This window comes from Schistocerca gregaria, chromosome 10 (genome assembly GCF_023897955.1).
Source record: "Schistocerca gregaria isolate iqSchGreg1 chromosome 10, iqSchGreg1.2, whole genome shotgun sequence".
Taxonomy (NCBI): domain Eukaryota; kingdom Metazoa; phylum Arthropoda; class Insecta; order Orthoptera; family Acrididae; genus Schistocerca; species Schistocerca gregaria.
The window spans coordinates 193,224,839-193,369,017 of record NC_064929.1 but is presented as its reverse complement, the minus strand read 5'-3'; the positions used below and the strand labels follow the sequence as shown (position 1 = coordinate 193,369,017).

The following is a 144,179-nucleotide window of genomic DNA, read 5'->3' as shown; positions in this document are numbered from 1 at the left end:
ACTTATCGTTGATGCCCACTCCAAGTACCCATATGTCATTCCGAATGGTATCCACCACCACGGAGGCTACACTCACAGCCATGGCCCAGGTTCTTGCCATTGAGGACCTGCTGTACACATTGACCTCCAATAATGGCACCCAATTCATGGCATCCCCCTTCTACAACTTCTGTCAGATCAATGGTATCAAACATATCCGTAGCCCAGCTTTACACCCTTCATCCAATGGTGCAGCAGAGAGACTTGTCCGGACTTTTAAACAACAGTTGACAAAGGTGGTTAACACATCTCCAACCACATTGGCCCTCACCCTGTTTGGGCACCTGTCACACTACGCCAATTGACGGACACAGTCTGGCGGAGCTCCTTCATGGGCGACAGCCATGGAACCTGCTCCATTTGCTGATGCCATCCCCTTCCCACCCCCACTCCCAGCCTTCTCGGTAATGTATTTAAGTGCTTGCGTCTTGCTCAGTCAGTCAGTCTAATCTTTGCATGCGTCTATTGACGTCTTGCCTCAGACAGCCCAATTACCTTACTTTGTTTCGTGTACGAGTGGACGTGGTTGATTCGCGAGGTTTTCTTGTGACTCTGTTGTTTCTTGCTTGTTGTGGTTTGTAATGTCTCGCTTGGTTGTCCTTCGTTGTTTGTATCCGTCCTCTCCCGTTTGTGTTGTGTGCGGGCTGCTCCGTGGGTCCCGCATTGCTATCCTTAATGGCATGCCCGCAACCGGAGACCATGTGGTCGCGGTTACAACATATTTGACATGGTGCCCTACTGCAGAGTGTTAACAAAGGTATGAGCATACCGAATAGGTTCCCAGATATGTGAGTAACATTTGATTAATAGAGTGCAGTATGTTATCCTCAATGACGAGTGTTCATCAGAGAGAAGGATATAGTCAAAAGCGCCACAGTGCATTACTGTAGGACTGCTATTATTTTCTATGTACTTAAACGATCGTGCGTATAGGGTGAGCAGCAATCTGTGGCTCTTAGCCCATAATGCTGTAGTGTACATGAAGGTATCATCATTGATTAACTGTAGTACAATACAAGATTACTTACTGTTACACAAAATTTCTAGTTGGTGTGGTAAATGACAACTAGCTCTAAATGTAGAAAAATCTAAGTTAATGCAGATGAATAGGAAAACAAAATTCCATAATGTTAGCAAGTAGCATGTTAGTAACATGCTACTTGACAGTCATGTCGATTAAATGCCTAGCTGTAATGCTGTAAATTGCATGAAATGGAACAAGCGTGTAAGGCCTGTAGTAGGGAAGGCGAATAATCAACTTTGGTTTATTGGAAGAATTTTAGGAAAGTATGGGTCATGTGTAAATGACACCAAATACACAAAACTTGGGCAAACTATTCTTGAGTACTGCTTGAGTGTTTGTGATCCCTACCAGGTCGGATTAAAGGAAGACATAGAGGCAGTTCAGAGGACAGCTGCTAGATTTGTTACTGGTAGATTCGTTCATCACACAAGTATTACAGAGATGCTTTTGGAACTCAAATAAAAATTCCTGGAGGGAAGGCGACATTCTCTCTGAGGAACATGACTGAGAAAATGTACAGAACTGCCATCTGCAGCACACTGTAGAACGATTCTACTGCTGCTAATGTATATTTTGTGTAAAGACCGTGAAGATAAGATAAGAGACATTAGGGCTTATATGGAGACATACAGACAGTTGTTTTATGCTCTCTCTGTCATGTTAGTAGAAGAAGGAAGGAAGTGACTACTATCATTACAAGGTACCCTGCACCATGCACCATACAGTGGTTTGCAGAGTACATATAATGTAGATGTAGATTTATAAACACACTAGAGAAACAATTTCTTACAGCATATGGTTTTCATTTCAACAGATTCGGAAAAGTATTTGTTACCCTTAATTTTCAGATATAGTTTACACGCAATCAAGCATGCATGGAGGTACTAAGCAAGCTGAATGACTAAAGTAATGTGTTTTCAGAATTTAACAATGTGATGAAATGATAGTGATTTCTACCAAGACCAAGAGCAATGACGAAAATGTTTTTTTAGGGTAAGTTAACATTCTGCCAGTATCAACTTAGACAACCACAATGCGTGTAATTTGATATGCCACAAGCAGATGAGTGCTTGCTTGAGAAAAAAAACAGGGTGAAATATTTTCGTTGCTGCAGGGCAATATTTTCTGTATAAGAAAGAGACTGTTGGGATGGGAACATTTATGTAGCATTGAGGATGTAGGTCTGATGCTGCCTAACAGAAAATCATGTAGACAGTTTTATTCCTCAAGGATTTGTTGTAATTGACATAAAGTGTAGGAAAAACAGGAAAAATTGTGGGATTGGAATTTACCTCACGCGCGGTCTGTAATTTTCAACATTAGACATGACGCCATACTGTCCAGAAATAAACGTTGAGTTTAGTTGTGTATGATTGAAGAAAAAAATAATAATGTTGGCCTGTATTAGTCTGCAAATCGAGACATAAATGTATCTTTTGATTAGTTTCAATTACTGGATGAGAAAGTTTTTAAGTTTAAAACAAAGGTTGTTGTCTGTAATAGGAGATTCAGAGTAACACGACTCCAGAACGTTTTCTAATATTTTAAGATCCTTAAACTTGCTTTGGATAAACAAGTGTCCTACTAATTATGGTGCATATCTAAAATATTATTTCTAATTTACATGCAGATTATTTTGTGCCAAATCTTGCTAGTGGAGTTTTTTGCAGATAATGTCAAATGTTTGTAACACTTTGTCATAAGTAACCAACTTAGTGCATCGAATTTAAAGTGGCATGGGTAAGAGCTCAGAGAGAGGATCACTATGTTATTTATTGACAAGTTAAAAAACATAGAATGGTTCAAATGACTCTGAGTACTATGGGACTTAACATCTTAGGTTATCAGCCCCCTAGAACTTAGAACTACTTAAACCTAACTAACCTAAGGACATCACACACATCCATGCCCAAGGCAAGATTCGAGCCTGCGACCGTAGCAGATGTGCGGTTCCTGACTGAAGTGCCTAGAACCGCTAGGCCACTGTGGCCGGCTAAAGAACGCAGATTTGGTCTCTGTATATGAGTATCAAACAGAAAAAAACTGCAGTTTAAAACTATATTGAATATTTTTTTAGAAAAGATATAGACTTACAATAATCTTGTTGCCCAATAATAATAGTGAACGTTTCAGATAAATGCAAAAATTAAAAAAAATACTGGTATACAAGAAAATTGGTAGAAATTAGAGAAATGTGCTTATACTGTATTGAATATATGAAAGTAAAATGTAAATGTCGTGTGACTCGGGCCTCCAGTTGGGTAGATAGTTCGACGGGTGCAAGTCTTTCGATTTGACGCCATTTCAGCGACTTGCGCGTCGATGGGGATTAAACTATGAAACGACACCCAGTCCCTGAGCGAAGAAAATCCCCGACTCAGCCGGGAATCGAACCCAGGCCCTTAGGATTGACATTCTGCCGTGCTGACCACTCAGCTACCGGGAGGAGACTGATACAAAAGTGAGGATGATGAAGTATTGAGTGGAGAGATATGGTTCAGAGTGCTTACCTAAGACGTAAAACATTTCACACAGCTAGTTCCTACAAACCAAAAAAGCGGCATGCAGAAGGCATATAGATTGTGATCCAAACAAGTGGTAAGCTGGCATGGGAAGTTATTTGACAAGATAATTCTTCCAGCCTAGTATGTCAGACGTGCTTGTTCAAGGAGAACTGAATGACTACATTGTCGCATCAGTCAGAGAATCTGGAGAATCTGCAAGGATCTGATTGGTTCCCTGTTGTCTGAAGGGCTTTCGTTTCATGGGGATAAAATCACACCAGGTGAGGTGTGTAAAATTGTTTATTATATATATAATTCCAAAAGTATTGGCTGCCACTGGATGTCTAACTAAGTTGTCAAAAGAATGGTTCATCTAATAAATAAGCCCCAAAGTTTCAGTTTTAATAAATGTTTAGACTGTCGAGTGTTTCTGGATTTACTTAAAATTTCAAAATACACCACATTTTAAAAAGAGTTCCCTGGGAACTGACATGCATTGAGACTAGAAAATAGTGCACTGATGATGGATAGGCATTAGTCCAAATCTATATTTGCCATACAGAACCTCTCTTAAGTGTTTTAAGCTGCTTTGCTACACTAATGATAGCTATTTCTAAGTTACTAATGTTGGTAGTTGTTCTTGATTCGAATTCTGAAATACAAGGGTTGGAACTTTAATAGTGGCAACTATTTATTTACAGCTTGTACAAAATAGATACGTGTTTCGAAGTTTTACTGAACTTCAAAGTAGTCACCAGTATTGTGTATAACCCGTTGCCAGCGATGTGGTAGTCGTAGGATACTCTTAGCAGTGCCAGTATGTTGACAGTTCGAGCGGCGCGGTCTATTGCCCAACGAATTTCTAGCAGTTCTGAATCGAATACCGTGAAGTGTTTCCTTCAGTTTAGAAATCGAGTTGAACTCACGAGGACTTACGTCAGGGGAGTGTAGTAGGTGGTATAGCACTTAGCAGCCCCATCAGTCAAACAAATCAGTAACAGCTTGCACTGTACGTGCTTTAACATTGTCCTGCAAAATAATGGTCAGCTCCTGCAGAAAGTTTCATCACTTCTGTATCTAAGCTGGTCGTAGGTTGCGTTCCAAAAATGAACAGCATTATGACACTCTGACTGTGTCGTATTACTAGAACAAATACGCATTCAGGAACATAAAAACGTTCGAAATTGCCTTCCTGACACTATGTTATTCATGTAAGCTATATAATTTTTGCTATTTAAAACAGTTATTACGTGCATATGACAGAAATAATGAACAAGCGCTCGTAAACAGTAGTCTGGTAATGTTTTGGGCTACTTAAAATGGCGTCCACTCTGGCTTCAAAACAACGTACAGTGTACGTCTTTAGTGCCACCTTCCTTTTTTTTACCTCCATGTGTCTGTCCTTTTGGTCATCTCTGAAAGAATACAATCCATTTTTCATCCTGCGGCCATATATGATTATGATCCAAAGGAAATAAAGACAGTAGCTGCTTTTGGCCACTGATATACACTCCTGGAAATGGAAAAAAGAACACATTGACCCCGGTGTGTCAGACCCACCATACTTGCTCCGGACACTGCGAGAGGGCTGTACAAGCAATGATCACACGCACGGCACAGCGGACACACCAGGAACCGCGGTGTTGGCCGTCGAATGGCGCTAGCTGCGCAGCATTTGTGCACCGCCGCCGTCAGTGTCAGCCAGTTTGCCGTGGCATACGGAGCTCCATCGCAGTCTTTAACACTGGTAGCATGCCGCGACAGCGTGGACGTGAACCGTATGTGCAGCTGACGGACTTTGAGCGAGGGCGTATAGTGGGCATGCGGGAGGCCGGCTGGACGTACCGCCGAATTGCTCAACACGTGGGGCGTGAGGTCTCCACAATACATCGATGTTGTCGCCAGTGGTCGGCGGAAGGTGCACGTGCCCGTCGACCTGGGACCGGACCGCAGCGACACACGCCAAGACCGTAGGATCCTACGCAGTGCCGTAGGGGACCGCACCGCCACTTCCCAGCAAATTAGGGACACTGTTGCTCCTGGGGTATCGGCGTGGACCATTCGCAACCGTCTCCATGAAGCTGGGCTACGGTCCCGCACACCGTTAGGCCGTCTTCCGCTCACGCCCCAACATCGTGCAGCCCGCCTCCAGTGGTGTCGCGACAGGCGTGAATGGAGGGACGAATGGAGACGTGTCGTCTTCAGCGATGAGAGTCGCTTCTGCCTTGGTGCCAATGATGGTCGTATGCGTGTTTGGCGCCGTGCAGGTGAGCGCCACAATCAGGACTGCATACGACCGAGGCACACAGGGCCAACACCCGGCATCATGGTGTGGGGAGCGATCTCCTACACTGGCCGTACACCTCTGGTGATCGTCGAGGGGACACTGAATAGTGCACGGTACATCCAAACCGTCATCTAACCCATCGTTCTACCATTCCTAGACCGGCAAGGGAACTTGCTGTTCCAACAGGACAATGCACGTCCGCATGTATCCCGTGCCACCCAACGTGCTCTAGAAGGTGTAAGTCAACTACCCTGGCCAGCAAGATCTCCGGATCTGTCCCCCATTGAGCATGTTTGGGACTGGAGGATGCGTCGTCTCACGCGGTCTGCACGTCCAGCACGAACGCTGGTCCAACTGAGGCGCCAGGTGGAAATGGCATGGCAAGCCGTTCCACAGAACTACATCCAGCATCTCTACGATCGTCTCCATGGGAGAATAGCAGCGTGCATTGCTGCGAAAGGTGGATATACACTGTACTAGTGCCGACATTGTGCATGTTCTGTTGCCTGTGTCTATGTGCCTGTGGTTCTGTCAGTGTGATCATGTGATGTATCTGACCCCAGGAATGTGTCAATAAAGTTTTCCCTTCCTGGGACAATGAATTCACGGTGTTCTTATTTCAATTTCCAGGAGTGTACATTAATGAGGAAAGTTTAAAATTGATGCTAGACTGGGACTTGAACACTAATTTTTCTGTTTCCAGCGAATGGTCACCTCCATCGCCTCGGCCGTCCCGACACGTCCCGGACCGAGTCAAACTTCCATATTATCCACATACAACTGACATAGTGGCCCTGCGCGTGGTCCTCAGTACTAGCAGCGATCTGCTGCACTGCAGTCCTGGTCTGGACGCCGAAGCAGTCAAGATAATCGTTCGCGAGAAACGGAAAAACCCAGGTTCGAGCTCTAGTGCGGCACCGTTTCTCAGCTTTCCCCATTGATGCGTTTCAGTGCCAAAAAGTAGCCAATGTGCTTGTTTCCTTTAGATCATAATAATACTTCGTAATATGTATATTCTTTTTGAAATACCTTGCACTATCCTACTTTTATTAATTTACTGGGTGATCAAAAAGTCAGTATAAATTTGAAAACTGAATAAACCACTGAATAATGTAGATAGAGAGGTACAAATTGACACACATGCTTGGAATGACATGGCGTTTTATTCGAACCAAAAACATACAAAAGTTCAAAAAATGTCAGACATATGGCGCTTCATCTGATCAGAATAGCAATAATTACCATAACAAAGTAAGACAAAGAAAAGATGATGTTCTTTACAGGAAATGCTCAATATGTCCACCATCATTCCTCCAAAATAGCTGTAGTCGAGGAATAATGTTGTGAACAGCACTGTAAAGCATGTCCGGAGTTATGGTGAGGAATCGGCGTCGGATGTTGTCTTTCAGCATCCCTAGAGATGTCAGTCGATCACGATACACTTGCGACTTCGGGTAACCCCAAAGCCAATAATCGCACGGACTGAGGTCTGGGGACCTGGGAGGCCAAGCATGACGAAAGTGGCGGTTGAGCACACGATCAACACCAAACGACGCGCGCAAGAGATCTTTCACGCGTCTAACAATATGGGGTGGAGCGCCATCCTGCATAAACATCGTACGTTCCAGGAGGTGCTTATCAGCCAGGCTGGGCATGATACGATTCTGTAACATATCGGCGCACCTGTCACCCGTCACGGCAGCAGTTACAAAACCAGAACCACGCATTTCCTCGAAGAGAAAAATCCCGATAACGGTAGATGTGGTAAATCCAACCCATACCGTGACTTTCTCGCCGTGCAATGGACTTTCCACGACAGTTCTAGGATTTTCGGTAGCCTAAACTCTGCAGTTGTCGGCGTTGACAGACACTCGGAGCGTGAAATGAGTTTCGTCGGTCCACAACACGTTACTCAACCTATCGTCATCTTCGCCATCTTTTGAAACGCCCACACCGCAAATGCCCTCCGCTTCACTAAATCGTCAGGTAACAGTTCATGATGCAGATGGATTTTGTACGGATAGCGTCGGAGGGTACGCCTTACTGCCAACCAAACAGTAGTGTATGGAATGCCGGTGCGACGTGCGACTGCACGAGCGCTGACTTCACCGTGCATAGACGAACCCGCTACAGTCTCCATTTCTTTCTGAACTGTCTCAGCAGCATTACGCCTTGTGCTCGGTCGACCACTATGGGGTCTATCGTGTAAACAACCCGTGTCTCCGAACTTCGAAATCATTCTCGCCACAGCTGCATTTGTCAACGGACTTTTACCCGTTCGAATCCCCTTTCTATGGCGATAGGATCGTAACGCTGAGCTAGCACATTCCCCATTCTGATAATACAGCTTCACTAAAAGCGCCTTTTCAGGTAACGTCAACATGCTGCGACTGCTGGCGCATCTGATTCTCTCTCTCATTACAGCTCCTTTTATACACGATTGTCATGCGCAGTCACTGACGTTTCGCTGTCCAGCGGCATCTGTCGGACATTTTGTGAACTTTGTTTTTTTTTGTTATAATAAAACCCAGTGTCATTCCAAGCATGTGTGTCAATTTATACCTCTCTATCTACATTATTCCGTGGTTTATTAAGTTTTCAAATTTACACTGACTTTTTGATTATCCTGTATATCCATTATTTATATATGTACCACACTGAACAAAATACCATACTATTCTCCAATCATCATAAGAATAAACCTCACGTAAACATTACACTATGTATTTGAACTGTGTTACTACTCAGTTCTTTAAAAAATCATAATTACAATGTCACAACAGTTATTTAAAGAAAATAGGAAGCTGAGGATCACTGGCGATGGAAAAGTTTGTGATTGTTTTACAATTTTAATTTGACTCAAAACAGACTTTATTAAAAACTTCAATTCGGACATTTGGCCTCTTACTGATGCAATATACAAATTTTTACTTTAATTGAATTACATAATCACGAATAAGAATCATATTTTGTATCCAAAACATAGATAGTAGGCATACTGAATAATCAATCATAAACAATCGTTCTTGTTTAACAATATCTCAAAGGCTAGTAACACTATACACTTCCAACACAAAGTTACATAACCACATAATACCACAACTTCATTAAAAAAAAACAAAGATCTTAAAGCATAATAAAAGTGAACTGCCCACATAAAGATCCAAAGTGAACACGCTTATGCTAAAAATGCAAAGTGGCCCAACCAAGGTCGCAAAACTGGCACATAGGAAAAATAACAAGTTGCACATTCGTTAAAGACACACAAATGATTAACATAAGTGTTGAATAAGAATGGCTAAGTCACAGCTGCAAAATACTAACGCGAATTCTTTACAGACAAATGGAAAAACTGGTAGAAGCTGACCTCGGGGGAGATCAGTTTTGATTCAGTAGAAATGTTGGAACACGTGGGGCAATACTGACCCTACGACTTATCTTAGAAGAAAGATTAAGGAAAGGCAAACCTACGTTCCTAGCATTTGTAGACTTAGAGAAAGCTTTTGACAATGTTGACTGGAATACTCTCTTTCAAATTCTGAAGGAGGCAGGGGTAAAATACAGGGAGTGAAAGGCTATTTACAACTTGTACAGAAACTAGATGGCAGTTATAAAGAGTCGAGGGACATGAAAGGGAAGCAGTGGTTGGGGAGGGAGTGAGATAGGGTTGTAGCCTCTCCCCGATGTTATTCAATCTGTATATTAAGCAAGGAGTAAAGGAAACAAAAGAAAAGTTCAGAGTAGGTATTAAAATCCATGGAGAACAAATAAACACTTTGAGGTTCGCCGATGACATTGTAATTCTATCAGAGACAGCAAAGGACTTGGAAAAGCAGTTGAACGGAATGGACAGTGTCTTGAAATTGAGGGTATAAGATGAACATCAACAAAAGCAAAACGAGGATAATGGAATGTAGTCGAATGAAGTCGGGTGATGCTGAGGGAATTAGACTAGGAAATGAGACACTTAAAGTAGTAAAGGAGTTTTGCTATTTGGGGAGCAAAATAACTGATGATGGTCGAAGTAGAGAGGATATAAAATGTAGACTGGCAATGACAAGGAAAGAGTTTCTGAAGAAGAGAAATTTGTTAACATCGTGTATAGATTTAAGCGTCAGGAAGTCCTTTCTGAAATTATTTGTATGGAGTGTAGCCATATATGGAAGTGAAACGTGGATGATAAATATTTTAGACAAGAAGAGAATAGAAGCTATCGAAATGTGGTGCTACAGAAGAATGCTGAAGATTAGATGGGTAAATCACACAACTAATGAGGAGGTATTGAATATAATTGGGGAGAAGACGAGTTTGTGGTACAACGTGACTAGAAGAAGGGATCAGTTGGTAGGGCACATTCTGAGGCATCAAGGGATCACCAATTTAGTATTGGAGGGCAGCGTGGAGGGTAAAAATCGTAGAGGGTGACAAAGAGATGAATACACTAAGCAGATTCAGAAGGATTTAGGCTGCAGTATGTACTGGGAGACGAATTTTTCATAGGATAGAGTAGCACGGAGAGCTGCATCAAACCAGTCTCAGGACTGAAGACCACAACAACAACAACAGTAATAACCAGTAAAATAACTTACAGAAACGTTAATATTAACAAACCGGCCTCACTTAACTTTATAGAATAGCCTTAAGGCCCACAGCAGTATTTGGAAGCAATGACGGTACGGCCGGCAGGCAATCGAGCGTTCACTCCCCACGGCTTGTGCACTGGCTCACTAGCAGGCGGTATACACTCCTGGAAATGGAAAAAAGAACACAGTGACACCGGTGTGTCAGACCCACCATACTTGCTCCGGACACTGCGAGAGGGCTGTACAAGCAATGATCACACGCACGGCACAGCGGACACACCACGAACCGCGGTGTTGGCCGTCGAATGGCGCTAGCTGCGCAGCATTTGTGCACCGCCGCAGTCAGTGTCAGCCAGTTTGCCGTGGCTTACGGAGCTCCATCGCAGTCTTTAACACTGGTAGCATGCCGCGACAGCGTGGACGTGAACCGTATGTGCAGTTGACGGACTTTGAGCGAGGGCGTATAGTGGGCATGCGGGAGGCCGGGTGGACGTACCGCCGAATTACTCAACACGTGGGGCGTGAGGTCTCCACACTACATCGATGTTGTCGCCAGTGGTCGGCGGGAGGTGCACGTGCCCGTCGACCTGGGACCGGACCGCAGCGACGCACGGATGCACGCCAAGACCGTAGGATCCTACGCAGTGCCATAGGGGACCGCACCGCCACTTCCCAGCAAATTAGGGACACTGTTACTCCTGGGGTATCGGTGAGGACCATTCGCAACCGTCTCCATGAAGCTGGGCTACGGTCCCTTACACCGTTAGGCCGTCTTCCGCTCACGCCCCAACATCGTGCAGCCCGCCTCCAGTGGTGTCGCGACAGGAGTGAATGGAGGGACGAATGGAGACGTGTCATCTTCAGCGATGAGAGTCGCTTCTGCCTTGGTGCCAATGGTGGTCGTATGCGTGTTTGGCGCCGTGCAGGTGAGCGCCACAATCAGGACTGCATACGACCGAGGCACACAGGGCCAACACCCGGCATCATGGTGTGGGGAGCGATCTCCTACACTGGCTGTATATCTCTGGTGATCGTCGAGGGGACACTGAATAGTGCACGGTACATCCAAACCGTCATCGAACCCATCGTTCTACCATTCCTAGACCGGCAAGGGAACTTGCTGTTCTAACAGGACAATGCACGTCCGCATGTATCCCGTGCCACCCAACGTGCTCTAGAAGGTGTAAGTCAACTACCCTGGCCAGCAAGATCTCCGGATCTGTCCCCCATTGAGCATGTTTGGGACTGGATGAAGCGTCTTCTCACGCGCTCTGCACGTCCAGCACGAACGCTGGTCAAACTGAGGCGCCAGGTGGAAATGGCATGGCATGCCGTTCCACAAGACTACATCCAGCATCTCTACGATCGTCTCCATGGGAGAATAGCAGCCTGCATTGCTGCGAAAGGTGGATATACACTGTACTAGTGCCGACATTGTGCATGCTCTGTTGCCTGTGTCTATGTGCCTGTGGTTCTGTCAGTGTGATCATGTGATGTATCTGACCCCAGGAATGTGTCAATAAAGTTTCCCCTTCCTGGGACAATGAATTCACGGTGTTCTTATTTCAATTTCCAGGAGTGTATATCTATATATAGTCCGACCTGCCTCACAATGCGCGGTCCTGACAAGAATCCATAACCGTACCGACACCAGGAAACGAGCAGACTTAACAAATGGCCTGCAGCACAAATAGATTGCAAAGAAAACAAGGTCAAATCACAGCCACACTGGAATATATAAGAAACATGGCCCCAAATTCTTATGCAACAATACTCTAACACTACCCGTCTCCCAGTAAATTAGCACGAAACATAGAGATCACTCACAGTCGCCTTAAGGCCCTTCCAACACTAAATAAACATACCAAATCCTGCCGTGACATATGATTAAACCATTAACTCTACGGCTGCCGGGCGCGTACACAACGGCCACCAGTCCCCAAGCTGTCAATATGTCCTAAAACAAGTTAAAACTTGCATGAAAACCACTTAAAATACACGCTCCACGGATGGCGAGAAACGGAATGAGGAACATCGGCCTCCTTAAAATAGCCACTGTGGAACCAAGTTCAGAACCGTCTGCGGCAGCTACCTATGCCACTATAAGTTTCAACAATATTCTAGTTAAACACAGAATAACTTGGAGCTTGCAAATTACGAGCTGGGAAGCTGTTCAGCATGAGACGACGAACCCATCACAATTTTGCATGTCAAGGCGCCCAATGATCGGCACCGTACATCCGACGCGACAAAGACAAGAGACGAGCAGAGAACAATATAGCCTTGAATGTCATTTAATTTTTAAACAGAAGGAAATAATGGTAAAGCTCATGCGATACGATTCATAGTTTATCTGAAGGAAAAGATGCTTTCGATCTTAGCTAACATAGTACTGTAATTAAAAACAACAGTAATGAAAATTCCTGACTTTAGCAAGGGTAATTTTTCTGCACGAGCTATGTGTGGCGTAAAAGCGCACTGCTCGGATTTCACCATGTAGTACAATATTGAAGGCACTGAAGGGTGTTACAGTCAATCGTCTGGTAATCTGTGAACTTCTTCCATGTCGGACTCCGAGGAAAGCGGTGAATTTCAGTACTGCTACGCTAATAACCTAGGCGATCGACAACAGAACCCTAAGCCACCAAGAAGTCCACATTTCCTTCACCTCCTCTTTTATGGCGTGCTGTTCTGCATTGCGCTATCGTTTGGCAGTGACGTGTCACAAAGCTTCGCGCATTAGTTCTAGTAAGTTTGGCAGCTTAAAGTTCTTGTTATTTCTCGCGACAAAGCCCTTAACTTGGCTCCAGATCAATTCTATTGGTTTCAGATAGCAGTGGTAGGTGACAACTGTAAAAATGTAGCATTTGTTCAGTGTCCTCGACGCCGTGAAAATTATTTTCCGTGTTTCTACGTCGCTTGTAACTCTATCCCCTATGAGACCACATCTGTCCTGTTAAACAGTGGGCATATTAAAACAAAGAGTATTTGATTTTTCATTTTTCTCCAAAAATTTTAATTGTATAATGTTTTCTTAACTCAGATAATCTTTAACACTCTTTTATAAAATGACGATCATTAAGAATTTATATTTCCAATGGAAACCAGAATCCCGCGTGTAATATGTAATTGGAAACCGGAAGACGTACATTTTTCTTGAAAAAAATGATGTTTAAGTCTGATTTAATTACTACATATTGATAAATTTCATATTTAAATGGCCGGCCGTTGTGGCCTAGCGGTTCTAGGCGCTACAGTGTGGAACCGCGCTACTGCTACAGTTCGTAGGTTCGAATCCTGCCTCGGACATGGATGTGTGTTATGTCCTTAGGTTAGTTAGGTTTAAGTAGTTCTAAGTCTAGGGGAATGATGACCTCAGATGTTGAGTCCCATAGTGCTTAGAGCCATTTGAACCAGATTTAAATGATTTCAAATTTTTTTTTACCGCAACTGGTTTCCAATCATCATCCAATGCGCTGCCAAGCAACGGCTCTACCAGTTAGGCTAATGTTTGTGAAGACATCAACAATAACTTTTTTCTAGCCATTAACTCTGTCCGTGGCCGTTTTTCACTACGAAGCAGGAAGCAGTGTCATCCGTTTTCGCGGTAAGTATGAACAGTGAGACAATCAGAGCACAAGTAGTGCTTACTGAGTATGTGAGTGTGCACGATATTCTTTAAAAATAATGAGCTGAAGTATGATTCTGAAAAACGTTGATGGCTGTTAATGCAGCAGAATGTCTTAAAGTTTCATTTGCAGCGACACAGTAATAAAATATCTAATACATAAATTGGCTCTGCTTCCAAGAGCGGAACACCACCAGTGTTTGGAAGCTACGGGTACTGATAAGTCATCGCGTCTGTGTTTGTTTACATGAGGTTTATCCTTACGATGAACAGAATATAGCTGATCTTACTAAAAAAAATCATAGTGGCATTCTTAACGGCGCTCAATCATTTGCGCCAGTTTACCATATTGTAATGAGTAGTTTCTTAGCAGGAGAAAGAGTAAGTCCAAAATTTGTGGGTCCTGCTCGTTCCTCCAAATGTGCTCAAAAAGAGTTGTAGAATTCGAAGAATTTATGTCCGTGTTGAGAGAGCTAAAGACAAATCACAGCTGAACTACTCTACTGGCCATTAAAATTGCTACACCAAGAAGAAATGCAGATGATAAACGGGTATTCATTGGACAAATATATTGTAGTAGAACTGACACGTGATTACATTTTCAGGCAGTTTGGGTGCACAGATCCTGAAAAATCAGTACCCAGAACAACCACCTCTGGCCGTAATAACGGCCTTGATGGGCCTGGGCATTGAGTCAAACAGAACTTGGATGACGTGTACAGGTACAGCTGCCCATGCAGCTTCAACTCGGTACCACAGTTCATCAAGAGTAGTGACTGGGGTATTGTGAAGAGCCAGTTGCTCGGCCACCATTGACCAGACGTTTTCAATTGGTGAGAGATCTGGAGAATGTGCTGGCCAGGGCAGCAGTCGAACATTTTCTGTATCCAGAAAGGCCCGTACAGGACCTGCAACATGCGGTCGTGTATTATCCTGCTGAAACGTAAGGTTTCGCAGGGATCGAATGAAGCGTAGAGCCACGGGTCGTAACACATCTGAAATGTAACGACCACTGTTCAAAGTGCATTCAATGCGAACAAGAGGTGACCAAGACTTGTAACCAGTGGCACCCCATACCATCACCCCGGGTGATACGCCAGTATAGCGATGACGAATACACGCTTCCAATGTGCGTTCACCGCGATGTCTCCAAACACGGATGCGACCATCACGATGCTGTAAACAGAACCTGAAATAATCCGAAAAAATGACGTTTTGCCATTCGTGCACCCAGGTTCGTCGTCGAGTACACCATCGCAGGCGCTCCTGGCTGTCATGCAGTGTCAAGGGTAACCGCAGCCATGGTCTCCGAGCTGATAGTCCGTGCTGCTGCAAACGTCGTCAAACTGTTCGTGCAGATGGTTGTTGTCTTACAAACGTCCCCATCTGTTGACTCAGGGATCGAGACGTGGCTGCACGATCCGTTACAGCCATGCGGATACGATGCCTATCATCTCGACTGCTAGTGATAGGAGACAGTTGGGATCCAGCACGGCGTTCCATATTACCCACCGATTCCATATTCTGCTAACAGTCATTGGATCTCGACCAACGGGAGCAGCAATGTCGCGATACGATAAACCGCAATCGCGATAGGCTGCAATCCGACCTTTATCAAAGTCAGAAACGTGATGGTAAGCATTTATCCTCCTCACTCGAGGCATCACAACAACGTTTCTCCAGGCAACGCCGGTCAACTTCTGTTTGTGTATGAGAAATCGGTTGGAAACTTTCCTCATGTCAGCACGTTGTAGGTGTCGCCACCGGCGCCAACCTTGTGTGAATGGTCTGAAAAGCTAATCATTTGCATATCACAGCATCTTCTTCTCGTCGGTTAAATTTCGCTTCTGCAGCACGTCATCTTCGCGGCGTAGCAATTTTAATGGCCAGTAGTGTATAACGGTTTGTTGGTTGATGTGGTGGAGGGGACCAGACAGCGGGGTGATCGGCCCAATCGGATTAGGGAAGAAGAGGGAAGGAAGTCGGCCGTGCCTACTATGTTTTTGTTGTGGTCTTCAGTCCTGAGACTGGTTTGATGCAGCTCTCCATGCTACTCTATCCTGTGCAAGCTTCTTCATCTCCCAGTACCTACTGCAACCTACATCCTTCTGAATCTGCTTAGTGTACTCATCTCTCGGTCACCCTCTACGATTTTTACCCTCCACACTGCCCTCCAATGCTAAATTTGTGATCCCTTGATGCCTCAAAACATGTCCTACCAACCGATCCCTTCTTCTAGTCAAGTTGTGCCACAAACTTCTCTTCTCCCCAATCCTATTCAATACCTCCTCATTAGTTACGTGATCTATCCACCTTATCTTCAGTATTCTTCTGTAGCACCACATTTCGAAAGCTTCTATTCTCTTCTTGTCCAAACTAGTTATCGTCCATGTTTCACTTCCATACATGGCTACACTCCAAACAAATACTTTCAGAAACGACTTCCTGATACATAAATCTATATTCGATGTTAACAAATTTCTCTTCTTCAGAAATGCTTTCCTTGCCATTGCCAGTCTACATTTTATATCCTCTCTACTTCGACCATCATCAGTTATTTTACTTCCTAAATAGCAAAACTCCTTTACTACTTTAAGTGTCTCATTTCCTAATCTAATTCCCTCAGCATCACCCGATTTAATTTGACTACATTCCATTATCCTCGTTTTGCTTTTGTTAATGTTCATCTTATATCCTCCTTTCAAGACACTGTCCATTCCGTTCAACTGCTCTTCCAAGTCCTTTGCCGTCTCTGACAGAATTACAATGTCATCGGCGAACCTCAAAGTTTTTACTTCGTCTCCATGAATTTTAATACCTACTCCAAATTTTTGTTTTGTTTCCTTTACTGCTTGCTCAATATAGAGATTGAATAACATCGGGGAGAGGCTACAACCCTGTCTCACTCCCTTCCCAACCACTGCTTCCCTTTCATGTCCCTCTACTCTTATGACTGCCATCTGCTTTCTGTACAAATTGTAAATAGCCTTTCGCTCCCTGTATTTTACCCCTGCCACCTTCAGAATTTGAAAGAGAGTATTCCAGTCAACATTGTCAAAAGCTTTCTCTAACTCTACAAATGCTAGAAACTTAGGTTTGCCTTTCCTTAATCTTTCTTCTAAGATAAGTCGTAGGGTCAGTATTGCCTCACGTGTTCCAACATTTCTACAGAATCCAAACTGATCTTCCCCAAGGTTAGCTCCTATCAGTTTTTCCATTCGTCTGTAAGGAATTTGCGTTAGTACTTTGCAGCTGTGACTTCTTAAACTGATAGTTCGGTAATTTTCACATCTGTCAACACCTGCTTTCTTTGGGATTGGAATTATTATATTCTTCTTAAAGTCTGAGAGTATTTCGCCTGTCTCATACATCTTGCTCACAAAATGGTAGAGTTTTGTCAGGACTTGTTCTCCCAAGGCTGTCAGTAGTTCTAACGGAATGGCGTCTAATCCTGGAGCCTTGTTTCGACTCAGGTCTTTCAGTGGTCTGTCAAACTCTTCACACAGTATCATATCTCCCATTTCATCTGCATCTACATCCTCTTCCATTTCCATAATATTGTCCTCAAGTACATCGCTCTTGTATAGACCCTCTATACACTCCTCCCACCTTTTTGCTTTCCCTTCTTTGCTTAGAACTGGCTTTCCATCTGAGCTCTTGATATTCATGTCTTTGTTCTTTCTCCAAAGGTCCCTTTAATATTCCTGTAGGCAGTGTCTATCTTACTCCTAGTGAGATAAGCCTCTACATCCTTACATTTGTCTTCTAGCCATCCCTTCTTAGCCATTTTGCACTTCCTGTCGATCTCATTTGATACGTTTGTATTCCTTTTTGCCTGCTTCATTTACTGTGTTTTTATATTTTCTCCTTTCATCAATTAAATTCAATATTTCTTCTCTTACCCAAGAGTTTCTACTAGTCCTCGTCCTTCTACCTATTTGATCCTCTGGTGCCTTCACTATTTCACCCCTCAAAGCTACCCATTCTTCCTGTACTGTATTACTTTCCCCCATTTCTGTCAATTGTTCCCCTGAAACTCTATACAACCTCTGGTTGTTTCAGTTTATCCAGGTCCCATCTCCTTAAATTCCCACCTTTTTGCAGTTTCTTCAGTTTTAACTATAGTTCGTAACCAATAGATTGTGGTCAGAGTCCACATGTGCCCCTGGAAATGTCTTACAACTTAAAACCTGGTTCCTAAATCTCTGTCTTACCATTATATAATCTATCTGATACCTTTTAGTATCTCCAGGGTTCTTCCATGTATACATCCTTCTTTCATGATTCTTGAACCAAGTGTTAGCTATGATTAAGTTATGCTCTGCCCACAATTCTACTAGGCGGCTTCCTCTTTTATTTCTTAGCCCCAGTCCATATTCACCCACTATGTTTCCTTCTCTCCCTTTTCCTACTCTCGAATTCCAGTCACCCATGACTATTAAAATTTCGTCTCCCTTCACTATCTGATTAATTTCGTTTATCTCATCACACGTTTCATCCATTTCTTCCTCATGTGCAGAGCTAGTTGGCATATAAACTTGTACCACTGTAGTAGGCGTGGGCTTCGTGTCTATTTTGGCCACAATAATGCGTTCACTATGCTGTTTGTAGTAGCTTACCCGTACTCCTATTTTTTTCATTCATTATTAAACCTACTAAACTCCTATTTGATTTTGTATTTATAACCCTGTATTCACCTGACCAGAAGCCTTGTTCCTCCTGCCACCGAGCTTCACTAATTCCCACTATATCTAACTTTAACATATCCATTTCCTTTTACAAATTTTCTAACCTACCTGCCCGATTAAGGGATCTGACATTCCACCCCCCCCCCCCCCCCCCCCCCCGATCCGTAAAACGCTAGTTTTCTTTCTCCTGATAGCGACATCCTCTTGAGTAGTCCCCACCCGGAGATCAAAATGGGGGACTATTTTACCTCCGGAATATTTTACCCAAGAGGACGCCTTCATCATTTAACCATACAGTAAAGCTGCATGCCCTCGGGAAAGATAACGGCTGTAGTTTGGCCTTGCTTTTAGCCGTTCGCAGTACCAGAACAGCAACGCCATTTTGGTTAGTGTTACAAGGCCAGATCAGGCAATCATCCAGACTGTTGCCCCTGCAACTACTGAAAAGGCTGCTGCCCCTCTTCAGGAAGCACACGTGCGTCTGGCCTCTCAACAGATACCCCTCCGCTGTGGTTGCACCTACGGTGCAGCTATCTGTATCATTGAGGCACGCAAGCCTCCCCACCAACGGCAAGGTCCATGGTTCATGGGGGTTATGAAAATAGTCAGCAAAATGTACAGGCCTCGTTCTGTTAGTTAGGTGTTGGTGGGTCTGATACTTTCTTCTTGTTTTACGTTGCGTTTTTTTTTTTTTTTATGTTACTGTATTCTGCGAGTGCTAATTTTTTGTTTCTCTGGAGGGAGGTTTTTCTGTCGTTTTAATATTTTCTGGTTACAATGGTTGACGAGGGGTATTACTGTGTCTTTGCCGGAGGGTTTATGTGTTTGACTCGTGGTTTCATTTATTTAATTATTATTTTAAAATTTTTGCGTCTGATTGAGGGCGGGATGAACTTATTTGAGTGGTACCTCATTCGTGCTTGGAGTTTGTGTTTCTTATTATTTTTTCATTGGTTATTCTGGATTTTGATTCTTTCGTTATACTTTGACCTTCTAATACTGTTATTATTTCTTGTTATGTTCTTATTTCGTTCTTGTCATTCTTGATCTTTGACTCCCTTGGACGTCCTTATACGGTAAGTTTCTTTTTATGTAGCTACTATTACGTTTTCCTTTTTGATGTTTTTGCTACAGTTGTCTTATTTTTACTGTCGCCCATGGTGTATCGATTTTACTGAATGTTATTTGGAGATACTGCAGCTGGTGTGACGTTCGTGTAGTATAGTTATCGGTTGCAAGGTTTGATCTTTTCTGCATTTTATTTTTTTGGGTGTGCAGTGTGTAAAGATTTTCATTTTTTGAAAGTCTAGTCGTATTCTGTAGTTCACTAACAAGATCGTTTTTATGCACGTTTCTGATACGTTATAAGATTTTTGCGCAACAAACATTAATATTGGGATCGGTAATTAGAAATGACCTCCTACATAGGTTGCTTATAGTTACCGATTCCAACTATTCGACGATTCATTATTTACATCGTTTTTGCAGTACGCGTGGGAAAATGTAATAGAACAGGCTGTCGCGTCCCAAGCGTGGGTTTTGCGAGGGATTGAGCGACACGGTTCGTAAACGGGAATTAGCCGGTTGACCTAATTGAGAGGGAGACTTTTGATCTGGCTAAGATGTTAAATTCCCTGGTGTGAAGGTACAAGGCTAGGATTTTGGTAGAAATAAACTCGTATGGACGTTATAAAAGTTCTAATTTATTCATAAAGAATACAGATCACCCTAACTGCGTAGTGATTGTACCTACAGAATAGCCAAGCCCATTACAGAGACGGTGACTGACTTCCACCGTTCTGGCTGCCTGATAGAACTTTCCAGCACTTTGCTGCCCACACTAGCACCCTACGTCAGAGTCCCGCGGTCGCTGCCTAAACGCTCATCGGCGACTATCTCCAACTGTCTGCCTGCAGCCCGCCCTCAGCCCAAGTCGGCTACTGCTCACGCTGACTACCGTCGCTGCCTAAACCCGAGAGAGAGAGAGATCCCCGGAGCGGCGTGCCTCCGAGTTTTGTTAGCTCTTCCCCTTCGACCCCGCCAGCGCTTGGCATGACGTAGTGTCGAGTGCAACTTTTCCTTATTAGGGATTGTTTTAGTATTAACTTCAGTACTTTTCTTCAGAAGCTGGGTGGAGGGGTAGAGGGGCCTCTCCCTATATGGTCACGCACTGCGTCCTCAGCCCTTCATTGGCTCCTCATGACGTAGTGCGGTCCCCACCTAGGGCCCTCTTTCTTTCTCTCTCCGCTCCCAGACATCTCCCTCTAGCCAAGAGTGTTGATACTGTAAGTTACTGCTTATTAAGGGACCTGCCCAGAGCGCCCTTTTTATCTTAATAGCTGAGTCTGCTTCCTTGCTTATCACGCGCAGCTGCCTGGCCGCTTGGACCGCCGCCTCGGCTATCTGGCTGCGTCGTTATCTTTTGTGACCCCTCTGACACGCCTGGCGTCCCCTGTTAACTCTATCTCCCCGTATGATTTCTGGTGTATCGTCTGAGAACAACTGCATTTAGACTTGGCTTTTCTGCGGTTACAACAAGGCTCTGCCGCGCGGGATTAGCCGAGCGGTCTCGGGCGCTGCAGTCATGGACTGTGCGGCTGATCCCGGCGGAGGTTCGAGTCCTCCCTCGGGCATGGGTGTGTGTGTCCTTAGGATAATTTAGGTTAAGTATTGTGTAAGCTCAGGGACTGATGACCTTAGCAGTTAAGTCCCATAAGATTTCACATACATTTGAACATTTTTGAGAACAGGCTCTGCTTACGGTATACTACGCCTTCCACATCGCTGGCAACAGGTTCTACACAACGCTGTTCTATTATATTACATAATATATGTACTCGTAATTGCTCTCGTGTTCTTATTTATTTCAGTCGTCTTCAACTCGTTTAAATGAAATTCGCGCTTAAACAATAGTCGTAGTATATGTATTATTTTATGGCATACTACATTCATTTGTTTACGACTATAATCCGTTCCATTCATAGATTGCCCATTGCAGCAGCTTTTCCTTACGTATGACGTTATTGGTCAAAGCCGACGGGTGGTATCGGACACTAGAATTTATCCCTCAAGTTGCCCTCTCTTGAACTTGACCATTACACGTTGCGTGACCTAGGACAAACGTGGACGCGCGTTATCGCGGAGCAGAATCACCCGCTCTATCAGCAGGCCAGGCTGTTTCCTCTCGATGGACTTGCGTAGGCTTCTGAGTGACTCACAGCACACGTCACTATTAAAGGTGCTCGACGAAGTCTATGCGTATCGGATCTGGGAGAATTCGACATGTTAAAATTGACACCGGTATATTAGTTCTGAAAACCCGGTATTTCTCGGTTTCTATTTGGTTCAAATGGCTCTGAGCACTATGGGACTTATAATCTATGGTCATCAGTCCCCTAGAACTATTTAAACCTAACTAACCTAAGGACATCACACAACACCCAGTCATCAAGAGGGAGAGAAAATCACTGACCCCGCCGGGAATCGAACCCGGCAATCTGGGCGCGGAAAGCGAGAACGCTACCGCAAGACCACGAGCTGCGGACAGGTTTCGGTTGTAACAGGTGTTTTGTATTTTGACTAATGATGGAATAAAAAACGAAATATCAATTACCTATAGCAGTAATACCAAAATTTTTCGTTTTTAAATAATCCTTTTTTGCAGAAAGGATTTATTTTTATTTGTACAGTGTGCTTTAGTTTGAAATATTGCGTCATTATGGAAAATGGGAAAAGCGATCAGTGCTGTTTTAATAACATTGCCGACAGAATCGAGCACCATTCACATGGCATAAGAGCTCATACAGCATTGCTGAGATAATATGTCCCTGTTGCCGTATGTCGTGGCTTAAGGTATACGCATACGCGCATTGTCCAAGACCTGGTCTTAACGGTAGTTTCTTTGCTGTCCGCGCCGGACATCATTGCACTGTAGAAAGGCACCAACCGTAGTCTGCAAATAATTTTTCAAATTGACGTAGTAATGAAGTAAAATGCTTCATTTACGTTAAAAAATAAGAGATTGACCTGTCATTTCTATGAAACAATAAAAGAGAAAGGAAATTATGGCGAAAGTAATAAATTACACTGAACAACAGTTTATTCATATTATACAATGAAAATGGAAAGTAGCTAATCTGCTGCTTGAACTTACAGAATATGGCTTTATGTGCTTGTAGCCCTTGAAAACAAAGAAATAAGCTCTACAATAGAATCTGTCAATCTCAATTTTCACTCTTTAGCACTGATTATTCGTAATGTCCAAACAGTGATATGATCTCCGATTGTAAAATAGTTTTTGAGTAGGGTTGAAAAAATTGGAATCAACAGAATACTGGTGATTTTCAGTAGTATTCAACCACTTATGACTTTGCGAAGAAAAATCGAACAATGGAAAGACTAAGTTTTTTTTATTTGCCAATTTAATTTAATATCTTGATTCGATGTATCATGAAATTGAGTGTGTCCATTTTTTTTTCAAATCTGTACTCGAATTCTACGTTTGCTACCGGAAATCACTGGGAAAAATTGAGAATCGGTTATTTCAGAAAGCGATTATTTTGAGCGCTGTTAACAGTCAGGTTAAATTGGCGCGGGAAAAAAAGTTATAACGGAAAATAGGTTGTTTGAGCGATAACCGCCATCCTTACATGGACGTCGGAAAAATAATTTGATCATCACCTTGACTGCAGAGGGACAGCTATGAATTTTTTAGGGGGAGGTGACGACGCATGCTTCCATTGCACGTATGTCGCAGTACTTTGTCTCAAAGACAACAAAGGTTGTTACGACCTTTCGTACTGTTGCTGTTTAGGTTCTAGATTCTGTGTGATGGTGGAAGCTTCTCCCCCATTTGCTTTGCCTGATCCTGCTCAAGCCAACAAGCTACTTTCCTAGGTGATGACCTCCGCCTAAAAGATGGCTACATCATTACCTCTGTCCATACAAACCTACTAAGTCTCTCTCGAAATATACCGAGGGTCTCAGTGAAGCCTTCACAGACCGCAATTATCCTGCCAACCCTGTACAAAAACAAATCTCCCGTGCCTTAGCTTTTCAGTCTACCGTCATCTCCCAAAGTCTCACCGTCTGGCTGCAGAGGAGCATTCCCCTCAGTACTGCCCAGGACTGGACCATCTGAATTACAATCTTTGCCAGGTTTTTAACTACCTATCGTCATGTCCTGAAATGAGAGATGTCCTGTCCACCATCCTTCCCACCCCTCTCACAGTGCTATTCCGTCGCCCATCGAACCTACACAATATACTCGTTCATCCCTAGAAAACCCCTGCTCCCAATCCCTTACCTTGTGGCACATTTCCATGTAATAGACCAAAATGCAAGTCCTGTCCCATACATCCTCCTACCACTACCTACCTCAGTCCAGGCACATACATCACATATCCCATCAAACGTCAGGCTACCTGTGAAACCAGTCACGTAATCTACAAGGTAAGCTGCAACCACTGTGCTGCATTCTATGTGGGCATGACAAACAACAAGCTGCCTGTCCGCATAAATGGCCAGTTGTCAGAGACTGCAGTTCTGTGTGTGCGAATTGCGTTTGCATGAGTGTATATGTTTTTGACAATGTTGATTGGAATACTCTCTTTCAAATTCTGAAGGTGGCAGGGGTAAAATACAGAGAGCGAAAAGCTGTTTACAATTTGTACAGAAAGCAGATGGCAGTTATAAGAGTCGAGGGGTATGAAAGGGAAGCAGTGGTTGGGAAGGGAGTGAGGCAGGGCTGTAGTCTATTCCCAATGTTATTCAATCTGTATATTGAGCAAGCAGTGAAGGAAACAAAAGAAAAATTCGGAATAGGTATTAAAGTCCATGGAGAAGAAATAAAAACTTTGAGTTTCGCCGATGACATCGTAATTCTATCAGAGACAGCAATGGACTTGGAAGAGCAGTTGAACGGAATGGATAATGTCTTGAAAGGAGGATATAAGATGACCATCAACAAAAGCAAAACGAGGATAATGGAATGTAGTCGAACTAAGTCGGGTGATGCTGAGGGAATTAGATTAGGAAGTGAGACACTTAAAGTAGTAAAGGAGTTTTGCTATTTGGGGAGCAAAATAACTGATGATGGTCGAAGTAGAGAGGGTATAAAATGTAGACTGGTAATGGCAGGGAAAGGGTTTCCGAAGATTTGTTATCATCGAGTATAGATTTAAATGTCAGGAAGTCATTTCTGAAAGTATTTGTATGGAGTGTAGCCATGTATGGAAGTGAAACGTGGACGATAAATAGCTTAGACAAGAAGAGAATAGAAGCTTCCGAAATGTGGTGCTACAGAAGAATGCTGAAGATGGGTAGACCACATAACTAATGAGGAGGTATTGAATAGAATTGGGGAGAAAAGGAGCTTGTGGCACAACTTGACCAGAAGAAGGGATCGGTTGGTAGGACATGTTCTGAGACATCGTGAGATCACCAATTTAGTATTGGAGGTTAGCGTGGAGGGTAAAAATCATAGAGGGAGACCAAGAGATGATTACACTAAGCAGATTCAGAAGGATGTAGGCTGCAGTAGGTACTGGGAGATGAAGAAGCTTGCACAGGAAAGAGTAGCATGGAGAGCTGGATCAAATCAGTCTCAGGACTGAAGACCACAACAACAACAACAACATATGTGTGTGTGTCTGTTGTCTATTTTTAAAGAAAGCCTTGCTAGCCAAAAGCTTATTTGTGAGTCTTTTTGTTGTGCCTATCTGCGATTCAGCATCTCCACTATATGGTGAATAGCAACTTTCCTTTTCATAATATTGTTACATTCCATCCAGATTTTCCACTGTTAAATTTTCCTAACAATATTACAATGGTCCAAATAATCGCTTTGTTTACATCATCAATAAGATTTCGTTTTATGATTTTCAATAATTACAAAGCAATCACGTGCTGTTATGGTTAGCAGCTGCATAGTAAGCTGCCAGATTTAACTGGGACCTCTTTATGACACTCTCAGAATGTAGAATTGAAGTAAAAATTTACTTAATACGGTTATTTTTTATTTAGACACAATTACATGGAATTTGTGGCGGCAGAAGCGTTGTTACAGCATAGCTTTCGAAAAATTTCACCTTATTTTCTCGAATGATGGCGACAGATTTAGAATGTGGATCCATCGTTGAAACACGATATCCAACATGGGTAATGCCATCTGTGAGATGACCCTGTCAACATGAACTTGTTGATATAAATAAAGCCGGCCGGCGTGGCCGAGCGGTTGTAGGCGCTACAGTCTGGAGCCACGCGACCGCTGCGGTCGCAGGTTCGAATCCTGCCTCGGGCATGGATGTTTGTGATGTCCTTAGGTTAGTTAGATTTAAGTAGTTCTATGTTCTAGGGGACTGATGGCCACAGAAGTTAAGTCCCATAGTGTTCAGAGCCATTTGAACCATCTGAACCATAACATAGGGACATCACACACATCCATGCCCCAGGCAGGATTCGAATCTGCGACTGCAGCGCCTAGAACCGCTTGACCACTCCGGCCAGCTATCACAGTGAAGACATCGAAGGTGTTCTTTAAGTTTTGTAAAGAGATGAATATTGGATGGGGCCAAGACAGGAAAGTATGAAGGATGATCAATGACAGTGAACCCGAGGCGTCAGATTTTTGAGGATATCACAGCATTTGTGTGTGGTCTGACGTTGATATGCTGAGGGCGAGGGCGCTGCATATGTGGGTAAACCCTTCAAATTCGAGTCTCGACTACAGTACACTGTTCCCCACACACCGACATACATATGTTACACACTGCTATGTTACACGCTACAGTTCGGAACACTTTAGCGGCAAAGGCCTGCGATGTGTAGACATTAAAAATAAATATGTAGAATTTTAATGACACTTGTTTTATTTAAAAAAAACTTCTAGAGTTTTCTTGTAAAAAATCGAAGACATTACTTTTCAATATGCTCTCATGTATTCCTATGCTACAATTTCATTATTATGGCATGTGAACATTAACACCAGGGTAGTACAGATCTAGTAAATGTGGCAGGAGGAGTCTGCTTAGAAATTATGAGTCACAATTTCATTGTAGGTTTAATGATTTTGAACAATACATTAAATGATCTAAGTCAAATAAAGTCTGAAAAAACCATCACTCAAAATTTCACAGCTGCCAGCACTCGTCCTGGGACTCTGGAAGATTTAAAACAGACTTACTGCCTTTGTAATTCCAATGAACACAGTGCAGAAAGTGAAACACTAAATAAAATTTTAAAAAAACTGTAAGCAGGCCCAATTGAAGTTAAAAGCATGTTACTCATGGTGGACAAGAAACAAACTTTGAAAAAAACATAAAGAAATGTATGAAAAGTATGATTAATGAAATAGAGAACTGGTTCAGTGACAAAGTTGTGAAAGTGATAGAACTAATTCATATCGCGAAAGTTTTAAAACATTTCAAGAATTTAGAGATCATGATTGTAAATAAATGTCAATAATGAAAGAACTTAAAAATGTTGATGATGTTATTGCAGCCTTTCTCTCTTAACCATGTAGCTCATAATAATTCAGAATATTCGTCTTGTGATGTTGCTCCATGTGCCCTGTGCATTCCCATTTCCTCTTCCAGGGTAGAAAGGACATTCAGTACAATGAATAGGGTGATGACAAAATTAAGAAATACGATGGGTCAGGATATGCATCACTCTTGCATGAAGGTGTAAACAGAAGGGAAAAAAAGAACCAACAGAAACTTTCATTGATGATGCCATAAATAGATATGCTCTAAAGAAGCCTCAATACATTAGTTTCTTGTAAATGAATTCTATTGATTACCACAATTTTATTGTTCACAATATTTTATTCACTTGTGCCATATGTAATTAGTACTTACACATACTTTAATTAAATATCAGAGATTGAGGAATATTTTTAAAAATCAGAACCAAAGCTATTTCTTTAGTGTTGCATCATTAAAATCTGAAGTTGTAAGAAAGGTCGGCTACCCCCACCAAGCATAATACCAGACCCCCCCTCCCCCCCCCCCCCCCAGAGGTAAGTGGCTGTATTTATCACTGATCTAAGTTTGGTGCCAGTGACAGTCTTTAATTACTACGAAAATTTATTTGTAAGAGATCTTTCGAAAAGATTCTGCTACAGCAGTCATTGAATGCTTCATGCATTGCTCACTTCAGGGGCAAACACGTTTCATTCAGTATCTCTCTGTCTGCAGCCCTATAACTTGTTTCACACCTATTATGTAATAGTGATTGTTTATTTAGATGTTTCGTTGCTCTGACTGTACACCATGGAGGATCTGACCCATCATGAACTGCTCTAATATGAACATATGTATCTAATGTAATTTGAGCTACAGTTCTTATACATCCTCCTGCCCAGTTATAAAGGTTTTGATTACCACTTTCCGATATGACTCAGCTGCAACAGTATCTCGATTGCGAAACACACACACACACACACACACACACACACACACACACACATATATATATATATATATATATATATATATATATATATATATATATTCCCATTTGTTTTAGCTGCTCATACTTTAGTAATCACCGTTGCTATTACAACCTAGTGGTTACTGTTACCAATTTCAATACGATCGTCCTCAAAGAGGTCAGCCATATTTGTTGCCATTCGGCCTAATTATACAGTCGGAAAAAAATAGTACACCTTTTTAGAGGTTTCCAATTCACTCAAGATTAATGTTGCAACAGAGCATATGGAGCAACCCAAATGATTATATTTACAGATTAATAGTACAAGTGGTTCTGAAGTACCACTGAGCAAGGTGGCGCAGTGGTTACCACACTAGACTTGCATTCGGGAGGATGACGGTCCAATCCTGCGTCCAGTCATCCTGTTTTAGGTTTACTGTGATTTCCCTAAATCGTTCCAGGCCAATGCCTGGATGGTTCCTTTGAAAGGGCACAGCCGACTTCCTTCCCCATCCTTCTCTAATCCAATGAGACCGGTGACCTTGCTGTCTGGTCTCCTCCCCCAAACAACCCAACACAACCCCAGGGATGCACTGTTCTGAAGCACCAGGTGTCGATCTATTCTGAAACACCTATATTAGGAAGTTGTTTCTGTAAGTATTTGTATGGAGTGTAGCCATGTATGGAAGTGAAACATGCACGATAAATAGTTTGGACAAGAAGAGAATAGAAGCTTTCGAAATGTGGTGCTACAGAAGAATGCTGAAGATTAGATGGGTAGATCACGTAACTAATGAGGAGGTATTGAATAGAATAGGGGAGAAGAGGAGTTTGTGGCACAACTTGACTAGAAGAAGGGATCGTTTGGTAGGACACGTTCTCAGGCATCAAGGGATCACAAATTTAGCATTGGAGGGCAGCGTGGAGGGTAAAAATCGTAGAGGGAGACCAAGAGATGGATACACTAAGCAGATTCAGAATGACATAGGTTGCAGTAAGTACTGGGAGATGAAGAAGCTTGCACAGGATAGAGTAGCATGGAGAGCTGCATCAAACCAGTCTCAGGACTGAAGACAACAACAACAACAACAGATTTTTATATCAATATGGTGATGCGACCTGTTGCGCTGCCATCCTTGAACAGCATTTGGGGTATGTTTACCCCCATATACTGGTGTTGTAACCCATCATACTGTACAGAATGTCGACATGTAGCCTTGGCCTGCAGTCTCCAATCAAGCACATATGGGACATCATCTTATGACAACTCCAGTGTCATACACAAACACAGCATTAACCATTCCTGTATTGATTGACTAAGTGCAACAAGCTTGCAACTGTACCCCACAAACTGACATCCAGCACCTGTACAACACAATGCATGCACATTTGCATACTTGTATTCAACATTCTGGCGGTTACAGTGGCTATTAACGTACTGGCATTTCATATTTGCAATGGCCTATCTCGCACTTACATTAACCTGTGACCTTTAATGTTAATCACTGAAATATGTTAGCTGGACAAACATATTACCGAAATTCCATTACTCTAGATTAGAAGCGTGGACAGGATAGAGTAGCATGGAGAGCTGATTAAAGCAGTCTCAGGACTGAAGACCACAACAGCAACAACATATTAGTACAGGGTGTAGTCTCCATAGACGGCAATATCGGCCCTGATTCTGGCAGCCAATCGATCGTACAGATGGCGAATGCTATCCTAGATACATATCACAACATCTGCTCCACCACTTACTTCTGTAAGAGTTGTTGGTTGAGGAGTCACATGAGTGACTTGTCCTCCAATCATATCCCACACATGCTGCATTGGAGACAAGTACATAGGTTGCACTAGCCAGGAAAGTTGCTGCACATCTCACAGCGCACATGGAGTTTCACGGGCAGTGTGTGGCGGAACATTATGCAGCTGGAACAACAGATCACCTTCCTGTTGTGCGTATGGTAAAACAAACTTTCTCATTGTACCGAGCATTGGTTAGCATCCCCTCCAGAAACACCAATGGTGAACAAGACTTGTATCTTATCTCACCCAAGACCACAAGGCCTGAGGTGGGTCTAGTGTGTCTTCAACGAATGCATTCTATGAGACACCACTCACCAAGTCTACATCGTACATGCAAATGACTATCACTTGCATGAGGCAGAATCTGTTTTCATTACTGAAGACCACGGCGCGCCGTTCTATCTCTCAAGTGATTCTCTGACGGCTGTGTACATTGATGCTGTCGCATGTGTGCAAGATGGGCTAGAAGTGTGCATTCCCATAGTCCCACTCCTAATAACCTGTTCACAACACTTCGTGTTGACACATCTGACCTTTTATCTGTGCTGTGACAACTGTACGACATGCCACTTCCGCCCTCACAATACGACGATTCTAGAGGGGGTCTGCGCTGCATGGACACCCGGAATCTTGTCTAAGGGTATGAGAGTATTCATGTGACCACTGACGCTAGCATCGTCGCACAACTGAAGCAGCACGACCAACTTGCGTGGCAATTCTCCAAAAGCACCATCCCATCACTTGGAAGGTCACAATTTGACCTCTCTGAAACTCGCTCAGTTTCCCTGTAAGAAACACGAGTGTGTCTTCGTGACATGGTTGCCTGTTTGCTTCATACGTCAGCACCACATAGAGCCTTCTGGCTGTGAGCATTCCCTATTAAATGGTATACACAGCGGGTGCTCCGGTAGCTATGCCACTACGCTACCTGTTGGCGGACGATGCAGAAACCAAGGTCAATACATTCCCCAGGTGGTATATTCTGTCATCGGATCAAAATCCATGTCGTCTTCACAGACATACTATTTTTTTCTGGCAGTCTATTTCCTTGAAACTTCCTGGCAGATTAAAACTGTGTGCCGGACCGAGACTCGAAATCGGGACCTTTGCCTTTCGTTCGTTGTATCTGCTCGGGGTGGACATCGTAAGACATCCGTTTAAGTTCGTTGTTGATCGATTACCTCAGTTTTTTCATTACCGAGGGCTGCTAACCCTGTGACCGAACACACTGAGCTACCGTGCTAGCTGTTTTTTTTTTTCGCTTTTCTTCGTTGCATCTGCTCAGGGCGGACGTCGTAAGACATCCGTTTAAGTTCGTTGTTCATCGTAAACTCAGGTTTTTTTTTTTTTTTTTTTTACTACAGAGGACAGCTAACCCTCTGACCGAACACGCTGAGCTAGCGTGCCGGCATCTGAGCTACCCAAGCACGACTCAGAGCTGTTGTCAGATTATTACGTGACTTTATTTGACCGTCATAAAAACAACAACAGTTGGCAAAAGGATTCATCAATGACGCGATATGTACATCTCATTCAGCTGGATGTAAGTATACATGTACAATTATCTCCACAAACAAATATCGTGAAAGTGAATGAAAGGCACAGATTTATAGTAGCATGTGTACTTGACACTGGATATGTCGCCGAAATAGTCTATTGTACGAAATATAAACAAACCATTAGCAGCCAACTTGTTGGAAAATTCAGTTCAAAATGTCATCTTACGACGTCTATCATACAGCAGGCACAGCTAAAAAAAGAAGTACACTTCAAGTATTGGTCGACAAGTGTTTTGTAAACTACCTCTTTTCTTGATTGACTATTCCTGACGATTTCAGCAATGAATCTCAAGTCTGGCAACTGCCTACCTGAGAGTTAGTTTTATGTGGTCATTTCACTTCAGATCGCTCTGAACGCATACTCGGAGATATTTTATGGACGTAATTTCCAGTGATTATTCTGCAGTTGTGTAATCATACAATAATGCGTCTTTCTGTATGTGTATTCACAATACGTTAACATTTGTCTATGCTGAGAGTCAACTGCCATTCCCTCACAAAGCGTCGATCCTCTGCAGATCTTCTTGCATTTCGCTACAATTTTCTATCGTTGAGGTCCTGTCAGTGTACAACAGCATCGTCCGCGAAAAGCCTTATTGAACTTCCAACGTTATCTACTAATTCATTTATACGTACCTATTGTGAAAAGTAAGCAAACCCAAAGTTACTTTTATGTCTGAAGACTTCTCTCCATTCAAAATGACACGCTCTGACTGTTTTCAAGAAACTCTTCAATCCAATCGCACAGTTGGTCTGATATTTCGTACATTGTTCATCAGGCGGCAAGGTAGAATTCTATCGAACAACTGGAAGTCAAAGAACGTGGCATCTATTTGTGCACAAGTTATCTATTGCTTTCTGGGTCTCGTGGACGAACACAGCGAGCCCAGTTTCACATAATCTTTGTTTTTGGCACTTATTTTCATTCCAACTGAAGAGATTTTTCAGTCTCCAGAGTTGTTGCAATAAGTGAGAATAAAACATGTTCCAAAATTCTACAACAGACCGACAACACAGATATAGGACCATAGTTTTGCGTGCCTGTTCGATGACGCTTCTTAGAAGAAAATCTGTGCTTTTTTCCAACCATTAGGAACACGGTATATTGCTGCTATAGCCTATGTCATTGAGGACGATGGCTTCCGAACATAGAGGGGGGAGTGATAGGAAGATGTAAAGGGGATGAGACTGCTGTAAGCATGGCGGCAGAAGTAGGCAAACGAACTCTGCGTTGCCAAATCGTGTTGCTGCACACAACAATCAGACTCATTCGCATACCCCGTACATCGTTTTACACATTCACATCTGTGAGAATAAAAAATTTTATAACTGGCTTCGATCACTCAGCTATGAAAACGATCCATTTGTGTTACAGGTTTCTTGTGATTTCGATGCTTTCCAGGTAACACGAAACCGGCTTCACATGAAATTTCTACAGCTCGGCCAGTTTCATCTACAATTCTCTGTACAGCTCTCTTGCCTGCACCACACGCTTCTGCAGTCCATTCTTGAGTCTTCGAAATGTTAACGATAGGCGTCCCACTTTCAGATTCACGTTTGAAGAAGTTGTAAACACGATAAATAATACCCTTCGGCCTGCTCGAGAAGCACTTCACATTTATTGCCATGAGCTGATAATACGAGGGCTGTCCAGAAAGTAATTTACGATTGATCGCGAAATGGAAATGACTAGGAAAGTCCTATGAAGCTTTGCAAAGATGTGTTGGGCAGTGTTTCTAGTATGACTCTAGGAAGAATTATGTCGCTCTTTATATTCCTGAGCTCTTGGTGAGCGTGTACAGATGTTATAGAAAATAGTGTCTCCCGCCAAGAACGAGGGCCTGGTGAGAATTTTCCCCTGAAGCTATGCAATCAACATTACATAACTGTCATGCGGTTTCTTCTTCAAGACAATTCTCAGCCTCATTCTGCAGGGGCAATGAAGATGTTCCTGCATCGTTTCAATTGGAAATGTTTGGTTACCCACAATACAGCCGTAATTGTCTCCCATGAGTTTCATCTCTGCTCAAACGAACCGCTGGCTATGAAGACAACATTTTGGCACAGACAACGACCTTTAGGCCAGCATAGAGAATTGGCAGAAAGCACTGGCGGCTGCCTTCTACGATGAGGGTATTGGAAAGTTGGTACAACGCTACGACGAATGTCTGAGTCAGAACGGCGAGTACGTAGAGAAGTAGCTGAAAGGTGTAGCTAACTGTTGCAAATGAAACATTTCTGATTTTCACTGTGATTTTCATTTCGCGATCAATCGTAACTTACTTTCTGGACACCCCTCGTATTTATTTGAAAATTGCACTAATATGTTCAAAGATACACATTCACAGCTATACGGTTACAAGAAAATAACACCGAAAATTGAATGAATAATTCACTCGCTCATTGAATAAAATTGCATTGTTAGGAAGTATGGCAACAGCGTAGCGTGCAGGGGCGGGATTCTCGTTACTCGCAGCTAGCCACTCGGGAAAGAATCTTATTGGCTGCCATCGGTTAATGGACGGGGATGCGCAGAACGGCTAAATATTGGACTACCTTCCTAAGTCAGGCTCACTTTAGAAGAGGAGCAAATTCTTTCGCAAAACCGAACTGGTATCTCATTACATCCAGTGAGCGATTTCACTTGCTTTTCTATTCCATAGTCACTTATTTCGTTATCTGTCAATTTCGCGCGATGATTTAAAGAAAAAACTACAGTGCGATGTTCCTCTATAAAACAGTTTTGCAAAAAGACGTTTAGTATTTCTGTCTTTTCTGTCAGATCGGTTGTGGTGTGTGTACTGTAAGACCTTCGGTACACACGGCATCAGATTATTTGACTTGTCGCTCTAGTGAAGTAGGTGAGTGTCAGCAATATGTCTCGTGGTCTTATCGTAGCGTGTTTATCTTCTGCCGTTAGGTCAGATGATAGAAATGCCACTTGCACGCTTAGAGTAGCAGATTGACGGTGACCAGCTTTAAACAGAACATGATTAATTTTCACACACATTAATTAAAATAATAACAATCATAAACCTTACTTAACTTGATTCTGGATGCTATTCACAATTGACAATCTGAAGTTCCTTTGGTCTTGGTATGTTAATCTTATTCTCACATATCTCTGATACTTGACAAAGTGTCTATTCATTTATCTTCATGGCTATGTACAAGAATATAGTAATGTTATTAGGCACAGACTGAAACTTGACTATAGACTGGTACAGACTAATGTAGACTGGTACAGACTGGTGCAGATAAATGCAGACAAATGCAGACTGACTCATCGGAGGTCTGTACACTTGTTATAATACCTCGCGTGTTCAGGTATCACTGCGAGAGTGTGATCCGCGAGGAGAAAAGGTTCTACATTAGCAGCAATCTCATTGGCTGCGTTACATATTAATACGCGGATCGGCGGAAGCAGAATTTGGTCCGTCTCTATGGCAGCGCCATCTCATAGTGCGGAGACGGACGAGCGCTGCGCCATTGCTGTTGTGCTTAGTGGGGCGCGCTCTAGTGGGAAAGTTGTGTACGCACTGAGTACGCGGAACTATGTACACAACACTGGTAGATAGAATTTTACTTTTAAATTAGTTGTACACTTCACGCACGACCCTCCTTAAGCTAATAGTGCATGGGAAGAATGATTGTCGATAAGCCTCTGTATTGGCTCTTCTTTCTTTAATTTTCCCCTCATGGTCAGTACGCGAGATGTATGTGGGGGGAAGTAATATGTTGTCCGACCTCTTCTGAAAAGTGCTGTCCCAAAATTAAAATAGTACGTCTCTTCATGATGCACAATGCCTCTCTTGTAACGTCCCTGTGCGACAGGTCCCAGCGGAGGTTCGAGTCCTCCATCGGGCATGGGTGTGTGTGTTTGTTCTTAGGATAATTTAGGTTAAGTAGTGTGTAAGCTTAGGGACTGATGACATTAGCAGTTAACTCCCATAAGATTTCACACACATTTTTGTAACGTCTGCCAGCTAAAGGATCAAAAATGGCTCAAATAACTCTGAGCGCAATGGGATTTAACATCTGAGGTCATCAGTCCCGTAGAACTTAGAACTACGTAAACCTAACTAACCTAAGGACATCACACACGTCCATGCCCGAGGCAGGATTCGAACCTGCGACCGTAGCGGTTGCGCGTTTCCAGACTGAAGCGCCTAGAACCGCTCGGCCACACTGGCCGGCTGCTAAAGGATCCCTTGACGAAATGGGCAGCTCTTCGTTTGATCTTCTCTATCTCCTCTAGCAGTCCTACCTGATATGGATCCCAGATGGATGAACAGTACTCAGTAATCGGGTGAACAAGCGCCTTATAAGCCATTTCTTTCATGGATGAGATACATTTCCTTAAGATTCTTCCAATGAATCTGAGTCTAGTATCTGCTTTTCCCATTATCTGTTTTATGTGGTCATTCCACTTACTGTCGCTTGCATAATTACGCCTAGATATTTTACGGCAGACGCTGTATCCACCTGTTTGTCATCAGTAGTGTAGCTGTACAGTAGTGGATCTCTTTTCTTATGTATGTACAATATGTTACATTTATTTACGTTCAGGGTCAACTGCCAGAGCCTGCACCATTTATCAATTCTCTGCAGGTTGTTCTACAAATTCTTACTATCTTCCGGCGTTGTTACTTTGGTACAGACAACTGCATCATCTGTGAATAGCCTTCAAAAGCATCCGACACTTTCTACTATATCATTTATATATATTTTAAATAGCAACGTTCCTGTCACACTTCCCTGTGGTACTCCAGATATTACCTTTACATCTGTCGAGTTTGTTCCGTTAAGAGCGAAGTTCATATATATGGTTCATATGGCTCTAAGCATTATGGGACTAAACATCTGAGGTCATCAGTCCCCTAGACTTAGAACTACTTAAACCTAACTAACCTATGGACATCACACACATCAATGCGCGAGGTAGGATTCGAACCTGCCATAAGAGCGAAGTGTTGAGTTCTGTCTACAAGAATGTCTTGAATCCAATCGTAAATCTGCTCCGATACTCCACAAACTCGTATTTTTTTCATTAATCGGCACTGCGGGGACGGTGTCAAATGCCTTACTGAAATCAACGAACACAGCATCAACCTGAGCGCAGATGTCCACTGCGCTGTGGATCTCATGAAGGGACAGAGCGAGCTGAGTTTCACAGGATCTCTCTTTGCAAAATCCATGTTGATTTTTATAGAGGAGATGTTCGTTTTCCATTTCGCATGTGACGCGTATTTTATTGTGGCGATATAAAAGTATTCCGAGATAAAAAGTAAAATACCGTAAGGGGTGTGAAACTGTTCCGCCTGTGTAACGAAAAATATCATTGATGAATCTGCGTTCTGTCGGACCTCGTATAAACTTTCAAGGAGAAAGCTGTTGAGAAAACTATGAAATTAATTTTGGTAACATCTGAGACATCATTGCTGTATCGTGTCACCTACCAACGCATTTTATGTACGAGAGACTCCGTGGCCGACAGTGCATGTTTGTTTCTATGCTATCGCTAGGATTTTAGTACCCACGCTCAAAGTACATTTTACACGCAACTTCATTCCTTGTGCTTCAGTGTCTTTGTATTCCGATAAATTTTTTGTCCGTCACTATACTTTCTGAATCAAAAAACAAGTGTGGGGAATGGACAATGAACTGACATCTCTGAGCCAGAATAATTAATGCTTTCACAAAGGATTTGTTTATTTCTTTCAAATAGTCTTTGTAAGTTACTGACAGTACATTTACCCTTCTGCCGCCGAGCAGTGTGTCAGCAATGTGCAAGTAGCACCATTACTGCATTTACTAGGCAGTCTTGTATTTTAATAACCGTTTAAATGTTGTGTCGAATTGTTTGTGCTCTCTGTAGATTAGTTCAGACTTCTCTGCACAACAGTATTTAGCATGGATAGGGACTGCGACTCCTGTGTTCGGATGTGGGCTGAGTTGGCATATCATTGTTCCCAGCTTAAGGCAGTGTTGGCTTTGCTCACACAGCTTGAGTCTGTTGCCAATGGGCATCATTGTTGGGGTCCAGACGGGGATATGTCGGGGACGGCCAGCTCGTCCCATGCATCCCCCAATCAGACTACGGCTGTGGCTGCCTGGGATACTGTCCAGTCCACACTGAGGCTGACCCCTCACTCGTGGTAGAGTGGGAGGTCGTCTCGAGGTGTGACAGGGGGCGAAAGGCATTCCGGAGGGCTTAACGGAAGGCCTCTCCAATTTGAACGAACCGGTTTCAGGCTCTGTCTTTGGCTGATACTGATCTTCGGCCAGACATTGCTGCTTGTCCTGTTCCAGAGGTTGCCCCTCAGTCTGCAAGATCCGGTCAGTCGCAGAGGGTGGGCTTACTGGTAGTCGGGAGCTCCAACATCAGGTGCGTAATAGGGCTCCTTAGGGATATGGCTCCGTGTGCATACTGGGGGGAGTCATTACAGATGTGGAAAGGGTCCTTCTGGATGCCATGAAGGGTAAAGGATGCACCCATCTGCAGGTGATCGCTCATGTTGGCACCAATGATGTGTGTCGCTACGGATCGGAGGAAATCCTCTCTGGCTTCTGGCGGCTATCTGATTTGGTGAAGACTGCCAGTCTCGCTAGTGGGATGAAAGCAGAGCTCACCATCTACAGCATCGTCGACAGGACTGACTGCGGACCTTTGGTACAGAGAGGAGTGGAGGGTCTGAACCAGAGGCTGAGACGGTTCTGCGACCATGTGGGCTGCAGATTCCTCGACTTGAACCATAGGGTGGTGGGGTTTTGGGTTCTGCTGGATAGGTCAGGAGTCCACTACATACAGCAGGCGGCTGCACGGGTAACAGGGGTTGCTTAGCGTGGACTGGGCAGGTTTTTAGGTTAGATGGTCTTGGGCAAGTACAGAAAGGGCAACAGCCTCAAATGTTGCGGGGCAAAGTCAGGGCATGCAGGGACCCAGCACCAATCGGTATTGTAATTGTAAACTGTCGAAGCTGCGTTGGTAAAGTACCAGAACTTCAAGTGCTGGCAGAAAGCACTGAAGCTGAAATCTTTATAGGTACGGAAAGCAGGCTGAAGCCAGAGATAAAGCCTGCCGAAATTATTACAAAGGCACAGACGGTGTTTAGAAAGGATAGAGTGCATCCAATCAGTGGTGGCGTGTTTGTCGCTGTTAGTAGAAGTTTATCCTGTAGTGAAATAGAAGTGGATAATTCCTGTGAGTTATTATGGGTGGAGGTTATATTCAACAACCGAGCTAGGTTAATAATTGGCTCCTTTTACCGACCTCCCGACTCAGCAGCATTAGTGGCAGAACAACTGAGAGAACATACATAACACAATTCACATAAATTTCTCCAGCATGTTATGGTCTTAGGTGGAGATTTCAATTTACCAGATATTGACTGGGTCACTCAGGTGTTTAGGACAGGTAGTAGGGACAGAGCATTGAGCGACATTATACTGTGTGCACTATCCGAAAATTACCTCGAGCAATTAAACAGAGACCGACTCGTGGAGATAACATCTTGGACCTACTGATAACAAACAGACCCGAACTTTTTGACTCTGTATGTGCAGAACAGGGAATCAGTGATCATAAGGCCGTTGCAGCATCCCTGAATATGGAAGTTAATAGGAATATAAAAAAAGGGAGGAAGGTTTATCTGTTTAGCAACAGTAATAGAAGGCAGATTTCAGACTACCTAACAGATCAAAATGAAAATTTCTGTTCCGACACTGACAATTTTGAGTGTTTATGGAAAAAGTTCAAGGCAATCGTAAAATGCATTTTAGACAGGTACGTGCCTAGTAAAACTGTGAGGGACAGGAAAAACCCACCGTGGTTCAACAACAAAGTTAGGAAACTGCTGCGAAAGCAAAGAGAGCTTCACTGCAAGTTTAAACACAGCCAAAACTTCTCAGACAAACAGAAGCTAAATGATGTCAAAGTTAGTGTAAGGAGGGCTATGCGTGAAGCGTTCAGTGAATTCGAAAGTAAAATTTTATGTACCGACTTGACAGAAAATCCTAGGAAGTTCTGGTCTTACATTAAATCAATAAGTGGCTCGAAACAGCATATCCAAATACTCCGGGATGATGATGGCATTGAAACAGAGGATGACACGCGTAAAGCTGAAATACTAAACACCTTTTTCCAAAGCTGTTTCACAGAGGAAGACTGCACTGCAGTGCCTTCTCTAAATCCTCGCACGAACGAAAAAACTGCTGACATCGAAATAAGTGTCCAAGGAATAGAAATGCAACTGAAATCACTCAACAGAGGAAAGTCCACTGGACCTGACGGGATGCCAATTCGACTCTACACAGAGTGCGCGAAAGAACTTGCCCCCCATGTACCGCAAGTCTATAGTCGAACAGAAAGTTCCAAATGATTGGAAAGAGCACAGGTAGTTCCAGTTTTCAAGAAGGGTCGTCGAGCAGATACGCAAAACTATAGGCCTATATTGCTGACATCGATCTGTTGTAGAATTTTAGAACATGTTTTTTGCTCGCGTATCATGTCATTTCTAGAAACCCAGAATCTAGTCTGTAAGAATCAACATGGATTCCTGAAACAGCGATCGTGTGAGACCCAACTCGCTTTATTTGTTCATGAGACCCAGAAAACATTAGATACAGGCTCCCAGGTAGATGCCATTTTCCTTGACTTCCGGAAGGCGTTAGATACAGTTTCGCACTGTCGCCTGATAAACAAAGTAAGAGCCTACGGAATATCAGACCAGCTGTGTGGCTGGATTGAAGAGTTTTTAGAAAAAAAAGAATACATCATATTGTTCTCAATGGAGAGACGTCTACAGACGTTAAAGTAACCTCCGGCGTGCCACAGGGGAGTGTTATGGGACCATTGATTTTCACAATAAATATAAATGACCTAGTAGATAGTGTCGGAAGTTCCATGAGGCTTTTCGCGGATGATGCTGTAGTATACAGAGAAGTATCAGCAATAGAAAGTTGCAGCGAAATGCAGGAAGATCTACACTTGGTGCAGGGGGTGGCAACTGACCCTTAACACAGACAAATGTAATGTATTGCGAATGCATAGAAAGAAGGATCCTTTATTGTATGATTATATGATAGCGGAACAACCACTGGTAGCAGTTACTTCTGTAAAATATCTGGGAGTATGCGTACGGAATGATTTGAAGTGGAATGATCATATAAAATTAATTGTTGGTAAGGCGGCTGCCAAGTTGAGATCCATTGGGAGAGTCCATAGAAAATGTAGTCAATCAACAAAGGAGGTGGCTTACAAAACACTCGTTCGACCTATACTTGAGTATTGCTCATCAGTGTGGGACCCGTACCAGGTCACGTTGACAGAGGAGATAGAGAAGATCAAAGAAGACCGGCGCGTTTAGTCACAGGGTTATTTGGTAACCGTGATAGCGTTTCGGAGATGTTTAGCAAACTCAAGTGGCAGACTCTGCAAGAGAGGCGCTCTGCATCGCGGTGTAGCTTGCTGTCCAGGTTTCGAGAGGGTGCGTTTCTGGATGAGGTATCGAATATATTGCTTCCCCCTACTTATACCTCCCGGAGAGATCACGAATGTAAAATTAGAGAGATTTTAGCCTGCGCGGGGGATTTCCGGCAGTCGTTCTTCCCGCGAACCATACGCGACTGGAACAGGAAAGGGAGGTAATGACAGTGGCACGTGAAGTGGCCTCCGCACACACCGTTGGGTGGCTTGCGGAGTATAAATGTAGGTGTAGATCACCCTGTATATTTCTAGCCAATAGATCCTGTTGTCTGTTCTACCATTAAAGTACAGCTCTACACACTGACTTTTTGTCGAAATCATCAAATTCCTTAATTTCCGTTTTCATTTACATCCCTTTCTTGGAGAATCAAAACAAGTGCTCATATCTAGAGATACTGCCGATGTTACTGCAGTGTTAGTACGGAATACAGTCGATTCAGAAATACAAGGTTGTCATTTTATGAATTTGCCCAAAATTTATATGACACCTGGATCTCCGCTATTAGCTAGATCAGTAAAAAAACTTCAATACATTTGATACAACTATTTTAGATTTGGATTGTCTTTACGCCCTATACGCACACTGACCGGAGCGGCAATACATGTAGGCACTTGCTCCTGCATTTCACTCAATGGCAAACACATGTCAATGCACTGATATGACATGAAAACACACATTATTGCATGGAAACACTGAAGATACAGCTGGTACTCACCTATTGCACTGTTAAAAGTGTGCATGAGGCAACAAATCTATGAAGTGAGTGAATCACAACCCTTAGCGACGGCGGGCTGCTGGAATTGGATGTGACCTTGAGATGTCTAACTTCCTGATGGCCACTCTGGTAGGGGAAATTGGGATATAATCGGGTAGTTAAGGAGAAAGCTAGATAACAATGACAATTTTCATAGTTCATAGTTCAGTGATAGATAAAACAAGGCATGAACAACACATATGAACTATGACGACTTATTGGTTATGGTTTAAATTATATTTAATATAACTGATCAGTATGCAGTATATGCCTATACCCCATACCATAGGGTATAAGTACGTACTCTGTGGGGTACAAACGGGCAATGTTGTATATTCATTCTGAGCATGAGACGCACCAGTACTCGCACAAGTCATCTTCAGTTATAAAATCAGCAGAATAACCATACAACCAACACTGTCAGAGAAGTGAAATGTAATGACGGAGAGACTGGGCTTGGCCTAGAGTGGCCGACCATGAACGGACGTCACGTGACAGGATGGGAGGACATGATGCGCTGGCGGTTCTTACTTTAAAAATGCTCCTCGTGTTATTTACATGTATGTCTGGAAGAACAGCCAGTAATGACGATTGAGAGCCGTCCGACATTAGGTCGAAATACAGTGGCGTGCACAGGCAGCCAACGTGGCTGAGGCAACGGCTAGCGATGAGCAGCAAATCCGGGTTTGAGACCCAATCAGGTAAAAATTTTCATACATCACTAATAGTTAGTTTATTTATACCTAACACAGCTGATGTCAAGATATTTGCAGTCAGTGAATTTTTATAGAACTGATGTAGATATTACTTTGAATGAAGATAGTAGACTGCATTTAAATTTAATTTATACAAATGTTATTAATTAGACCCAGATCTCTAAGTACACTGTAACATATTACGTAATATGAATCATTCTCGTTTAAAAAATGACGATTGAAAACTTAAGTGTCGCAAAAAGAGCTTTTGTTAAGTTTTGTCTTAAGTATGAGATGTGTTTCAATTTTTACATTATGCAACTGTTGATGTGGAATGTCGTCTTATTCATCATTTTTTTTTCCCAGCAGTAAATCGCGATCACTAATTTCAGAAACATGCATCTGCTTGCACGAACTGTTCACGATGTAGCTGCAGGCTACTTGTACAGAGAGCCATCAGGCAGTGCACTCACATTTTAATACTTTAACTTCTATTTCCTATATACTGTAGTCAAGTAACATACTGTATAACAAACCTAAAATGAATCAAACGAAAAGAAGCCAGTGATTACATTTTTCACTGCAGGCCCATCAAATTTTTATACTGCACAGTATTAAGAAATGAAGTATCACAGTAACTATGACCAGAAACAAAAAAGTAGACACTTCATCATCGAGAAGATATGAACGAAACCGATTTTATGCGTCAATTAGTTTCCTCAGTATTGGATGAGAGGCACAATTATGCAATTGTGAAGAAAATGTACAGTCATAAAACAATTCTATTTTTATTTTTGTAAAGAAAAAGCACAACCCCTACCGAAAAACTAACTCCAGCAGTTAATGCAGCTTTGCCTCATTTACATACAGTATTTTTACATTTTAATAAACTTTTATTCTCTGAAGCAAGAAAATCGGAAAACTCATTTTTCTCATGTACTGCTATCAGCTGCTTTGTGGTAACTGCTCGTTACTTTCCTGTGTGTTCTTTTATCTTGGTACTGATCATTATATATTTCTAACTTTAACAGCACATCAAATGATTGTTCACTTGCAGCTGGCCGGGGTGACAGAGCGGTTCTAGGCGCTACAGTCTGGAACCGCGTGACCGCTATGGTTGCAGGTTCGAGTCATGCCTCGAGCATGGATGTGTGCGATGGCCTTAGCTTAGTTAGGTTTAAGTAGTTCTACGTTCTAGGGCACAGATGACCTCAGAAGTTAAGTCCCATAGTGCTCAGAGCCATTTGAACCATTTGTTCACTTGCAGGTAGGCCCAGCACTTAAACTGCACAATTAACAAAACAAACAAAACGTATCCATTCGCCTCTGGCTTCAGACGCAGCTGTTTTCTCAGTTTGAATAAGGCAGATTTCGTGCATGCGCTCTAAATTTTGGTGCTTGGATTGCAGCTGAGTTCCCATTCTTATACTCTCTATTCTGCGGGGTTCACAGATATGGCTGCCAATGATCATTGCTGATAGGCCTGTAGCGACACCGTCCCTAATTTGTTGTGAAGACGCAGTGCGGTCTGCTACATCACTTCAAAAGATGTGACGGTATCGGCGAGTATCTGTGCGTCTTGCAGTGGGCCACCTCGCTTTAAAACCTGGTCAGAACAGAAATATCAAGGTTTTGTGTTCTGACTTAATTTCTTGCGAAATCTTGTGAAGCTGACACTGGTGCATACATGTCCAATGCTGCTGTTGCTATATATTCACAACTCGATATTATATGTGTTGTGACAGCTGCCAGTATAGCTTACATATGGTGGCCGATGTGCAGTGACAAGATTCGTCCAAAGCGCTGGCGAGTTTATTCGTTTGTTCAGAAGGGGAGGCCGATAAGTGATTTCCACCTTTCAGCTGATCACTGATGATAGACTCGAGATGCATACCCTGCAGTCTTTCTCTAACGACTTTGCAGAAGCTATTTGGTAAAAAAATCATTTTTGCTTTACTCATACCTTTATTACACAAGAGACAAAGAAACTGGTAAACCTGCCTAATATCTTGGAGGGCCCCCGCGAACACACAGAAGTACCGTAACACGACGTAGCATGGACTTGACTAATGTCTGAAGTAGCGCTGTGTGGAATTGACACTATGAATCCTGCAGGACCGTCCATAAATCCGAAAGAGTATGAGGGGGTGGAGATCTCTTCTGAACAGGACGTTGCGAGGCATCTCAGATATGCTCAATAACGCTCATGTCTGTGGAGTTTGGTGACGAGCGGAAGTGTTTAAACTCAGAAGAGTGTTCCCGGAGCCACTCTGTAGCAATTCTGGACGTGTGAGTTGTCGCATTGTCCTGCTGGAATTCCCGAAGTCCGTCGGAATGCACAATGGACATGAATGGATGCAGGTGATCAGGCAGGATGCTTACATATGTGTCACCTGTCACTGTCATATCCAGACGTATCAGGGGTCCCATATCACTCCAACTGCACATGCCCCACATCTTTACAGGGCCTCCACAAGCTTGAACAGTCCCCTGCTGATATGCAGGTCCATAGATTCATGAGGTTGTCTCCATATCCATACACCTCCATCTGCTCGATACAATTTGAAACGAGACTCGTCCAACCAGGCAACATGTTTCCATTCATCAACAGTCCAATGTCAGTGTTGACGGTCCCAGGCGAGGTGTAAGGCTTTGTATCGTGCAGTCATGAAGGGTACATGAGTGGGCCTTCGGCTCCGAAAGCCCATATGGATGATGTCTCGTTGACTGGCTCGCACTCTGAAACTACTTGATGGTATAGCACTGAAATCTACAGCACCTTGCGGAAGGGTTGCACTTCTGTCACACTGAATGATTCTCTTCAGTCGTCTTGCAGGATCTTTTTCCGACCGCACGATGAAGGAGATTTGTTGTTTAACCGCATTCCTGATATTCACGGTAAACTCGTAAAATGGTTGTACGGGAAAATCCCCTCTTCATCGTTACTTCGGAGATGCTCTGTCCCATTGCTCGTGTGCCGACTATAACACTACATTCAGACTCACTTAAATCTTGATAACCTGCCATTGTAGCAGCAGTAACCGATCTAAAAACTGCGCCAGGCGTTTGTTGTCTTACATAGGCGTTGCCGACCACAGTGTCGTATTGCTTGTTTACATATCTCTGTTTTTGAATACACATGCCTATACCAGTTTCTTTGGCGCTTCAGAGTATGTCTAGTTCATGATGATATGCCCATAATTTCGTTAATGGTCATAGTTATTGTGATGCGCGAAATTCGGAAAAGTATGCAATGAAAAATAGAGGTAGCTATGATTTTGCGTTTGGTGCTTCTTACATAATATGTTGTTGGATCTGAAATTTAGCTAACATACTGAATTTTCTTTAGACTTGGGTAGACTTATCTATCTATCACCAAGGTCCAGAAAATTGACCTGATGTAGCACACCAATTTGCGATCGCGCCACACCAGCGACAAAGCCACAGTAAAATATCCATTGCATTCCTCATGAATCATAAAATGTTTCAGATATGAAAATGAGATTTTGGCAAATGATAGCCCGCAAAGAGAAGAGCATTTTACGTTTTTACTGTATCGTTATTATGCAAAACTTCATTATCTACCGTGTAATTTCAATAACTACAGACTTTTTCGGTGAAAGTTATGTAATTTTCAAGGGGGAATCGAAAGATGCTGGAATGAGAACTGCTGTGTGTTTTGGAACAACGTATGTGAAGACATTACACTTTTTTTTTTCACTGAGGATGTGCTTTTTATTAAGGCACTGACTACTTTTCCTCAGTTCCTCGCTTGATAAACTTAACAAACCACCATTTCAGAATTCTCTCGCAACTGTGTTTGCACAACACGTTAGTGAGGCGAGACAGTGTAAATTCCTCTGTGTTTTGGCGAAACAAAGTTTCACACGGCAACAAGAGGAATGTGTAGGTTTTACTCGAAATTCGCCACTCACGACGCTCCTCTGAAAGTTACAAATGGTTAACAAACCAGGGGATAATAAATCACTGCATTTTCGGCGCAATTCTTTTTAGACACTAACGAAAGCAGAGATGACAGTAGATCAATTTGCATGTTCACCATGCAAGTGTGGGAAGTGTGGGTGTAGAGGGGCCCCACTCAATGTTTACAAAAATGCGAGCATAAGCTTCAGTTTAGAACGGCGCTTCCCCTCCAGCGCTCAGCATTGCCCCTCCAGAGATCTGCCTCCAGAGATCTGAGTGATGCCCCACCACTGCCGCTCTGCCCACACTTCCTCAGCTGAGTGCGATCTAGGAGCCACAGAATTTTGCATGCACTATACAGAAAGTTAGTTGAAACCTGAAATTGATAGCAGTGACATTTTTGGGTTCAAAAGGATAGGCAAACAGTGCACAAAACAATGACATATTTTTGTCTGCCTTAGTAGCTGTGCAGTCAGTGAAGGGCTGGTGTTCTATTCTCAGTTGGGCTGGAGATTTACTTCACTCGGGCACTAGGTCTTGTGTTATCCTTATGTTTGTATCGTCATAATTGACATTCCACTCTTGAGACAGCTGAATAGTAGGTCACAGAAGAAAATAAATTTAAAAAAAGACACATTTTTCAGATATTATTTGCATGGAATGTTTAATTTAAGCCAGTGATCCGGCCCAGTTGTCAGGATAATATATTATGGTATCACTCCAGAAGCTATGTTTATGGATTTTTAACCCATGTAATAATATACAAGGGAGATTCAAAAAGAAATGAGCGCAAGTCTGGAATCCACAAACCGATGACAGAAAGATAATATCCTTGCATGTGTAATGAGGTGTGGTTCCAACCAGAGTGTGGAAGTTAACAGCCCGTCACTTGAGGGCACACGAGCATGTCACATGACTATACAGACCTGGCAACAGCATGCATCAATCTTCCATAGCTGCCTGGGGCGTTGCAAACGGTGACATGGAGGCACCAACAGAAGAGCATAGGGGCGGTGTTCGTTTTCTGAAAGTGGAAGGAGTAGGAGGAATGAACATTCATCAACGAATGTCACAAGTGTACAGCAAACACTGCAAGTCCATTACAAGGGTCAAGACATGGCACAAGCACTTCACGGAAGGATGGGTGTCGTTAGCCGATGATGCACAGTCTGGAGCACCACATTGCATTACCGATGATATCATCCAGCTGGTGGATGCACTCATTACACAGGACCGCATAGTGATAGTTAAATCTGTAGCTGCCGTGGGCGGATTGAGTGTCAGAAGTGTTCACACCATCATGAAGGATGAGTGCCACACAGTCTTCAGCTACACCAGGAAGCATGTCAAATGGCCCACTGTCCTGCTCATCTGCAGTGCTATGCTCGGGAAGCAAGTGCATTCCTGGCACACGTGGTGGCTGGAGATGAGTCATGGTCTCATCACTTTGAACCAGAATCAAAACGACAATGTCTCCAGTGAAACATCCAGGGTCACCACCACCAAAAAAAGACAAGGCCATGCACATAATTGCAGGAAAGGTTATGCTGATGTTCTTCTATGACCAAGATGGCCCCCTTCTGATTCACTTCTTGCAGTGTGGGACAACAGTAAATGACCAGTGTTATGCAAAAACCTTGACCACCCTTCACCAAGCAATCCAGTCATAACGATCAGGCAATCTCACCCGTGGGGCCATTCTGCTCCACGACAATGCAAAGCCTCATACAGCCGACACAGTCACGGCTCTCCTGCAAAATTCAAATGGGAGGTTCTTGGCCACCCTCCAAACAGTCCAGACCTCTCTCTCCCTGTGATTATGACAGTTTTGGTCCCTATAAAAAGGCTCTGAGGGGCAAATGATTCACCTCGGACGACGACATCCAACTGTATGTACAGAGCTGGTTAACATCGCAGTCCTGGGAATTTCCAAATGTCTCAACAGCCAGGGTCAATACTTCTAACATACAGTTACTGGTTTCTGTAATTATACCTCCAGCCGGCTTCTTTTTGAAAGCCCCTAATATATTGATTTAAAACGAAGCTACAGTCGGTATTAAACGAAATAGTTGGATAGAAAATTTCCTCTGTATGACTCTACTTCCGTAAATGGCTCTCCTACTACCTTAATCGAAACATAACAGGCAAATACTAGCCAATAATCCACAATGCTGAAGAAATAATTGTGAAATACTGCACATTAATAAGTTAATTAACAACCGATTAAACAATAGCTTAGTTACTAAACTGAAGATTAGTCAATAAACAATGTACTTTGGATTCTGTGATGAACATTTTGAATAATTTCCGTTTGAGAATCTGCTTCCCTTTCATGAACCTACAAACATAGGAAAATATTAGACCTTGTGCAAGATGTAAGATTGCAGGTACTGGCAGTCAAGTAGTGACCGTGCTGTCATAACTGTCTGACGACGTAGGCAGTTCCTTTTAGCCAACTGCTGCTAAAGAAAAGCTATTGCGATTAATTTGGCGAAATTGTGGCTGAGGGGGAACCAGGCACAACAGAAACGTGACGTGTTACGGCATAAAGTCAAATGCCGGCAAGCCAATCAGGAACGATAGAGCAGAGAGGGCTGTGAGACAATGTCAACCAATTGCACACTGACTGACTCCTCTCCAGGACGACAATGCAACAGCAGCATCCTCAACGTGAAAAGACCATAAGCGCAACGCCCGACTGGTTGCGGCCCAGTCGAAGGGAAGGTTCAAGACTAGCGAGCTGAATAGAAGCATTAACTGTATTACTTCGCTTGTATTAGGAATTGTATATACTGAAGAGCTTGTTTATTTTGTCTGTCGCCCTTTGCTTGCGACACATCTACGTAATTCTAAAAGTTAAGTATTGTCATTTACTTTTTTATAATAAAACTCATTAATACAATGTGCTTAAATTGTTGTCTAGCGATCTGGGAAAGCAGGTTTCCTAGACACCCTATATCCGGCGACTAGACAGGATTTAATGTGACCGATTTGCCATTGCCGATAAACAGTGGCTCATCACATCAATTACATTTGTGGAGAGTATGGTCTGTGTTTGTATTATCATTCATTTCAACACTTTGTGCTTTGTATGAGTGTGTGACAATATCACTTTTGCATTATTGAATGGCTTAATCACAAAACAGCAACCCAGACAAAGGACTGTAGGAAGATGTGTGGTCAGAATTATTCCCTATTAGGCGACACTACCGAACAGAAAAAGTGCTGCTAGATTCAAGGCCTTAGATCATCTACTAGTACAGCTGACAAGCTAAAAGTCCAATCCGACATGCCCAAACCTGCCCTGAATTTTTTTCATACAGGAAGAATAGGCTGAAAGAAACACAAAGTCAAAATTTCAGCTGCTAATACAAATTGGAAGCATGTTTTCATGTTGAAATTAGCCAAATTCCTAGCTTGCCGGGTGGCTGGAGAACTGTACAACCTGCCATAACCGTAGCAGACGGCGCATGAGCAACAAAGCAGGTACACATCTTTGATTGGCGGCGCCTTGGTAAACGGATAACACTGCAAAACACGATCGTAATTTGTATGGCGAATTTGCGTATCAGTTGATGGTTTGTGTGACAGAATTATTCACAATTACTATTTGCTCAAATTTGCAGCTCATTTAATATCCATAATAAATAGCAGGTAACTCTGTGGTATTGGTAAGTGTTACAATAGAGATAAAACTGAATTTTCTTTGAGATTTATTGGCACATGCTTGCTAATAGCATCTGTATTTGTGCAGGTTCAAAAGTTTCACAGTAATGTCGAATTTACTTAATATTTTCAACCCTGAAAAGTTAAACTTTGAAGAACAAGGTATGGATATCCCCTGCTTCTCTTGAAGGCATATATATGTGTTGTTTTTTAGTTAATTTCCTTGACACTTGTTTCAGTGATGTCAAAAATATTTTAGGAATTGTGGAAACATTAGCAGAAACAATAAATAACTCAAGCAATTGTGTGAATTGTGGTTCAAACGATGACTGTTGTGCTAATTAAAGTCCAGTACAGAAACAGCATATGCTCCAAGCACAAGATAACGTATACAGTAGCAGCTTCCAGTAACAAAGAAAAGGTTAAATGAAGGAGGAAAAAAACGCTTAGATTTAGGCAGTGCACAAAGACAGTCGGTTTGAAAAATCTGAACATGAATTGTGTAAGTGGAAGAAAAATTGACACAAAATACGAGATGTGTGCCAAAACGAAACTCGCAAAAGTGTGAAAGAAAAAACATTTAAAAGACTTAAAATTGCTTGTGAGAGTCGGTGCTCCATTACTGAGGGATATCTACAAGATTGGTTGCTCTGAACTGCAAGTGAGATGAACATTACTGTACATGCAAACTAAATTGACATTCGGCACTTTGGCTGGTGCGAGCAATCGTAAACACGTTTCCAATTTACAGTCACTCCCATCAGCTACCACACTCATTGAGATATTAGTTTGCGCATATACTACTGATTTACAGGCTTCCTTGTCCTTGTCAAACAGATTTAGGAAAATATACAGAAAAGGAAGTAGCAAAACTACGAAGTTTACCTAAAGTGAATGTCTAGAGGAGATGTCATTAATAGGTAATTTGTAGGTGACATAAATCGGAAGCTGCGTATAAAGCCAGACACGTTTCAGGCAAATCGCACTTTATCACTTCAAGTGAAAAGAAGACAGAATTGCTTGTGCCGTCAATGAATGCTGTGGGACAATTGTATACAACAATACAAGTGATAAGTATCAGTGGATTGCTGTTTCCACAACTTTATCTCTGTCTTTAGGTACATCAAGGTAAATTACGACAAAAATTTAAACAAGGAGTGTTTACTAGCAAAAGACGTGTAATCGACGTAGCAAAATCTGAAAAAAACGGGATATAATAATTTTCAGTTTTACATGCGAAATTTCTTCTTACCTTTTGCAGAGAATAATTCATTGCTTTTGTTGGAGTTTTGGGCTGGCAATAATGACACAGCTGTCTTTTGGAGAGCGACGGAAATGCTGTTACATAATTCAGATTCCACCCGGGACTAATGTTGTGATTCGGCCTCTCAATTAGAAAAGTTATTAGGTGAAAAGTATTTTTCAGATAACTGTCAGACAATATAATTTCCGATAGCTATTTGTCATTTAAAGCTTATCAATAGAAAAGTATTGTTAAACTTCAGTCCTTTCGGCTTTGTCAGTTTGCGTCGCCACAGTTTACGAATTTGAACAAGTGCGCCAGGTCACAGAACCATATGCAGTACAGTGACCAAGACAATTTCCTACTCCATTCCAGTCCTGTCTAAATAAAGCTAGCAATTACTGTGAAATCTCTGAATGCATTACTTTTCCTTTTGTCAGGTGTGCCTGGCGTAAGGAGAATGTTTGTTTTCGTCAACCAATAGACACTTAGCGTTTTTATACTGACTACAGTGAATAAACAAGGACCTGTTTCCTTGTTAGCCAAATATGAACAAGGGATTATTTCATCATTAGCAAAATATAAATAATTCAAAAATTATCGTAAGAAAAGTGCTACAAACATTGTTGTAAGATATTTAATGTCAGCAATAGTCCTATTTCGTGGAAGCCGCCTGTAATGGAACATCATACACTGCCTTGATTTTGTTTCCTCTGCTAGTCACTTGTGTAACAATTATTTGTGCTACAATTTAATTGTCATTATGAACTACAACTTATTCAAAAAATTGATGGTGTGATGTATTTTTTGCATGATTTCAGAACTTTAAAATTCACTTTCTTCAGTTTGGACTTAGCGTTACGCAACGCTACATCATCTTGTCACGAGTATGTCTGTTTATTCGCCGATTCGAGGGCTAAGCAGGAAGAACTGTACATACCGCTATTATAAGCGGTTCTTTGTCATTTCTAATATTTAAAAAGATACTAGCAATGCGCCTTATCAGTTAAATTTTGACTGTGGATTTCTTTGCTGTGTTTTACCTGCATGAAACATTGCAGTGTAGGTTTCCAAATGTCAGACAGGACTATTCGCCTGTGATCTGCTGAAAACCATACAAATGAATCTTGTGTGGTTGGTCCCCCTGCAGCCTCCAGTTTACTGAAAGTGGTTACAACAAATGCACTAGAGCGAGTGGGCAAATACCAGACACACGTAATGATGAACAGCAACCAGCACTAAACGAGATAACCGCCGACTAATATCAGAGCTATCTCAGGTAATTGACTAAGGCAACATATCTGGTGGTACGAGATGTGACGAATAAAAGTTGCTGTACATGGGGGTATCCATCGTACCCCAAAATAATGTTGGGTAAAAAATGTTGTTATGCAATAAAATCGAGTATCACTGTAACTGACACCACTGCAAAAGTGCAACTGTAGGCATTGCTGGACCATTTTAAGTAAGGTTGATGACGTGGTGAAAAACACAATTACTGCAATATATACTTGACAGCTGTATCTTGAGTTGTGAGTGAGTCTGTGATGGATAAACTGCTAAAGTATACAAGCAAAAGTTCATCAACGAGATCAGCAGCGGTGCATCTATATTCTTCTCATCAGTCATACTTTTGAATCGTACTGCTGTGGCTGACAAAGGCGATAAAAGTGTAATTTGGAGAAATCCTAAGCCTTCGCCGACGCCTTTTTGCGGTCTGCAATTTATGAAAGACTCTGTCACCAGTACTCAAACTGAGAAACAATAAATTGAAAACCAGATTGAATTTCTAGCTCAGTTCCATACTATTGTCAGACAGAAATGTAGCGGTTAGGGATCATATGGTTTTCAGTGCGGTTGACAGAAAAGTGAAAAATGCACACAGAAAATGATAACTGAACAACATAAACAGATATAAGGAATATGATACATTGCTACTCACCATAACGAGGACCCATTGAGTCGCAGACAGGCACAACAAAAAGCCTGTCACACATACAGCTATCAACCAAAGCCTTTCTCAGCAAAGAAAACACACTCATTCATACAAGCAAGCACACCTGACACACACTCGGTTACTGGCCTCCTTCCTAAAAATTATTTTTGTATTTCTAAAAATATTTAATGTGTTGATAAAGAGTTAGAGATTTCAGGTGTAAATACTTGTGCAGTGAAAGAAGGTGCTGCCTTCAATTTTTGAGAGAACAGCTAAGAGAAGCCTGGCTGTTCACATTAGTCTTTCTTATTCCTGCCATTAGAATGTAAGCATCATAGTCTGTAGTTATTAAAGATTTCTAATATAAGCAACTGGTTTTGATTTACCAATGTGTTGAATCTTTATTCATACACTGGATCACATTTTTATGTCAATATTTATAGTTTTACAAATTCTATTTTTCAGCTATTCTTACTGGGAAGATGCAACACTTCGATGTGGCACCAATCTGGTATTGGCAGGATTTTATTGCTAATTTACAATGTTCGTTTGTTTGCTTATCATATGTCCAGAGCTCGAAGTCATTCACAGAAGAAGTTCAAGTTTTAATCAATCACACAGCACAGAGCTGTTATCAAATTGCAATATACAAATTGCAGTTTCTAAAATGCCATTAGTACACATCCTCTGGTGTGCCGCTTCCTACACCACTCTGGGACACTTGTAGACTTCGTTCTGGTAAAGGTTTTTTTTTTTAAAAGAAAGAAAATTCACAGGTGTCCCACAATGATCACTACTTGTGCGTAAGTTATGTACAATATTTGTAAATTATGTACCCAGTAATACAATATGTTAGTTTGTGCTTCAATAACGTTAAGAAATTATTGATAAGATGTGAACAAATTAAACTACAAAATGAAGAGTGTCTTAAAATTAGCAAATATGTGGTTTGAAGCTAATAACTTAATTATTAACTAGGAAAAGATTGTGGACATTATTTTCAGTTGATTGAATACCGACATTCTATGGATAGTTTTTTAAGATCCTTAGATTATATCTGGATTCGAAATTGGCTTGTATCAGTCATGAGTAAAATATATACACATGTGTTTCTAAATCACTATTGCTTAGTTCATATTGTACTTCTTTCACTGCCATTAATCATATGGCCCTCTTTTGTATGGTGACTGTCCAGGGCCAGAAATATACTTACCTGCCAGAAGAAGGCCATCAAATGAGTGTGTGGAATTCCAAAATTAAAATATGTTGTAAGTCTTCTTTCAGCTGTAACTATTATTGTGCAAAATGGTCTGTACGTCAAGATAGTATTTCTGAAACATTAACTTTGGGTCTATGTATAACTAGACTTAAGGAAAGACAGTGCATTTAGGAATATTTAGGTATAAAACTGTTTAATGTATTAGAGCACAGGTATATCTTGTGTCACAAAATAGCTTTGAAGATAAAACACAAAGAATTGGTGAAAGAAAAGGCTGTTTATAACTTGGTAATTTCATTATTGGTCAGAAGACAATCTAAATTACTAAATAGTTAACACTAATTTACCTTTGTTCAATACATTTTGTGTTCAGTCTTTCATAATGTTCTTTTGTATATGAAATGTTTCTTATTAAAATTTCATCATTCAATATTTAATACTGAAGTAAGCATAAGCCATTATCAGTTCATCTTTATGTATGCTTCTGTTATTTTATTGTGTACATTTTAGTTGATAGTGTGTATTTTTAGTTTGAAAGTCTTTTTGTATAAGGTCATTTGCTATATTGCTAAAATAGTCATAGAAGCCACTACATTGGCACCAGATACTTGTCAACTTTCTAACTTTAGGTTAACACTTTTTACAAAAGGCTTTGTGCTTTTTCAAATCTGGTAAGGTACCATGTGGCATGTGTATTGCTTTTTGATTTGGAGATATATTCATCATGTATCTGTTTCTTTGCTTCTTTAATATCTTTGTGGTAAATCTTGATGTATATTTTTATATAATTTCTTATTTCTAATGATACTGCTTTGTACTTTTCATATGAGTGTGAGTATCTTTTCCTCACACTTCGGATTTTATGTCAATTGTGACCTAACTTTTACCCCTAGATTGTTTTGATATATGTTTCTTAATTGGAAAGGCTGTCAAAATAAATCTTTTATGTACCATGAAAGTTGCTGAACATTTTATTTGTAACTATCTTGTTCACTTCAACCCATGTTTCTTGGCTTAGTAAGCTGCTGAAATGTGTAAAGTTATTATTACTTAAGTCCCTACACTCACTTGCTTTATAGGTGGCTCTTTTGTTGAAAATAGCTCCAACATTAACAATGGAGCCTCATAATCATTGTAGCCTATATTTATTACTTCAGTCTTATTTGGGTAGTAGGTTTCTTGAATGAACATTTGGTCCGACACAACTTCAATGCTTAAAAAAGTTCTTGTTTATGTGTTTACTGTGGGGATTAGATTGCAAACCTTTCTCATGTACAGTAGTCCATCTATGTGAATTGACTGTTTCAAAAAATCAATGTTGAAGTCACCACAAACGATCTTATTTTTAGTTGGTTCTAGAGTATTTAAGCACATTTTTAGGTTGCATAGGAAGTCTTCAAAATTTCCGGTGGGGGATCTGTATACAATGACAATAACTAGGTTTATGCCAGAAAGTTCAGTGGTTGCTACTTCAAGATACTTTTCTTTTATCAAATCAGGATGTGTGTGAATTGCTGTATACCTTAAATTCTGCTTTAAAAATATCGCTTTACTTTCATGTTTGTGAAAAGATGTGCAAAATGAACTGCCTTGTAGGAAGCCAGGAATATTTACAGTATCCATTTGCTGTTTTTTCTAGTCAGTGTCCAGCTACAGAAGACCTCCCAAAGGATCCATGTTTCTCAACCAGGTCACACAAGATGAGCTCATTCTGGCAATCAGCTACTAACGAATCTTTCATGTGGTACTGTTGATATCCAGGCTGCATTATAAAAGGAACAGGGAAGGATGGTTTTGATGCTCTGAAATTTACTGTTAATCACTCCTTTTCAACTGGTACATTTCCTTATTCTCTAAAGGCTACTAAGGTCCCAGCATTGCACAAAAAGGGAGTCACAGATACTATTAACAACTATATGCCTGTAGCACAGCTTAATGGATTCTCAAGGATCTTTGAGAAGCCTAGGCCTCTAGGCTATTAGAATTTACAAACAAATACTAGTTACCATTGAACCATCAGCATGGCTTCCATGCTATAGCCACAGCTCTCTGTGAGTATGAAAATGCAATCCTGAAAACCATAGACCAAGAAGAAACCGCTTCTGGAACATTTTGATAATGCTACCATACTACACAAAATAGAAAGTAAGAGCATTAAAGATATTTCAAATAAATGGATCGAATCTTACCTTACAAACTGGCAACAAAAGCTAACTCTTAAACATGACATACAAACTGGACACACTGTAAAAACTACAACATACTCATCAGGGAAAGTTTTCATAAAATATGGTGTGCCACGAGTTTCCATATTAGGTGTAATCACCTTCCTTCTGCATATAGATACAGAAGGGATACAGACAATCCAACAGAGAGATCCTCAACAAACTCTCTTGGCAGACTTTACAAGAGAAGCACTGTGCATCATGGAGATATTTATTATTGAGAGAGCACTTTCCGGAAAGAGTCAGACGATATCTTCCTCTGCTACACATCTTGCGTAATGACCATGAGGAGAAATTTCGAGTAATTAGAGCCAATAGAGAAGCTTATCGACAATCATTCTTCCTACCTGCAATTTGCAAGTGGAACAGGGTTAGTAGTACAAAAAGTACTCTCCGCCACACACCACTAGTTGGCTTCCAGAGTATGATGTAGATGTAGAAGTAAAAGTAGCTGTAGATGATCTGAATGACTCCATTCATACCAAAGAGAAAACTGTTGCAGATAACATGAGCCTTTTGATAACGTGATCAGATAAAAAAGACATTCAGTTATCAGCAGATTGGATACTGATGCAAATGTCAGACTAGTTTGAAAGAAATAAGCTCATTATAACTACTGAAAGAACTGTAGCCATGGGGAAGATACCCAAGATGGCGGCTAGTGTTGAAACGCCTAGTGTTCATGCGAAAAAAAGTGAAAATTACACCGATAAAAAACAGCGTGTGCACGAATTGTAGTGATGAAATCAGAAAGTTAAATGATCGTGTAAGTAATCTGCAACTAACTATTAATACTCTGATGAGCGAACTAAAAAAACTTTCGTCCGAAAAGTGTGAACCTACATCAAACTTGCCTCACAGTAACCACGAAATTCCAAGCAAAGTGAGAAACAAAGTGCCTCATTCTCAACGAAGATTATTGTATGAGCCTAATATCGCGTTTCCAAGCAGGTTCAGTGTGCAACCAACCGTGCAAGATAAGAAACGTTGTGCATGTGATAAAACTAACTTCCGAGCTGAATATGAAACTACAAATATGCGGAGTGATACATCCCAAAGAATACCTAACAACTCAACTACTGTTATGAAAGGAGATGATACTGAAAGCCCTGAACACTTGCGTGATCCAAATGTCAAGTATTTGTCCAGCGCTGATATACTAAATTGTTTGGCCATAACGACGGTCGACCTTCTAAATATGCAGAGAAACCTAAACGAAAAAAGTAGTTTTGATGGCAGACAGTCATGGACGTGGATTTGCTCGTCTTCTGAACGGTCAGTCCAGTTTACAAACAATCGCTTACATAAAGCCTGATGCTTCTATGTCTGAAGTTTGCAGTCATGTACGATCCACAGACGTTGCTGACATATCCTCTGAAGACTTTGTTGTGCTAATTGGTGGGTCAAATGACGTATATAAAAACGAAACCCACAAAGCAAAACAAAAACTAAAAAGATTCTTAGGACAGTTGGAACACACAAATGTTTTAGTGCTGAACATTTCACATCGGCATGCCTTACCGTCTTGGTCATGGGTAAATAAAGAAATAATCAATGCCAACCAACAAATTTCATTACTTTGCAAACATTTCAGAAATGTAGAACTCGTAAATGTTAACAATATTGGGCGCAGATTCCACACATTACATGGATTGCACGTTAACAACATGGGGGGGGGGGGGGGGGAACTGCTCGTCGGAAAAATTGAAGAAATTATCATCAAGAGGCATCAAACACTCAAAATCATCCTGGATTGGTCCCCCAAATATTCGAAGGAAACAACGCCAGCAAGACCTCACTCACCAACATCAACAACAAAAGAAGGAACTAGGTGCCTCCAATATTCAGGCACAGCAACAACAACAAGGATTGCAGTAACAGCTCTACCAATTGCAGCTCCAGCAATATTATCAACAGTAGGAGCAGCAGCTGAACAACTACCAGGGGAGCCAGACACAGAAGAAAATTCTGCTGCAGATGATAATAGAAGTATAGGTACAGTTGGGAAAAGAAAATCAGTTCTTCCAGCACACCTGAATGATTTTTTATTGACAAGGTAAAGGTAAGTGATCAATTAAATATACCAAGGTCTAACAATCTGCCAAAGCCTAACAAATCCTTTAATTTCATGCTGATTCATCAAAATGTCCAATCATTGCTAAACAAATTAAGTGAAGTTAAATTTTCTGTACTGATGAGCTAAAAAATGTGTATAACTGAACACTGGCTGCCTAAAGATGCAATGTCAGTCACAGAACTTGCAGACTTCAATCTTTCATCATCATTTTCTAGAATTGCGTCCAGTCATGGAGGGTCATGTATATTTGTTAAAAGTGGCATTGATTATTGTAACATAAAACCAATTGAACTGTTAGCTGAAGAGAAAATTTTTGAAGTATCTGCAGTTGAACACTCTGCATTAAAATTAATAATCATCTGTGTATATAGAAGCCCTGATGGAACTTAAATGATTTCTATGATCAACTAGAAGCAGCTTCAAATACTATAAAACCTTCAACAAAATAGTGATCATATATAGAGATTTTAATATCGATTTTCAAGAAATCTCAAAAGACCAGCAAAGTTTGATGATCGTACTGGAAACATATAACATAAAAGCCACCATAGATTCTCCTACAAGAGTTACACCAACAACTAGCTCAACAATTGATCAGATATAAATAAACACAAATGTAAATCACAATTTCTGTGCCGGAAATCTTAATACTGGCTTCAGTGATCACTATGCACAGTTTATTGCTTTGCACACCCCAAGTGAAACAACTGAGAAAGAGGAACTTGTAAAAGAAGCAAGGAAATTCACTAACAAACAAATCAACCTTTTTGTACAGAGACTAAGTGAAGAAACTTGGTATGAAGTGTATACTTGTGAAAATACTAACAAAAAGTTTGAAAAATTCATGGAAATCTTCATGCATTTCCATTAAAAAAGCAAAAATGTCAACCTAACTTCAAAAAGAACAAATGGATTACAACAGGTATTAGAATATCTTGTGCAGAGAAATGAAAATTATACGATATAGCAAAGACACAGAACATGCCTCATGAATTTCATTTGTACCTGACGAATTACCTAGAGGATCCTCAAAAATGTTGTAAGGAAACCTAAAACAATGGCAAATGACAAATACATTGAAAATTCAAAAAACAAATCTAAGGCTATATGGGAAGTTATAAAAAATAAAACAAGTGAAACTAAGCAATATAAAAATATGAACTTATCTTATGAAGGACAAATGATTTCCTACCCAACAGAAATTGCAGGGATCTTCAACAAATATTTTGCAAATATAAGTGAACAGTTGGTGAGTGGACTGGAAGAACACAACAAAATAGCACCTCTATCATGCAATAGTGTGCGAAATGTGTCTACATCTTTGTTCCTTTCATCCACAAATTCTGAAGAAATTTTATCAGTTATAAAAACCTTGAAAACAGGGTACTCATGTGTAATTGATGGAATACTGGATGCAATTACTAAAAAATGCTGTCTTGCCTTAGCTGAACCCTTGCACATTGGTGCAACAGCTCACTGGCATGAGGAGCCTTCCCTTCATGCTTAAAAAAAGGAAAGCTGAAACCACTGTTCAAAAAAAGGAAATCTAGAATGTGTTTCAAATTATAGACCAATAGCCCTACTGCCTGTATTTTCAAAAATGTTAGAAAAAGTTTTTTTATGAGAGATTGTCTGATTTTCTAAATAAAAATAAAATTCTCTCTCCTTCACAGCGTGGCTTCAGGAAAGGCTATTCAACTGCAAGTGGGATATTTGAATTTCTTAATGAAATCTATACTAAACTGGATGCAAGTGAGGTTGTGACAGGCATATGTCTTGATTTGTCTAAAGCTTTTGACGTCATTGACCATAATGCCCTACTGCAGAAGCTTGAACAATTAGGAATTAGAGGTATATCCAATGAGTGGCTCAAGACATACCTATGTGGTCGCAAATAGGTTTTGAAGTGCAATATACTGACCATAACAAAATCAGCTACTACTATTCAGGATATGAAAATGTGAAATATGGAGCGCTTCAAGGATCAGTATTAGGACCCATTCTGTTTCTCCTCTATGTCAATGATCCTATGTACAACAAGTATTGCCAAACTACCCTCCAATTTACAGATGATACAAGCTTCCTTATTAGTGGTAAAACAGAAGAAAAACAAAGACTCCGCTATCCAAACAATGAACAGTGTAGAACAGTGGTTCAGCTACAACAAGCTAATTATAAACAAATAAAAGACAGTAGCACTGAACTTCTATAATGTAAAAGGAAGACACCATCCAAACATAGAAATAGAACTTAGGGACAGAGTTCTTGAAAGTGTTGACAGCACTAAATTTCTGGGACTCTGGCTCCAGAACAACGCAAAATGGGAGGTACACATCGAATATTTGCAAAGAAGACTAAGCAAAACCTGTTAATTGATACGGATCTTAAAAACTTGTTGCAGTAAAGCCAGCCTGTTAAATGTATACTACTCCTCTGTGCATTCTGTAATGAAATATGGCATAATCTCCTGGGGCAATACAACAACAAATATTAAACTTTTCAGGATGCAAAAGAGAATACTAAGAATTATTGAAGGGGTAAACAACACGAAATCATGCAGACCCATATTCAAAAAACTATCAGCTCTTGCATTTTTATCTATGAAACATCAGTTTTCATCAAACAATATATCAATAGACACCCAGACATCTTATTAAAAAATGAAGATATACATACACAAAATACAAAACAAAAAACCTGACCTTCATATGAAACAGATGAGAACATCATTGTGCCAAAAAGGCACACTACATAGTGGGATAAAGATTTTCAATAATCTACCTAAACATATTAAATCATTAGGTAAACTCTGTAGTTTTAAGGCTGAAGTAAAGGCATATTTAATTGATCATTGCTTTTACAGTCTGACAGAATATATGAAAGCCAAACAACAAAAATAAAGATGCATTATTAATATCCTACTTTGTATGTTGCCTGTAATGTTTGTTGTATTTATGAATCTTTGCTAAATTACTTCAATACCTAGTCCTTAGGATTGCAATACAAACTGTATTTTATCTTATAATTACCCAACCTTGTCCAATATCCTTGTATATATTCTATATATATATATATAGGATTTGAAGGACAAAATAAAATAAAAAATAAAAACCTTTCACATACACATGAAAAGCAACAGAATTATCACCGCTTTAAAATAAACAACAAAAGCTTAAAACTGCCTGCTGATGCGAAATTTTTGCGAATATATCTTATGTATAATCTCAAATGGAACACACATATTCTGTACCTAAAAGGTAAACTGCCAGCTACTTGCTATACGCTATGAACACTGAACTCGATCTTCAATAATGAAACTGTACTGCAGGCGTGTCATCCACATTCCAATCTGCAACCAGATATGGATTCATATTCATGGGAATTTCACCGTCTAGCCAAACTATATTCAGAACCCAAAAACAAGTTCTTTGAATCATCTGCAACAAAAAGATGATATTTGCTCTTTCCCAAACATTAAAGATCCTCAACCTTCCATGCTTGTAGGGCTACATGAAGCAATAGTCTTTGTAAGAGAAGATTTAACAACTTCCAAAGCTTATAAACAAAACAGCTCTGTACATAATCACAAGACAAGACGCTGCAATAATTTTCATATATCTCATGTCAGAACAGCTGCCTTTCAGAAAACTGTCCTACACAGTGCAACAAAATTCTACAATAAACTTCCATTCAGTGTAAAATTGATAAGTAAAGAAAGATGAACCACAATTTCCATCCTGTTATTGAATTTCTCAACAAATGGAGCACAGTACAGTAGCCTACTCCATGTAAAATTAGCAGTAATAGCAAATACTACCAGTATCTGAGAAACTTAAATAGCAAACATGTAAAGTAAATTTTATCCATTTGATCATACACATGTATTGTCTATATGAATTATTAACTATATATGTGGTAAATGATACTAACATTGGATGTGTAATTATTATTAATTTCTGTATTGTCTTTATGTATAACTGTGTTCATGTGCATTTATTATCTAACTGTATATTCTTTAGGAATCATTTGTGGAATATCACTTATATATCATAATATTATGATTAATTTTTTTATGGACATTGTGTAAAAAACGTGTAATGTTTATCTCTGCATTATATTTTGACTGTCTTATATCTACACAAGATGTCACGAACCAAATAAAATAAATAAACTTTTTTCTACCCTGCCAATCTACCACAATCATATTTGATTTTAAATTACTCCTGATGACACTGATTTCGCACATGTATGAATAAATAAAGAAATTAATTAAATGAAGGGAAATAAATAATAAGGACAATGTTTTGACAAATACATAGTTTTCAAAAATATTTGGAAGCATTAACTTTGTTATACTGTTTCTCGTCATAACCTCATAATAGGTATATGCAATCTTACTGCCACCTCTTCATATTAAATCCGAGAAATGCCTTACTGTACTTTCATTGAGCACATGCGATGCTGATTTGGCCTCAAGAACAACTTAGGCCCACTGCACCCTGCCACTTAAGAAGACATTTTTTCCATTTATTGTTATTTTAATACCTATACAATCAGGTAGGTTGTCAGCGGCATGCTACACTGCTCTTCAGCCATAGTGTTGACAATAACAGAACACAGAATGGAGAAACAGAATTAACATAGGGACAGGGAAAAAACAGTGGTCACAGATACACAAAAAACACGGAGCCGTTCACACTCGACGATAACGACACTGAAAACACGTTGACACAGCACACAGAACACTGATGAACCAGACGGCACAAGTGAACGTAGAAGCGGGACGGCGGACACTAAAAACACGAAACGACGTCACACACACGAGACACAGATGGTGATGATCTCCGACGCGCAAAAGTCCACGTAGCGTGTGCGAGTCCGGGGACCTGCCAAAAGGGGAAGAGAGGTGATGGGGGGGGAGAGGGTGGAGAGGGGAGAATAAATATGCCAATGGCTGAGGAGATGGGAGGAGGGGTAGAGGGACAGGGGAAGGGAAGCCCAGGGGAGGAGTGGGGAAAAAGGGAGGGGGGAGGGAGGGTGCCCAAAGGAACAGACAGAGGAAGAGGGAGAGAGGATCAAAGTTGGTAGGAGGGGTATATGGATCGGAGGAGGACATCATCAGGGAGGGGGAGCTGGCGGAAGCCACCTTGGGAGAGGGTAAAGGTGGAGAGATGCAAACCGGTGGGACGTGGGAATACAGGCGCGGCAGAGGGTGGGGGTGGGAGAGGATGGGTGAGACAAGTGGATGGGGAGGGTCGAGTTTGTGGGAGGTGTACAGGATCTGTATCCTTTCAAGGGAAAGGAGAAGGTGGGGGAAAGGAATGAGATCGTACAGGATCCGCGTGGGGGAGGGGAGACGGATGCGATAGGCGAGTCGGAGAGCATGAAGGTCAAGGATTTGAAGGGATTTATAAAAGGTAGGAGAGCAGAGATCCAGGCCGGATGGGCATAGCAAAGGATAGGGCGGATGAGGGATTTATAGGTGTGGAATATGGTGGAGGGGTCCAGACCCCACGTACGGCCCGAAAGGAGCTTGAGGAGACGGAGTCGGGAGCATGCCTTGGCTTGGATTGTCCGGAGATGGGGGATCCAGGAGAGGCGACGGTCGAGGGTGACGCCAAGGTACTTAAGGGTGGGGTTGAAGGCGATAGGACGGCCATAGACGGTGAGATAGAAATCAAGGAGGCGAAAGGAAGGGGTGGTTTTGCCTACAATGATCGCCAGGGTTTTGGAGGGATTGACCTTGAGCAACCACTGGTTGCACCAAGCAGTGAACCGGTCAAAATGGGATTGGGGAAGGTGTTGGGAGCGGTGCAGGGTGGGGGCAAGGGCAAGGAAGGCGGTGTCATCAGCAAACTGGAGAAGGTGGACGGGGGGGTGACGGCGGCAGCATGTCCGCCCTATATAAAAGGTACAGAAGGGGAGAGAGTACGGAGCCTTGGGGCACACCGACTGAGGGAAAAAAGGTGTAGGAATCCGTGTTATGGATGGTGACGTAGGAAGGACGGTGGGAGAGAAAGGAGCCGATCAGATAGACGTAATTAATGGCAAGGGCGAAGGTTTGTAGCTTGAAGAGGAGACCGGAATGCCATACGCGGTCATAAGCACGTTCGAGGTCCATGGAGAGGAAGATTGCAGAGAGACGGGAATTAAGCTTGTCGGAAAGGAGACGAGTGAGGTGATGGAGAAGGTCATCAGAAGAGAAGGATGGCCGAGTGCCACACTGGGTAACGGGAAGGAGGCGGTGCTGGCAAAGATGCTGGTGGATGCGGCAGGTGAGGATAGATTCCAGGACCTTGCTGAAGACCGAGGTAAGGCTGATGGGACGGTAGCAGGAGACGACGGACGGCGGTTTACGAGGTTTAAGGAACATCAGGATACTGGAGGTTTTCCACAGGTCGGGGTTGTAACCGGTGGACAGGACTACATTGTAGAGCCTGGCCAGGGTGGAGAGGAAAGAGACAGGAGCTTCACGAAGGTGATGGTAGGTGACACGATCGTGACCAGGAGCAGTGTTGCGTTTCATGCGGAGTGTAGCAATGAGATCCTGTGTAGTGATAGGGGCATTGAGTTCCATGTGTGCAATGTTGTCTAAGTACTGGAAACTAGGTGCGAGTGGAGGCACAGAGGTATCAGTTCGATTACAGACATCCGGGAAGAGAGAGTAATAGAACTGGGGATCATCAGAGATGGAAAAGACATCGGAGAGGTAAGAGACAAAGTGATTGGCTTTACTAAGGGTGTCAGGGAACGGGTGATCATCATGGAGAAGAGCATAGTAGGGGGAGGGTTTTGTTCTGGTAAGGCGACAGAAGGCTGACCAGAAATTGGAGGAGTTTATAGACAGGGTAGAATTTAAATGGGTGCATGTATGTCGCCAGTCCCGGCGTTTCTTAGCCGCGAGCAAATTTCGAATGTGTCGCTGGAGTTGCCAGTGGCGTCAGAGTGTGTCCGGGTCACGCGTGTGTAGGAAGGCACAGTAGAGATGGCGGGATTCACGGAGGAGGAGGACGGCCTGTGGGGGTAAGGTAGGACGGTGGGAGTGGATGGCGACAGTAGGGACATGGGCCTCTACGGCCTCAGACAAGGTCTGCTGGAGAAAGGAGGTGGCATGGGTTACATCATCAGGGTGGTGGTAGGTGAAGGGGTGGCTATCGACCTGGGTAGAAAGGGTATCACGGTAGGCATCCCAGTCGGCACAGGAATAGTCATGGACATACTTTGGGGGAGGGTCATTACGAGGGTCGGGGCAGGGGCGACGACCGTCTGAAACAGTGAGGAGGACAGGGAGATGGTCACTACCAATGGGCTCCAGGACATCCACTGTTATGCGGCCAAGGAGGTTGGCGGAGGAAAGGACAACATTGGGAGTGGAGTTGGATTCAGGACGGGTGTGCTGGAGGATGGGAATGAGGTCGCCTTAAAGGGAGGAGAGGAACTGATGCCACCACCGTAACTGGGTGGCGGAACGACTATGGATGTTGAGGTTGGCAGCGATCACGTAGGAGGAGAAGGTACGGTCAATGAGGGAGAGGAAGTCGAAGGGAATAGGGACATTAGGGCGGACGTAGATGGTGGCGCAGGTGACGGTAAGGCCGGGGAAGGAGAGACTAAGGATCAGGTGTTCAGTGGGGTCGGGAAGGAGAGGTTGGAGCCGAACTGGGATCTGGCGGTGGTGACCAATGGCAACTCCGCCATACGCAATCGGGAGGGGATTATCGGAGCGGTGAAGGAGGTAGGGCGATGTGTGGATGGTGTGGTGGGGTTGGAGGAAAGTTTCATTGAGGAGGAAGGCATCCACGGGGTGGGTGGCAAGGGTGTGCAGGAAGAGGTTCTTGTTGGTGGGAAGGGAGTGGATGTTGTTGAAAAGGATACGGTGCTGTCAGGGATTTAGACAAGGGTGTCAAGACGGGAGAAGGTGAAATGGGCCTGGTTGTTGGAGTAGGTGGCATACATCTTCAAGTGGAAAATGGAACGTGTGGTGAGGAAGACCTGTTGGAGGGCATGAGGGCGCTGGAAAGGGTGGACATTTTGTAGGACAATGGTGAAGAACCTGATGATGTCCTCAGCGGTGGGGGAGGGGGGGACGAAGGGAATTTCCAGGAGGGCGTGGGACGTCCAGAGGATGGTTTACACTTTTGGGAGTAGGTGGCCTTGCGGCACTTGGCTGTTGGGTGTGCATTATAGTGCAGACACCTCTGGCAGCGCAGGGATTGAGGAGGGGAACGGGAGGGGTCCACCTTATAGCGCTGGTTGAAGAGGAGGGCACCGTCCTTCAGGAGACGGTCAATGGAGGGGGCGTCCTCAGAGAAAACCCGCATAAAGCAGGTGGGGCCAGCCGAGTTGAAAATGCGGCGGACCGCCCGCACCTACAGCATGGGATGCACCTTGAGCTCCGCCAACACCTTCTCCTCTGTGATCAACGGACTGAGCCTAGTGATCACGGCAGTGAGGGTCGGTGGGAAACGCGGGGGTTGGGGTTGACGGGTAGGAGATGGAGGAGGAGTAGGGGTGAGGGAAGCATTGGGGCCAAAACGGGTGATGGGGAGGCGGGAGAGGATGTCAGTATGGAGGGTAGCGCTGGAGGAGGAAATGAGAACAGAATCCAGTCTGGGAGTGAGGAGAGAGACGGGAGCACCAGGGAAGTGTTGGCGGAGGAGGAGGAGGAGGGAGAGATTCCAGGCCTCAAGAATGGAAGGATTGGGACGGGAGAGGAGGTACTTGTATGAAGAGATGGGGGAGGAGGAGGAGGAGGAGGAGGAGGAGGAGGCAGAGGGAGCACAGCCAGGCAGGGAGACATCCATGGGATCGTGGGGGGAGGAGGACTGGGTGGGGCTTTTTTGGGAGTGGAGGGGGTGGTGATGCCACTAGGGCGCTTAACGGCGGAAGAAGGGTGGGTGGTTATATGAAGGACGGGAGCTATAGGGAGGTGGCGGGAAGGGGCAGGTCCCGGCGTGGATGCAGCAGTTGGCGCCGGAGATGGTGACGGTGAAGGCGACGGCGACGGCGGCGGTGGCGGCGTTGGCGGCGATGGCGAGAGTGGAGCATGGGCAGTGACCCAACGGGCCACCACCCTAGCTGGAGCAGCAGTGACAGGCTGGGGGAGTGGGGGTAAAGGATCAGAGGGAGAGGAGCGGGAGGAAGAAGCTGGAGAGGGGGCGACAAAGAGCGAGGGCGAAGGGAGAGTGAGAAGAGGAGGGATGGAAAGAGGGGGGTGTGACTGGGCACACCATGTAATGGTGGTGGTGGCGGCAGAGGGGGAAGTGTAAACTGTGGTTGTGGTGGTAGTGGTGGTGGGGGCTGACATGACGACAAGGATAAACAAAATGCACAGGACGAAAAGGAAAGGGGAAAAAAACTGGGGACAGACGAAGACGCAGATGGATGAAGACGAAGACAGACGAGGACGAGAGTCCCAAGCTGCTGTTGCTGACGCTGACACCGACGACGGCTGGCAGGAATGCCGCCGCTGCTGCTGCTGCTGCTGCTGCTGCCGCAGACGGGGCCGGGGCCGCTGCTGTTGGAGGGGTGGCTGGCTGCTGCTGGCCGGGACCGCTGCTGCTGCTGGAGGGCTGGCTGGCTGCTGCTAGCCGGGACCGCTGCTGCTCGGCTGGCTAGCTGGCACCTGAACCCCTAGCGCTTCGATTAGTGCGGAAATGGCACAATCGAAGAGCGGTAACATTGCGGAATACCGCCAGAGAAGTTTAGAAGACACTCCATATATACATTTTATTGTTAGGGATCGAGAAAGTTTATGGTGTCAGACGTTCTCGATAAGAAAGCTCAGCGACGAGATGTACTGTGTAAGGGGCTCGATTGGAGGAGTCTCCAAATCCGTATCTGGCTACCCTGGTTTAGATTTTCTGCAAATTCCTTAATTTCAAGGGAAGTTTCAAAATATGTATCAGACCAAATGTGATTCATTAATTATACACATACTGCAGCAAGTTTTCGGAGACCATTTAAAGTGTCATATACATGAGAAAATGTTTGAGAATGTTCATTTATTTAAATTTTGAGTGTTATCATTCTTAAGTTATTTGATGAAATGTTTACGAATGTACCAAAATTTGTCCTCTGGGAAAGGATACCGGAGGCCACAGTTTCAATTGGCTTCAGTATTTCCAATCCCGTTTGACGATCGACATTTCTCAAAGTGGTAATGGTTAAAGTGGAACTGAAGAAATAATGTTCGTAGTATATACTAGACTGTGGTATATACTCCTCCCAAAACTATAAATATATCTGTGGCTTAGCACTTAGCTTTAATCTCTGGATTCGAGGAAAACTGCAGTGCCGTCAATCGAGTACGAGGAAGGACTGGGGAAGGGATGGAAAATGTTGGTGACAGTCATCTGACTAATCTCTACGCACGTAGTTGCGCAATAGCGGCTGGTGGGGAGATTGGGACTTTATAAAGGAATGTACTTCTCCAATCTGTTGATAACTACCTTGTATTGTAACAGCAGTGAGTCGGACGTAGCAGTATGTAAGGTATTGTAATTGCACAATTTCGTCATTATACGTGTAACACATTTTCATTCTCCGGTATTGCTTAATTTTTTTTTTCTGGCTACGGGTTTTATGAGAGGCTTAAAGATGTTAAGAGATTATATTCGAGTATGTGTATACAATTCACGTAGCAGCCTAGTTTGTTCGCATACGAGACGTTTAGTTTCGCAACAAAATAAATTGAACTACATGGCCTGCCATTTTCGAATATAATTATATCGCCTGTGATTTGTTTTTCTGTCTCGGTTGCACAATGTGCGTGGGCTTGCATAATGACTTGGAAAGATTTACACCAAAGGTGCGGCTTTTGTGAAGTTTTAAAGAAGCCTGAGTGGATATTTTTTACTAATTGAAAGTAATGTATTAGTTCACCGGATTGTATCCCTGAATATTTCAAATGTCAAGCCACTATTGATAGTGCGATAGTTCAGAGGTCTTGCATGCTACTAAGCTTGTCAAGAAAATACAATAAATAGGTACCCTTTTCATTCTAGTCCTCATATGCTGTACGTAATGAAACAGTGGTACATAACATTTCTGGTTTCAGTGGTTGACATATTTGCTTAATTGGTTGCTTATCAGTTTATAAATGTATTTTGCAGCCAGTGTCAGATGTCAATGAGGATTAATTGTTTTCAAACATTTGGCTGAGAGTTTCACAATGACTGCAGAGCACAGCAGAGTCCCATGATGATTGCTGTGAAAGCAGTGACATAATAATTTTAAAGTAGGATTGAATACATTGTAATGTTGAATATTGGACGGTAATGAGGAATATACATAATGGTACCATTTTGCAAGGAATGAAATTTGATGATTTAATGTTATATTTTGAAAACAATTTTTTAATCTAATAAAAGGTCAGAAATCAATAAACATTGTGACTCAGGTGTTATATCTGGAGGGGTGTTGTCAACAGTAGTAGAGGTGTGATGCAAATTGTGATGTGCCACATGGATTACACCATTCCCATTATGCTTCCACAACTCATTTTCCCCCTGAGTGTTCATGTATTTTACTTATACATGTTAAATTTAGTAAGTACTTTGTGTTGAAGATGATAAACAAGATGAAATGTTTGTCATCTTTCTCAAATGTTCTACTAAGTAGATATCATTTCTGTAGCGATTGCCATTGCTTAAAAGACCAGAAGTGGTCACTGCTATTTCTCAATAGTGCAATGAAAATATCATTCAGATACTAAACATTCTACTCAGTAGTAAAATTAGAAAGGTGCTAACAGGCAGCAATCACAGATTTCCCAACACTGCTCACTTTTGTTTCATTTAGAAATACTTTCAGTACAACTTGTCCTGAGTTTCCGAAACATTCTGATGTGGAGTTTCATTGTACTCAGTTCCTTGCACTGGTAACAGAAATAAGAAAGGCTGTTTACACCTGTAGCTATTGTAGCTTCAGTCAGCAAGATAACTTGATTTTTAAAAGTTTGTAGAGATGTTTCAGAAGTCCTTCTGTAATTAAGAGGAGGGGGAGGGGGCAGGGAATGAAGTCAGTTTTTAAATTGCAAAGCATCCCAGTTTCTTGGTGCAATGAACATGAAATGAAGGCTGTTGCAGCCCAGAGATGTTTTAATATTTTTTAACATGTTGTAGATGTCTGCAGCTGTATGTTAGGACATCACCGTGAAATAACGTTCACAAAACTGGCCGCCGAAAGTCCACTGTTGCTTAGAACTTGATACAGCTTAACAGATTTTTAAACTGTAGCAACAAAAGTGATTCAGATTAGTTGTGGAATCGCTGTTCCTTAATGAACTTTTGAATGAAACGTTTGTCCGGAGTGTTAAACAGTGGAATACTGCTGTACATACAACAGTGGGATGACAGGTTTTATCCCTTTCTATGCTCTTCAGGTGGGTGAGTTTGCTAACAAACCATCTCAGTGCAAATGTCATACAAACTGCAATTTTTTTTGTAATAGTCAAGCCAGGGAAGTGAATGGTAAACACACTGGACGTCTTATTGTACTGTTAATATTTGGCTGAAGTTGTATCGGACAAAACTAAGATGTATTTTGGGGTGAAAGTGTGAATAAGTAGTCCTCGCCCTCCCTCAGCCACTGGAATTATTAATGCACTTTTCGCTCATTTCAGTTACATTTAGTGATTACTAGCTTAGTGCCCTCAGCTTTTCTTGTTTATGGCATGCACAGATTTTTTCTTAAATAGCATTTTTTGGGTTCCAAATTGCAACAGCTTCTCAACTTTTCACACTTAAGTAATTCTTAAATAATTTATTTTGAAAACCAATTTTCACTTACTGTTTCATTCCCATAGGGGTTAAATTTCCAAAATAATAACACTTATATCATTACTCACCAAGAAACCAAATACCAGTTTTCATAGGTTTACCTTCAGAACTGCCTTAATGGTGATATATTTTCAAGAGACTTTACATCCCCTGTTTCACACCCTTTGGTGACTTTCAAAAAATCCCTTACTGAATGATGCCTCAGTAGATCAACACCCTCTGTAATTTAAGTTTCCATTCAAACTAGTTTGGGTTGGGTGGTGGTGAGTCAAGTGGCTGTCAGTTGGCACATTGCCTTCTGTATGTAGATTGTCACTCTCGAACTGAAGACTGAGGAGATGGAAAACTAGACTGTTGAAGCTAAAGAATGTAATGACAGGTGGGTGATTTGCAGAATAGACCCTGATCAAAAGTATTAAACTTGTAGAAGCGTGTTGCTCATGTTACTATACCTTTCATGTTCACTAATCAGATGTAGGTTTAAAAAAAGGTGAGAGTAGTATCTGTGCACTGAGGGTTCTGTACAAACCTGAGTGTATGGGCAGTTCACCCACCCAACAAATCAAGAATCTTGATTTTTGCATGTGGTCGATATTGATACTGGGAATTCAAGAACTTGAATGTTCAAACTTCACTGGTAGATGGCAGTTAGTAGTTGCCACAGTGCTGATTAACTAAATCTTCTTAGTTCAACCAATTTAACTCAAAATATTTATGTACTATATACAGTTTCCACTTAAATCAGCCTATTATTATGAAAACCATGTAAAACTCTTAACAGTTCGTGAGAGAAGTCCAGATTTACAAAAAGAATAGATCAGAGTACTTCATTTATACATGCAAAGAGAAAAGATTAAATATCTTACTTTCTGAAATATGATAAATGAACATTTTACATAATTTAAAAATAATGTGCTGTCAGGCCATGGTTGATGTATAAAACGCTCTTAATGTTCCTTTCTGACTGTGAGAGACATGTTCAGAGGTAAAATGGTGAACTGCAGCCATAACTAGAGGGAGTGCTAGATATATAGGTAGTGTAGAGGGCATCAGTGTCACATGACATTGGCGACGAGATTGTCACTGGTACCGCCAACATCTCGATTGATAGTAATATATCATTAATCTTATGTTGCAATGTTGACATTCAGATTTTGTCTAATAAAACACCTTCCTCTTATGTTAAAATTATTATAGTGTTTAAAAATCCCAGTAGCCTATATACTTACGCACATGATAATGCAATGTTTTCAATACGGCACTCGTCTCACTGAATTTGATTTCATGATCACCCTTTTTTGGTAAGGATATTCTACTATGGCCGATTTATTGTATGTCGTAGCTGTCAGTTCCTCTTTTGTTCAACATCATGGGTGGGTCTGAAGGCAGTTTCCACATCGCAGTTGCTTGATACTTCCCAATGTGAACCAAAGGAAAACTTTCCCTCTGGGTGGCCATCATTCCTCATCAGCCCTGTTTCTGCCCCAAGGGTGAAGTGATCTATCTCCTTGTTAGAATAATTATTCTTTTTGAATATCGACCATAGATATTGAAGATTCTTTTAAGTAAGATTTTCTGCCCTTCTTTTTTTGTGTTGCTTGGTGGCTAGAATCAGTATACAGGTAACGGTCAGTATGCGCGGCTTTTGTATATGCTCTATGGCCCAACGTCCTGTCGCTTCGCTTGATATGAGACATCAAAGAAATTCAGCTGCCTGTTATTCTCCATCTCCATAGTAAATTGTATTTTCAGGTTGATGCTGTTGAGATGTGCCAGGAAGGCTCCAATTCCTCTGCACCTGTACATACTATGAAAGTATCTTCTACATAGTGGTCTTTTTCTGGCAGTCTGCAATGCCTGTTTTGCAAAGTTCTCCATAAACACATTGGCAACAGCTGGATTAAGAAGACTGCCCATAGCCACCCTGTCAGTTGGTTTGCAAAAATCATTATTGTACTGAAAATAGGTCATGGTGAGGCAATGTCTGAATAATTCCACAATATCTGTTCGAAAGATATCAGCTATATGCGAGATGCATTCATTCATTGGAATCGTGGTGAAAAATTATACAACATCAAAACTAGCAAGGATATCGCCTTGGCCCACATGCATTTTTGTCCATGAAAATGATATGAATTTTTAATATGACTGTCAGTTCCATCAGCATAAGGTTGCAGCAATGAGTCAAGGTGTCTAGCTAATTCATGGGTCCCCCACCCAGAAGAAATTACAATAGGCGTCAGAGGAATCTGTGATTTGTGCACCTTTGGTAATCTGTAGAGCCTAGGTACATTACTGATTTGCAGAGGAGCTTCTTATCAGAGGAAAGTGAAGATGATTTGACCAGTCAATTAGTGATTTTTAAAATCTTTGTAGTCAGATCCTTCTGGGGGATCCAAAATATTATTGATCTTTTCATGATAATCCTCACTGTGGCATTAACCTTATTAGCAGTAAGAAAAAGGTTTTTATCTACATTTATGTCCCTCAGTGCCTTCCTTGGCGCCTAAAAAAATTACTGTTAGTATGGAAACAGCTAGAATTTTATGTACATGAAAACCAGTTTTAGCAGTTAAGAGGGATTATGTGCAGTTGGGTAGTACCTTCTCCCACTTCTGGCTACAGAAATGTGGCTGCTGGCTGTACAAGCAGTTGCAGCAAGCAGCTAGAGGCTACCGGGAAAAAATTTGCCAGTGAGCCCGAGCTGCCAGATTCATGCATACACAGCAGGCCCAGATCTAAGAGGGGGCAAATTCATTTTCTTGAGGAAAAAACCTTGTTTCTCAAAGCGCCTTGCATCCAGCGCACATTGGTCTAGTGATTATTCATTTGACTTTGAAGCGCATTCCTGTCGATTAATGAACACATTCTATTTCTGAATGAATCATAAGTTGATTTGTGATTGCGTGCATAGAGTATGTGATGTCTCTGTTAAGGAAATCCTTGTCGCATCTAGAATCACACTTCCCTGCAGACAAAAGGGGCTATAAGAGCTGAGCAGAGTAAAGCCGAACAGGTGAATGCCAACTGCTGTCTCATTATGTGGTTGATTGAGTTTTGCGAATGATGAGTGTTCTTATACTTACTAGCAAAATCCATAGATTCAGACTATCAGAGTGGAAGTAAATGACTAACAGGTAACGTATTATCTTCTCAGTGTATCCAAGAAAACTAAATTTTGACAAACTTTTTGGCCAAATCGCTATACTAGTAAGGGCCAGTTTTACGATCCCTGGCTAGCAACCGCTTTGTCCTATTCTGGAAGTAGTGCGGAAAACAAGTTGTACGAACATATAACAATGCCTAGGCAGAGAATAATTGCGGGATAACTAAACTGGTGATTCTGGCAGTTAGTCAAGTTAACTGGCAAATAAGTTTTGACATTGGCAGGAATAGTTACATAATTAGTGATAAGACTGTTAGAACGAGGAAGGAGAAGAAATGGGGATATCGTACAAATTATGGAAGAATGACGATTCCAAATTTGTATAAAAATTTTGTACTATTACTTTTCGATCTCGCGCTTGAAAAGCTGGAGTGTATGAATGAAGTGTGAAACTATTTCCTAATGTAAAGCTTTTTGCTTGTAGTAGGCCTAATAGGCATTTGATATTGTTACTTCTTGAATTATATTCTGTCGTGTTATAAAAATGACCATTTGTACTAAAACATTCTCGTTTATTTGGTGTGTTTTACAGTTGCTGCAGTATTAGAAAGGCCAATTTAATCTTATCTAGCAGACAGTGACAAAATAGACATAATCAGATGAAGAAACCACACCAGTCTTGGGTCCTCTTTATATTAACAACTTTCAGAAATAAAAGACATTTCGATTTTTCATGGAGCAAACTGTTTGAATGAACTTTGAAGTAATAGATTCTTTCGCAGAAAAAAAAGCATGCTATGTAAAGGTGTAGCAAGATTGCAGAAAAAAATTCTAGGAACTAAGGATTGAAGAAATGTGTGCTGTCATGCTTGTCTTTACTGGTTTTATGTATCCTATATTTAATTTTGTCACACAAAGCACCAAGTGCAAATTTTCTAGAGTCTTATCCATTCAGATTAAAACTGAGTAATACCCTCATTAAAGTTACGACCCCTACAGAGTCAGCAGCTGGGAGGATCTTTCTTGTATCCCTTATACTAATGATCCCAACTGAGATACCCATTCATTTTAATTGATTTCATTTTGTGATCAAGAATTCATTTTCAGTAATGATAAACAAGGCATAAGGTCAAAGAGATAGTGCAGGGGGAGGGGGAAGTGGGAAGGAGGGGATGAGATGGACAGAGGGGTGAAGAGGATATGGAGATAGATTTGGGGAGGGGGCAACAAATGGGAAGAAACAGAATGGGATTTGTACACAATTCTTATATAGTGCTTTTGCAATTGCGAAGCATTGCCAGGTTTGCTAGTTATTTATAAAAATGGTAAGATTTTTATATGCTTTTGTTCATTAATTTCGTTGTTTCTTACAGTGTCTGCAAGTATCTCAGGCAGAGGACTGTGTGACATCCCCTCCCTCAGCACCTCCCATCTCCCAGAGGCCTGAAGAGAGAGACATCAGTGAGATGACTTCCGAAGTGGAGCCCAGTGAAGAATGCAAGGAGGCCAGTGAAGACGTCGCAATGTGTCGGAGCAGTGACTCATCCAAAGCTCCTCTGTCCAGTGTCACTTCCCCTCTAGAAAGTTCAGGCACCACACCTGATGAGTCAGAGGTGTCTATGGCAAATTTGCACCCGCAGCAGTTGGAAACAAATGTCTCTGATACAGTTGACAACGCAGCACTCGACACAGGCTCCCAGTGTTTAAGCATTGGCATCTTGCCAGATGAAATTTTGCTAAAGATATTTTCCCACCTGTCTTTCAGTGAACTCGTAGATATACAGAAAGTGAGCTCCCGCTGGAAAAGGCTGTCACAAGATGCAGAGTTGTGGACTGATAAGGAGTATGAGATCAGGTAAGAAATTTGAAAATACAAAAACAGCTAGCTGCACACTTGTACTCCACTAACAAAAATGTTTGTGAGATAACTTTGTCTTGTATTTTAATGTGAATATGGTAAATTTTTGGTTTGTGTGTGTGTGTTGAGCTCAGGTTAGACAATTATAATATTCTATTTTTATATTCAAAAAAGGTTCTGCCTTTGTGACCCTTTAAAAGGAATTGAAATCAAAGTTGTTACATTATTTTGTGTGTAACTTTGCCAAGAATGTCTTAGAATGTTTTTGAAAGGTGAAAAGCAAACATTGTTGTAACGGTTCAGCCGAACCTACAATACCGGATTTTGGGTTTGTTTGATTCTGTGATGTAATGATGATCTTGTGTGGGATGTTGCACAAGAGCAAACAGGAAGATAAAAGAATAGTGACAGTTTGTGTGAGCACATGAGTGTTCTAAAAAAAAAGAGGTAAAGGTGGCATAAATCACCAAAGGATCATCACAGGCAAAACTGATGGAGAAGTAGAAATGCAGTGACCAGAGTGTCAGGGTAGAAAATTGGATGCATGTAATTACCGGCCAATTTCATTACATCGATTTGTTATAGAATCATTGAACAAATTTTGTGTTCAGATGTGATGACCTTTCTAGACTCAGAGAAGCTCATCTGCAGGAAGCAGCATGGTCTAAAACCATGCTGGTTTTAGGGAACAGTGGTCATGACACAGCTGGCCCTCTTTGTGCGTGATATACATCAGGCTCTAGATAGCTGCTCCCAGATTGATGCAGTATTCGTCGACTTTCGAAAGGCGTTAGACTAGGTTCCGCACTGTTGCTTGTTCCAAAAAGTGCGCACTTAGGGTCTATCCGATGACATACGCGGCTCGATAGAAAGTTTTCTAACAGCGCAATATGTTGTCCTGAATGGGGAGACTTCTACAGAATCAAGCGTAACATCAGGTGTGCCCCAGGGCAGTGTAATAGGTCCACTGCTTTTGATTTACATAAACAATATGGTTGATGGTATTGACAGCAGCATTAGACTATTTGCCAGTGATGCTGTAGTCTAAAAAAAAAGTAATCACACAAAAGTTGTGAAAAAATCAGTGATGATTTGCAGAAAATAAATGCTTGCTGTAATGGCTGGCAGTTAACTCTCAATATTAGTAAGTGTAACCTACTGCTCATAACAAAGCAAAAATCCCCAGTAATGTAAGAGTACAAAGTAAATGCCCAGTCTTTGGAAGCAGTAACATCCGTCGGATATCTGGGTGTGACTATACGAAGTAATCCAAATGTAATGATCAGATTACACAAGTAATGGGTAAGGTGAACTCTAGATTGCGGTTTATTGGTACAATCCTGAAGTGATGCAGTCCTTCAACAAAGGAAATTGCTTGCAATACATTAGTTTGTCTTAGAGTATTGTTCGTCTATTTGGGACCCTTACCAGTTGGGTCCGATTCAAGAGATTGAGAAGGTCCAAAGAAGAGCGGCAAGATTTGTGACTGGTACATTTAGCCATCACAAGAACATTATAAATCTCATTTAACGTTTGAAGTGGGACACACTTGCAGATAGACGATGTGCTAAACGGAAGGGGCTGCTCACCAAATTCCAAAATCCGATCTTTGCCATGGATGTAGAGCATACATTACCAACTTTCATATCGCTCAATGATCACCATTCAAAGATAAGGGAAATTAGAGCTCGTACTGAGGAGCTCATTTTTCACTCGCGCAATCCGTGAGTGGAAGAGATGGGGAAATATGACTTTGGTGCGAATAGTCCCTTTCACCACACACCGCCTGATGGCTAGTGGAGTATATATTGTAGATATGTAGATCTGTTTGCTTGTCATTGGTTGTGGTGGGAAGGGAGACAGTGCCTGTGTGGTGGAATGGCCAGTGCATCTGCCTAGTAAGCAGGAGTTGCAGGTTCGAATCCTTCATTGGTATGTATTTTGATTTGTTGCTTCGACTTACATCATTATCCTTCTGTTTTTTCACTATTAACAAGTTCATTTGTGGGCAACAATTATGATTGCTAATGTAACTGTTCTGAGTTGTTTTCATGCTTTTTTCCCCCAAGTATGAAAACAATTTCTGCAGCTAATAGCAAAAGGGAGAAGAATATTAAGAGGCTGTGAGGTGGACTCGGTACTACGGGGTAACTGGAATTTAGTACCACATTGATCTACGTATAGTTTTAATGTGCCAGGAAGTTTAACATCAGCACACACTCTGTTGCAGAGTGAAAATCCCATTTTGGAAACATCCCCCAGGCTGTGGCTAAGCCATGTGTCCGCAGTATCTTTCTTCCAGAAGTGCTAGTTGTGCAAGGTTCGCAGAAGAGCTTCTGTGAAGTTTGGAAGGTAGGAGATGTGAGGTACTGGCAGAACTGAAGCAGTCCAGCACACAGTTTTAATCTACCAGGAAGTTTCATATCAGTGCACACTCCATTGCAGAATGAAAATCTCATTCTGAAATCATTATTAAATCCACATTCACAAAAATTCCATGTGCAAAAAAATGATATAAAGAAACAATGAAACCAAATGAAAACTCATATGATTAAAATGTGACAAAGGAATAGAAATAAAATTACACTTAAACCAATTAATTAAATAAAAATATCGATCATTCATTTTGATATTTAAAAATAAAACATTTTAAAGTTTGTGACGAGATATGAAGCCACAGCATTGAGCATGTGAAGGCCTTAAGCTACAGTTACACCACATGACCAACCTACAAAATCTCTCTTTGACCACTGGTGAATGTCCCGTAAAATTTTTATTTTTTTGGTCAGTTACTCGCAAATGAGGGCATACTGGGGTGAATGACGGCAGTGTGATACCTGCGATCTCAACGTACATCACCTTATAGATGGTTTCAAAAAGTTGATCCCACTGGTAGGGACTTCTCCCTGTTAGTAAAAACCAGTAAAAAATAACTTGCTATCTAACAAGATGAAACTAACAAAATTTTTTTAAGAACATGTTGTGAATGCCTACTTACTCAGAGAGATCCCTTCAGATCTGAATTGTGGCTAAAATATTTAAGCTACAGTGGTCAAAGTCACACACATCACTAACTTCATGACTTAACAGAATAACATTTCAAAAGTGTCCATTCAAGTCAAACTATAGTTAATCTCCACATGTTTTACCACTCTATGTATCACTAGTTTTTACTGAATTGTCATTTCATGTGTTACACAGAGAAGAGGAAACCTGCTGAATCCTGGTTGTCATCGTCGTCAGTTATCAAATTTGAACTATCTCAGTTTTTTGTTGGCCAGAATAAAACATCAAAAAAGTATAACTTCAAAACATGTTTCATCTACCACAAATTAATGACAGTTATAATAAAAATAGTTATTAATGTCAGATGTTTGCACAAGAATTGCATTAGGTGTAGACAGCCTCAGGGAACACCTACTTGTCTAATCAAAACTGTTCTGTGATAGTGTGACATAAATATTAGTGAGAAAGGTAGAGAAGGTTCATTTGTTTCCACATACCCATAGGTGGGCCCAACAGCATTAATTCTCAAGTCAACTTTCCAATTAACAGATTAACTTTTTAAAAAACATTAACAGACTCGTAACTCCTTAACTTTCGTGGAGTCCATTAAGTTATTTAGGTACCTAGTGTTGATGCCACACCACCTGTAGAAATCATTCTGACAAGTTCAGATCATATAGATGTGCAGTTACACCAAGGTGTACACGATTGATGTAAACAGTTTGAGATAGACTGACTAGCTGGTGGCTGTTTGCTTGTTTACTGAGTTTGTGTTAAATACTACTTTCAGTTGGTTAGTGGATTGACTGACTGTGGAAACTAAATAATGGAATTAGATTCTAGCTCTGCAACTAATGAAAATTTGTGGCCGTGTTTAAATTATTACGTTAAATTTGTACCCAGATGGTGGAAACAAATACTTTTCAATTGTAAATTGATTGCCTAAACAAGACAGTTAGGGCTCAGCCTTAGAGCCTTAATTTAGTTAATTCATTTATTAAATAAAATACCCATATAGTGCTGCAGTTCAATGAATTTTTTTCTGTGGGTGAAGGCATTTTGTCTCCTAAATGAGCTGTACTCTTGGATGAAAACTTTAACATAGTGATGTTCATAAAGGGAAATATGCACATTATGCCAGATGCTGATTCTCCTGTTGATTTAATATTGATAACTAAATAATTATAAAACTAAAAGATTAAACTGTTTATTTATTTATCTTCTATGTCCCACCTAAACCTACCCCTAGTGAAAACATTTTTATTGAAGCAACAGTAATAAGTTTTATTCACTTGATCATTTCAGTACTCGCCACATAAAGTTTACTGTTAAAAGTTAACGAGTAACTTTAACTTCCAATAAATCAGCTGTAAAGTAATGCTTTAAAGTTTGACTAAGTTACATTTTTAGTAATGGATTGATGATTAGTGAAGTTAGCTTTTTCATTAACGTTACCCAGCTGTGCATGTAACCTTTCTTTTGCTGTGAAGTAACTGGCTGTTAAAAAGTTTGTGTTGCTACTCCCTCTCTCTCTTTTTGTATCTACAGATAGCATCATTTAATAGAGGTAAGGGTTTATTCCTGTCTGACTGCTTGTGGGTTCAGTGGTACATAACTTTTGTTATAGAAGCAAAAAATAAGCTACTATAGTGTTATGCAAGAAAGTTCACTTTGTCAAATGTTTGAGCAGCTATTCAGGAATGAGCTTTCAGCATATTGTTGTGCGACAGGAGCTGGAGTGATTGTGACTCGGACACCTGCAAGGGTGGCAGGACTGACCGAGAGGCAATACAGACTTTCTGTGATGTGCCAAACTTGCGTAAAGTTTGCATGCGGCGAGGTGCCAAATCTGGTGTCTTCCGTGCACTCTACAACAAATGCCAGAGACTCTCCGAGCTGCGCCTGCATTACACGCAGAAGCTCAGCTACTCTGTAAGTTTAACATTCTGTAAAGTGTTGCTGCTTAATGTTGGTTACCATATTTCTTTTAAATATTTGACATTAAGTACTATGCGAGGTGTGATCAAAAGTAATGAGAATTTAATTTCAGAGACTTACATATTTTAATTTTTGAATAATATAGATCAAAGAATTTGCATGAAATTTTGCTTGAAAGAAAAAAAGTTGACTGTGGTGTTTGAAGATTCTACTGTAATACTCAAGTTCACGAGTGGTACATATTTCACAAAGAGGATTGAGAAGGCATTGAAGCTAATGACCCTGGATGTCCCTCCCTCCCTCTCGCCTCCGCTCCCTCCCTCCGTCCACAGAAATCCTGACTGTATGTGATTTATTGTGGGAGTTTATAAAAGTTTATAAAAGACTCTGTTTATGTGCCTCTGTTACCAACAACAACAGTGAATGAACTGCGGTATCACATAACGGCAGCTGTGAATGCTGTAACTCAAGACATGCTCGCTGCGGTGTGGGAACAGTTTGCATCCCATGGGGGGCATATTGAACCCCTATGAAAAGTATGTTCAGCAAAAAATAATTCATTGTATGTTTTTTAGTGTCAGAAATATAGATGAGCCAAATTTGATGGCTTTTTGATACACCCTGTACATTGCTTCCATAATGATATGACTGAAATAGCCTAAATCAATATTTCACTGCAAAAACGTAATTATATTGTTTTTGACCAAACCAGAAATTTTGATGTAACAGAGGTGCATGTGACTGTCTAGGATTTGTCATTGTCTGGCAGCAGGGCACTAACAGCCATCAGCCAATATGCCTGACCAGAGCTATAGTATCCTACATCCGTCATCTCACTCTTGAGACATGGTAAGGGTCAATTTAGTAAGGAATAATAGAACCTTGGTGCTTCAGATCAAAATGAATTGTTCATTTATTCACATCTGCATGGAAATATGGTCTTAAAAATGTTGTGGACTGCAGAAATATGAGCCACCAGATAAGCTGTGTAGGTAGTTCGAAGGATTAATCTGAAATAAGAATTTTACTGTCCCATTACATACAAATGAAATCATTCCCTGCTGAAAGCCATTATATATAACTTTCAGCATGCAGAATAATAAAACAGATAAACAATATACACTTCTTTCTGTTGTCAGTGACCTGTCTCTGAAATTCATTAGCAATGACTGTTGGTGTTTATGCCCACTTTTCCACTGCCAGCACACAAATACTGACAATGTGTACTATCAGCCAAAACCAAAAACAAAAATCTCCTTTGCGAGGAATATGATCAGACGGTGTGTTGACAAGTTTCGTAAATGGAATCCAGTTCATAGTTGGCCTGTCTGTAGGTATCTGTGACATTACTGTTTACTCCATGGATTTATCATTCAGTATTATCTGCATTAAAACTTTCGTGTGTATGTGAGCAAATTGTGTTGCTGCCACACTGATAATTCTTCAGTGCCCATTACATGTTTCATTGATGTGGTGTTTAATACTGCTCTACTGCCGCTATCTGATTTTATCTGATTGTTTTATCCATTCTTTCCAAATTATATTGTAACAAGTATTCGAATCTCATTTTAATTTGACATTAGGTTTGATGAAAAGTTGGCAAATGTCCTTTATTTGCAAAACAAAGTGGTAACATTATCAGAAAAGTTTATTAATGTGAAATTACTGAAAATGAGAAGCTGGTATTAAGACCTGAATATAAGGCGACCCTCCTTCTTGAGAAAATTTTACTGTTAGCATTTTCTGCCTAATCAATGCTGCAAACTGTTGTATTGGACTAAAGTATCTGCCTGGAAAAGTTGTTATACTTATTCCAAACTTATGCCATTTAATGATTGTTTGCATTATATTGACACAAGGAGAAATAAACAAAAAGAAATGATTCATATTAATAACAAATAACAACCACCACCACCACAGTCATCTCGGATGCTAGTTTTACCTGATCATTGAGGTGAGCAAATAGGCAACATATTGTATGTAAGCAGCAGTGAAATTTGTTATCTTGGTTGTCAGAGTTCTGACTGTTTCTTCCAAATATGTTGAGATATGTGAGGTTGTGGTTATGGTGGGACTAGAGAACACAGCTGTTTGTTCCAAATACACTCCTGGAAATTGAAATAAGAACACCATGAATTCATTGTCCCAGGAAGGGGAAACTTTATTGACACATTCCTGGGGTCAGATACATCACATGATCACACTGACAGAACCACAGGCACATAGACACAGGCAACAGAGCATGCACAATGTCGGCACTAGTACAGTGTATATCCACCTTTCGCAGCAATGCAGGCTGCTATTCTCCCATGGAGACGATCATAGAGATGCTGAATGTAGTCCTGTGGAACGGCTTGCCATGCCATTTCCACCTGGCGCCTCAGTTGGACCAGCGTTCGTGCTGGACGTGCAGACCGCGTGAGACGACGCTTCATCCAGTCCCAAATATGCTCAATGGGGGACAGATCCGGAGATCTTGCTGGCCAGGGTAGTTGACTTACACCTTCTAGAGCACGTTGGGTGGCACGGGATACATGCGGACGTGCATTGTCCTGTTGGAACAGCAATTTCCCTTGCCGGTCTAGGAATGGTAGAACGATGGGTTCGATGACGGTTTGGATGTACCGTGCACTATTCAGTGTCCCCTCGACGATCACCAGAGGTGTACGGCCAGTGTAGGAGATCGCTCCCCACACCATGATGCCAGGTGTTGGCCCTGTGTGCCTCGGTCGTATGCAGTCCTGATTGTGGCGCTCACCTGCACGGCGCCAAACACGCATACGACCATCATTGGCACCAAGGCAGAAGCGACTCTCATCGCTGAAGACGACACGTCTCCATTCGTCCCTCCATTCACGCCTGTCGCGACACCACTGGAGGCGGGTTGCACGATGTTGGGGCGTGAGCGGAAGACGGCCTAACGGTGTGCGGGACCGTAACCCAGCTTCATGGAGACGGTTGCGAATGGTCCTCGCCGATGCCCCAGGAGCAACAGTGTCCCTAATTTGCTGGGAAGTGGCGGTGCGGTCCCCTACGGCACTGTGTAGGATCCTACGGTCTTGGCGTGCATCGCTGCGGTCTGGTCCCGGGTCGACGGGCATGTGCACCTTCCGCCGACCACTGGCGACAACATCGATGTGCTGTGGAGACCTCACGCCCCACGTGTTGAGCAATTCGGCGGTACGTCCACCCGGCCTCCCGCATGCCCACTATACGCCCTCGCTCAAAGTCCGTCAACTGCACATACGGTTCACGTCCATGCTGCCGCGGCATGCTACCAGTGTTAAAGACTGCGATGGAGCCTCCGTATGCCACGGCTGACTGGCTGACACTGATGGCGGCGATGCACAAATGCTGCGCTGCTAGCGCCATTCGACGGCCAACACCGCGGTTCCTGGTGTGTCCGCTGTGCCGTGCGTGTGATCATTGCTTGTACAGCCCTCTCGCAATGTCCGGAGCAAGTATGGTGGGTCTGACACACCGGTGTCAGTGTGTTCTTTTTTCCATTTCCAGGAGTGTACTTCGCATTCTCATGTTAATGTAGACATGAAATATGCTTAGATTTTCCTTTATTCCGTACTTCCAAACATACCTCACGACTGTTACCATTGCTTCATGAAATGTTAAAGTATGCTGGTGATCCCTAAGAGACTCCTGCAGAAATATATACTACTGGCTTAGCTCATGTGAGATTTTTGTTTTCATTTAATTGGATTTTTATGGTCTTCACAACTTGAAACACCTAAGCTTTTCACACTAGTGAAGGCCATTTAGGCATGGTGTTTTTCAAATGCTCTTCTGACCAAAAACAGCTTCTGGTAGTTAAGAGTCCACAGTTTTTTGTTACCATGCCTTTTGCATTCTTGTGGAGATATTTCCATAGCAACTTTATCACTTAACAAATATTTCTTTATATCTGAAAAGTGAAGTAGCAGTTTTCATAAGTTAAGCTTTGAATTTCTTTTAATGTAATGAAATGTTTTCTTAAAAATTTTCATTCCCTATTGCACACCCTTACGGATTCCATTTCCAGAAACACTGCAACATGAATTTTTTTATTTCTAACCAAGAAATCAAATAGCAATTGTCATATCTGGCCTTAAAAAATCCTTTAGTAGTTATTCAGTAATTATGTTCAAAAGAACTATCACCCACTATCTTCCCCCCTCAGTGGTTAAATTTCCAAACATGCTGAAACTCGTATTTTTTATTTTCTGGTTGAGAAACCCAATACCAGTTTTTGTAGTTCTGGCTTCAAAATTGCCTTAATAGGGACATACTTTCAAAAAGCCTTTCATCCCCTATTTCACCCCCTTAAGAGTGGAATTTTATACAATCCCTTCTTAAACGATGCCTACAGTGTAATATCCACACCCTCTCCAAACTTCAGGTTTCTATCCTTAGTGATTTGGGCTGGGCGATGAGTCAATCTGACCCTGTCATCCCCTTAGGGGATGAATTTTCAAATATAGTGATATGCATATATTTTATATTGCCAAGTATGTTTTATTTGTAACAGAAGTCAAGTACAAATTTTTATAGATTTAGCTCCCAAATGCATGCACAATGAAATTTCCATAAAAGCTTTAATTCCCTGTTTCACTCCCGTAGGGATTTAATTTCCAAAAAATAAAAACACGTATTTTTCCCCAGTAAGAAGCTAAATTTAAATGTTCATAGAATTATCTTTAAGAATGCTTTCGTATTAAAATATTTTCATAAAACCATTTCACCACCTCATGGGTTAAATTTCGAAAAACACTGAAACACGAATTTTTATTTTTAATCAAGAAGCCAAATACCAATGTTCGTAGTGTAGGCTTAAGAATACTTTAGTAGTTGTTGAGTAATAGGACATTTTCAGAAAAAAAGCATTCACCTGCTATTCAACCCTCGAAGGGTTAAATTTCCAAAAATGCTGAAAGACTGATTTCTGACTGAGAAACCAACTTTTGTGGGTCTAGCTTCAAAATTGCCTTAATAGTGACAGTTTAAAAAAGAGTTCATCCCGTTTCACCCCCTTAGGGTTGGATTTTTGAAAATATCCCTTTATAAATGGCATTGACAGTGTAACATCCATAGCTTCAAATTTCTACTCTTAGTGGTTTGGGCTGACTAGTCAGTCGCAATGAGTCAGTCAGGATATTGCCTTTTATTTAGAGAGATTGAGTAAATGTATGTTTTTAAAGTCACTTCAATTTAGACAAGTGGATTCAGTCAAACTGCAGTTTAAATGTGGTAGATGTTTACATTTAGCTGGGATGCATTTCATACATTCACAAGGCTGACAGTGTGACGAAATATGTTGTACTCTCACCTCTCTTCTACCCCATTACGTTGCAGTTCTCAGCTGAGCCGGTGTCATGGCCACCATTCTCAATTCTTCAAAATAAAACTACACGTGACCTCAATTGGCATTATTCAACTGTAAATGCAGAAGACCCTATTCTAATCTACTGCACAACGGAAAAATTGTTAACATCAGTGGCAAAAGTTTAATCTGCAAGTGTAAGGTTATCCTGTATTTTTTGAATAACAAATTTTGAGAAAAAACGCATCTTATTGTATAAATACATTTCATTCTTATTCTAGTCCTGCACTATATTTTGAAAACTAGTTCCTCAGCTAAAGAACTTTCAGCCCCTTGTGAAACTGGTCATGAAGTTCACAATGTATCTACCAGAGTGTGGCACCTGCATTACCGTATTTTAAGACTACAAGATGCCCTTTTATCTTTGACAGATTTCCACCAAAATTCAGGTGCATCTTATGCTTGAAATTACTGTAAAAATGTACAGTGTTTTATTTAAAATTCCTGCCAGTTCCAACTGGTACGAATTGATGAATTGCAATGTCACATGTTTTCAGGAGGGATGTTTTGCTTTAAAGGAGTAAGATTTTTATACTCAGACCAGGAATTGAGCAGAGGCAAGTTATTTTGACCAATTTTTCTCACTATTGCTTGTTCTGATGTAAATATTCCCTACTGCCCTTGCAAGATCTGACATGAGAAAGAATTGTAGGGGCAGAGCACCTGCAACTTGTCACAGCATAACTGTCCAGCCAATTTACTGTCCAGATTGAGTCGGCATAATTGTGTATGAATGCATTAGGCAGTGAGATTACTTGATCTTGGTATGACTCTCTTGGTACCTCTAATTTCCAGGGTTCCATTCATATGTATTACCTCTTCAAATTCCAATTGGTCAGAGTTGAAAACAAATTTCTCACTGAATGTTGAGATAAGTTTCTCATCTACAAATTTTGGGCCAATTTTGCATTCTTCTTTCTTATTCACTATGTGGTCATACTGCTGTGGACTTACTCAAACTCTGTTGATATATATTTTTTAACTAGGCTGGGGATGACCTTCGTATGTAATTGTTTATCACCTGCTCCTTGTACAAAGGCTGTCTTTTACAACATTTCACTGGAGATGGGATATGTGCTTCTTGTCAGGCAATGCTCATACATGGCTCAATACATGTTTCAGTATCACTATCATTTGCTAGGCAAATATCTTTGTCATTATACTCCTCGTGTTCATTGTTCATGCAGTCAAATGTACAAAACACTATCAATTCTATTGACTAGAAATGATAATATTTCATCTATCATTTAGTAGTTGTTGCCATTGTTCTGTAGTGTATCAATACCATCAACACTGTTCTGAGATCTCTCTTGGTGAAGCAGTTCAACTATGCTCTGCAGCCTCTTGTCGTGCTCACCATTACATACTTCCTGTCCTGCTCCCTGTTGCCATTAGTAGTTACTGTGTTTGCATGGTAGACAATGTGTGGGGGCATCAGATGTCGTAATCACCATTGCCCTTTTGTGATGTCACACTCGAGGAGTTCCTTGTTAGTCACAGAACTTGCGAAAGTGTCTCTCTCTCTCTCTCTCTCTCTCTCTCTCTCTCTCTCTCTCTCTCTTTTAGTCATGTGGGTGTCCTAGGGAACAAATTGGCTGACCACTTGATCAGAGAAGCGATTATTTGTTTTGACAATCCTGGGTGCAGGTCTGTCTCTGCAGAGATGGTCTCTACTTGCTTGGAGAGGAATATCTGGTGGGCAGCTATGCATTCACTCTCTGCAAACCACTGTATGGTGCATGGTTGAGGGTATTTTATACTACTTAGTCACTTCCTTCCTTGTTCCACTTGCAAAAAGAGTGAGGGAAAAGTGATTGTGTGCCTCTGTAAAAGTCGTCATTTCTCTTATCTTTATGCTTGTTATGCAAAATGTACATTGGCGGCAGTAGAATGATTTTACAGTCACCTTCAAATGCCAGATGCCAGTTGTCTAAATTTCCTTAACAGTCTCGTGAAAAGAACGTCTTTTTTTCTCTGGTGATTCCAGATTGAGTTCACAAAGCTTCTATGTAATACATGTTGATGAAACAATGGGTAACAACTGTAGCGGCTTGCCCCTGAATTGCTTAGATCTCTCCTTTTAGTCGAGTGTGGGTCGCACTAGGGTTTTGTACATTCTGTCATAGATGAACCCCACTTTCCTGAATTCTACTATTCACCTTCCCTATGATAGTTCGGACACTTCTCTCTCTCTCTCTCTCTCTCTCTCTCTCTCTCTCTCTCTCTCTCTCTCTCTCTCTGTGTGTGTGTGTGTGTGTGTGTGTGTGTGTGTGTGTGTGTGTGTGTGTGTGTGTGTGTGTGTTCCCAGAAGAAATCTACCATACTATTTTCCATCGATTAACTCGTAGTTTCATTCTGTAATGAGCCACCCCTATATTGCTATATTGTGGTTGTGGAGTCTTAAAGGAAGTAGTAGGTCGTGCCCAAGTAGAATCCCCTTCCTCCTGGGTCTCCATGATGTGCACAGTCTTCCAAATGCTTTGCCTCTAATGTTGGTCAATGAAATAAAGACAGTTGAACTGGTTTTTTGTTTCATCTCAGAAACTTGTTTTCATTCTCAGACCTAATGTTTTAATCTGTTTAGTGATGGGGTGCCTCCTGCCACATACAGGGTCATTGATCCTACCACCCTACCAGTGACTCCACTCATTTTTATTTTACACTTTTTAAAAAATTACTTTTAACTGTGGTTGGTCCTTTGTCTGCCACACCTAGTTTACTTTGAGTGCCCTTGCATGTAATTCCTACAAATGTAACATTGATTCCTCATCCTTGGTACTAGCATGTGACAGAAAAGCACAAGTTTTTTGAGTCCTTGGTGAAAGTGGGTTCTATTTCCGTCTGTAACACTTTGAATATGCACTCAAGTGGCAGGAGTCTTGGGATACCTCCTAATATTGTGCAGTGCAGGACTCAAGTCATTGCGAATCCCCTGAAGAAGCCATGTTGCCCCCTATAACTGTTCACAATTGTGAATGTGCTGCTGGTGCAAGATTTTGTGCACGAACTGCCCTCCCAATTATGTCTCATAAATGTTCACTAGGATTCATGTCTGGTGCTCTGGGTGGCCAAACTATTCACTCAAATTGTCCAAGTCATTCAAACCATTCGTGAACAATTGTGGCTCAGTGACATGGTGCATTATCATCCATGCAAATTCCATGATTGGTAGGGAGTGTCCATAAATGGCTGCTAAAGGTCTCAAAGTAGCTGAGCATAAACATTTCCAGTCAATAACTGGTTCAGTTGGACCAGAGGACTCTGTCCAATCCATGTAAATACAGCCCACACCATTATGAAGCCACCACCAGCTTGCACAGTCTTGTTTGAACTTAGGTCCATGACTTCATGGGGTTTGTGCCAGAATTGAACCCTACTGTCAGCTCTTACCAACTGAAATTGGATCTTGTCTGATCATGCTACAGTTTTGCAGCCATCTAGGGTCCAACAGACATGGTCACGAGCCCAGGAGAGGTGCTGCAAGTGATGTGATGCTGTTAGCAAAGGCACTCAGACCTGTAATCTGCTGGCTGCTGTAGTTCATTGACACGAAGTTTCACTGGACTGGCCTGACAGGTATTTGTTGTACATCTCGCATTGCTTTCTGCTTTATTCTGGGCAGTGTTGCTTGTGTGTTACCACTGACGACTGTATACAAATGCTGCTGCTCTGTCATTACATTGAGGCTGTCAGCCATTTTGTTGTCCAGCGGGAGAGGTAATACCTGAAATTTGGTATTCCCAGCCCACTCTTGACACTGTGGACAGTGGATTATTGAATTCCCTAACAGTTTCTAAAATGATATGTCCCAGGTGTCTAGCTTTAACTACCATTCTGCATTCAGAGTATGCTAATTTCCATTGTCCATTCATAACCATGTTGGAAACCTTTTCACATGAGTCACCTGAGTGCAAATGACAACTCCGCTTACACATTGTCCTTTTATACTTCGTGTATGCAATAATATTACTATATGTATAAGTGCATATCATTACCCCTTGGGTTATTAGTGGGATGGTTGCAGAAAGGATGCCTCTTGCCACTTGTAAAGTCCCAAAGGACTCTCCATTGCACTGACTTACCAACCTGTTTATCTATCTCCCCTCATTTTACTTTTGTCAACTGTACTTGTGTTCATGCATTATTAATTTCGTTAATGTCTTACCCCAGCCACAGATAAGGCCTGTGGGTTTGTAATTGGACCTAGCCTGCTGACCAACCTGATAAATATACTTAAGTGTCACATGCAACTCTTTCTCATCTTTGGAGTCAGTACTGTTATTGGCACCTCAGTTTTGTCGCTACTATGTACATTTCACAAGACAGTCAGATTTGTCACATATTCCATATTGGATATTCTTCGAATAAGGGACTGACGAGCCTGCTGTTTGTTCCCTAGACTTCAACAAAACTGGCAGTAAGGAAAGTGTGTTGAGTTAGATTGTACCAAAATGTTGACATTTCAAGTGGAACATTTGCTTGTATTGAAAAAGTGCAGGATGGTGGAAGCAGTGATAACACTGATAATAAAAACAAACTCAAGATTTGCCAGAGAAGACTGAAACATTTGCATGGTGAATACCGGCCTTTGTCTTGAGACTCCTGGAGATGATCAAACTCGTTTGTCAGATTCACTATTTCCCTTCTTTGAATTTGTCCAACAAGCATGCAGACATAACAGTTTATCAAATTTTTATCCCCATTTTTGTCAACGCTGCGTGCAACATGATACAAAGTATTTTGGCACCAGGGGAATGGCTTCCAATGCAGGCAAATCATTTCTTGCAGTGACTTCAGCACTGCAGATGAAAAGAGATAGAGAGAACAAGCTGCTGCTCAAGGAATGGCTAAAATAGATAAATACAGGGTGTACATAGTCCGGGAACACTTTAAATTATTTATTGCACAAGAACCAAACATAGTACAGATATCATACATATGTCATTTTGAAGCGAAACCCTGAAAGTTTTATTAATGTATAATGCCACAGTGTAGTTTGGTAATTTGCTGATGGTCAAGTACGGTAAGGAGTCACCAACAAAGGCGTCCATGTACCACTGGCACAACAAATTCATTCTGGCGGGTTGCTTGTGCCCGGCAAAGAAAAGCAGACTTCCCACTGTGAGTGAAGTGAATGTGGAGCGCATATGAAAGACATTCATAAGGAGTCACTGGATATTCCTACTTGGACGTGTTGCAGCAATGGCTGATGCTTCAAATGCAGTCGGATTCTCCATTCATTTTCCAGCAGGATGGGGCTCCACCCCATTTTAATTGTGAAGTTAGTGGGTACTTGAACACGGAGCTGCCGCATAGATGGATCGGCTGTGCTACAGAAGTGGACATCTGTTTCATGAAATGACTTCCCTGATCACCATATCTCACTCACTGTGACTTTTTTCTTTGGGGACACATTAATGACCTGGTGTATGTACCACCTCTACCACATCACATGATGGGACAGAATACGGGAAATGACTGCCAGTCAATGATGACATGTTGGGCCAGGTATGGCAAGAATTCAATTACTCTATTGACGTCTGCCGGGTCAGTTGTGATTTGCATATCGAATGTTTGTTTGTTTGTTTTTTTTTTTTTTAAAAAGCTTTTAATCTCTCTCCAAACTGTGATACATATGACATCTGTATAACCCAGTGAACTTAGTTGAATGTGGAGAAGGCGGGAGACAAACCTCGTTGCAATTAGCCTCGTGTTCAATTCATGAGATGCAATTTGTTGGTGTGTTCTGTACGGCAGCCCAAGTTTGTTACAAATGTCATGAATTTTCTGCCTTCAGTCTTTGTTAATCACATTGTGCACTGAAGTTGATCATTTCTGATGTTGGACATGTAGACGGCCAACCAGAATGTTTATCCTCCACAGATTCTCAGCCTGCCTTGAAGCACTTGAATCAATGAAATGAAATGTTCTAGCTTGACTCAGTGTACACTGGTGGATTTCAGCTGTAGTTTTCTTCAAATTTAACAGAAATTGATGCAAACTCGTTGCTCCTTCACATTATCCATTTCACAATTCACAGAAGCACTGGAGCAGTTCAGACATGCACCACTACAACCCACAAATGCATCCACCAAAGCTGACGCAACTTTGTGCTGCTGTAGCTAAAACGTGTACCACAAGACCTCTAGAGGTAGAATGTTGTTTTGTTATTGGTTTAACTGTTACAATGAAATTCTTACGTATTTTGGGTTGCACCTCATATGATGTTCATTTTCTTCTTAACATCTTCCTGTGTAATATGTGGCTGGGAGAAAGGCAACACACTACTGTTCCTTTGTTTTTATCTTAGACTGTAGTTTCCAAAATTGCGGAAACTCAAGATAGTGAGAGAAATTGTAAAAAAAAAACTGTCGCCAAAGTGCACAGTGAAACATCAACACAAATGTCTGTCCCCCTGCGGGTTCGGGGTACGAATAGGCCCGCGGTATTCCTGCCTGTTGTAAGAGGCGACTAAAAGGAGTCTCCCAAGTTTCGGCCTTATGTGATGGTCCCCACTTGGGTTTGACCTGCCATTTTCAAAATTTCTGTTGTTAGTGCGTGCCATTTGGGGAAGGACGCCTTACGTGGTGTTTTTCTATTGGTCCATCGTGCACCTCCATCTTGCATGCTATCTATTGTCGTGTGGAGGGATTTACACCCCATGTCTTCTGGGTTGCCTCCTCGTCTTGTGCGCAATCCCCTTCTTAGCGTCCACGGCAACTGTGGACCCTTTCAACACCTAAAATCCAGCACGGTAGCCAGTCCATTGTGGTGGGGTCATCATGTACCCTCTTGGTGGTAGCCCCCTCACCACGCAGGGATCGCACTACAGATGCCAGAGCTGTTTCCTCCCCATGCATGCCAAGGAGTATGTGCCCATCTTGTCTGGGGCACGGGGACTCCGGGCAATGGGATATCGGCCAGGTACCCGTTGCTTTGGCTGGGTGGCGCCGTTGGGGAGAGCCCTCGTTCGGAGTAGGTAGCATCTGGGCGGATGTGGCGCAATGAAGCGCAATAAATCTCACCAAGCTGGTGGTCGCACTGCCACCAGCGTCTCTAAGCGAGGCAGAATTGAATTCGATGCTGCACAATATGATCCTCAGTCATTCCCCTCGTTGGCTGCGCCATGGGAGGGACGCAGATCTAGTGCCAAGCAGGAGCCTTATGTACCACAATACCTTGTCTGCAGCAGGACTGATGGTGACTCCTTTCTCTCGACAAAGCCTATGTTTTTTGTGGAACACCTGGAGGATAAGTTTGGGGAAGTGGCGGGGTTGACTAAAATGAGGAATGGGTCCATCCTCCTCAAGACGTCCTCCCCAGCCCAGTCATGGGTGTTGCTCTTGTGTGATAAGCTGGGAGACTTATCTGTTACCGTCACTCCCCACAGTAGCTTAAATATGGTCCAGGGGATTATTTACCATCGCGACCTCTTGTTACAGTCCGATGACGAGCTGACTTGGAACGACGTGGTGTGCATTTTGTCAGTCGTGTGCACAGAGGACCCAAGACCAACAGGGTGGCCACCGGTGCCTTTATCTTGGCCTTCGAGGGCACCTTCAGTGGGCCCTCGGGGCCGTACATCTGTCTGCCCCCCCTCGTGTCTGGGGGCAAGTCTTCCTCTGTTGCCCCCTTAGCAGTTGGGGGCAAACCCCCTTCTGTCACTCCCCCCGCACATGCTTTGGGAGTGACATCTGCTCCAAAACCAGGGGGCTCGATCCCTCCCCCTCCTCCGCCGGCGTCGTCTCTGCTGGCTCCTCTCTCGCGGAAGGGGTCCCTCGGGGCCCTCCCTTCTTCCCTTTCTTCTGCTACCCCGCCGGATATCAGCCAGTTGTTGAAGGTTCCTCCACCTGCTGGTCGTAGGGCTTCTGCATCGTCCTCAGCCTCCAACGCTCCTTCAGAGAAACTCTCCCAGCCCTCTAAGCCAAAGGACAGACGTGAGAAGAAGGAACGGAACGCGTCCAAGAAGGACGCTCCGGCAGTTTCAGTACCGCCTGCTGTCAATAGTTCTGGCTCTGGGGATGCGGTGGAGATCCTCGCCTCTGCCGCGGATCTCGCCCTCACGGAACCCTCGGGGGCCTCTCCTATGGACACAGCTGACTCTCGCCCAGTGGCGGCCGTTGACTCTGCGGCGCCGTCTGCCTCTGTCGCCTTCACGCCCTCCCAGTCCCTTCCTGCTTCCATTCTCCAGTGGAATTGCGGCGGTTATTTCCGCCACCTGCCTGAGCTCCGGATGCTTCTGAGTGTTTCCCCTGTTCTCCGCATTGCTCTTCAGGAAACTTGGTTTCCAGTAATGCGGACCCCTGCCCTTCACGGTTATCGTGGATACTATAAGAACCGCACTGACGGTCAACGAACTTCAGGTGGAGTTTGCCTCTTTGTTCACCACTCTGTCTGTAGCTCGCCAGTACCCCTTCTGACGCCTTTAGAGGCAGTCGCTGTCAGGATTGAGCTCTCGCCGGCTATTACTGTTTGCTCTGTTTACATTCCTCTGTGTGGGCAGCTCCCCCGACATGTCTGGCTCAACTTCCGCCGCCATTGCTGCTTCTGGGCGATTTCAATGCCCACAACCCTCTATGGGGTGGGACTGTCTCCGATGACCGCGGTCGCGCTGTGGAGCATGTGTTGGCTCAGCTCGACCTTAGCCTCTTGAACACCGGTGCTCCCACGCATTTCAGTGTGGCCCATGGCTCGTTCTCGGCCATCGATCTCTCTTTGCAGCCCCGGACTTGTACCATCCCTTCACTGGAGAGTGCATCCTGACCTGTGTGGTAGTGACCATTTTCCCATCTATTTGTCACTGCCCCAGTGTCATTCTTCTGGGCGCCTGCCCCGCTGGGCTCTCAACAGGGCTGACTGGCCGACTTTTACTTCCGCTGCCACCATTGCTTCTCCCCCACAGGGTGACATTGACAGGGTGACATTGACGAGGTGGTCCGTGTCTTGACCTCGTCAATTATTTCTGCGGCCGAGACTGCCATCCCCCGCTCTTCTGGACTCCCTCGGAGGAAGGCTGTCCCCTGGTGGTCGCCGGAGATTGCTGAGGCTATTCGCGACCGTAGGCGGGCTCTCCAGCGTCATAAGTGGTACCCGTCTCTGGAGACCCTCATCGCCATTAAGAAGCTCCGTGCCTTGGCCCGTCGTCTTATTGCACGGTGTAAGCAGGAGTGCTGGGAGAGGTACATTTCCTCCTTGGGCTCCCGTGTCTCCCCGTTGCTCGTGTGGTCCCACATATGGCGGATTTATGGATACCAGACCCTTATGGGTGTCCCTGGAATCTCCCTGGACGGCGCTGTCTGCACGGATGCTGCCACCATTGCTGACCACCTTGCCACGCACTTTGCTACGAGCTCTGCGACTGCAACTTACCCTCCTGCCTTTCGCTCTCTAAAGGAGCGCGCCGAGCGGACGCCGTTATCATTCCACACACGTCGTTCTGAAAAATACAATGCTCCTTTCAGCGAGAGGGAATTCCTCGCTGCTCTCGCCGATTGCCCTGATACAGCGCCAGGACCGGACTGCATCCACGCGCAGATGCTGAAGCATCTCTCCGGGGACTGCCAGAGACACATCCTCACCATCTTTAACTGCATTTGGAGCGAGGGCGTGTTCCTGTCGCAAAGGCGAGAGGGTGTTATCGTCCCCATCTTGAAGCCCAGTGCAGACCCTCTGGCGGTGGACAGCTATCGTCCCATTACCCTCACCAATATTTTGTGCAAATTGCTCGAACGTATGGTGGGGCAGCGTTTGTGTTGGGTCCTTGAGTCGCGCGGTCTCCTCGCTCCATCCCAGGGTGGCTTCCGTCAGGGCCGGTCTGCTGCGGACAATTTGGTGCGGCTGGAATCTGCTATCTGTACGGCCTTTTTACGCCGTCAGCATCTCGTTGCTGTATTTTTTGATCTGCGGAAGGCATATGACACTACATGGAGGTATCACATCCTTGCTACGTTGCACGAGTGGGGTCTTCGTGGTCAGCTCCCAGCTTTTCTTCAAAACTTTTTATTGCGCCGCTCTTTCTGGGTGCAAGTCGGTGCCGCCTCTAGTTCATCTTATATACAGGAAAATGGGGTCCCGCAGGGCTCGGTGTTGAGCGTTTCCTTATTTCTAGTGGCCATTAATGGTCTGGCTGCAGCCGTGGGGTCGTCGGTGTCTCCTCCTTTGTATGCCGACGACTTCTGCATCTCATTCAGCTCAATGACTACAGGAGTCGCCGAACGCAGGCTGCAAGCAGCCATTCGCAAGGTGGCATCATGGGCTCTGACTCACGGATTTCAGTTCTCTGCGGCCAAGACTCGAGTTATGCACTTCTGCAGGCGTCGGACGGTCCACCCTCATCCGGAACTTTACCTTGACGGTCACCTACTTGAAGTGGTGGACACTAGCCGCTTCTTAGGACGCGTCTTTGATGCCCGGCTCACATGGGTTCCTCATATTACTCAGCTGAAGCAAAAGTGCTGGCGGCACCTCAACGCCATCCGCTGCCTGAGCCACGCGTCTTGGGGTGCAGATCGCTGCACGCTGTTGCGATTGTACAGAGCCCTTGTGCAGTCCAGGCTTGATTATGGGAGCCTGGCCTATGGGTTTGCATCACCCTCAGTGTTGACGTTGTTGGACCGCATACACCACTGTGGGGTTCGGCTTGCAACTGGCGCTTTCCGTACGAGCCCCGTGGATAGTCTGCTGGTGGAGGCCGGGGCTCCCCCGCTGCGGATTCGCCGCCACGGATTCGCCGCCACCGACTGCTCGCCGACTATGCTGTCCACGTGCATTGTTCACCAGGCCAACCCAATCATCGCCTGCTTTTCCCTGCCAGGGTCCTCCCTCTGCCCGACCGGCGACCTAGGTCTGGGCTTTCCATTGCTGTCCGTGTCCAGTCCCTGCTGTCGGAACTGGGGTGGTTCCCTCTTCTGCCGCCCTTCCGGGCCTATGCACCCACGCCTCCCTGGTGTATGACCCGTCCGTCCGTCCGCCTGGACTTGGCACGGGAACCCAAGGACTCGGTTCCGCATGTGGCCCTCCGTCGCCGTTTTCTTGCGCTCGTCGCCTCATTTTCAGGCTGTGAGCCTGTCTACACTGATGGTTCCCTGGTGGATGGTCGTCCTGCCTACGCTTTTGCTCACGCTGCCCATGTTGAACAGTGCTCCTTGCCGGCTGGCTGCAGTATTTTTCCGGCAGAGCTGGTGGCCATATTGCGCGCTCTTGAGCATATGCGTTACTGCTCAGGTACGTCCATCATCATCTGCAGTGACTCCTTGAGCAGCCTCCAGGCTATCGACCGCTGCTATACCTCTTCTCCTCTGGTATCCTTTATTCAGGAGTCTGTTTTTGCCATTACCCGCTCGGGTCGTTCGGTGGTCTTTGTTTGGACGCCAGGTCACGTTGGCATCCTGGGGAATGAACGTGTCGACAGGCTGGCCAAAGGGGCGGTCGACACCCCCACTTTGGCGATCGGCCTCCCAGCTTGTGATTTGCAGCTGGCGTTGCGCCGTAAGGTGCTTCAGATGTGGCGTGACGAGTGGCGTAGCCTGACTTCTCCGAATAAACTGCGGGCTGTTAAGGAGACGACCGATGTGTGGCGGTCCTCCCTGCGGGCTTCTCGCAGGGACTCTGTCATCCTGTGTCGGCTCCGCATCGGCCATACCTACCTGACGCACGGACATCTTTTGCGTCAGGAGGATCCCCCCTGTGTCAGTGTGGGTCCCGGTTGACAGTCGACCACATTTTGTTGGAGTGTCTCTGCCTACGCACCCTCCGGCAGACGTTTAATCTCCCGGGCACGTTGCCTTTGGTTTTATGTGACGATGCCTCCATGGCTGACGACGTTTTAAATTTTATCCGTGGTAGTCCTTTTTATTTTTCCATTTAGGGGGGACCTGTCCTTTTCCCTTTCTGTGTATCTTGGCCTCGAGTGTCTCATTGGTTGCAGATTTTAATTTGTGTATTCGGATGGTTGACTCTTTCCCAATTTTTGTTCCCATGATCAGTCAACCAGTCTCCGGCCCTCTTCTTTTCTTCCGTTTCTTTCTGTCCAGTGTTCGTCTGTACTCTTCTTGTCTCTAGTGTTCGCTGCCACATTGGTGTTCTTTCAGTGACTGGGGGGAGGGGCGTCTCCTCCCCCCTTGGGGTTTTACCTGTTCCGTAAATTTTGTTTCGCCGTTTTTTTGGAATGGGGGACTGATGACCTTAGCTGTTTGGTCCCCCTTAAACATCCCAACAACAACAACAACAAATGTCTGCCATCTTGTCAATATAGCTATCAGTCAAATTTCTAACACGTCAGATGTGGTCTGTGTGTGACACACAAAAAACAGTTGCAAACTGTCAGTTACTTGACAAAATTACTTAAGTTTGGCAAATAGTTGGGTCATTTACAGGAGTCTTTAGGTGGCAAGTAGTTAATTTGGTGATTGTGGATGAAGTGGTTGCATTCATGACTAATAGTTAACTAACTAACTTTCCTTCACTAGACTGATACATCTGTCATGGTAATTAGCAACTTCTAGTGCTGTAAATTGGTCATATGCTTTGGAATGGACAAAAAGTATTTTTAAACTACCAGTAATGGTATTCCTTTGTTTTCCATTCCTTTGTTTGTGGGTGTGTACAGAGTAAGGGAATTGTTTGGTTCCAGGTGCTGAAGAACTTGGTTGAAAAGTGTTCCGGGATACACACTCTGAGGATATCCAATGAACTACTGAAGTCTGAGAAATTCTCAGAGGCAGTATCGCATTTACCGCACCTACGTGTGCTGGATCTGGAAGAGTACTTTTCGGAAAACACTCCTGTGCTGCGACCTTTGGGTGACGGGTGCCCACGACTAGCCGAGGTTGACTTTGGGTGGATGACTATTGATATGGAAGATCTGAGGTACTTCCTGAATGCCAAGAGGAACACTCTTAAATCTGTACGCATGAAGTGGGCAATGGTTGGAAAAAGGTGAGTGTTACTACCTCTCCTCATAAAATTGTATAGCTTTCTAGAGTTGACTTTCGGTTCACAAATATGTTTCAAATACATTCAATAGTTTCATATAACACAGTATTGCAGGGATTCTTGTAGCGAGAATTTGGTCAGTGTATTTCATTCTTGTGTATACAAGGCACTTAAGGCACTTATTAAATACAAATTTTTGAGAAAACTGTGTTTGTTCCCATGGGCAATGTTAAGAAAGCTGCCATATTTTTTGTGGTGTTACTTCCACTCGTGACATTGTTTGAGCTGTATTTTTTAGGTTGTACTCAGTTCAATTCTAAGAGTACCCAGCAGAACTTTTTCCTGCATCCAGTTTTTGGCTACTCCAGCTTTTCATGATTTTTAGACTGCTTTTGGTGTGTTGCAATGAAGAACTGTTGCTTAAAATTTAAGTAATACCATCTTGAGTGAGTGGTTGCATAGTCACAACCTGTAACTCAGGAAGTTTTTGAAATGTCCCCCAGATCTCCATTCTAGGTTCATTACTTTCACACTTCCACATCAGTGATCATCTACCATCCGTTCTTTTTTGCCTCCACTTAGAAATGGCATAACATTTGCATAGTTACTAGTTTGGCATAACACTGAAAAAAGAAGCCAGGATTAGGAAACATTTTTCTGACACACACTGGCTTTGAGACTTGTCATAGAACCCACTGTGTGAGCTAATAGTTGTTGTTGTTTGTCTAGTAATGTTTTTTAGTGTACTTTTGATGAAAATTGTGTGGTTATAAAAAAGATCCCATATTTTAATGGAAAATGACATAATAGTTAAAACTGAACATTGTAATGCTACAATTACAGCAGGGTGTATATGCCACTGGAAAAATACTGGAATTTTTCATCCAGGAAACACCTAGGAGTTCTTTTAGAATTATGGGAATTATTTTTTTAGGTTTGTTAAATTTTTGTAATTTTGACAGCTAAGAATCAACACTTTACTAAGAATTTTACTTTATCCCATTACTGCAGAATAATAATGCAGTAGTAAAACACTGAGAAAATAACATCAAAATAAAACTTTAGCTGCAAAGAAAATGTGCTGTTTACAACAACAAAATGCAGTGCACACTAGAGCATCTGCCGACAGCAAAATGTCAGGTTTTAGGATGGAGACTATGCAGTATTTGGTAACAAACTGCTTTCAGTGAGTGCAAAATCAAAACTGTTTACATTTCTAACAAGTCTCAGGAAAATATTGCAAATGGTGGTTTCGGAAGCTTTACTGTCATTTAATCTTGCGTAAAAGGAAAATATTTTACTTGTGAGAATGTGCAAAGAATTTCTTAAATCACGGAGCATTCAAAAGTCAATATGTTGAGAACCAGAAACACAAAAATTCTGAGCCCAGAAAAGCAGCCATTTATGGCATTATTTTAACTTTTACTAGCACATTTGTGTCTGATGTATCTTAAAGGGGAACACACACTAAAAAGACGCAGCTTAAAGGTTAGTTTTTGTATTATTTTCTTTCATAGACCACAAATTATGCAATAACAATGGCAAAAAGTATAATAATCCTTCAAAAAAAAAAAGTAAGTTCTTGAACAATTTACACATACATGGCTTTTCTTTGGAAAAATTGAAGTGCACAGGTGTGAAATTTGTAATTGTGCTTATCAGAAATATTCAGATCCTGCAATGTACCAAAACACATTGTTTGTTCTTGTTTCCTGAAGTGCTGGGAAGTTCATCTGTGTAAAACATTTATCATTCAAAGGATTCATAAATTTTGCAGTTTCAAGCGAAAGTATGTTGTCACTTGACATAAAAAATACTGTAGGCTGGGGTATAGTGTGTTTTTGCCTTGGAAAAAATGTTTTTAACTGTAAAAGCTGGGGAAAATTCAGGGAATTACTATCTGTACAGGATAAATACCATTAATTTGGAATTAATCTCTGTACAGGATAAGCACCATTAACTTGGAGTTAAAATATATGCTCTTCTGTTTATTTGGGCTCTGAAATGTGACAAAAGTTCAATAGATGTCACAACCAATGTTTCCGTTGATACACAGGTGTGTCCTACCATTGCTAACAGTCTGCGCCGACAGCTTGGAACGTCTGCAACTTTACGAGTTCGACATTGTCCGTGATGAGGCGAGGGAGGCATTTACTGCCCTGGGAAGTCTAAAAAACTTGCAGGAACTAAAGATCTCACTCATCGATCCACCACCACCCGGCTCAGCTGCTCTGGCATTTAAGTAAGTTGTCTGTACAACACAGGCCTTTCTTATATGAATATGTAGTCTATGGGAATGCAATTCACTAAAATTATTCACGATTCTGGCTAATTGGTTTAAGAATGTAATGGGCATTTTACTAATTGTACCCCAGCTATTGTCAAGTAGTAGTTGTGTGTTTTACAGTACCATCCTTATAGATCTGTGCTGTGTCGTGGTGTTGCCAAAACCTCCACTTTATAAGGCTGTGTCTTGTCAAATGTTGCAATTTTTTTAAATTTCAAAATCTAATCAAGAGTTCATAATTTCTATGCAGTTAATTGGTTTAAATATGATTTTTATTTCTATTTTTTTTGCCGTGCCATTTTCATTGTATTGACATTTATTCCTCTTCCTATCTTTCTTTCCTCATTTGGAATCTGCCTCTGTCACCTATTATCAGCAACAAAGTGCTAACATGGAGTGCTCACCTTGTAGTAACACAGTAGCCTGTGTAGCCGGTGAGAGGATAGTTTCAGGCCGCCAATGGTAGTGAAAGTAGTGTGCTTTTAGCACTGAAACTGAATTTCTTGTCTCGAGTTTGCGTGTAGAGGTTAGCTTTAATCGCTGTAAACAAAGCGATCGTGATTTTCGTTCTGCAGATTGTTGACCACCATTTTCTCGGATACATTCCACATTGTGAGTTAACTTCAAACACACAATTAAATTCAGGCCACAAAATGCATTGTCTGCTGCAGTTCAATCATTAGTCACTTAAAATCAGCTGTCAATATAGTATCTGCTGTTTCCAGTGTACCTCATGGTGGGCACTTCCGTTATTGCTTCACGTTACAGGTTGACAGCATTAGTGAAGTGACCCACCATGTTTGTATGTCACCTGTAACTGAGAGGTGCCGTGCAGTCTATGTGGCAACACTAAATCGGCAAGTGACAGATGTCAACTATCAAGTCATTTTAGTTGGACTATAGCTGGAGCACACTAATTGAAAACGTTGACTTCCCCGCCTGTTAATCAGTTCCACCAACCAGATGTTTGTGTTCCAGCAACTGCACTTAGTCTGAAACAGATCATGCATTGTGACCTTTAGCTTAGGCTTCCTTCAATAAAGGAACCTTAATCACCTGAATGCTCTGTTATTAGTATTTCTGCCTGCCTCCCCAACTTGTGTATTGAATGTAGAAAAAGGTGAGTCATGGAGCCTGTTCTCTCCTCGTTGACATTTAATATCAAATAGCTGTGACTTTTCCCACTACGAGGAAAAAATAAATCTGCCGTAATATAAACTGCATACTTGTCTTCCAGGTATGGTGGCTTCCCGAAACTGAGACTGCTTGATCTACGAGAAAGTTTCGGTGTGGACAGTGACACGATAATTGCTGCCAGCCGTGGGTGTCCTGCATTGCGAGAACTGAGTGTCAGAGGTGCCGAGCTGCTGTCTGATGCTGCTTTCTCTCAGATCTATCGTCTGCAACACCTTGAAATGTAAGCTGTCTTCTTGACCTTGTGCTGTAGAGCAGACAAAGTAACTGAGTAGTGGATTTTTGTTGCTTCTTGGTAGCACAATTTGCTATTAAAGATTGAAAAACAAGCTGTTTTTATTCCAGTGAGATTTGTTTATTTTGATCCAGTTTCCAGCTTATTGGACTATCGTCGGTTAATGACTGGCTCCAGTATCCACAAAAATAGTGTCCACAAGAGACTAGTATGTAGCATGTATGCAATAATATGTGGTAGGGATACAAAGGTGTAAAAGCAGGAGCAAGCCATGCCAATGATGTCAGAGTGAACTCGACAAACTCAGTATCCGACAGTACCCATAACGTATTGTTCTGATTGTGTTTATATACAAAGATGAGGTTATCAGTGTGGATTTTTGTAAGAGACTTGCGCTTGAGTACAGAGTTATGCCATAATTATCAAATATTGAGATTTTTTAGTCTAGGTTTTTAAGTGAAAAATAGTTTTTTTGCATGAGTGCCAGTTTGCTCAACTGTAAGAGACAGGTATGTTAGAAATTACGTTTCGTATATTTCAGTTAGAAATTACGTTTCATATATTTCCTAAAAACAAGACGAAATGAAAATAATTGCTTGTAAATGTGCATATTAGTATTTGGTTGAAAAAGCATGTCTGCTCGACACATTTTACCAATTAGGATTATGAAAGGGGTTTGAAATGTAAAGAGTTTAACATTCCTCTGAAATGGAAGTAGATGACTGATGGCATAATAATGAGATATTCTGGCACAAAAATGAACCTACCATAAAGAAGTAGAAACTATTTTACACGTAAACTAATGAAGAAATTACTACTAGACAAAATATTAACTGTGAAAAAATACTGATGTTAATGCGACAATTAGAAATTAAGGAAACAAAAGTAAGATTGTAAACAAAAGAATGCCAATTTACTAAAATCAAAACCTGTTCAGAGGGTGATCCAGGACTTTTTATGAGGGTCAACGAGTGGAGTGTACTAACTGGTTACCTGAAGATTCTACAAAGACTGAAACTTTGTTTCTTACCTTATAAAGCATTATCTTTTGTCAGGGACGTACCGAAATATCTTCCTAGTGAACTAATTATCAAAAGAAGACTCAGGCTATTAGCATTCCTCCAGGTTTTATTGATTTGTGCCTTAGTGTTTCGAAAACCCAATCAGGTATTCACAAAATTTGAAACATCTACATGATTACTATTCGCAATAAAGTGCCTGGCAGAGAGTTCAGTGAACCACCTTCAAGCTGTCTCTACCATTCCACTCTTGAACAACATGCAGGAAAAATGAGCTCTTAAAATTTTCTGTGCGAGCTCTGATTTCTCTTATTTTATCGTGTTGATCAATTCTTGCTATGTAGGTGGGTGCCAACAGAATGTTTGCGCAATTGGAGTAGAAAACTGCTGATTGAAATTTCATGAGAAGATCCCGTCGCAACGAAAAACGCCTTTGTTTTAGTGATTGCCAATCCAATTCACATATCATGTCTGTGATACTATCTCCCCTATTTCGCGATAGTACAGAACAAGCTGCCCTTCTTTATACTTTTTCGATGTCATCCGTCAGTCCCACCTGATGCAGATCCGACACTGCACAGCAATACTCCAGAATAGGGCGGACAAGTGTGGTGTAAACAGTCTCTTTAGTAGACCTGTTGCACCTTCTAAGTGTTCTGCCAATGAATCAAAGTCTTCGATTTACTCTGCCCACAATATCTATGTGATCATTTCAATTTAGGGTTGTTAATATAGATCAGGAACAATAGAGGGCCTATAACACTTCCTTGGGAACGCCGGATATTACTTCTGTTTTACTTGATGAATTTCTGTCTATTGCTACGAACTGTGACCTTTCTGACAGGAAATCACGAAACCAGTCTCATAACTGAGGTGTTATCCTGTAAGCATGCAGTTTGGTTAGAAGACTCGGGAGGAAAGGTGTCAAAAGCCTTCTGGAAATCTAAAAATATGGAATCAATTTGACATCCCCTGTTGATAGCACTTATTATTTCATGAGTATAAAGAGCTAGATGTGTTTCACAAGAATGATATTTTCTGAAACCGTGCTGACTGTGTGTGTCAATAAATAGTTTTGAGGTACTTCATAATGTTTGAATACAGTATATGTTCCAAAATCCTACTGCAAATAGACGTTAGTGATATAGGCCTGTAATTCAGCAGATTACTCCTACTTCCCTTTTTGGGTATTGGTGTAACTTTGTACGGATCTTTCTGTTAGTGAGTGGTTGTATAGAATTGCTAAATATGGAGCTATTTTATCAGCATACTCTGAGAGGAACCTGACTGGTATACCATCTGGACAGGAGGCCTTGCCTTTATTAAGTGATTTGAGCTGCTTCATTACATTGAGTATATCTACTTCTATGTTTCTCATCCTCGCAATTGTTCTTGATTGGAATTCAGAAATATTTAGTCTTTTGTGGTGGAGTTTCGGAAAACCATGTTTAAAAACTCTGCTTTAGTGGCACTGTCATCAGTGACTTCCGTATTGTTATCACGCAGTGATGGTACCGATTGCTCTCGCCACTGGTGTGCTTTATGTATGACCATAATTTCTTTGGGTTTTCTGCCAGATTTTGACAGAATTTTGTTTTGGAAATTATTAAAAGAATCTCACATTGAAGTACGCGCCATATTTAGAACTTCTGTGAAACTTTGCCAATCTTGGAAATTTTGCTTTCTTTTAAATTTGGCATGAAAGACTTAGTTCTTAGCTTTGGTGAAATGAAAGTAAACAGTGATTAATGTTTTGACCATGCAGAGGAGATTATCAACAATGCTCAAGTTGTGGTAGGAAAATGGTAGTCTCATTTATTCTAACTCTGAGACAGCTGTTTCTAAGGGCTTGTTGGCTGAAATGATTCAAGCAATAAAAAAGTTAAGCATTTGTGAGAGATACGGCAGTTGTCTGTGATACGGGTCCATCAAACAGAAAACTTGCATGGAATTTATAGGTTACGTTTGATAATACAGGATTCGAAAATTTATCATATCAAAAGAAGAAATTTTTTGTGATATGCTTCATTCTTTAAAATTGTTATGGAATCATCTACTTGACTAAATTTGTTAGTTTGCTCACAAAAGAACCATTCATTAAGTTAGTCGAACTTCAAAACACTGGTGTAGATTTATAATTTGTGTGTAAAAATCTACGAAAAATGCTTAATAATAAAAAATTTTGCAGTGAAAACAATGTCCTTTTTAATGAACACTGTTTGTAAAGATTTATAGAACATTGTTTTTTGCTGAATAAGATAAGATACTGCATTTTTACCTTTATAAATCGACTTTGCTCGTAATTGATTCAGTACTGGAAAATGGTGTAGAAATGAAAATTCATATTTGATAAACTTCGGGTGCTAGGTTACTACCTGTACATGCCAAGTTTCATGTTTGTCATACCAGAGATGTAGCAAGGCAAACTTTGAAATATTTTTGGGAGATTTTTCCTAAAATTTTTTGGCTGAATGACTAATTACTCTTTTTTTATTAGTATTAAGAGGTTGCACAAAGTTGTAAAAGATGGATAAATTTCATTTTTTTTTCAAACAAAATATTGACTTATATAATAGAGGGAAAGATTCCACATAGGAAAAATATATCTAAAAACAAAATTGATGTGACTTACCAAACAAAAGCGCTGGCTGGTCGATAGATACACGAACAAACACAAACTTACACACAAAATTCAAGCTTTCACAACCAACGGTTGCTTCTTCAGGAAAGAGGGAAGGAGAGGGAAAGATGAAAGGATGTGGGTTTTAAGGGAGAGGGTAAAGAGTCATTCCAATCCCGGGAGCGGAAAGACTTACCTCAAGGGGGAAAAAAGGACAGGTATAAGTGCACGCATGCACGCGCACACCCACCCGCACACACAAGCAGACATTTGTAAAGGCAAAGAGTTTAGGCAGAGATGACAGTTGAGGCGGAAGTACACAGGCAAAGATGTTGTTGAAAGACAGATGAGGTATGAGCGGCGGCAACTTGAAATTAGCGGAGGTTGACGCTAGGCGGATAACGAGAAGAGAGGATATACTGAAGGGCAAGTTCCCATCTCCGGAGTTCTGACAGGTTGGTGTTAGTGGGAAGTATCCAGATAACCCGGACGGTGTAACACTGTGCCAAGATGTGCTGGCCGTGCACCAAGGCATGTTTAGCCACAGGGTGATCCTCACTACCAACAAACACTGTCTGCCTGTGTCAATTCATGCGAATGGACAGTTTGTTGCTGGTCATGCCCACATAGAAAGCTTCACAGTAGGCAGGTCAGTTGGTAAATCACGTGGGTGCTTTCACATGTGGCTCTGCCTTTGATCGTGTACACCTTCCGGGTTACAGGACTGGAGTAGGTGGTGGTGGGAGGGTGTTTGGGACAGATTTTACACCGGAGGTGGTTACAAGGGTAGGAGCCAGAGGGTAGGGAAGGTGGTTTGGGGATTTCATAGGGATGAACCAAGAGGTTACGAAGGTTAGGTGGACGGCGGAAAGACACTCTTGGTGGAGTGGGGAGGATTTCATGAAGGATGGATCTCATTTCGGGGCAGGATTTGAGGAAGTCGTATCCCTGCTGGAGAGCCACATTCAGAGTCTGATCCAGTCCCGGAAAGTATCCTGTCTGGGTTTGGGGGGCATGAGGAAGTGGCTCTGGTTATTTGCTTCTGTACCAGGTCGGGAGGGTAGTTGCGGGATGCGAAAGCTGTTTTCAGGTTGTTGGTGTAATGGTTCAGGGATTCCTGACTGGAGCAGATTCGTTTGCCACGAAGGCCTAGGCTGTAGGGAAGGGACCGTTTGATGTGGAATGGGTGGCAGCTGTCATAATGGAGGTACTGTTGCTTTTTGGTGGGTTTGATGTGGACGGATGTGTGAAGCTGACCATTGGACAGGTGGAGGTCAACGTCGAGGAAAGTGGCATGGGATTTGGAGTAGGACCAGGTGAATCTGATAGAACCAAAGGAGTTGAGGTTGGAGAGGAAATTCTGGAGTTCTTCTTCACTGTGAATCCAGATCATGAAGATGTCATCAATAAATCTGTACCAAACTTCAGGTTGGTAGGCCTGGGTAACCAAGAAGGCTTCCTCTAAGCGACCCATGAATAGGTTGGCGTACTAGGGGGCCATCCTGGTAACCATGGCTGTTCCCTTTAATTGTTGGTATGTCTGGCCTTCAAAAGTGAAGAAGTTGTGAGTTAGGATGAAGCTGGCTAAGGTAATGAGGAAAGAGGTTTTAGGTAGGGAGACAGGTGATCGGTGTGAAAGGAAGTGCTCCATCGCAACAAGGCCCTGGACGTGCAGGATATTTGTGTATAAGGAAGTGGCATCAATGGTTAAAAGGATGGTTTCCGGGGGTAACAGATTGGGTATGGATTCCAGGCGTTCGAGAAAGTGGTTGGTGTCTTTGAAGGATGGGAGACTGCATGTAATGGGTTGAAGGTGTTGATCTACGTAGGCAGAGATACATTCTGTGGGGGCTTGGTAACCAGCTACAATGGGGCGGCCGGGATGATTGGGTTTGTGAATTTTAGGAAGAAGGTAGGGGTACGGGGTGTCGGTGGGGTCAGGAGGTTGATGGAGTCAGGTGAAAGGTTTTGTACGGGGCCAAAGGTTCTAAGGATTCCTTGAAGCTCCGCCTGGACATCAGGAATGGGGATTACCTTGGCAAACTTTGTATGTGGTGGTGTTTGAAAGCTATATAACAGCTCAGTTACCAGAAATTCACGCACCCTCTGCACAGTCGCGCATGGAGTCAAACAAATGACCAGATCTAGGTCAGTGTATTGTTTTGACAAATGTTGAACTTTATAATTTTTCACTGGTAACATGTCAATATTCACATAAAATTTCAGTGAAATCTGTGATGGCCAAGCAGGGAGGTGTAGGTTGTGCGTGTGCGTGCGCGTGTTACTGATGAAGGCCGTGGCAGAAAGCTTTATGTAAGTGTCTTAATTGTGGGTGTCTGTCATGTAATGTCATATGTATTTGACATTTAAGTATTAGTGCCATCAAGCCCCCTTAAATTCATCCAGAAATTCTGCATACATTGCATTACGATAATTATGTTGTAATTAGTAGTGTACAGGTGAGAACAGACTGTAAGATTCAACTTTCTTGTCACTTTATCTGTTCTGCCAGATGTGCAGTATCACCTCTGTATGGTTTTGGTTATTTACCAACTACCCCACTATGCTAACAAGGGGTTGTGGCTCCAGAATTGTGATATTTCGGTAGTTTATTGGGGTAGTTACTTGTAATAACAATTGAGGCACAGTTGATTCACGTCCTTAGTCTTTGCCAGAAGGGTTATCTGATTGTGTCCGAAAAGGAAGTTCATATTTAAAGAGCTTTCTGTGCATGTGCGACAAATCTGAGGAGAGTGGGGGTGGAGGGGGGGGGGAGATTTTAGGCTTTCTGGTCTTCAGGAATTCAGTCAATATGGAGCACCTGTCAGAAGTGGACTGCACATTGTGTGTGTGCCAGTTCTAAGTCAGCATAGACAATCACTGCACTGAATTCTGCAAAAATACTTTAAACTACATGCATACAAAATCCAATTGGTGCAGGAATTAAAGCCTCAGGATGCCAGCTGTAGGCTGCAGTTTAATGATGTGACTGAGTGTCCTTCAAACATCTTGTTTTCAGACAAGACTCAGTTTCATCTGAACAGTCACGTCAGTAAAGCAAAATTGCTGCTACTACTGTGCGGTGAATCCTAAACTCAAGTATGAGCATTCGTACAAAGTTATTGTATAAGCTGTAATATCGGCTTGAGGAATAATTGGATCATGCTTTCCCAAGGTCAAGACTGGTCCTGCAGTTACATTGAATTCAGAACATAGTGACAAGTGATATTTTTGGTCCCTGAATTGATAAAGCTTCCATGATGGTAACCAATGAACATGGTTTCAGCAAGACAGAGCCACAACACACACATCCAGACTGTACTGCAAATTCATGAAATTTGCCATGCCAAATTAATCTCCAGGAGGGGTGACATAAATTGGCCCCATGCAGTCCAGATAAGACTTCCATGGACTTTCGCAATTGAAATAAAATATCTATAGCAAAGTGGCAGTGATCCCAGTGTTTACATGCTGTGCTGTCGTGCAAAATTTTGTTCATCATTTAAATGAGCTCCATAGTCGTGCTGGATTGCATTTAAAGGACATTATTTCAGTAGTAAATTCCATACCTGTATATTTCAATAATAAAGATTTTATCAATAGACTTCAACCTCATTTTATTTTGACACATCGGATATAAACTTTCTTTTGAGACACCATGTATAAGCATTGCTTTTGTGACATTTTTGTGGCTGTGGTGTTGCTTCCCAAGTATCCACCACGTGCGATTTCACAGATGCTGTTCATCGTAAGGATAAAATTTATTAAATTTGCTTTTTCCACCTCTTTCTGGGTAACCAATAGCACATTTGTCGTTTGTTCCAGACTGGACTTATCGTGTTGCAAAGGTCTTGGTGGGGACGTGATACCTTGCCTCGCCAGGCTACCGCATCTTCACACATTGTCCATGGAAGAAATGGAATTTCCAAAGCTACAGCCAGGTCTTAGCAGCATTGTCGAATTGTCTGGTTTGCGCTGCCTGACACTCAACTATTCCCTTGTTACTGGAGTCCCATTTGATAAGTTCCCTGGCAAGCTTGTCAATCTAAGGTAAGAAAAGAGCTTAAAGTATTTATACATGATGATGCATTTAAAACTGCTATTGGAATATCTGGAAAACTATATATAGGATTTTAAAAAGGGTTGTGATAAGTTGTTTCTATCTGCAGGGGAGATCCAATGACACCATGCTAGATTCCCCCCACCCAACCCAGGGGGTGAGAGTGGAGTCAACTTTGAAATCTTAAATAGGAACCCCATTTTTTATTGAAGACTAGCTTAACACCTGCTGCTTTGCTGGTGCAGTGTGTATGGTCTGCACAGATATGTTTTTCTTTAATCAAATTTTTATGTTCACAAATTGCAATGTCTTCTAAACTTTTCACACTAAAGCGACACAAGCATGGTCTTTTCTGAATGTACTTCTGACCAAAAAGCTGTACTTCTGACCAAAAAGCAGTTGTGATGGCTAGAGTCCGAGGTGAAACTTCCTGGCAGATTAAATCTGTGTGCTGGACTGAAGACGAACTTGAGACCTTTGCCGGTGAAAGACAAGTGCTCTATCGACTGAGCCACCTGAGCATGACTCGCAACCTGTTGTGACATCTTAACTTCTAGCAGTACCTCATTCCGAGTCCAAGGAGTTTGTTAATTGGGTTGTGTGTTCTTGTGATGATATTTCCATAGAAACTTTCATCTTCTTTATATTTTCTTTATATATCCTCTTTATATTTAACTGACAAGTGAAATGCCAATTTTCATAGCTTTAAAATTATTAACATAAAGAAATATTTTCTTAAATTTTCATCCATTTCACCTCTTTAGGGACTAACTTTCCAAAAACAGAAAACAGTGAATTTTTTATTTCTAAAAGAAATTAAATATAAATTTTCATTTTGCTTTGAAAATACTTTCATAATGAAATAATTTAGGAAACTTTTCATTCCCTATTTAACTCCCTTTGGGGTGGAATTTCGTAAAAGCCAGTCTTAAATGATACCTGCAGTAAAAATTTGAAGTTTTTGCCCTTAGTGATTTGGAATGGGCAATGATGAGTTAGTGAGTCAGGACATTGCCTTTTATGTATAGAGATGTGGATTCTCAAGGCAAAAATACTTAAATTTATTTTTCATTTTTGTGGCGGACGGCTCTGTAATCAACCAATGTCAAGGGGGTTAAAAAGTGTTGGAAAATGATAAGCAAGTCTCGGAATTGGTGAGAGGCAAGAGGACTCACATTAAAAAAAATCATCTTGAAGGAAGCAAAATACTACTATGCCCACATAGTTCCCTGCAGAAAGTGGTTTCATTGATGAACACACCAATGAATTGTTCCAACTGCTTTCCATTTCAGTGACATCTGTGCTAGAATGTAGACCAGTGTGGACAAAGGAATGTATTATATTCTGGAGAATCGTTGTTTTCGCCATTAAAGTTTCTCATTGAAGAGCTAAGAATAACTGCACCTCCTTTCACACTAATCTGATGTGTATTGCTATTGATATAATTTATCAGTAGCTTGTAACCTGTTTTGATTTTAGACAGTTAGTGGCATTTATCGTTCGGTGAAAAAAATTTAAATAGGTATGTCTTTCCAATACAGACATTTCCAAGGTGGTTTTAAATGCCATGCCTTGTATGCATATCAGAAGGAAAATTCATTCTAAAATTATGATAGACTTGAAAGCTACAACATATTTTGAGGAATTGAAAGTTCAGTGCTGCCAGTAGGCACATACTAAGACAGTATGCTATCTTTTGGAAATAACAGTAGTTTGTTCCTCAGGATGGAGCTAGAGCTAGTTATGAGATGATTAAAAAAGAAAGAAGCAAGGTTAATAAAACTACAAAATGGGAGGGAACCAACTGTTTTAAGTTTAGGAAAACCATCCCTCACTTCAACCTACGGAAAGATGAGTTCGTTTGATGCTGGGTTCTGAATGAAATGTCTTATTCTCACATTCCACAAATGATTCCTCGTCTGTTCTGAATTGGGAACTATTACTGTAGCACTGAGGAACCGATCAGAGCTATTTGTAAGTGATAGCTCAAAGATTGGAAAACTGAAAACGACTAATGTTCTAACCCCATAACACTCTGTACTGTATTTATCCAAGAAATCTAAATATCGTAATAAGTCAGATAAATTTTAGCCTTATCCTCAAAAACAGTGAGTTGAGTTGTTTTGATACTGGTTTTGAGTGAACTGCCCTAATTCTCACCTTCCCCAAACAATTCCCCTTTATATTCTGAGGAGGGAACTACTACTTCAGCAATGAGGAACCAATCCAGGAGCTGTTTGTAAGTGACAACTCCAACATCAGAAAATTCTAACCACATGATCGTCTGCATTATATTTTATTTGATTGATCCAAGAAATCTTAATATATGTGTGATACTGAACAAGTCAAAGATAAAAAAAAGATTGCAGATTCAGAAAAAGTGAGATTAATTAAAGCTTCTGAAATTAAGCAAGTCAGTACGACATCAGTCAACCTCTGGTCCTTGTGGAAGCAGTTACTTGGCCTGGCATTGATGTATAGTTGTCGGAAGCAGTTACTTGGCCTGGCATTGATGTATAGTTGTCAGATGTACTCATGAGGGGATGTCGTTCCAAATTCTGGCCAAGTGGCACATTAGATTATCAAAATCCTGAGCCGTTTGGACAGTCCTGTCTGTATGCTCCAGATGTTCACATCTGAGGAGATAGCCGATGATGTCGTTGGCCGAGGTAGGGTTTGGCAAGCGTGAAGACAAGCAGTAGAAATTCCCATTGTGTTTGGGTGGGCATTATCTTGCTGAAATGTAAGCCCAGGATGGCTTGAAATGAAGCGCAACAGTATGGGACATCGAATATTCGGTGTACTGCTATACCGTGAGGGTGCCACGAATGACAACCAAAGTTGTCCTGCTATGAAAAGAAATGGCACCCCAGACCATCACTCCCGGTTGTCGGGCCTTACTGCAAGCAATAGTCGTGTTGGTATCCTACCACTTTCTGTGGCATCTTGAGACACCTTTTCGCAGGTCATTGAGACTCTGTTCAAAGTGGGACTTAGGACTGAAGACAAGTTTAAACCAGTTGATAAGATTTCGAGCTGGAGATGCCCCAGATGACGGTGGGGTACTGACCTGACCGTCGCGTGTCTTACGGCCTGGAGTGCTGGTTTGGGGTGCCATTTCTTTTCATAGCAGGACTCTTGTTGTCAAGCACAGCACACATTTGGTTATGTGTGGCATCCTTACAGCATAGTGGTACATCAACAATATTCTACACCCTGTTCTTTTGTTCTCTTCGTGGCAAGCTGTACTGGGCTTGCATTTCAGCAAGACACATGGGGAGAGTTTCTACTGATGTCTTTGTGATTTTCAAGCCTTACCTTTGTCAGGAAGGTAGTCGGATCTCTCCCCAAGTGAGAATGTTTGGAGCATTATGGGCAGGGCCCTCCAACTAGCCCGGGATATGGTGATCTAACTTAGCAGTTAGACAGAACTATCTTAGATATTCTCAGTGTCTAGGAAAACCATTATTAAATCCTTACAGTATTTATAGTTTGCCTTGGAGCTCTTGAATCCTCGGTTGACCTTTCTGATCAGGTCACTGGTTCTCTGTGCTCCTCTTATCTACTGTACTTTTCCATAATCATCTCAAATAATTTAGTTGCACGATGCATCATACTACGTGCCGTATAATTTTGAGTCTCCTGCGACCCTTTTTAAAAATTAGTACTAAGGTGTCCTTTTTTTTTTTCAACCTTCAGGTGCCCTTTCTTTCCATACTGTTGTCACAGTATCAGCTGGTCTCACCACCTCTACAATTACTTCCTTGGGCAAGAATGCTTTTCCTCCTTTCTTTGACAGTAGTAGTGGACATGATAAAGACAGTCATGTCTATCTCCAGATCCTCTACATTCTCTGCTCCTCACTTTCCTCTTCCCTATTTCCATTGCCATTTAGTAACACTTGAAAATATCCCATCCACATATCTGTGATTCCCTGTACATTACCAACTAAAACTACCTTTACTTCTTTATTGATCATTTGGCATCTTCCAACATGCTTTTTTTTTAGCTTTATCCATACCATAGAGGATCTTCTTACACCCTACATTGTCCTCTTCCATAGTTTTCGTCCACTCTTCATCCATTTCCTCTTCTCTCCTGCTATCACTTGTACCCACCTTCTTCTTAGTGTATGCCTTTTTCCATTCCTCTGTCTTCTCCAAATAACACATGTAGAATGCTTTGTTTTTCTTTGCAGCTTCCTCACTTGCTGTCACTCCATGAGGGTCTCTTTCCAGTGTTTATCACTGGTTTTCTGAATTTCCATCAATTTTTAACTTTCCTGATTCCTCCTCTGCCACATGCATTTCATTCTTGGTAAGTTGCTCACTACTAACATTCTTCTTTGTATTTCTCTTCTTCAAACTTCCACACTGTAATCCTCCTTTCCTTTCTTTCTGCCTGTTCTCTCTAACCTGTCACTACTTAAAGGCAGTGGTTGTTCCCTAGGGCTTTGGAAGTTATTACCTCGACTTCTGTGACTGTTCTCTTTGTGTCCTAATCACATATTATGTATTCTGCAACAGATTCACTTGACAAACCATGGTTATACCACATTACCTTACATGTTCCCTGCTTCCGTCTGCATTGTGTGGAACACATTCTGCTATCTTTCTATTATTTCTGATGGTGCCAATCATAGGACTTATTTTGTGAAGTGATGACGTTATCCATTTCATTCAACTTTTCTGCCAAGTCCTTTGCTCTGTCTGACAGAAATCAGTGTAATTGGCGAACCTCAAATTTTTTATTGTGTCTTCATGAACTTGAATTCCCCTTCCAAGTTTCCCCTTGTTTCCTTTACTATTTGCTCAATGTGAATAAGAATACTGAACTTGTTTAAAGAATTAAGATGAAAATATATCAGAACTTTTTGAAAATATTTTCTGTCAGAGTTATCTTCAACAGGTCAGTTTTTCTTTGCAAGGTTTGACGCAGGGGAACAACCCCCAAACCTAGTAAACAAACAGATATTCTGTGCAGTATCAGTCACGCTTCTAAGTCTCCAACCATACCCACAAATGAGCTGCAAAGAAGCAGTATCATTATCCAATATCACCCATATGGGAGCAACAAAACCCACAGCTTCTGAAGGACTTCAACAATTCACTGTATGCTGCAACAAAACACATTCTTCCCAAAATAATTTCTCTCACGTTTGTATTTCACTGCCCCTTCCCCCCATTTGCCTGTTTACGTTTACCTCTGCGCCTGGCGCGCCCCCCTCCCCCGCCCCACCCCCATATTTTTTTGCCTCCTCCCTTTCTAATTCTTCTTCTCTTTTGTCTCCTTCATTCAGATTCATTTCAAACTTTTGTGTTTAAATATAAGCCCAAACATACACAAATAAAATCTTGTCAGTGTTGTACAAACCATCACAGTATAGAAGTACCTCAGTAGTTTGCATGAGTACAGTAACAGGAGTGTTTCAATTTTTATTTCAGGGAGTTGAATATCCAGTGGTGTCGAGGTGACCCTAAAGCAACGGAAGGGCTGACAGAGCAGATGCCCGACCTCGAAATCCACGGCAACATTGAAGAGGAGGAACGGGCCGACGACACAGAAGGTCACGAAAGTGATGCGGAAGTTGCAGAGGAAGGAAATGAAGAGAATGCAGGTCCTGGAGATGCAGATGATGTGCAGGATGGCGGTTCAGAAAATGATGACAGTGACAGCGATAGTAACAGTAGCAGCGATAGTGAGAGCGACGGTGAAAACCTTATTTGGGGTGAAAGAGGTATATCTGATCTCTTTCTGGAAAACATAAATGAGTGAGAACATGTTTATAGGAAACTCTCTCTTGCTACTAATTGTCTGAGGAACAGTGAAGAGTGTCAAAATGATAACCCTGAATGTTATCGGCCTATTTATTGTAGTTGACTACAAAATGCTGTTAATCTGAAAGTAGTTCTTTATTTTTTAACATTGTTGTTAGATCTGATTTTGCTGTGATTTAATGTTTTAGAAAAGTAAAGCTGTCCTCAACCTGAGTGTTGGTTTGAACAAGTCAGTGCTTTACTAGGCGTGGTGCTGTTGGGGACAGAGCCATTGCCTTCCTCTGACCTTCGAACTGATTTAACTGGGCAGTTATTGCAGGACTTGCAGTGTAACATGTGTTATGAACCACATTGCAGCTCAGTTTTTCACATTAGCGTGTAATTGCTGGAGACAAAAGCAGTTATATATGACAAAAAAATCCTTGCATCAGTGGGGGATCAAACTGCATGACCTTATATTATTAGTGTGCCAATTAATCACTGGACCTCAGGATGCCAGACTTTTGAAGTAAGGAAATTGCAAATAGTTGTGGAAAAGTATGCAGGAAATTTAAACATGTCGTCTGCAAATCCCTTGGTATTAAAAGGGATTTGTTGACATGTTCTTGTACATAACATGCTGAAAAAGGAAACACTGATCAACTAGTAGTTGTTAAAGAGCATTGGCAGAATTATACCTGACAGTGCAATTTCGTGATCATTTTACATGCCCATATAAAGTGTTGTTCCTTTTCTACACATTAAGATTTTAAACCAAAGAATATTCAGTGAACCATCAGAACATTACTGTGTTGAATGTTGTTACTGCGTATCAAAATTAGTAATGCCATTGCTCATAACTGGCGTATTTTTCTTAGTAATTGTATAATTAGTAGTAAAGACACCTGTAAACAAACAATTCATACTTTTTTGCTGTTTGACCTTTATTAGAAGTTACTGGTATCAGACATACGTGTTAACTTGAGGAAGAAGTTTATGAGAATGTATGTTTGGAGCACAGCATTATGGTTGCAAAACTTGGGCAGTGGCTAAACTGAAACAGAAGAAATTTGCAGCATTTGAGATGGGTTACAGAAGAATGTTGCAAATTAGGTGGCCTGATAAAGAATGCAGAGGTCCCATACAGAATTGGCAGAGGTTCTCTACAGAATTGGCAAAGAAAGGAACATATTGAAAACATTTGGCAAGAATGGACAGAATTGTATGTTAAGACCGTAGAGAATAACCTCTATTGTATGGTAGGGAGCTGTAGAGGGTGAACACTGTAGGGAAGATGAGACTGGAATACATCTGGCAAATAAAGATGGAAGGTGCAAATGCTACTACGAGGTGAAGAGGATGACACAGGAGAGGAATTGGTAGTGGGCTGCATCAAACCAGTTGAGGACTGGTCACTAAAAAGTGTGATTGACAGCAGATTTGCCAATATGGTGAACATTGTTTGTGTTGCTGTTTCACTGTGCGTGTTAGGGAGAACGAACTGTAATTAAAATTTATCTCACTGTATCTTGAGTTTCTGCTGTTGCATAATCTACAATACTGGATAGAAACGAGCACTGGCAGTTACCAAAATGGCATACGTGAAACATATCTTTGCCATATATTATGCAGGAAGAAGTTAAGAAGGAAATGACTATTATATGCAGAACATAAGAATGGAAGTGCAATAAAATAAAAAGTAGCTGTCCAGTTTTCTGGACAGTGTATATGTTCCCACATTATGATAGTAAAATAAACTTTAGATTTTATCTCTAAACTTCAACCATTTGCTGAACTGGCATCCTATATTTTTCTTCTTTATACACAATGGTAAGTGCAGCGCAAGAACTACTTAGTCTGCATTGGGAGCCATTCCCACTCGTCAAAATGTCACACAATATACAGTATAACAATGAAAATAATCAGTTTTTGACAATATAATGTAACTGGATGAATAAAAATCTATCAAAGTGGCAGCAGAAGACCTCTCATACAAAAAAGGTTTCACATATCCAGGCTTCTGAAGCAAGTGCTCCTTCCTCCGGCAGAAGGGTTAAGCGGGAAGGAAGAGGGCTGGAGAGGTATAGGAAAAGGGGTAGAGTCCAGAAAAGTTGCCCAGAACCCCTGGTCAGGGGAGATTTACTGAACACCTCTTGGACATAACTTCCATTATCAAAATACCATCTAACTCCATTTTCTTAGAGGCTGTAGGTTTCCTTCTCACCCCGTCCAGTAAGTCTCCCCTGACCTGGGGTTCTGAGGGACTACTCTGAACTCTACCCCTTCTCTTAAACCTCTCCAGTACTTTCTTCACCTTCCCTCCTTTCCCTTCAACCTTTCTGCTAGGAGGAGGATCCACTGGCTCTGAAAGCTTTCATATGTAAAATCTTGTGTGTTTTCTTCTGCTGCCATTTGGAAATGTAAATAGTGTGACAGCTACTTTAAAAGTGAGGTTAAATTTGGCAAGCTTTGTTGGTACATCTACATACTTATTTTGCAAACCTGTGAATGGGGAACAGTGAATTTAACAAACAAGTTTAATCAATATCAGGGGCCCCAACCTGGCAGTACTTCACTGGATCAATTGTCACTTTGAAAAGCCGTGGATGTAGTCCCCATGCTTATATTTTTATTGTGCGACAAGATGTGTTGTAAATCAGTTTTGTTAGTGTTCAGGTGCATGAAGGATGGGATATTATACTGTTTCCTCTTTCCATCAAATTTTGTAGTTCAGATTTGTCAACTGTTGCACTGTGTGATTCAAACATGTTAAGAAGCCATTTGTAAACTTCATAGTGCTAGTGCACCTTCAGTATATAGATAAAACTGAGATGTGAAAAGTTTATCTGAAATTGAGGTTACAATTCTTATTTCCTGTTAGCTGGCATTGCTGCTTTCATATCCTAATATTGGCTACCCAGCAAAAGCTGATGGCACAGTTTAAAACAAAATATAATGGTTAGCTATAAGGTGACATAATTCCGTGACAATAAAAAAGTAATTGTTTGAACAGGAAAACTATCACAATTAAATGCACTCGTAATAAAACATGAAGTATATCCTGATGATTGTCTATAGTGCACACAAGTGTACATTCTATTTAATTATTTATTACAAAATAAGTGGCTGTCATTTGCTATATGCTTGTACTGCACAAATTCTTTGATCTGGTTATTGATGTTATATATTGTTATGCTATTTTCTGTAACATTGTTGTTGGTAACGTGTTGTTGACTTCAGTGCTAAAACTGATGCTTTATATTGGCTGTGATTATTGTTGTAATGTTATTGCGTATCTTTGTTGAACCAGCAACTGTTTTCCTACAGTTGGAATATAAATATATGCCATTGTGGTCTAAATGTTAGCTTGTCCTATACTTTATCAAATGTCACTTACTGGCCAGTCTGCCTTATAGTATTGTAAATTGAGAAACTTGCCACAGTGCCTGTTGAAAAGTGGTATATCTCCCACAATTATCCTGCGGGCCTTCTCTAGCACATATAATCGCAGAAGCATTCTTCTTGTTACACACAATCTCTTGCACCTTTGGTGATTCAGTAGATACCTTTTCTGGATCTGCATTATGTTCCCAACAATTCCTCCTCCTCCTCCTCCTCCTCCTCCTCCTCCTCCTCACCCCCCCCCCACCCCCCCCCGCAACCTCTGTAACCTCATTTGCAACATGCATGATTTTTGTCTGGAGGGCACTTTCCATGGAGCAGTGATTCTATATCTACCATCATTCCCATTGTGCATGTACCCGCAATCGTGTACTTAAAACACCACAACTGAGTACACATACAAAATTTGAGGTATATTAACAACTCACATGATTACTGCATGACTTTCTCTATGGGGATGACTACCAAACTGCCAAATTACTTGAATCAGTGATTTCAGAAGACTTGTCTGATTTGATGCCATCTAGTTGAGAAGTGTGGTCTGTGACATGACCCAAGAGAATGTTTGCCACACAAGTTTCCTCCTGGTCAGCACTGAACTCTGCAGAAGTTTACTTTTTCCAGAATCGTACCATTCACTTTGACATAACTTCAGCTACTCAAACACCTAATCCCTTTTTCCTACAGGCTGTATGCTAGAATTTTTTATTTATTGTTTAGTCTCCTTCAGTTTCCCTAAAAGGAAAACCCTTTTCGTCCAAATCGTACTAACCTCACTTCCTCTTTTAATCCACCAATTATACATCACTTTATAACTGAAAACAACTGAATGTTTTTTTGTAATTTTTTCTCCTCCTCATGACAGAGGGGTCTCTCTTAGCCTCTTGGTGTGTGGATGATCTGGAACCCTATCCAAACTCCAATCAATTCCTCTTTCCTCCCTCAACAACAAATCTATTCTTTGAATGCAAATCTTGCTGTGTTCTATTTAAGTGTTCCTACTAGCAGCTCTGGCAGTTAGGCAAGTACTGGCCAATGTGAGTCCATTTGTGTCTTGGATTTTACAAATTGACAACTTTGTCTGCCTCAATTTGATACACCCGTGTGTTGTGGAAAAACAGCAAGACAACATGAGCAATGAGTTGGTAAAGGCAGATTTGTGCAAGGAGTGAAATTTACACCTTCATTGCAAGTTGTGGGTTAAGATCTGAAATTAGCCAATTGGTTAATTCAGTATAGAGTATTTTGATGTTATTGGAATACATGAATAAATATTTTATTTATTGAAGAATATTTTCATATTACTGAAACATGTATACATTTCTGTAATAAATATATTTCTATAAAAAGTAGTTGGTCAGTCATTCTTATTTCCACACCTTCCCTCTCCTTCTCCTCCCCCCCCCCCCCCCCCCCCCCAACCACTACATTGCTAATTTTGACACTTACTTGCTGCCCTGTTCTCCCATTGCAAAACCATGTTCTTGGATGCTTAATTGCTGTATGGTCAGCAGTGAGAAGGGATGGACAGGGTTGTTCTGTTCAATCTGTAAACTGACCATACTCTGATGGAAAACAAAGCAAAATTTGGAGATTACAGTCGAAGAAGAAGAAACAGTTTAGTTTACCAATGACATTGTAGTAGTTGGCAAGGGATGAAGAGCTGACTGTCTTGATAAGAGATGAGATGAACATCAACAAGAGCAAAGAATGTCTAATCAAATCCAGTGAGGTTAATGGAATAAGACTTAAAAGTAGAAATTTTCTGTTTGGGTAGGAAAATAACTGAAGTAGGAAGATATAAAATGCAGAGTTGCAATAAGTATCAGAAAGAGTTGAATTTGTTAATATTGAAAATTGTGTTCAATCTTTTTTGGAGTGTGGTCTTTTACAGAAATGAAGTTTGGAAGATAATTCAGGCAAGAAGATAACTTGAAACTTTGTGCTACAGGACAATGCTGAAGGTTAGAGGGGAGATGCTGATGTAAATGGCAGGGGGGGACCAAGATGTGCTTACTTTGGTGAAGTTCAAATGGCTGTAGGCTGCAGTAGTTAGGCATGGATGAATGACCTTGCACACAATAGCTTAGCATGGAGCATGGCATCAAAGCTGGACTAACTGTAACCAAAATTTTCTTCAAAATGTTTCTACCATGATGCACTGACCACAACAATGTGGAAACAAGTAGGATGCCACAAAATTTTATTGTTCTGTTGCATGGTGTTGCAACCTGCCCTACTTGTACCCAGCTATGGCTTCAACAGCTAAAACACGCAAATGCAATAAGTCTTAAACTGCTTATTACAGGGTGGTTACAGTTAAAATTCAGGTGTTCAGAGATCCTGTGCAGGCTGTAGTTATTGTGTGGCAGCGAAACTTGGCAGATAGTTTAATGCAGAACCTGTTTATTCTGAGAAAAAATGACTTTTAAATTTGGCCATCAGGTGCAAATCAGGCACTGTACAGCATGTCATCATCATCATCGTCTCCAGTGCTCATATTGAACAAATTGCATGCACAGCAGTTAATTATATCAACATTATGCCTTTCTCACTTATTGATCTTTTCTGCCCGTGTTGCATTCCTAATTAATTACATATGGGAAGATTTGTGTGTGTGTGTGTCTTTTTCGCATTCACATTCCCAACTCTTTTGGCAACAAAACTTTATTATATAACTTAATCTCCAGTTGATGTGATGGCCTTTTGAAACCTTATTTTTAGGGCCTATACACCCACATGGTAACACACTACTGGTTGATACCTGAGCCAATATCTTCCCCATCATCCAAATACTGCTTCCCACAGAAGGCATCCTTCATTGAGTAAGAACAGTTGGAAATTGGAAGGTGCACCATTGTGGTTATAGGGTGGTTGAGGAATAACAGCCCAATAAAGTTTTGTGAGCTGGTAGCTGGAGCACAGACTTCAGTGATGCCTTGCATTGTCATGGAGGAGTAGTAGTTGATTTTCATTTTTGTTGTGACAAACTCACAGAAGTCACTTCTTCAATTTCGTGAGAGTAGCACAATACTCTTCAGAGTTGACTGTTGCACATGAGGGATTACATCAAACAGAATGATAATGACTTCAGAGTCCCAGAAGACTATCTCTACGGTTTATCAGTTGTGGGTGCAGCTTTGAAAATTTTGTTCAGAAGAAAGGTTGAGTGGCTCATGCCATAGATTGCCATTTGTTTCTGGTTCAAAGTGAGAATCCATATTTCATCGCACGTGCTGATGTTTGACAAAAAATTCAAGATAAGCCTTGTAACATGCAAGCAACAATGCACAGATGGTCCATTGTAACTGAACCCAGTGGGCACAAACCTTGGGGTACCCCATCTGGTGGGCAAATGTGTCAGCAGACCAGTTGAGAAGTGATGTGTTTGATTGTAATCTGTCAATCACCTCGAATGAGTGTCTGCATATTGCAACACTGCAAGTGTTGTAGCTTTGTGCAGCTGGGAGATCGGACACGTTTGAATGACTTTGTTGCAATGTTGACAGGTGCCTTGCCCAACTAACCGTGCTTTCGTTCACTGCCAGCTCTCTGAGGACATTCTGCAAGCACCTATGAATATCTGCAATTCTCTGGTTTTCTGCAAAAGAAACGCTATGACAGCTCTCTGCTTTGAATTCTAATCTGTTGTTTGTTGTTGTTGTCTTCTGTCCTGAGACTGGTTTGATGCAGCTCTCCATGCTACTCTATCCTGTGCAAGCTTCATCACCCAGTACCTACTGCAAACTACATCCTTCTGAATCTGCTTAGTGTACTCATCTCTCGGTCTCCCTCTATGATTTTTACCCTTCACGCTACCCTCCAATACTAAATTGGTGATCCCTTGATGCCTCAAAACATGTCCTACCAACCGATCCCTTCTTCTAGTCCAGTTGTGCCACAAACTTCTCTTCTCCCCAATCCTATTCAATACCTCCTCATTAGTTACGTGATCTATCCACTTTATCTTCAGTATTCTTCTGTAGCGCCACATTTCAAAAGCTTCTATTCTCTTCTTGTCCAAACTAGTTATCGTCCATGTTTCACTTCCATACATGGCTACACTCCAAACAAATACTTTCAGAAACGACTTCCTGATACATAAATCTATATTCGATGTTAACAAATTTCTCTTCTTCAGAAACGCTTTCCTTGCCATTGCCAGTCTACATTTTATATCCTCTCTACTTCGACCATCATCAGTTATTTTACTTCCTAAATAGCAAATCTCCTTTACTACTTTAAGTGTCTCATTTCCTAATCTAATTCCCTCAGCATCACCCAATTTAATTTGACTACATTCCATTATCCTCGTTTTGCTTTTGTTGATGTTCCTCTTATATCCTCCTTTCAAGACACTGTCCATTCCGTTCAACTGCTCTTCCAAGTCCTTTGCCGTCTCTGACAGAATTACAATGTCATCGGCGAACCTCAAAGTTTTTACTTCTCCATGAATTTTAATACCTACTCCAAATTTTTCTTTTGTTTCCTTTATTGCTTGCTCAATATACAGATTGAGTAACATCGGGGAGAGGCTACAACCCTGTCTCGCTCCTTTCCCAACCACTGCTTCCCTTTCATGCCCCTCGACTCTTATGACCACCATCTGGTTTCTGTACAAATTGTAAATAGCCTTTCGCTCCCTGTATTTTACCCCTGCCACCTTTAGAATTTGAAAGAGTATTCCAGTCAACATTGTCAAAAGCTTTCTCTAAGTCTACAAATGCTAGAAACGTAGGTTTGCCTTTTCTTAATCTTTCTTCTAAGATAAGTCGTAAGGTCAGTATTGCCTCATGTGATCCAACATTTCTACGGAATCCAAACTGATCCTCCCCGAGCTCCGCATCTACCAGTTTTTCCATTCGTCTGTAAAGAATTCGCGTTAGTATTTTGCAGCTGTGATTTATTAAGCTGATAGTTCGGTAATTTTCACATCTGTTAGCACCTGCTTTCTTTGGGATTGGAATTATTATATTCTTCTTGAAGTCTGAGGGTATTTCGCCTGTCTCATACATCTTGCTCACCAGCTGATAGAGTTTTGTCATGACTGGCTCTCCCAAGGCCGTCAGTAGTTCTAATGGAATGTTGTCTACTCCGGGGGCCTTGTTTCGACTGAGGTCTTTCAGTGCTCTGTCAAACTCTTCACGCAGTATTGTATCTCCGATTTCGTCTTCATCTACATCCTCTTCCATTTCCATAATATTGTCCTCAAGTACATCACCCTTGTATAAACCTTCTATATACTCCTTCCACATTTCTGCCTTCCCTTCTTTTCTTAGAACTGGGTTGCCATCTGAGCTCTTGATATTCATACACGTGGTTCTCTTCTCTCCAAAGGTCTCTTTAATTTTCCTGTAGGCAGTATCTATCTTACCCCTAGTGAGATAAGCTTCTACATCCTTACATTTGTCCTCTAGCCATCCCTGCTTAGCCATTTTTCACTTCCTGTCGATCCTATTTTGAGATGTTTGTATTCCTTTTTGCCTGCTTCATTTACTGCATTTTTATATTTTCTCCTTTCATCAATTAAATTCAATATTTCTTCTGTTACCCAAGGATTTCTAGCAGCCCTCATCTTTTTACCTACTTTATCCTCTGCTGCCTTCACTACTTCATCCCTCAGAGCTACCCATTCTTCTTCTACTGTATTTCTTTCCCCTATTCCTGTCAATTGTTCCCTTATGCTCTCCCTGAAACTCTGTACAACCTCTGGTTCTTTCAGTTTATCCAGGTCCCATCTCCTTAATTTCCCACATTTTTGCAGTTTCTTCAGTTTTAATCTACAGGTCATAACCAATAGATTGTGGTCAGAGTCCACATCTGCCCCTGGAAATGTCTTACAACTTAAAACCTGGTTCCTAAATCTCTGTCTTACCATTATATAATCTATCTGATACCTTTTAGTATCTCCAGGGTTCTTCCATGTATACAACCTTCTTTTATGATTCTTAAACCAAGTGTTAGCTATGATTAAGTTGTGCTCTGTGCAAAATTCTACTAGGCGGCTTCCTTTTTCATTTCTTAGCCCCAATCCATATTCACCTACTATGTTTCCTTCTCTCCGTTTTCCTACATTCGAATTCCAGTCACCCATTACTATTAAATTTTCGTCTCCCTTCACTATCTGAATAATTTCTTTTATTTCATCGTACATTTCTTCAATTTCTTCGTCATGTGCAGAGCTAGTTGGCATATAAACTTGTACTACTGTAGTAGGTGTGGGCTTCGTATCTATCTTGGCCAAAATAATGTGTTCACTATGCTGTTTGTAGTAGCTTACCCGCATTCCTATTTTCCTATTCATTATTAAACCTACTTCTGCATTACCCCTATTTGATTTTGTGGATCTGACATTTCACGCTCCGATCCGTAGAACTCCAGTTTTCTCTCTCCTGATAATGACATCCTCTTGAGTAGTCCCCGCCCGGAGATCCGAATGGGGGACTATTTTAGCTCCGGAATATTTTACCCAAGAGGACGCCATCATCATTTAATCATACAGTAAAGCTGCATGTCCTCGGGAAAAATTACAGCTGTAGTTTCCCCTTGCTTTCAGCCGTTCGCAGTACCAGCACAGCAAGGCCGTTTTGGTTATTGTTGCAAGGCCAGGTCAGTCAATCATCCAGACTGTTGCCCCTGCAACTACTGAAAAGGTTGCTGCCCCTCTTCAGGAACCACACGTTTGTCTGGCCTCTCAACATCTACAGTCGCCATTTTGAAGATTATGTATAGTGCTGCCCCCTACTGGAACTTCATGAAACTGTAGGGCTGAAACAGGAATATTCCATGATGTCCCACAACAAATTCCACATTTTTTCAAACAAAATGGCCTGAGCAAAAACATGTTGTATTACTTATTGAACATCCCTCATGTAACCACCCAGTACATTTTGATATATGTGCTATACCTGTGTTTTCTCTCATTGAACACACACACAGTTATATAACTGAATAGTCACTGACTTATTCTGACTCACTTGAAGTTAAATTCATCTACACCATGGACCTTGCCGTTGGTGGGGAGGCTTGCGTGCCTCAGCGATACAGATGGCCGTACCGTAGGTGCAACCACAACGGAGGGGTATCTGTTGAGAGGCCAGACAAACGTGTGGTTCCTGAAGAGGGGCAGCAGCCTTTTCAGTAGTTGCAGGGGCAACAGTCTGGATGATTGACTGATCTGGCCTTGCAACATTAACCAAAACGGCCTTGCTGTGCTGGTACTGCGAACGGCTGAAAGCAAGGGGAAACTACAGCCGTAATTTTTCCCGAGGACATGCAGCTTTACTGTATGATTAAATGATGATGGCATCCTCTTGGGTAAAATATTCCGGAGGTAAAATAGTCCCCCATTCGGATCTCCGGGCGGGGACTACTCAGGAGGATGTCGTTATCAGGAGAAAGAAAACTGGCGTTCTACGGATCGGAGCGTGGAATGTCAGATCCCTTAATCGGGCAGGTAGGTTAGAAAATTTAAAAAGGGAAATGGATAGGTTAAAGTTAGATATAGTGGGAATTAGTGAAGTCCGGTGGCAGGAGGAACAAGACTTCTGGTCAGGTGACTACAGGGTTATAAACACAAAATCAAATAGGGGTAATGCAGGAGTAGGTTTAATTATGAATAGGAAAATAGGAATGCGGGTAAGCTACTACAAACAGCATAGTGAACGCATTATTGTGGCCAAGATAGATACGAAGCCCACACCTACTACAGTAGTACAAGTTTATATGCCAACTAGCTCTGCAGATGATGAAGAAATTGAAGAAATGTATGATGAAATAAAAGAAATTATTCAGATAGTGAAGGGAGACGAAAATTTAATAGTAATGGGTGACTGGAATTCGAGTGTAGGAAAAGGGAGAGAAGGAAACATAGTAGGTGAATATGGATTGGGGCTAAGAAATGAAAGAGGAAGCCGCCTAGTAGAATTTTGCACAGAGCACAACTTAATCATAGCTAACACTTGGTTTAAGAATCATGAAAGAAGGTTGTATACGTGGAAGAACCCTGGAGATACTAAAAGGTATCAGATAGATTATATAATGGTAAGACAGAGATTTAGGAACCAGGTTTTAAGTTGTAAGACATTTCCAGGGGCAGATGTGGACTCTGACCACAATCTATTGGTTATGACCTGTAGATTAAAACTGAAGAAACTGCAAAAATGTGAGAAATTAAAGAGATGGGACCTGGATAAACTGAAAGAACCAGAGGTTGTACAGAGTTTCAGAGAGAGCATAAGGGAACAATTGACAGGAATAGGGGAAAGAAATACAGTAGAAGAAGAATGGGTAGCTCTGAGGGATGTAGTAGTGAAGGCAGCAGAGGATAAAGTAGGTACAAAGACGAGGGCTGCTAGAAATCCTTGGGTAACAGAAGAAATATTGAATTTAATTGATGAAAGGAGAAAATATAAAAATGCAGTAAATGAAGCAGGCAAAAAGGAATACAAACGTCTCAAAAATGAGATCGACAGGAAGTGCAAAATGGCTAAACAGGGATGGCTAGAGGACAAATGTAAGGATGTAGAAGCTTATCTCACTAGGGGTAAGATAGATACTGCCTACAGGAAAATTAAAGAGACCTTTGGAGAGAAGAGAACCACGTGTATGAATATCAAGAGCTCAGATGGCAGCCCAGTTCTAAGCAAAGAAGGGAAGGCAGAAAGGTGGAAGGAGTATATAGAAGGTTTATACAAGGGCGATGTACTTGAGGACAATATTATGGAAATAGAAGAGGATGTAGATGAAGACGAAATGGGAGATACAATACTGCGTGAAGAGTTTGACAGAGCACTGAAAGACCTGAGTCGAAACAAGGCCCCCGGAGTAGACAACATTCCATTAGAACTACTGACGGCCTTGGGAGAGCCAGTCATGACAAAACTCTACCAGCTGGTGAGCAAGATGTATGAGACAGGCGAAATACCCTCAGACTTCAAGAAGAATATAATAATTCCAATCCCAAAGAAAGCAGGTGCTGACAGATGTGAAAATTACCGAACTATCAGTTTAATAAGCCACGGCTGCAAAATACTAACGCGAATTCTTTACAGACGAATGGAAAAACTGGTAGATGCAGACCTCGGGGAGGATCAGTTTGGATTCCGTCGAAATGTTGGAACACGTGAGGCAATACTGACCTTACGACTTATCTTAGAAGAAAGATTAAGAAAAGGCAAACCTACGTTTCTAGCATTTGTAGACTTAGAGAAAGCTTTTGACAATGTTGACTGGAATACTCTTTTTCAAATTCTAAAGGTGGCAGGGGTAAAATACAGGGAGCGAAAGGCTATTTATAATTTGTACAGAAACCAGATGGCAGTAATAAGAGTCGAGGGGCATGAAAGGGAAGCAGTGGTTGGGAAAGGAGTGAGACAGGGTTGTAGCCTCTCCCCAATGTTATTCAATCTGTATATTGAGCAAGCAGTAAAGGAAACAAAAGAAAAATTTGGAGTAGGTATTAAAATTCATGGAGACGAAGTAAAAACTTTGAGGTTCGCCGATGACATTGTAATTCTGTCAGAGACGGCAAAGGACTTGGAAGAGCAGTTGAACGGAATGGACAGTGTCTTGAAAGGAGGATATAAGATGAACATTAACAAAAGCAAAACGAGGATAATGGAATGTAGTCAAATTAAATCGGGTGATGCTGAGGGAATTAGATTAGGAAATGAGACACTTAAAGTAGTAAAGGAGTTTTGCTATTTAGGAAGTAAAATAACTGATGATGGTCGAAGTAGAGAGGATATAAAATGTAGACTGGCAATGGCAAGGAAAGCGTTTCTGAAGAAGAGAAATTTGTTAACATCAAATATAGATTTATGTATCAGGAAGTCGTTTCTGAAAGTATTTGTTTGGAGTGTAGCCATGTATGGAAGTGAAACATGGACGATAACTAGTTTGGACAAGAAGAGAATAGAAGCTTTTGAAATGTGGTGCTACAGAAGAATACTGAAGATAAGGTGGATAGATCACGTAACTAATGAGGAGGTATTGAATAGGATTGGGGAGAAGAGAAGTTTGTGGCACAACTTGACTAAAAGAAGGGATCGGTTGGTAGGACATGTTTTGAGGCATCAAGGGATCACAAATTTAGCATTGGAGGGCAGCGTGGAGGGTAAAAATCGTAGAGGGAGACCGAGAGATGAGTACACTAAGCAGATTCAGAAGGATGTAGGTTGCAGTAGGTACTGGGAGATGAAGCAGCTTGCACAGGATAGAGTAGCATGGAGAGCTGCATCAAACCAGTCTCAGGACTGAAGACAACAACAACAACAACATGTATATTTTCACCAATAAAATTTAGACATGCACATTTTATTTGTATTCTTTCTCAACACTCCTGATGGCATTGGTAGAACATCAAAATATACACTCTTTCCAGATATTAAAAAATGCCTCTTCATTTTTAATAAGTTGGATTTTGCCCAATTAGCATTTCAAATGTAAATTTGTCTTTACACAAGTCTTACTTCGATGACATTGACACATACCACACTATATGTACGCTGATGTAACACTGCCCAATGTAAAGGATTTAAATACAAATGAATGTAAGATCATATGTATGCAGTCCCATTCTGCAGAATAAGGAATACTGAGAGTGTCTAAATTTTACAGTGTGTTTCATTTGTACAATTTATCGTAGAGGCAAGGGGAAAAACGGTATCTTCTTGGTGACTACATTTTGGAAAAGTAATCATATTTATTAATTGTACACTTTGAACTCTAAAATAAAATCATTCATACATGCGATTTTTAAGAATTCTTGATCCGGCACTTTTGGTTTTATGAATTGTCAGAACAACATTTGTTACAAATAAGAATGTCCCCCATAAAAGTAGATCACAAAAAAGTATGTAGGAGATAATGGATAATGAAAGGAATTTCTGAGTTATCTCAACTATGAATGAACTACTCTGTCACAGAGCACAGTAAACAATTTATTAAGCATCAAAACACTTGTGAGGAGCACAGATATATAAAACCTCAACACACATTTAAGAAGCCATGAATACATCTCTAAGAAGTTCGTACACTGTCATTTCACTGGTACTGATCAGTTAGACAATATTGTGGTCACCAAAGGAGCTCTCCCCCTTGAAAAGCTGCAGAGACTACAGCCCAGATCGATGGCGCATTGTGCCTCATCCAACTACTATCCTCCGCAAGGACTTTAGGTGGTCACAAATTCATGCCAGTGGCAGGCCACCTGAACAGAGGCATGGCTGGGCCGTTTCTTGACAGAGGTGGAAATGGCAGGAACATGGACATAAGTTTGGCACACAAAGAGGCAGTACTAATGGAGTTTGAGAGCAAAGCCGATGAAAATTTGCAGTGTAGCAGGTGGCGGGACAAGGGTGTCACTTGAGACAAAGTGGAGACAGGTGTGGTCACCGGGGCGTGTGGTGCAGGTGTCGGCACAGGTGGGTTGCATGGTAGTTCATCTCGGGGAAGAGCAATGAAGGCAAGTTTGAGTTTTTCCATTGAGACTGTCTCCATGCCTCCTCCCTTGCCCTGGTGGATGATGAGAGTGTTGGGTCCCCTCAAGAACAGTTTGTATTAACCAGAGTATGTGGAAGTGAGAGGCAGCAGAACCGCATCATCACACAGACATACATGTGTTGATGTGCGTAGTTCATTGAAGATGGACTGATCACATTGATTATGGCATTGTGGGCTGCGTGGATGTAGAGATATCGTAAAAAGTCCCCAACATTGATGCTGAGAGAGAAGTTAGAAACATTGGTGCATAGTAATCAAAAAAATGCAGAGATCTTTGCAAACACTTTCAACAAACTTTTAAATTGTGATGACCCCCTGGAAGCATTTCAAGTAGACACCGAAGCACCTATTCTAACCACCTCAGACCCAATTGATCCTCCAACTATCAATGAGGTATAGGTCTCAATTCAGGAACTAAAAATTACAAGGCATGTGATGAAGACCATGTATTTGCAGAAATATGGTACAATTCTGGAAAACCTGCAGTCATAAATCTCCACCAACATCTAATTGAAATGTGGATCACAGAGAAAATTCCAGAGCACTGGACCTCAGGAATAATCCATCCATTATTTAAAAAAGGAGATAGAATCAACACAGATAATTACAGAGGAATAACCCTTCTGGACTACACATACAAAATTTTCTCCTGCATAATTTACAATAGGATCAAAAACATTCTGGAACCTCAACTTCGAGAATATCAAGGAGGATTTTGATCATACAGAAGCTGCTCAGACCAAATTCTTAGCCTGAAACTAATGATGGAGTATTGTAAGTACAGAAACAAACAGTTATTCGTCTCATTCATAGATTTTTAAAAAAAGCATATGATAGTGTTCATAGACCCACACTTCTAAAAAGCCTTAGATCGTATGGCTTCCATCCCAATCTGGTAAGACTCATTCAGCTAACTTTAACTAACACAAATTCAAAGATGAAGTTTAGAGGAGGAATGTAAAAAGCTTTCGCAATAGAAACAGGACTCAGACAATGTGATGTAATGTCCCCTTTGCTTTTTAATGTGGCCCTTGATTACATCATGACAATTTGGCAAAAAGTAAATCCATGTAAAATCAAAATTGGAGGAAAACCAGCAATAAGAGCAAACTGCCTTGGGTTTGCTGACGATTTAGCTCTCTGAGCCCTTGACATGGAAGAAGTTCATGCTCAGATCACAAGTCTCCAGAAAATTGCTTCAAAAGTAGGATTATAAATATCCTTTGAGAAAACTGAAATCATGCCCATGAAACCTCTTTGCATAGATAAAATCTTCATAAATGATAAAACAATTAAAATAGTTCTACAATTTAAATTGTTGTTGTTGTTGTTGTCTTCAGTCCTGAGACTGGTTTGATGCAGCTCTCCATGCTACTCTATCCTGTGCAAGCTGCTTCATCTCCCAGTACCTACTGCAAACTACATCCTTCTGAATCTGCTTAGTGTACTCATCTCTCGGTCTCCCTCTATGATTTTTACCCTTCACGCTACCCTCCAATACTAAATTGGTGATCCCTTGATGCCTCAAAACATGTCCTACCAACCGATCCCTTCTTCTAGTCCAGTTGTGCCACAAACTTCTCTTCTCCCCAATCCTATTCAATACCTCCTCATTAGTTACGTGATCTATCCACTTTATCTTCAGTATTCTTCTGTAGCACCACATTTCAAAAGCTTCTATTCTCTTCTTGTCCAAACTAGTTATTGTCCATGTTTCACTTCATTACATGGCTACACTCCAAACTAATACTTTCAGAAACGACTTCCTGATACATAAATCTATATTCGATGTTAACAAATTTCTCTTCTTCAGAAACGCTTTCCTTGCCATCGCCAGTCTACATTTTATATCCTCTCTACTTCGACCATCATCAGTTATTTTACTTCCTAAATAGCAAAACTCCTTTACTACTTTAAGTGTCTCATTTCCTAATCTAATTCCCTCAGCATCACCCGATTTAATTTGACTACATTCCATTATCCTCGTTTTGCTTTTGTTGATGTTCATCTTATATCCTCCTTTCAAGACACTGTCCATTCCGTTCAACTGCTATTCCAAGTCTTTTGCCGTCTCTGACAGAATTACAATGTCATCGGCGAACCTCAAAGTTTTTACTTCTTCTCCATGAATTTTAATACCTACTCCAAATTTTTCTTTTGTTTCCTTTACTGCTTGCTCAATATACAGATTGAATAACATTGGGGAGAGGCTACAACCCTGTCTCACTCCTTTCCCAACCACTGCTTCCCTTTCATGCCCCTCGACTTTTATGACTGCCATCTGGTTTCTGTACAAATTGTAAATAGCCTTTCGCTCCCTGTATTTTACCCCTGCCACCTTTAGAATTTGAAAAAGAGTATTCCAGTCAACATTGTCAAAAGCTTTCTCTAAGTCTACAAATTCTAGAAATGTAGGTTTGCCTTTTCTTAATCTTTCTTCTAAGATAAGTCGTAAGGTCAGTATTGCCTCACGTGTTCCAACATTTCGACCGAATCCAAACTGATCCTCCCCGAGGTCCGCATCTACCAGTTTTTCCATTCGTCTGTAAAGAATTCGCGTTAGTATTTTGCAGCTGTGACTTATTAAACTGATAGTTCGGTAATTTTCACATCTGTCAACACCTGCTTTCTTTGGGATTGGAATTATTATATTCTTCTTGAAGTCTGAGGGTATTTCGCCTGTCTCATACATCTTGCTCACCAGCTGGTAGAGTTTTGTCATGACTGGCTCTCCCAAGGCCGTCAGTAGTTCTAATGGAATGTTGTCTACTCCGGGGGCCTTGTTTCGACTCAGGTCTTTCAGTGCTCTGTCAAACTCTTCACGCAGTATCGTATCTCCCATTTCGTCTTCATCTACATCCTCTTCCATTTCCATAATATTGTCCTCAAGTACATCACCCTTGTATAAACCTTCTATATACTCCTTCCACCTTTCTGCCTTCCCTTCTTTGCTTAGAACTGGGTTGCCATCTGAGCTCTTGATGTTCATACACGTGGTTCTCTTCTCTCCAAAGGTCTCTTTAATTTTCCTGTAGGCAGTATCTATCTTACCCCTAGTGAGATAAGCTTCTACATCCTTACATTTGTCCTCTAGCCATCCCTGTTTAGCCATTTTGCACTGCCTGTCGATCTCATTTTTGAGACGTCTGTATTCCTTTTTGCCTGCTTCATTTACTGCATTTTTATATTTTCTCCTTTCATCAATTAAATTCAATATTTCTTCTGTTACCCAAGGATTTCTAGCAGCCCTCGTCTTTTTACCTACTTTATCCTCTGCTGCCTTCACTACTTCATTCCTCAGAGCTACCCATTCTTCTTCTACTGTATTTCTTTCCCCTATTCCTGTCAATTGTCCCCTTATGCTCTCCCTGAAACTCTGTACAACCTCTGGTTCTTTCAGTTTATCCAGGTCCCATCTCCTTAATTTCCCACATTTTTGCAGTTTCTTCAGTTTTAATCTACAGGTCATAACCAATAGATTGTGGTCAGAGTCCACATCTGCCCCTGGAAATGTCTTACAACTTAAAACCTGGTTCCTAAATCTCTGTCTTACCATTATATAATCTATTTGATACCTTTTAGTATCTCCAGGGTTCTTCCACGTATACAACCTTCTTTCATGATTCTTAAACCAAGTGTTAGCTATGATTAAGTTGTGCTCTGTGCAAAATTCTACTAGGCGGCTTCCTCTTTCATTTCTTAGCCCCAATCCATATTCACCTACTATGTTTCCTTCTCTCCCTTTTCCTACTGCCAAATTCCAGTCACCCATTACTATTAAATTTTCGTCTCCCTTCACTATCTGAGCAATTTCTTTTATTTCATCGTACATTTCTTCAATTTCTTCATTGTCTGCAGAGCTAGTTGGCATATAAACTTGTACTACTGTAGTAGGTGTGGGCTTCGTATCTATCTTGGCCACAATAATGCGTTCACTATGCTGTTTGTAGTAGCTTACCCGCATTCCTATTTTCCTATTCATTATTAAACCTACTCCTGCATTACCCCTATTTGATTTTGTGTTTATAACCCTGTAGTCACCTGACCAGAAGTCTTGTTCCTCCTGCCACCGAACTTCACTAATTCCCACTATATCTAACTTTAACCTATCCATTTCCATTTTTAAATTTTCTAACCTACCTGCCCGATTAAGGGATCTGACATTCCACGCTCCGATCCGTAGAACGCCAGTTTTCTTTCTCCTGATAACGACATCCTCCTGAGTAGTCCCCGCCCGGAGATCCGAATGGGGGACTATTTTACCTCCGGAATATTTTACCCAAGAGGATGCCATCATCATTTAATCATACAGTAAAGCTGCATTTTAAATATACTGGAGAAATTATTTTGCACAAATTGGGTGAGAAAGCAACATGCATAAATAGAACCAACAAAATGAAAAAAGCACAATTTCTAACCTGGTTAACATATAATTGAGAAATGCCTGTCAACAGACACTAAGATCCAACATTACAATACTGTAACCCTCCCGGAACCAATTTATGCTTGTCAACATCTGTTCAAAATTAAAAATGAAATAAGAACCAATCAACTCCTCAAGACTGAACAAAGATTTATCAGAACATGCATCAATAAAAAATACCAGGTTGATAGAGTCCGTAAAATCCTCCCTAATGAAACTGTCTATTGTGAGATTGACCCAACCACCATCACAATGAAGAAGAAAATAATCTCATATTTCTTTCATGTCTTCCGACTACGTGACAACAGGATTTTAAAACAACTAGTGATGAGAAGTCTCAGAAAGAAGACAGGAGGACAGTGGGTCAAAGAAATTCAGCAAGATCTTGCAAACTGGCCAATCAAGCTAATAAAAAAAAAAGACTATTCACTGACAAATAAATCGCAAACTCCAACTGCAAGGGGAGAGAAGACAAAGTTTACAGTAAATTCAGCATTGTTACATGGCAATGTTCAGAGAAAAAAAAAAATAGTGATGTGCAAATATTAAAAAAGTGCATAATATGAAGTCATGGATTAATTTGAAGCCAAATCTTAAAAAGACAGGGAACATGAAAATTGTATTAAAAGAAATGGGAGGAGCTGTTTCTGAAGTTCTTGGATGGGGATGACTGCAGTCCCAACGAAATTCCTGCTAAGTTCCCTTCTCTCCATTTTTCTTTAAGTGCTTAACACTTTGAAATTACGAACTAGTGAACTTATTTTTATTCTGCAGTAATGAAACAATTCTGATCTTTAGATGAATTTTCAGTTAAACAAGTCTAGTGGAGCATGCATAAAACTAGACAAGCCTCTCCAATGCTTCCGTGTAAACCTGCTTGTTATCAAAGTGTAAGTCAAAAATTATCTGCAATGTTGACATACCTTTTCTTACACTGTTCATACCAACTTTCATGCTCATTTATTTTATTGTTATGCTGTTGCGATCCTGTATATAAAAGTCTGATTACAATACCTGCATTTACCTTCACTTTGATGCAGATAGAACACTCCAGTAAAAATTTGCACTGAAGAGAAACAATGAGCAGTGATCCGGTCTTTGGTGTCTGAAGTGGTATAAGGCACCACAATCTATCAAAGACTTTTGGCACAATAAGGTAGAGTGTCTTGCTGCAATGGAGTGTCTACGAATGGATTGCAAAATTCAGAAATGATTGCTCAAGTGTGATGCACAAGGAAGGAGCCGGACGACCATCCACATCCACAAATGATGACAACACTGAATGTGCACAACAGGTGACAACTGATGAAGTGGCACATCATTTGCATATTAGTCATAGTTCTCCCTACAAAATCATCAAAAACAGATCTGGGTTTCATAAAGTCTGCAATATGGGTCCCAAAACAACTCACAGTGTTGCATAAACAAATGCGCTTGGACATCTGCCAAAAACATTTGGATCATTGTGGTAATTAATGTAACAGTTTCTTAGACATAACCATCACTGGTGATGGAATACATGGAGTAAACAGCTGAGTATGGAATGGAAACATTCACAATCATCCAGCAAGGAAAAGTTCCAAACCCAACAATCCACAGGAAAATTGATGCTTACCAATTTTTGGCACTCTCAGTGACCAGTACTGGAATGTTATCAGGAAAGTAGTACAACAATAAACCATAGTGAGACTATTACTGACAGGCTAAACACTGCAATTCGAAGCAAACACCGAGGACTACTGTCAAAAGGTGGTGGTGTATTACATGACAACCACTATCCACACTGCTGAAACACTCCGGAAACTCGAGTCTGAAGTAATGGCTCGTTCTTTGTATAGTCCTGATCTTGCATCTTCTAACTACAACTCAAAGAGGCATTACGGGCCATTGATTCACCTTGGATCCAAAAGTGAAGGACACCGTGCATGAAAACGTTTTCTGCGGGCATAAGGTAGCTTGCACAACAATTAATCAAGTCTTATGGAAAAGCAAGGGACTATACTGACAGATGATATTAACATAAAAGTGCTATTTGTATTGCAGTAGGAGGTATAGGTACATTGCAGATAATTTTTGACTTACCCTCGTTCAAGGTACTGTCCAAAATATCCGAAAATTTCATTGTACCAGTCAAGCCAGGAGCAGTATGACATTCTGCTTTTGAGGACTCAACTGCACGCAAAAGCGATAATGTAAATTTTTGTGCTGTCAAAGACACAATATGAAGCACTATCGATAAACAATATGCACTTGTGGTGAAAAAACAGCAAATATTTTAATATTGTACTGCAGCTCTGACTCTTCTCTCACTATTCAGACTGGTGAGATAACTGTTTCTGTACAGACGCATTTTGTCATTGCTCTGACTCTCCAGACATTTTGTTACGTACTGAACTTAGGCAGATTTAAAGAGGTACATCGATGTACTCATTTACATTAATATACCGCCAAGCAACAATCATCATTTATATGCAAGTGTCTATTTGTAATTTATGTGCATATTCGATTTCTTGAATGTATATTTTATTAACCTCTATGTTTTTTTTTCATTTTAGTAGTTTTAAAAATGACTTAAGTGGCTGCAACTTGGCAGAGGTTAGTGTACAATCTGATGGAAAATTATAAAGTGCTGGCATACAAGAACCGTAAACTAATCTTCACAGAAATTTTACTGCAAGAAGTCCGATATTTTGTTTTGATGATGGGGAGCAAAATAACTGATGATGGTCGAAGTAGAGAGGTTATAAAATGTAGACTGGCAATGGCAAGGAAAGCATTTCTGAAGAAGAGAAATTTGTTAACATCGAGTATAGATTTAAGGTTCAGGAAGTCTTTTCTGAAAGTATTTGTATGGAGTGTAGCCATGTATGGAGGTGAAACATGGACGATAAATAGTTTGGACAAGAAGAGAATAGAAGCTTTCGAAATGTGGTGCTACAGAAGAATGCTGAAGATTAGATGGATAGATCACATAACTAATGAGGAAGTATTGAACAGGATTGGGGAGAAGAGAAGTTTGTGGCACAACTTGACCAGAAGAAGGGGTCGGTTGGTAGGACATGTTCTGAGGCATCAAGGGATCACCAATTTAGTATTGGAGGGCAGCGTGGAGGGTAAAAATCGTAGAGGGAGACCAAGAGATGAATACACTAAGCAAATTCAGAAGGATGTGGGTTGCAGGAGGTACTGGGAGATGAAGAAGCTTGCACAGGATAGAGTAGCATGGAGAGCTGCATCAAACCAGTCTCACTAGTGAAGACAACAACGTGCAAGGCACATGGTAATGTAAAAATACTTAGCAAATGCATGACCTCAGCCACCAATGACATTGTTCACATGCTAGACAATGTATGAGGAAATAATATTGTTTAAGATTAATACTTTGAAATGTTATTAATTATCTGATCTGTATTCTCATCCTTACAAGCAGAAGCATATTATTATTTACATTATTTATATGCTGCTAGATGTCTTGAAGTACTTCTTAGCTACTGTGGCACAAAGTTGCGTTATCTTTGGCACGTGCTATTGTGAGTTGTAGTAGTGGAAAACGTGATGCAGCAACAGATCTGCATCATTATTCTGTTTCAGGTTGAAGAAAACTGCATCTGAAACCAACTCCATGCTGACAGAGGCATTTGGTGAGAGTGCACCAATTCAAGCACAAACATTTGGATGGTTCAAGTCCTTCAAGGAAGGCTGAGAATCTGGATAAGATCAACAAACATTCTGGTCAACTGTCAACATACACAACACCGGAAATGATCACTAAAGTGTGTGACGTGATTTGAGAAGACCGAAGGCAGACAGTTCATGATGTTTGTAACTGTCTTGGTCTGTCATATAGTACCTGTCAATGAATTCTCAGCAGCAAGCAACAAAAGCTCAGAATTCAGACGTGCACTGACGTGTAACGAAGGAGTTCAAAAGTGTCCAAAATTCTTATCCAGAGACATAACAGGTGGTGAATCTTGGGTCTATGGTTATGACCCTGAAATGAATCAGCAATTATCACAAAGCAAAAAATCTTCTCTGAGGCCAGAAAGAGCTCGACAAGTTCGAATCAATGTAAAGTCAATGCTGATCATTTTTTCAGACATTTGGAAAATACTGCATAAGAAGTTTGCCCACATGATCAGACTGTCAACAGGAACTTTTACTGCCAGGTTTCAAGGAAAACGAGGAAAAATTTTCTGCACAAATGGCCAGAGTTGTGTTCTTGGCCCAAAAGAACATGGCAACATTCCTCCACCCTCCCTACTCATTAGACCTAGCCGCACGTGGTTTCTGTATTTTCCTGAAGATGAAATTCTTGTCAAAACGGCAACATTTCAACTTGACTGAAGCATCCAAGTGAATCACAGTGTGTCCTAAACAGCCTTCACCCTCACTTCAAAATGTGGAGTTAGACTCACACTAATATTCTTATTTTTTGTTTTGTTTTAGGAGTTTGTGCAATTGGGGCATCTACGTGTCTGAATTCCCCAGAGGCTAGCAAGGAATACAGAATCAGAATTATTCGGACTCAACTTATCGAGACAATCATTTTTCCACCATCCCCAAATTTTTAATCTAAGGTGATCCAGATATAGTAGACTCAGAAATCATAGTAGCTTCCTCTGCATGCTTACTGGTTTTGGGTCCTCACAAAACACAGAGGAAGATGGTTAACCATGAAAACAGAGGAGACAATTTGCCAACTTCTGAAGTACAGTGACTGATATTGGTGCACCAGTTAGATGTATTTAAAAGAAAAGAAAACTGACAAGAGATGAAAATGGAAAACAATAAATGCATTTTGTAATGGAAAAGCAGAACACCATTTTTATTAATTAACAATCATTTTTTAAATGTAATGTTTATTTGCACTATTCATTTACACAGCAGCTTGCCCTCTTAAAGAAATTATTCAATAACATTTCTTTTCAGTGTAACAATAGAGTAACAAGTTCCAGTAACAAATGTTCTTTGTAAAAGTGAAACTGATAAGAGAGGAAGAAGAAAACTGAATTGCATTTTCTAATGTGACAACAGAGCACAGTTTATTTTCATCAAACATTTCCATAAATAGCAAAATTACTAAGGTCTCGAAGCGAAAGTAACTTTCTCCACAAACAACAAAATACAACAGAAACTAGTCCAAACCTTAAACAATAAAAATATATATATATTCTCAGACTCAAGAATATAGAAAATAACTTGTATAACTTGTTCAAAAAGGTACATAGGACAAACATGTAGGAATTTTAAAATTAGATACACTGAACACATCAAATGCTACATACAACCAATTTACAAAATCAGCAATAGCAACACACACAAAAACACTGGACATAAGAACAAAAAAAGGTATACATAGTACATACATACACAGAAGAAAGAAACTATAGAAGTTTATATAGACATAACAGGGAAAACATTATTTGGCTGCTGAATCACTTTCTTCCCGAAAATCGCCAATGTATAATGAAAACTTTTTGCACTATTTAGCAGACCCAGGCTTGAAGATTGATGTAGGAGAAGGCTTCAGAATGCACCAGACAACTGTGATACACATTTTCATATTTTCTTCAGCAGGTCACCAAAAAGCACCATTGTAGATACAGTTTCTGAGAAACCTCCTCTGTATCTGTTCAATACCCCCCGTTAGTCCTATTCGTACGGATCCCACACACTTTAGCAATATTGTAGGAGAGATCACATGAGTGATTTGTGAGCAGTCTCCTCTGTAGGCTGTCTGCACTTCCCCAGTATTCTACCAATAAACCAAAGTCTACCACCTGCTTTACCCATGACTGAGCCTATGCGATTGTTCCATGTAATACCCTACAAAGTGGTTCATTCAGGTACTTGTATGAGTAGGCTGATTCCAAAAGTGGCTCACCGTTATTGTATAAGGGGAATTCAAAAAGAAATGAGCCAGAGTCTGGAATTCGCAAACTGGCGACAGGAGGGTAATATCGTGGCATGTGTAATGAGATGTGGTTCAGACCAGAGCGTGGAAGTTCAAAGCCCATCGCTAGAGGACACGCTTGCATGTCACATGACGTGCATCAGTTGTCCAATGCTGCCAGTCACATTGCAAACAGTGACACGGAGGCATCAAAAGATGAGCAATGAGTTGTTGTTTGTCTTCTGACAGTGGAAGGAGGAGGAGGAACGGACATTCTTCGACGAATGTCGCAAGTGTACAGTAAACACGGCATGTCTCTTGCAAGGGTCAAGGTGTGGCCCAATTGCTTCAGGGAAGGACGGGTATTGTTAGCTGATTACGCACGGTCTGGTGCACCACACGGCATTACCGATGACCATCCAGCTGGTGGATGCACTCATTATCCAGGACCACTGACTGACAGTGAAAGCCATAGCCACTGTGGGTGGATTGAGCTTCGGAAGTGTTCACACCAACATGAAGGAACGACTGCACATGCACAAAATGTGTGCTCAATAGGTGCCCCACAGTCATCAACCAACCAGGAAGCATGTTGAATGGCCCACCATCTTGCTCATCTTCAGTGCTATGCTCGGGAAGGGAATGCGTTCCTGGGATGAGAGGTGGCTGTGATGAGTCATGGTGTCATCACTTCGAACCAGAACCAAAACAACAATGTCTCCAGTGGAAGAATCCAGGGTCACCACCACCACAAAAAAAAAAGAGCCAAGGCCATGCACGTGAGTGCAGGAAAGGTTATGCTGATGTTGTTCTTTGATCAAGATGATCCCCTTCTGGTTCACATCCTGCAGCACGGGACAACAGCGAATGCCCATCGCTACTTGCAAACCTTGACCACCCTTCACCAAGCGATCAAATCAAAAGACCAGGCAGTCTCATCCATATGGTCATTCTGCTCCATGAGAATGCAAAGCCTCATATGGCCAACACAGTCACAGCACTCCTGCAGAAATTCAAATGGGAGGTTCTCTGCTACCCTCCATACAGTCTGAACCTCTCTCCCTGTGATTATGCCATTTTTGGCCCCCTTAAAAAGGCTCTGAGGGGCAAACGATTCACCTCTGACAACAACATACAGCTGTATGTGCGGAAATTGTTAGCATTGCAGCCCCGGGAATTTTATGAGACAGCCTTTCAACACCTTGTGTCACAGTGTCTCAACAACCAGGGTCAATACTTCTAACATACAGGTGCTGGTTTCTGTAATTATGTCTCCAGCTCGTTTCTTTTTGAACACCCCTTATAGTTATAGGATACTACATTTTTTAATTTTGTGAACATTTAGAGCAAGTTGACAATCTCTGCACCATTTGGAAATCTTACCAAGATCTAGTTATGCAGCTTCTTTCAGATAATACTTCATTATAGATAACAGCATCCTCTGCAAAACATCTGATGTTACTAATAATATTGTCTGCAGTGTCATTAATGTAAAACATGAACAGCAAAGGTCCAAACACACTTCCCTGAGACACCTTGAAGTTGCTTCTGCATCTGATTATGACTCTCCATCCAAGACATCATGCTGTGTCCTCCCTCACTCCAGTCACAATTTTCACTTGATACCCCATATGACAGAACTTTCGGCAATAAGGGTTGGTGAGGTACTGATTCAAATACTATTTGGAAGTCAAGAAATACTGCATCTACCTGGCTACCTTGATTCAAAGCTTTCCGTATGTCATGCAAGGAAAGTGCAAGTTGGGTTTCGCATGATCCATGGTTTCAGAATATCTGCTGGTTGGGATTGAGGAAGTCATTCTGTTCAAGGTACCTCATTACATTTGAGCTCAGAAAATGTTCTAAGATTCTGCAACATATTGATGTCAAGGATATTTGACAGTAGTTTTGTGGGTCTCTTGTACTCTCCTTGCTGTAGACAAGTGTGATCTGCGCTTCATTCTACGAACTGGGCACAGTTTTTTAATTATTTTTTTTTTTTTTATGAGAGATC

At 41.6% G+C, this 144,179-nt stretch overlaps 1 protein-coding gene across 1 annotated transcript; it reads left to right on the top strand.

Moving 5' to 3' along the window:
• The first annotated feature begins 69,040 nt into the window (after window positions 1-69,040).
• LOC126293385 (F-box/LRR-repeat protein 7-like) lies at window positions 69,041-121,696 on the top strand. The gene is made up of 8 exons (XM_049986593.1): window positions 69,041-69,271; window positions 76,039-76,520; window positions 81,260-81,461; window positions 99,470-99,774; window positions 101,828-102,013; window positions 103,296-103,475; window positions 110,952-111,176; window positions 116,631-121,696. Exons 1-8 carry the CDS (start codon window positions 69,200-69,202, stop codon window positions 116,959-116,961), a joined length of 1,983 nt encoding a protein of 660 aa, XP_049842550.1. The 5' UTR covers window positions 69,041-69,199; the 3' UTR covers window positions 116,962-121,696.
• The last annotated feature ends 22,483 nt before the right edge of the window (window positions 121,697-144,179 follow it).

Coding starts and splice junctions, on each gene's coding strand:
- LOC126293385 (XM_049986593.1), top strand. CDS start 69,200: ATGTACTTCTCCAATCTGTTGATAACTACCTTGTATTGTAACAGCAGT. Junction 69,272..76,038: donor CGGACGTAGCAGTATGTAAG/GTATTGTAATTG, acceptor TGTTTCTTACAG/TGTCTGCAAGTATCTCAGGC. Junction 111,177..116,630: donor GGCAAGCTTGTCAATCTAAG/GTAAGAAAAGAG, acceptor TTTTTATTTCAG/GGAGTTGAATATCCAGTGGT.